This window comes from Simochromis diagramma, unplaced genomic scaffold (genome assembly GCF_900408965.1).
Source record: "Simochromis diagramma unplaced genomic scaffold, fSimDia1.1 OVJJ01000131.1, whole genome shotgun sequence".
Classification (NCBI taxonomy): Eukaryota; Metazoa; Chordata; class Actinopteri; order Cichliformes; family Cichlidae; genus Simochromis; species Simochromis diagramma.
Window position 1 is genome coordinate 10,900,592 of NW_024387200.1, and position 144,179 is coordinate 11,044,770.

The following is a 144,179-nucleotide window of genomic DNA, read 5'->3' on the forward strand; positions in this document are numbered from 1 at the left end:
GGGGAAAATAAGAAAAGAAATGTCCGTTTGCTGTTTCAGCACATGAACCGATTTAGTGACTGAAACAGCTTTGAAACAGTCATGTTGAACAGAAACATTCACCGTCAAACGGATGGACACGGGCCGTGTGGTCCTCGTGTAGACAAGCGGTCATATTATTGTATTATTGTAGGGTCTTTGCTTTACAATATAAAGTGCGTTGAGGAAACTGTTGTTGTGGTTTGGTCCTGTATAAGTAAAACTGCACCGAACTGCTTCCTCGGGTTTTCTGACCGGGAATGAGTCCAGTGGTGCCGCACGCAGCTGCTCTCGGTCCTCCCTCCCTCCTTGCTCTGCTCCTCCTCGTTGTACCGCTCACCGGTGAAACACAGTGGGCCGGACTGAGAGGGCGAGAGAGAGAGGCAGAGAGAGAGAGAGGCTGTGCCTACGACGCTGTGCCGGTGCACCACGGGGTACGCATTCAAACTGACCAGCGCGTCTCTGTGGCAGCGCAGACACTCCTCTCTCCACACCATCCAACACTGAGCAGCCTCACTGCGACTGAAGCTGGTAGGTAGACTCCTCTTTATTTTACAGCTCTGTTTACAATGCATGAGACAGCGTAGCAGAGATTTGCCCCGAACCCGCATACCGCAGCATATTCTCGGGTTAATCTCAGCCCTGATGCCAACCTTTCCTCTCACCCGGCTTCGTGGTTGCAGAGAGCTTTATATATATATATATATATATATATATATATATATATATATATATATATATATATATATATAAAGGCGTTCATTTACGTCCCCAGATGTCGCGTTTTCCAGCGGAGCTCACCGGAACGCTTTTATGGTCGTTCATACTTCACCACAGCACCGCATCCAAAGGGCAGTTCAGACTGAAAAGAAGGCTGATAGCGGAGCTTCCAGGCTCCACGTGTGAGAAGGAGACAGCTGGTGCAGCCTGTGGACCAAACGGCTGAAAAGTTTCATTAGAAGTCAGTTACTCGGTGTGAGTGCACGGACACCTCTGCAAAACGCGCACGAGGGCGATAATCACAGACGCACTTTGAACTTTTCACCTGATTTCTAATTAAAGTTTCTGCCTGCAAAACGCTTTGCTGAGACAAAGTGAGCAGGAGCGAATTAAAGGTGAAAAACGCCGCATTAAAAGAGAAGTTAATCGGCACAGAAATCTTTGTGGATGTTATTCTCTTGTATTTTTCAGCCTTGGATAGGAAATTTCTTTCAGCCGTCACCAAATTTCACAGAGCCGTGACTCCAAATCAGACCAACACTATCTCCAGGCTACGCGTAAAACAGATAACTGTAATTCAGCGACACACTCAGATGCACTTTAATTTTCTCTGTGTGTCCATACGTAGCAGGAAACGGGCGAATAAGCAGAGAGGATCGGCACACGGTCTAATGTGACGGTCGCTGTTAAATATGACAATGTCCCCATGAGGAGAGCGCATCAATCAGACGTTTCTGCATTTATCAGCCGCTCCACTTACACTAGTGAACACTGATGGATCCGTGTGAGTGCTGCAGGGCTTCTCTTCTCTTCTCTTCTCTTCTCTTCTCTTCTCTTCTCTTCTCTTCTCTTCTCTTCTCTTCTCTCCAATTACCAAATAGACTAGGGGCCCATACAGTGGAGATAATAAAAGCATTGTAATTCTGTTATGAATTCAAACAATGACAAACAAATTGAGCCAGAAAAATAGTAAATAGCACTTGTATCTATTTTCACAGTCAACTCATCATTTTTTTGCATCTTAATTATTCCTGTAAACTGTGATCTTCACTGCAGACAGTATTAGTCTTGTCACCAGAAGTCTTGACCCTCATTTTTAATCAGACGACGTTGTCATAACTCAGATGATCTAAAGGCACTTTTGCAGAGAACACAAAAATCATGAGCTAATGAGTTTTGGCTGCAGGAAATGTTTTTTTCTGTTTGGACAGAGTCTGTGAGTGAAAACTTGTGAACGTGTAAAACAGATTGTGTGGGCTCGAGTGTGCACGAGTCCTTCTTCTTTCTTGACCCCCCATCTTACAAAATACAGGAGTTCCTTTGTTAGGCTGTGTGACCAGTTTCTTCTCTGCAGTGTGTGCTGAAAAACAGCATTACACTCACATGAGGTTCAGTACACCTTAAAGCACAGACACATTTTGGGGTAATGCTCCTGAGGTAAAGTACGCATAAGCAAATCAATTTAAACTTAGAATTTTTAAGGAATTCACGAATTTCATCTACAGCTTTTATTTTGGAATGTTTTAAACAAGATTTTGAATTGGACATTACAGAGAGAGGTGGCGGATATGATCTCTGTGAAATTTACAGGAGCTAGTCTGTTAAAATTCAGCACAATGAAGCAAAAGACAACATAAATGTACACAATTAGAAATCATGAAAAAATGGCACCCATTATTTCTTAAAGTGACAGTAATCCACTGATAGTTTTCTGTACACCCATAAAAACAGGGACACAAATTCAGGCTAAAACAGAACAATTCTGCAACAGTGGAGTGAAGACTGCTTTTATTGCTTTCCTGCTATGCTTGTATGTTGATGTTAGCATGTTTCCATCAGACATCCACCTTTTTCACACATAAGTTAAATGTTGCTGGGAGCTGGTAAAATGCAGCAGAAGAAAAGAGGATTTTCCGGTGGCAGAAACACTCGCTTTAAAATAACAAAGGACGAGACTATGAGAAACATTTTCAGAGACAAACAGGCTGTCCACACAGAAGTTGTCTCCAACATGTTGTCGGCCTCGCGGATGTCTGATGGAACAGATGTACATTAATTTTAATCAATACGGCTGTCTCACTGGCATGTAAATGTTTAAGCCTGCGCTCAGATTGAATTTAGTGCTGTGTGAACAAACTCAGCCATTTTATTCATTTAATGAAACCAAAAGTCCCGTTTAAAAGAAACTAAACCAAAAACGTTGAGGTTTTCATGCAGCAGAGCATGTCATCTACCGAATGCAAATAGGTGCATGTAAGCTCACCTTCCTGGTAAATTACTTTGTAATTGGAAAACTGTCTGAGTAAAAGACAACGTTCTTTCCTTACGATAGCTTTCCAGAGCTGTACAGTCCCGTCTCTGTCATAGCATCGCTCAATTACTCGTCACACTGATACCAGCAGGCGCGCACCATTTCAGCGCCTTACACTCTTTTAATTTCAGTGTGAATGCCCTTAACTACTGTGATTGTGCATTCAGCGGAGCACGTACGAACCCACTGTGGGCCAACATTTCCAGTGTAGGTACAGATGCTTCTTCTAACACGCTTTCATATTTAAATGAAAAGCAAAATGAATTTGTTAAGCTATGTGTCAGATATAGTTTTGTTTCAGCGTTCAGAAACCACCCTACATTTCAGAGATTACTGAGCTGCTGATAGCACCAACATCAAATAATAGCAGCTAAGGTTGAGCCATTATTTTGATAATATTGAGATAATGGTGGCATTTATTACCATAATATGATTCAGTGACACTGGTAATAATATCTTAAAGTAATAAATGAATGGCTGGTTAAAAGCAGCCAATCCCAACACAGCCTTGTGTCTGAACAGTGCAATAGGTCGACTGCAAATTACTTTCAAATAACATGCAAAAATAGAAAACATGGGGTAAATTAGGTCAGGCGATTGAAGGTGATTTTTTCTGACAGGTAGCACACTACAGACAGGTTTCAGTACTGGAAGTAGTCCCTCGGCTTGGATGAGGTGCAGCCTGTGTAGAAAATGCAGAGAAAACACACATGACACCTGCTTACCTGCAATATTCTTACATGGACTCACTTGGAAGTCATGCACACTTTGTATTAAAGAGCTGTAACCTGTCAATCTGCTCAAGCTGGAGGATTATGTCGCTGTTCAGTTCAGGGCTCAACGCAACATTTAAGTGTGTGGAATCAATATGCTGTATTTGGCTGCAGACTAGCTGGTGTAGCGCCCCCATCAGGTCGTAAGAGATCTTTAGAGGAGGTGACGTGGTATAAGAGCATCATAGTTGACCTTTGGCAGAGAAATCCAATCCAGGCCTGTATCCTGTGACTTATAACACTCAGCCTCTGTTTGGTTAGATTTCGACACCAAAATTATTTGATTTGGTCACAAATAAATCACAACTTGTGTTAATATTTACTCTCCACCACGTAGTGGTTAGCAGTGAAATAAATCCTGATCCGTCTTTCTGGAAAGATTTAGGAAATGCAGTTATTTTCACAACTGCAAGAGTTCACCTAGATCACCACGGGTTGCTTAAATCCCTTAATCGATCGATCATATTATTTATTTATTATTTATTAGCAATGGATTAAACCCTTTTCTTTAGACAGAGTCGAAAACGAGTAAAATAAGGGCGGAGGGCGAGCACAGGCTGATGTTAGCTGTATATTCAGTCGTCGACTACATGATTTCGACAGCTGCGTCTGAGCCCAGTGTGTTACACTCTCAGCATCTGCTAATACATTCCTGTCTGACACTAGCAGTGTGAGGGATTGTCACTGTCACATTTATAACAACAGAAGCACATTAAAATATGCATGCGCAGGCCTTCATACACATCAACCTGCGAATGCGCACATGTGCTGCACACACTCCTGAAACACATCCACCGACCACCATGCTGGGATTTGCCCGTGACAAACAACCGGGGTGTGAAGTGTGTATCTGTCGCGTCAGCGAATGAGGAATCGAGATGGCACGCCGACATCGTGCGGCAGTCCAGACGGACTCTGCCAAAGCAGCCTGTCCCCAAATTATCACCTCCGTCTTCCAGCGTCTCCGTCATCTCAGCACCTCTCAGCGGCTCTGCGCTCTCCCAGCAGTCGTCAGAGCCTCTGAAAAATGAGCTGCAGAGTTAAATCTGAGCTTTAATGGGCGACACACACAGGGAGGTCTCACACGTCAGGGATGGGCAGTGAAAGGAAATGATCAGTTCACTTCATTGTTGAAAAGAAAAACTCAAATGAAAAGAACAATGTAGCACACGAAAAACCTAAAGAGCATTTTAAATTTAATTTAAAACACACATTTGTGCCCAAACACACGTTTGTCATTTAGCTTCTCACTGAACTGGGTAATTCAGTTCGTTCTTTATAACCTAAGCTAACAGATATACTTAAACCTTTACGTGTAGACACTGTTGTGATGTTTGTGCGTGCCTCGTGTCAGAATTGCGCTTTTTATCATCCATGGTTATAGTGTAACTGTGATTTAGTCTACTTTAAGGTAACTGCAATCTTACTTTAATAGTTATTATTTTTACCCTATTAAAAAATAAAATAAATCATATTCATAAGACACAGTATAGGTCTGTATTTAGTGACAGTGTTATCCCTGCCAGGAGGTGCAGTTGGTATCCAGTATTGTGTATAACACAGCAGTTGCTCTGAGCCATTTAAGTTCAGTGTAGCCGGCCAGCTGAGCTCAGGTACTGTTCACTGTGCCCATTAAACGGTCCGTTGTGATTTAAACCTAGTCTAAATCAGTAGGTCCAACTCCTGTTCCACCACCTGCTTTAGTCATGGAGAGTTTTTTGGGACCCCACAGACACAAAGAGGCAGTGTCACTGCTAACTGTGCCATTATTCCACAGTATCCTTGGATAGCAAACACTTGTTTGCTGCTGTGCTAATGTTCCACGGCACATTTTGTTTAAACATTTGATAACTGCAATGATTCTTTTTTCAGTTATTCAAATAAAGGTTCTCCTGCAAATACGTCATACGCCAAATTGCAGCTCTGCTCTTTTGCATTCTTTGCAGGTGCAGAAGAAGAACGTGATGCTGTCTCCTCAGGTCACTGGGACTGTGTGTGCACCAAGGGTTTGAACTCGTCAGGACATTTCCCAGCAGCCTCTCATAAGGCAGGGACAATCCACCCACTGCCCTAAAGCAAAAACAACCAGCAGCTACAACTTTGCACTCCTCCATTTGCTTTGGTCCCTAGCACCATGGCCTTCACCCTGTCAGAGATCATGGCAGCAAGGCGGCAGCAGTCGCAGGCTCAGTCACATTCACAGCGAGGCAACAGGACTGCTGTGGAGGTGGATGAGTACAGCACCAACCCCACTCAGGCTTTCACCTTCTACAATATCAACCAGGGACGCTTCCAGCCACCTCACGTTCACATGTGAGTAGATGGAAATGTAGCTGCTGGTAATCATGGAGCATCCTGCTGTCATTGAGAGTTGGAGCTCATAAACATTTGTTGATATCTTTGTTTGGTTATCTTTTAAATTGCACTAACACACTGTATAACAGAAATGTAGAGATAATGATTTATAGTTCTGAGTGTTGCAGCTACTTCTTGATCAGCAGCAGTTGCCACATAAAGTATATGTCTGGACTGAGCTCTGTTTGTTAGGTTTTCAGGAGACTAATAATAGTATTAATAATAATAATAATGATAATGTATAATTAATAGTTTCACCTTTAATACCTTTGAAATGATTAATGTCAAATAAATACAAACTGTTTGCCGTTGCTCAGATACCTGACACTGATTTTTAATCTACATCTTTAAACTGTTTTTGACCGTTTGCATCTCGTGTGCTCCTGGAACGATGCATGTAAATTAATAACATTCCTTTCTTTGCATTTATGAAGCTTCTTCATCTGTTGCCATGGCTACAGCTATTTGTTGTAATGCCAACTTGAGACTTCTACATCAGCAGAGTGATTTATTTTGCTTTTTTCCCTCGAAAAACTGAAAATAAATTGCAAAAAATTACTTTTGAATTTTCTTGCAATTGTTTTATAGTTCAGGCTCTAAATTAACATGCAAGAAATAGTTACTGGAATTTTACATAATGTAATAATTTTATTTATTTAAAATGTAAAATAAAATTCAATATTTAAAGTTTAAATAAATTATTTACATTACGCAATATTTTGCAAAAAATAAAAGCCTTCCAAGTGTTCCCTTTATATGTAATGTGAATCTGTGCAGACGCAGACTGGAAGTCAGTCATTCCTGCCACAAAGGGTCTTTGTAGTTTATGCTAAGCTAGTACTGATCAACCAGCAACCTGCGAGGCTGCAGTGCAGAAATACCAAAAACAGTGCAGGTGTTGCAGCTCCTCTAATGGCCACTTGTGGCTTGCTCAAAGTTATTATTGTTATTATCTGACACATGATATCACCCACTGTGTCGCTACAGCCCATCCAAGGATATTTAGTTAGTGAAATCTGAGGATTTTATCAGTCTGTAGCTTAGCATTGATCAGCATGCTTTTGTGACTGTGCATAGTGAGTGTAGCTTGATAACCAAGCTTGCAAGGCTGAGATTGTTGCACTCAACCACGTAGTCAGTATATTGTCACTTCTGGCTCCAAAAAATCAACATGGCAGCAGCCACGGAGCCAGAAGAGTCATGTCATCTGTGAGACGAAATCCCATTGGCCTGTACTGGGAGTCTTTTATAACATAGTTCCAGATTGTCTCTTTGTAGATTGTAGGCTAGTTTTCTACTTTGAATCCAAAAAGGATGATATGCATTTATAACGTCATGAAAAACAAACCATGCATATGTGAACTTATTCTACAATAAGCTCACTTTTTATCCTTCTCCCTAAAATGTAATGCAATTTGGAGTCTCTGTCAGTACTGCTGATTATTTATATGAATAACATTAATTATGAACTTCAACTTAAAAAGTTCAAAATATAAACACATAATTCATACTCATATTTTGTCTTCAGACACAGGTGATCCAGTAAAGCATAAAGATATGAATGTTTTAATATGGCTGAATTGAATTTCTGCTACACTTCAATATCTGGCCAGCGGTGCCATTTAATTATAGTATTAAATTACATCATTAAAGCTGTTCAATAAATGAGTAGACTCTGTAACATGTTCTACGTTGTGAATCACGGTCAGGTTAGAAGTAATCTCCTAAAGCTAAGAAGCCGTGCACCGAACACTTCTTTCATAACAAGAGCATCAAACCGCAGGATGTTGCAGACAGCTGCGAAACTGCAATTCCAACCAAGTAAATAAGAAGCTTCAGATCGCACCTTTGTAAGGAATTGTCAGTGATCAGGTTTTGAACATATGTAGGATGTTTCTGTGGGGCTCTTGTGAAATCTGAAGCTCTGAATCCCTTTTTCTCCGCTTGTTTATATTTAACGGTAGTTTTCATTGAGGTGTGATTTCCACTGTTTCAAGATGCAGCACTAAGAATTTTTGTATTTTAAATATCCCCGACTAGAATTAAAATAACTTAGCAGAAACATGTAGACCAGAGGTGGGAAATACCCCTCATCCTCACCAATAAACGGCACTCTTGAGTATGTAGCTTATAAATGTCAAGATATGGTTTCTTGTTTTTTAACACTGGGGCTTCAAAGACAATAGCAGTTACTTTTTGACCACACAGATCAAGTATTATATAATAATGTCAAAAGCTGACATTATTAAATGGCAAATCAAGGCTAAAAATGATTTGAAACGCCACATCTAAAACTCTAATATATTACTTATAGAAGCAACTAAAGGGGGTGGGGTGATTCGATCAAACCAAAATCTTCCTCTTTTGCATCAACTCGGCCCACCTTGCTTGGAGGAAGAGACGTGAGCATGACCCAAACACCTTCTCTGCAGTCAAACATGGGGGTAGGCATATGTATTAGGGTACAGGACGACTTCACTGCATTTAGGGGCCGAGAACCTTCCCTCAGCCAGAACACTGAAGGTGGGTCGTGGATGGCTCTTTAGGTCTACTGGTCTAGCCAGTCTCCAGACTTCAGTCCGACAGAAAATCTGTGGAAGGAGCTGCGTCTTTGAGTTGTAAAGCAACATCTAAGAAACCTAAAGGGCTTGGAAAGTTTGGAGTCCCTCCCGAAATGTATGCAAATCTAGTGATTTCTCCATCATGTACCAAATCACATTTTCCTTGGGGATCAAATACTTATTTCACGCAGTGACATGCTCATTCAAGTTTTATGTAATGTGTGTGTTTTGTCTCTCTCTTCCTCCCATAAACCTTTGACAGCCTCTCTTGTAGTTTTAATGACGGGTATTTCAGTATATATCAATAAAGCTGCGGCCTGCCGACCTGGGTGTTTCTGCGTAGCTGCACAGGCAAAAATCCCCCTCACTAACTTCTGATGCATATCCAGACATTTTTCTATAAACAGGGCTACAATACGACAGAAACTGCTCAGTTCAAGGGTTCCTCCTCCCAGCATGTTGTCAAACCAGCACATTAACACTCTAATACCCCCCTTTAGCTACCTTAGATCAGGCTATTTATAGCATGACTATAACTGACCTCAATTTTGCTTGTTCAATTTCTAGCTAAGCTGTGGCAGCTTGTGCAATTAAGTCACTCAGTCTATTTCTGAGCTTTAGTTCAACTTTAGGCTATTATATAAAATCACAGAGTCTTTCGAACAGTCATGTGAAGAAGAGATCCTGTGGAGCTCAGTCACTTTACATCATCTTACATTTCAGTCCCATCAGTTGTGCTATATTTTCTATGAACCCTCTTTTGTATTTTATTACTTTGTGACTCATTTCTTGCTGGTTGTCTTATGTGCATGTGTATCTGCTTCCCTCTTCGCCTCATCTTTTTCTGTCTCTAGTGGTATGGGTGGAGGAGGAGGAGGAAGTAGGGCTGGGTGTTAAGGTACCTGGAGGAAAGCTCACTTAAGTGGGCCACGGTTATTCACCAGCTCTCCTTCTCCCCCCCAGAGACCCCATGGATCTGCACACTCACTGGAAATCCCACAGGACTCTGCTCTTTTCTATATTTGTGCTTTATTCTTTTTCTATCTCTGCACATTTCTTTTTCTGCTTCTGTGGGTACCGTGCTTTTATTGTGGCCTCTCCCTCCTCCTTTGTGCTGTCTCTTGTTTCCCCATCTGCCTCAGTCTGTGGGGATGATTTTCTGTTGGATACTAATTCTAACTTTTTTCATTGTCAGCCTCTTACCACAGAGACTTTACGTATAGCATTGTTGTCCCTTCTGCTGTATTGTTTCAGTACAGCAAAAGCTGCAGTGGCCCCGTTTCACATCCTCACTCCCTGCTTTCTTGTCCTCTGTTCCTTTTCTTGTCTCAGGGTTGACCCAATGCCTCACGACACTCCAAAGCCACCGGGCTACACACGCTTTGTGTGCATCTCGGACACACACTCCCGCACTGATGCCATCCAGATGCCGTACGGGGATGTGTTCATCCATGCTGGAGACTTCACCGAACTGGGACTGCCCTCCGAGGTCAAGAAGTTCAACGACTGGCTAGGTTAGCAGTTCTATGTGTTTAGCTGTCTTCTGTGACCTTGTGATAATATCCTAAACAAGAAGAACTAAAAAGTTCTCAGAAGTATTTTAATGCTGATGCATGAAACTCTCTTTTTAAAAACAGCTTCCACTTGTTTTTGGAGCATTAACTCAAAGTCAGAAACTTCCCTAATATTGCTGACCATTTTTGCCGCTTACATTTTTAAAGCAGTTTGCATCCTTTCTGCATAGATTTGAGTTTCTTTTTGTTGAATTTAAAGATTAGTGATTTGAGTCAGCTTATAAAAAACCTCGAGTTTCTCTGACATGTCACAAGAAAACAGGAAGCCAAAGACAAAAACTTTGGTAAAAGTATAAAGTAAAGTGAGCGTTCAATGCGCTGAACATGAAGTGTCGTTTAGACTGTACTGAAAACAACCATTAAACTAAAATGTATGCTGTGCTTTGGGAAACTGATCGCTGTAATATAAAAGAATCCCACATGTGATTTGTGGCAAACATGCAAAACCCACAATATAGTGCGATGTGGCACAAAGTGAGTCTGGTTTGTGTTACACTCCTCTCGTTTCTTACAGAGGTTGCACAGACAGTTTGAACGTACCCTTCGAACCAGCCTGGTTCTTTCACAGTTTCTCCAACAGCACAGAAAACAGGAACCTGAATCAACCTTTAATATTTCACATTTTACTCAAAATGTTATTACGCAGCAACGACCTGATACAACTTAATAACTGATACTGTTTAACTTAACGAATCTCGATGGGTCACCCCAAACAGTATAACATCCCCTCGTACTGCACACCAGCTTTTCACACATGGGATCCACATAGATTCATTCTTTGCGCTGCCATCCCTTTCCTTTCACTCTTCTTGCTATCCTTCTGTCACAAATCACTCTTGACGCTCATCTCCACCCACTCCACTGCACCCTCTTCTTCACTTGTGCATTGCCTGTTGCTTTGGGCTGTTGACCCCTGGTATTTAAAGTCATCTACCTTCACTACCTCTACTCCATGCAGCATCGCCTGTCCTCCTCAGTCTCACTTTCCTTCCTCTTCCAGCTCTCCTCCACTTTCTCCCTACTCTCACAATGTCGACTCAAAACATCCACGGTAACTCCAGCCTGGTCTCATCTGTCAGCAAATAAGAACGGGCTCAGATTCCTGATGTAATGCCTGCAGAACCTTCCCTGTCACTCCTGACACTCTGTGTCACTCTGTAATCTGTAGATCCACATGGACAAACTCAAACTCCTTTTCTATGCTTCTCAAGGCAAACGTTGCATCTGTAGTGCTCATACTCAGCCTGAAAGCGTACTGCTGCTCCCTGATTGTCAGCTCTGTCCTTAACCTACATTCTACAACTCTTCACCATAACTTCTATGGCTCATCGGTCTCATCGCCCTATATTTACTACAGTCTGCACTTTTTAAACAAATTGGTACCAATACTCTTGTTCACCATTCCTAAGGCTTCCCTACTCTCTTCAAGATCTTTCAGGATTGTTTTATCTCTTCTTTACTGCCTTCTCTCCTAGACGTTACCAGGTGACCTGTCTGGGATGACAGGTCTGCCTATACTGCCTTTTTTCCGCTGATCTCTCTTCTTTTGGATACTTTTCGGTACTTCCTAATTCCACAACCAAATCTCAGTGTTTGTAGCTCAGGACTTAGAGCAAGTCCTCTATTAATTGGAAGGTTAGTGGCTCAGTCCCTGGATGCTCCACTTGACTGCATGCTAAAGTATCCTCAGGATATACTGAACTCCAGGCTGCTCTCTGGTGTGTTCAGAGCCTGAATGTTAGAGACAATGCACTTCGGTATAGAACAGAAGTGCTTGTATGAATGGGTGTGAATGAGGCATGTTGCATGAAGTGCTTTGAGTGCTGCGGTAAAGTATAAGAACAAGCCTACGGTTTGTCCTTTGTTGTCTTTCCAGAGGATACACCAAACACCTTCTGGCAGCTTCCCTGTTCTTACCACCCTGAAGCCTTTCTCGACTCCTCCCTGTACTCTCTGAGACATTCTTCCACAACTCCCAACATGTAATCTTTGCCTCACCCTTTATTTACTTACTCTCCTCGACTTCCAGAGCCAACCCAACGATCTTCCATTTTTCTTGTCGGCACCATACCTACCCAACACTTCCTCGTCTCTTCTGTTGTCCAATGAAGTCTGCTCCACCCACCACTCTCCCTCTCCTGGGGACACTTTAAAGAATTCCTCTTTCTTTTCTAACTAACGTCCAGCCTGTGGGGGATAAACACCAACAACATTCACCTCTTCAGCCTCCAGCTTCAAATTCATGATCCTGTCTGATCCTCTCTTTGCCTTCACAACACAAACTTATATGTGCTCATTCTCTCCATCATATCAGCCAGCTCTCTCCCTTCACCAGTCATAGGCCTTTACTTGCACCTCCACACTGCAGCCTTTCCTTCTCTTTATCTGCGTCAGAACACACGGTCCTCTTCCTTTGTCTTTGGCCAACAGCAGCACAGTTTCCACCGGCATCCTGTTGAACAACGGCACCAGAGGCGGTCGTTGTTAACCAACCGATCTGATACGGAAATCTCATTCTTGATAATCTGCATGTTTGATTGGGTAAAGACTTTATGCCACATTCCTGACACAACTCTCCCCATTTCTGCAGGCTTGGTACCAGTGTTAGGAGGACACTGGCTTGTCTGTGTGTGGAGTCCTGTCAGCCTGCCATCTCAAAACAAATACAAATAATGTTGTTTTCTATCAAAAGGTTGTTTTTATTAAACATTACTGAAACATATCCTCACACACACAACAAATTTGAGCTGCCTGAAATTTGTTTTCACTCTCTCACTCTTTAGTGCAGCCTGTAACGTACCATTAGGGGTGGGGGAAAAAATCGATACTGTGTAGCATCGTGATATTTTGTTTGCTAATAATGTATCGATACAGGGACAGCAGAAATCGATATTTTGTTACAAAAAAGGTTTTTGTGCTCTGACTTCAGAGCATGTTGATCCTTTTTCTGAGCAAGAATCCTGACATTCCTTCACTGTCCAAATGTGTTTAACTTTTTTTTGGCAGCAATAAACATGACAGTTTACTTATTTTAATTTAAGACATGTTTAATTTTAATTAAGTTTAAAACTTTTTTATTTAATGTAAAATTATATTTTGTTTTAATTTACTTTCAAATTCTTCAGTTGCTGAAGGGGCTGCATAGTTTTCATAAATTGCATAGTTCAGAATAGCTATAATTGTACCAGATGGTTGCATTCAGTTAAGTTGGACTAGACTGTAATACAAACCGTTCCGTTTGTCAACAATAAAACTGACTGAAATGAGAGAAAGACTGAGTGCGAGACTTTGATATTAGATAAAATGAATATTGATAAAGTTTACCTTTATGTACAGAATCTGAATATCGCAAAATATTTAAGAAAATTGCAATAATATCGTATCGTGGGATGTATGGTGATTCCCACCTCTACGTGTGTGAATGTGTGTGTGAATGGGTGAATGACTGAATGTAGTGTGAAGCGCTTTGGGGTCCTTAGGGACTAGAAAAGCGCTATACAAATGCAGGCCATTTACCATTTACGTACCATGTTCCCTTCATATTACATAAACAACGTTTATTAATAATTAGTGACTCTTGTTTATATTTCTCTCCTTCCTGTCTGTTAATGGAGTTGTTGGAGTAGGTGTTTTGTTCCTGACGTTTTTTTTGACTCTAAACCAACTTTTCGACCTTCCTCTTGTCTGTTGCTGCTGTAGGTGCAGCAGATACAAACTGCAGCAGAACGGACACTCAGCCACAGTAAAGAGCTTCATATTGTTTTGTAGTGATTTCAAATGACTTTTAAAGCATCCGTATTATGAAAGTCTATAAAAGTTGTTGTGAAAAAACAGGAGGTTTAGTGCCGACGGCAGAGTGAGTGATCTCCTAACTGCAGCTGCTCTTATTCCCCTCCATGGACCCAAGCGTCCGAGCAGTGAGCTAAGTCTCAGGTTGGTGCTGATGTCAGACCAGCTCCTTCAAAGGCGGCTCTGCCATCATTGGTGTTAATCTGTTAAGTTCCCCAAACCTGTTGTTTTTAATGGCTTAGAACTTATTTATCAACAATAATCTGTAAATTATTTATTAATAATAATTAACTTTATTATTTATTAACGTTTTATGCTTTGTTAGCGTCATGTAAATCAAATACTCTTGAAAGTTAAGTTTAGTTGGCTAAGAAATTCCTGCCGTGCGTCCTTATATTCTTACACCCTTTGTTAAGAAGAAAGTAAAGGAGCCTTTAGAGAATTCAGACTTGTTTTCTTTGACTTTTGCTCTGCTGGAAGCTTCTTATCTCTGTACTGACTAAGGAGCGCGTGTAAGTCTTATCATCGCCACGTGAAATCTGTTGAAACAGGAAGAAGTAACCTCGCACGAAGCTGAGCAACAGCGGAAAAAAAAAGTTCAGTGTTCGAATCTACAGAAAAGGCAGAACAGTTCCTGCTATCGCTGCCTTCATCGTCATCATCGACACCTTTCCCCGGTGAAAATCACACCAGGAAAAGGTGCGTGCCTGATGGCGGGTGCGTGTAAAGCTCTCTGAAGGAGGGAAGCAGACAGTAGAGGGAGATAAGGGGAGAACTTGTTGTCCTTCGCCTCCTTCCTCGCTCACACACACGGGAGCTGTGGGGAGCGCGAGATGTAAATCCGCTAGCCTGCACTCCAGCGGTGAGAGAGGCGACGTAAGAGACGGGAAAGAAAAGATAAACTGAGCCAAATGCGCCTGCTGCTGCCTCTGAAGTCAGTCTTTCCTCTCTCCATCCCTTCCTGCTCCGCTCTCCCATTATTTCCTTCTCCTCTGCAACCCCGCCACCTTCCTCTCCACTGCTGATATAAATATTTATAATGTGGCTATTCCTATTCTTTCTGTCCTTTTCATTCCCTCCTGTTCCCTGTCTCTGTCACACGGATGTTCTGTAGATGAATGTAACTCCTGCTGTTTAGTGTGTGCTGAACAGATTTGCTGGGAGATCAGGTTTAGCGTATTGATTTGGAAAGAGTGTCTGTACAAACTTCGGTCAGGTGTTACCATCTGCTCCCAAACTTTCTGCTCTTTCATCTTTTCCTCTCCTATCAATCTTTGCTTTTTTCTCCCCCATTATTTGTCTTGTTCCTTTCCCTGTTCCCCCTTCTCTATCCCCTTACCTCCCTTTCTGGTTCCACTCCTTTCTCTCCAGCTCTTATTTTTCTCAGCTCTTATTTTTAGCAGGAAGTCAGTTGGCTCTTGGGGCCGCTGGCAGCCATTCAAGGCTTTCTCAGAGATGGCAAATGTTGCAGGAGAGGAGAGGAGAGGAAATTCATGCAGGGAAAGTGGTGGGAAGGTAAGGGGATGACAGGGAAGGAGAACGCGGAGGTTTAAAAATAATAGGGAGCAGAGCAAAGTGTCCATGTGTCTCCCCAGAGGGATACTGCCTTACTTTGGTAAACTCACAGCTCATGGACCTGTACACTGATGCCACACTTTTATTTTCGTGGTGATCCATCCTGTCAGTCAGTATATAAAGGATCTAATGCTTCATCTCGTTTACCTTTATTTATTTATGTCTTGATTTATTCATTTATATTTCTCAGGGCTTATTAGTGTAGCAGAAGCCACCAAACACTCTTTGGTACTGTGCCCACATCCATCACAGGATGTGCAACGCTTGAGCAAAGTCATTGTTGCTTTTGCAGCAAATATTCTGGCCTGCCTCAGTCAGATCTTCACATTTCTCTGCAAATTCAAATTGTAACCCTTGAACACAGTAATCTGCTCTCCACAAAAGCCCACAGCTTTACCTCTGACTTCACTAAATAAACACTTTGAGTTCATGTATTGTACAAGCTCTACATTCTGCATCAGTGTTGCTTTTTGTAAGACTCACATCATCTCTTATAAATGTCTGTTTTAACATCATTAGCGCACATGTACGCACATACGTACATTTTAAAAATAAATAAAAGTCTTCAAAAGTCTGCTAAATAAATACAGCGAAGTTGTGATTTCTCCAAAATTGGAACAAACTGTGAGCCAAACTCTGATGCTGCTCACAGACTGGGCTGGATGTGGCCCAGAACCAGAACTCTTTACTGGATCATAACTATTGCTTTAGTAATGTGTGGATCAGTGTTTCAGCTGATGATGAGTTTAATAATTTATCATTCTATAGCATCTATGTCTATAATATATTGTCTTCATCTATAATATCCAGGAATTTATATTTATAAATAATACATATATATAGTAACATATACAATGTCAAATATTTGCCTAAAGGATGATTAGCGGTTGAGGCACCAACATTAATAAAAAAAAAAAAATGAGTCCAAGTCCAACAGACTTACTTTACTTTACATGTACTCGAGTACAGTTCAGTAAAGTTACCCCATGGCCTCGTCTGCTCATGCACCTGGTGCTGAATGACTAATGATGCTGTTCCTAACTGATATAACTACATATACATATGCTTTTAATGTTAAATCCTGTGCAAACATCACACTGAGCGCTAAATAAGAGTCATGAACTAAAATTTTCCTGACAAAATGAATGCACAACTATTGGTCACTCTGTTTTTTATGCAAGCACAATGTGCATGCAGAGCACTGATTAATAAAAAAGGACACGTTTAAGTGGAGCTGAAAAGCCACATTGGGCAGCTTTTCAACTGGACTGCTTTGGGCGGAGATGTTTGCAAAGAACAGGTGAGAGGAGCGAGTGAATAAATTGGGGAAAGTAAAAAAAAGGTTAGAGAGGGTGAGAGGCAGACCTGGAGCTTGTGAGCAGCGCACTTCAGTCCAATTGTCTCCAATAATGGTCTCTTTGATCAGGCTTTCAGCGCTAAGCTGTGCCTGCGAACACGCGCGCCGTAGCAACGATCCACGTGGATTTCGTAAGCTGAGGCAACCCTAAGTGTTTGCGTGTTTGTTTGTGTGCGCTGCCCTCGCTGTAGGCTTGAGTGGCGTTTTTATTCATGCCATGCGATAACGGGATCTGGCAGAGCAGAGCGGGAATGTACTGCAGTGAGTGTCGAGTGTTTAAATATGGATCTCCTCTTGCTTTGGTGTCGACTCTGGGTCAAGAGAGGAGCAGCTTTAATTCTTAAAGGCTTTGTTCTCACTCTTTCTTTCCTTCTGTCTGCTTTTTCCTGATTGACATCAGTGACTCTCTTACACTTCCTTTAGATTCACCGTAGCAAAACACCGTCCAGTTGACTCACAGCGCTTTAATAGTTCTACACATATGCAGGTTGTATAAAAAATCATGAAATGTCCTCTTTTTAAAATTCGTCTGAGGTAAAAAAACAAAACATTAATCAGTTCGTACTCATTCCACCTTTCATGCACACCTCGGGTCTTTTGTAACCTGGGACTACATTACAGCCTGTTAAATTTATTCATTTCATTAAGTTGAGCACATGGCTTCTGGTATTCCTCAAATTACTGTGCTGCTAATGCTCTGATATCATTAATGTTTTTAATGTAATTGTTTTTCTAAAAAATTATTTTAAAAAATTTGTTTCACACCACTATTTAGCCATCAGTGCATTTTTCATCCCGTTATATGGCTGCTTTGTCTGTGTTCATATATATGAATATATAAGCTTGTTTTATTAGCTCGTTGATACCACAGCTGTTCACCACAATAACCCTTGAAATGCACGGGACAGAGGTAGCAGTGCCGCTTCAAAAACAGCAGGAGCATTTCAGAAGTGATAAATATAAAGTGCGGTAAAGAAGTTTCCTAATCACAGACTCTTGCATCAGGCTGAAGGAGCAGGAACAGGCAGCCAGCAAGCTTTTCTACAGTTCACCTGTTTATGCTTCATGGTGAAGCAGCATAGAGCAGATGAGACAGCCACCTGTTGAGACTAAGGTGAAGCAAACTTTGTTTATGCTTTATAAATGAGGTCTGACACGCCCTCGTGCAGATACAAGACAGTGAAGCTCAGATGATGATGTGCAAAGAGGAGGTGTGATAACCATTTGCTTCAATGTTACCATTTAACATCTCACCGGCCACGTCTTTGCCTCCATCTGTGGTTGGACTGAAAAGGAGGGTCGGTGGGAACAAAAACAAACAAACTGGGATGAAAGTCCTTCATGACTGGAAGGACCTGCAGAGATGGGCAATAACACAGTGAAGGACACACCTCCTCTGTGAGATGTTATTGGCTTTTTTTTTATTAGATGCATTTTTAGGTAGTGCTTCTTTAAAAATGTATCTTTACTCTTATTAGACTGTACAAAGAGAAATAACCCAAGTCTTCATCCTGCTGCTGCCTCAGGAGCGCTGGATTTGTGCCCCCCTCTCTGACTCCAGATTGCGAGGTCCACAGCCTTTAGCATCTTTGTTACAGCTCTTAATTTAGCGCCTGCTCTATCTGTTCCCCTTTACTGCTGAATAATAGATAAGCGACGACCATGATGCGATTGCCGTGTCGGCACTTTAAATGCAAGTGTGTGTGTTTTATTTGCCTGGCAGAGCGAGAGGGTGTCTGCTGCTCTGCACCTGCCTCTGCTTGCCTGGGTGTGTGTTTTATTTTTATGCCCCTTCATCTCCAACCTTTGTCAGGTGTTGAACTCCTCAACCCTTTCACCTCCCCGCTGGATCTCTTCTTTACCTCCTCTGCTGCCCTCGTTCGTCTCTTAGCTTTCTCTCTTTAGCTCTCTAACAGCGAGGTTATTAAACTTTCATAGCTGCTGCCTTTTTCTGGTCTGCTCTTCTCTCTTCCTTCACTGTTCATTCAATCCTTATTTTGCCACATTTCTCACCTTTCCTTTGTCTTTTTTTCACCTCCTTTTCTACGTGTGTTTACTCAGCAGTGAGTGCTGCTGGAGGAGATCATAATGAGGAGGTTTGACACTCTTATTGAGAAACTCAACAGAATTTCACGTGACTGTAAATTTAGGCAAACCTTTTCCCATCTGTCCCTCGCTGCTTTTATATCTTTTATTTGCACGCCTAAAAGACTGGATTACTTGTGTGAGGGAGGGAGGGAAGAAGATGCAGTAAAATGCGCATCTTTTTCTTTCAAATAAGGTTCTTTTTTCCCTCTTCGAGTTCAGATAGTAAACCCTCGGTGGATATTTCTCATGAAATGATGGAAGTCTTTCTCATCATTTCCTAATTCTCTTTTTCCCTTTCACTGTTTTTTCTTTATCAGTGTTTGTAATTCGTCGTATGCAAACTGTTGCTAAATCTGTCATTAGTCCTCTCTGTCAAGCCGACAGCAAACCAACTGTTACAGGGTTAAATAAAGAGCAGGAGGAGAGTCAGATGTAAATCAGTTTTTGTGGAGCTCTACAGACATTTATCTTCCACCAGTGCAACCGATCTGGATTTTCACCGACTGTAGATGGTGATGTTTAGCTCGAAGCAAAGCCTTGGCTAGATACAGCCTCTAGACGTGTTTGCATGGCTATGGTCTCATATGCTCTAAATCAGTGTTTTCCAACCTTTTGGGGCCACAGCACATATTTCACATTAGAAAAATCACACGGCACACCACTAAACAAAAATGTCACGAAAAGCACATTGATCATTTTTCCTGCGTACCCTGTATAGCAGAATTGGCTTGGTTTGTCCCCAGTATACCTCTTTTGCGTTCTTCTGACCACTACTCATGCTAGGGCCTTCATCTGGCTCGGAGTTTTCTCCAGGACCAGGTCAGACTGACTGCTTTCAAATATTGATCCATTGCTATTACACACTGCATGCCAATTATGTCATTTCTTTTTCGTCTTCTTCTGTTTTATTGGCAGTTGGCAACCCATTTAATTAGAGCAGTTAGTTGTACTGCCCACTAGTGGAAGAGAATGTAATTGATCTGCCCGATACTCACGCCGGTCACTTAGCGTACTAATCAGGTGGAACCAGAGGATCTTCCACGGCACACCTGATCATTTCTCACGGCACACCTATGTGCCGCGGCTCAGTGGTCTTGAAACACTGCTCTAAATGGATGTTGATGGTTCGGGCATGGCACCTGGATGTCTCCTAAATGATGTGTTTTGGGCATGTCCTGTCACACTGCCACACCTGAAGGGCTGGGTGTGTCTGGTTGAACTGCTTTGGGAACTCAGTAAACAGAAAATGTGCACTTTTTTGTGCAGCATTTTATAAAACAGGGAGTTGTGCTTCACAGTTGACAGTGACAGTGGAAAAAACCTCCAGCAGAGCCAGGCTCATGAGTGTCAGCCACCGGTCGCTACCAGTTGGGATTGAGGACGCCATTGTAAGAGTACTCAAATAGGCCTGGTGTTAACAAGCTGTTCATCAGAGAAGGACAGTTCGTGTTCTCATCCAAGGTTTAAATATGACGTGACATAAACCTTGGTACTAAAGCATTCCCTGCTAGTCGATGTGGTCTGATGATGTAGTGGCTTTGACGAGAACAATAAAGGTACAACAGCACAGTGTACAAGTGATGTTGTTTAGCATCAGCTAAATTTGGCATCAGTAGAAATAAAACGAAACAGATATGGGACATATGGCGAGTAGCCAGTGGTTTTATTCATCAGCATTCGTCGGAAAAACCCACGTTGCTTATTCTGAAAGTTGCAGCTTAATCTTCAGCCACATTATCCTGGAGGCAATTTTGTAACACTGAACATGGAAGCGGAGCAGACAGGATGAAAGAGACAGAGATGGAGTGTCGGAGAGTGAAAGAGAAGAGACAGACCACCTACGAGGCCGCTTGATGATGCGTTGGATCCGTCTTTGTCGCTGCTTTTATGTGTCTTTGCTCGTGTGTGTGTGTGTGTAATGCATTATGTTCAGCGAGGACATTGTGAAGTGTTAGGAGGTGCTGCTGTACTCAGATAAAATGTGTGTTTTGGATGCGTGGCGCAGTAGGTGGTGTTTGTGTATGCCGTCTCATAATTGCTGGCTGTCTTTGTTTTGCGTCTGCTTGTACGACCGTGTGTGTACATGTTTGTGAGTGTGTGTTTGTGTGTGTGTGGGGATATGCAGCAGAGTGTGGGCGGTGATTTAAATGAAATGAGTATTAAGTTTAAGCTGAGGTGGGAAGGCAGAAGTCTTCCTGCCATCATCCAATTCTACCTTGTTGCATGTTCGTCCCTTACTCACCTCTCTTTATCTTCCCTGTTTCTTTCTTTTATGTCACTGACTACTTTGTTTCCTCTGACTCGTATCGCACACACACACACACACACACACACACACACACACACACACACACACACACACACACACACGCGCGCGCGCACAGACGCTGTAAAAGGAATTACAACTGATCCGGGCTGAGTCTTTAGCTTGTCTGTCTTTGAACATCATTGCTGTTGCCTCTGAAGCTTCCCTTTGAATTATTGGAATTCTGTTTATGCACACACACAGAAAGGCTGGCTGAAACTGCACAGTCTGGCTGTTATCTCTCTATAATTTATACATAAAGAAGACATATATATAAACATGTGCAAGCTTCTGCACAGGCTATTGACAGAGATTGGTATGCAGGTGTAATCCTGGTTGATTACACCTTGGAATTTTAAGAGAATTCCATTGCTACAACCATGGCAGATATGCCAAGAAATAAGAGCAGTAAGACAATCAGAGATGGTGCGAAAAGGCCAATAAAAATCTATACAGGAACCACAAACGCCCAAAATGCTGGTACTAAACCATAAAAACAGAACAATAAAACTGAGATCTGTAGTATTACGATTACAACTTTAATACATCGTCTATTCACATTTTTTCACTTTATTTTACTTTCAGAGGGATGTAACTTTTACCCCAATACATTGACAGTATCTGATACCCACATACATTAGATATTTTACGTTTCTGGTACAAGAGTCCAACACAGTCTGCCAATTTGTGCTTATCCGATTACTGCTTTCAATAAAACATTGACAGAAACCTCCCAGCATTATAAAGCCTTTTTTACTTCAATTAATTCTGACAGAGAAGTTAATTATATCAAAACCATTATTAAAAGTAGCAATACAAGAATGATATAAAACTCCATCACATGAGCTATTGTTGCTGGCCTGCTCATGGAGCTGTGGCTGAGTGAGCTCCAGGCATTTTGATGGCGTGGGTTTGAATCCCCTCTATTTCCAAAAATACTTAACTTTTTACACATTTGGAGTGGGGGTCGCAAGTTCGATTCCCACCCACTATCCAGTAAGGGTCCTGGCTAGACCCTCCCCATGCTAAAAAAAAACCCAAGCCCGTCTGCAGCTTGTCCTCTGTATGATTGTGTATGTGACAAATAAAGGTTGTTTGTTGAGCTCGGGGGGGGGGATATTATTATGAAAACAGGAATGATGGTTACATGTTTAGCCCAGCAGTTATCAGATCAGGTTTTTGTCTTATTCTAAAAAGACCTCAGGTTGTATAAAATTCATAGGAAAATGGCCTTCAACTGCTTTGTGGTGTGAGCTTTGTTCATTGGGGCTCAGTAAACCATAATGAATATAAAATATTGTGTCTGTTTTATAAATTATGGTTCCCATTAATGTCAGAAATTAGGATAAACTAGGATATGCTTATTGGTTAAAACCTTGCCAATCACAAATCAATAACCAGTGAGCTAACCACTTGTGACTGACATACTGTCCTTCTTTTCTTAGTATCTTGTGAGGCATCCAGTATATTGGACCACACCGTGACCTTTTCAGTCCTGATACTCTATATGCTTTGTGGCGTGATACTGATAAGATGATATTATCTCCACTTATAATTTATAATAGTGTAGTGTTAAACCATCATTACCAGATGCTTTTAGGTGGTCTCCTCTTGGATCACTAGAGTACTTATAAAAGCTTTAGGTAGGCCAATCTCAGCATTAAAGGTGTGAATGTAGCTACTCTGATGTCACCCATTAGTTATGAATTTTACAACGTTCAAATTTTGGCACCCTAACAGTGTAATTTTGTGATATTTGGGTGGTTGGGACATGGATGAATTTGTCAGCTAAGGCTAGAAAGCTTGGTTAGCTAGCAGTAGACAGCTGTACCACAAAAATATCATATTATAATTCAGCCCAGTAGCTACAGCGTCATGTTGTTTGTACACCTATCAATCAAAGTACCGTATATTTCGTTGTTGCAGTATATGAATGAGTAACCTCGTATTGTGGATGGATTATCTCAGTTGTTCTCCTGACTGAAGTTTGGTCCGTTTACAGCATCCTGCCATGCGATTGCATTTGTCCCTAACCATCGGGAACCCTCACGTTAACCTTTATCGAGTGGAAAAAACAACCCGTTCTCACTCCCAAAGCGTAACATTTTACGCTAGGTGACAAATCGTCACCATATTACGTTTTCGGCTACCCACCACGTTCCTAAATGACGACCTCGGAAAAAGAGGAAACATGAGAACCGTCTGGACTGAACCTACACATGTTCGCTCTTTTTCTTCAAATCGCTTAGAAACACGCTATTTAACATCATTAAAGTCCTGGTTAAGGTCAGGAATAAGGTTATGGTCAGGGCTAGGGATAAGGTTAGGTTTAGGGCTGGAATACAGGGCTGGAACGTCTACTACCGCGGGAGCGTCATTGCACTGGATTCCAGCCATAACCCGCCGCGTACCATAAGAACGCCGAAGGTCTCCTTTCGCGTTCCTCAGGAACGCCGCGGGACGTGACAAAACGTCGACATGTTACGCCTCGGGAGTGAGAACGCTCTGGAAAAAAAGTTAGCGTTCATCCTGCAGCTTCACTGTGTTTATGTTATGCTAACATACAACAATCACGTAGCACATCATTATATACCAGCTAGCCCAACTTCAGTAACCCTACAAACGTCACTGCTGTTTAGTTTTCTGTCTTCATTTATGTTGGAAGTGATAGCAGAGCTGTACGTTTGAATTTTTTCAGAAATCTCTCAGTCAGAACATGTTATATCATGTTTAGGTGGAAGCTAGCGAGCTAACTTCCTGCTAACTTCTAACTCCGTTAAATGTAATAAATTCTGTTTTCATGGATGCCGGAATGTTAAACTTAATTGTTACACCTGGTAAAACAGCAACACTGATCATTTTATTAAAGATGAAAGAATTTAGACAGTTTGTAACTCTCAGTGATGCTGCAGTGTTCGTTTGACTTTGGGACCTGAAACGGACGGAGTTTAGGACCCAGATTACTCCGCGAGGCTCCTGTCTACGGTAGGTAGTGCGGCTTCGTAGCTTACCAAAGTCGTACTAAAACATTTTGGACAGATTTTTGAGCGCCTTGTACCACATAAAATCGGTTCGAGGTCAGTAAGCACAACCAGAATTCCTACATGAGGCGCACCGGATTATAAGGCGCGCTGTTGATTTTTAAGAAAATTAAAGGGTTTTAAGTGCGCCTTATAGTGCGGAAAATACGATAGTCAGACTTGCTCTGGATTCTTTAGTAGTTAATGAACTTAGACGTGTACGAGCTTTGGAAACTGGAGTGGCTGTTTCTTGTTAGCTAACTGTCTTGTGGTTCTGTTACCATGCTTAGTACTTCATTGATGAGCCAAATATTAAAAATACTGACCTGTTTTGGGGCAGATCACGCCATTAGTGTTAACGTTGTGGCAGACAGGCACATTTTTAGCTCCCAGGAAGAAAGAGATGAGGTGAAATATCCTCCCTTAAAGATGCGTGTTTTAAAGCCTATAAATGCAAAAAGAGACAATTAAAAAATATGACACAATAACACAGAAAAAACGTTCTCACTATAGTAACCTCACATCCAATCAATGACATTCAACAAAAAAATATGAGACTTATATAAGGTGTTTTAGCTACACAAGGCTCATGTGCAAAATTAAGAATGACACTATAATAATCTGTTGCTTTTCCTTTAATTTAATTTTAGAAAAAAGTTTTGGTTACTGCTTTTCACACACATGCATTCACTCATACTGACACACACACACACTGGTATTGATTTAATCATTTTGGCTTGGCAGGAAACATTTGGCCTCTATTTTCTGCAGTAGCACACACACAGAATTTCTAGACACACATACTTTGGTATTAAGTTATTTGGCTGAACATTTTGGCTACTATTTTTTTTTTATATCTGGAGTATACACACACAAACACGCACACATACAGAGATAGGATTTAACTTTGTCTTGGCAGGCAGGAAATGTCTCCTTTTTATTTTGTTTGTGCATCCACACAAGCACACATATAAGAGTACACACACACACACACACACACACATACACCAATGCACACACAATGGGCAGTAATCCCCCTGTACATGCAAGAGCTTTGGGCAGAGCAAGGATTTTCCTCTTCAAAGAGCAGACCACCCATTGCAGCATCAGAACAATGGTGGCCGAACTCCGGAAGATTTCATGTGGTGGCAGTTGGAGTTACACACACACACAAACACACACACGCACGCACACACAAACACACACACTAACAATCTATTCACTCACATATCAAGATCCACAGACATTATGCTTATGCACCCAACTCCTGGGATCAAGCACATCTATGCAGGCTGCACATGCAACCTTACATGCATTTACCCTCACACTGACCACCATTTGGAGTTAATGGAAAGATGGAGGTTTTTGTGGTGACACACAGACAGCCAGACATGGAGCAGATCTGGGATGTGCATGACTGGAGGGGCCAGGCACTCAACAAAAGAGTGAAGACAATGAATGAGAGAGGATTGAAAAAGAACCAGAGAGAAATAAAGGGATGAAGGGACGGAGGGGGAGACTGAAGTCCAGCTGTTTCCACTCCTGAAAGCTGCCTTGTGTTGCGCTGTTGCGTTTTCTCTGGTCTTTTTGTCTTTAACGCTACTCGACTGTCCCCTCTGCACCAGGCAAATTAAAAGTATTCGATGTTTAAAAAGAGTCACTTGAATTCAAAGACAAAGATATTGGGGTGACAAAGAACATTCCCCGTGTTGTGGAGGTCTGTTGCCACATATGTTAGATTTCCCCCTCACATTGACTCGCACACTTCCACCCACACCTTTTCCTCTTTTCTTCTCTTTTGTCAGAGAAGTAACAAATTCACTCTCTGTTTCTGAGCAATTTGTTCCTTGTGGACATTCAGGATAATCGACTGTATTGTTGAAAGTCTTTCTTTTTATTATTTTCACACTGAAGGCGGTTGGCTGGGATGGAAAACAGATGCAAACACTGGCTGCAGAATCTACTGTGTAACATTAAGCTATTTGGTATTCACACCTTGTCATTTTGCAGCTTCTTCTGGGGGAAACTTTAAAAAAAATCATCCATGAAATTGAAGTTTAATTCTGGAAAGTAAAAGTGTGTGTGTGCGTGAGTGAGGATGGGGAGGAGGGTATTTGTGTCCAGCTGGTGGAGTTTTATATTTCTGTGCGTGATTTATTCCTCTCAGTTTACAGTTGGCTGTCAAACTTCATGGGTGAAAACTGCTCACATTGCAGAATTTCTGAGGCAACACAGATAATGTTTATTTGTTAGAGAATTTATGAGTGCCCTGTTCCTGTGCTGTTGTTCCATTGTTGTCTTGCCGTCTGTCTTTCTTGGGCTCACATGCATCCACGTGCCACTTTCCTGTATATCTTTTTTTTTTCTGCATTTAGATGCAGTGATTTAGTCTTGATAGGTGGGTACATATCCTCCCTCGACATCACCTTACCCAGCTATTTTATATAATGCTTATTTACAGCAGAAAAAAATGCTGCCTCCACATTAATTCATCAGTAGTAAAAACTGTTACTCAGTAACAGAATACAGCACTCACACTTCTCTCAATAAATACCTTTTTAAGTGCATTTTGCTGACATGTTCACTGTGCAACTTTTAATTGTAATGAAGAATTTCTTGTATGTTGACAGTGGACATATTTCTCTCACCAATTAGCCATCCCCACACCCCTACTCCATATCTGCTGGAGTACTGTTGTTATGTGTTTTTTGTCCTAAAATCCTGAACTATTTATATCATACCACTGGAACTACATCTTTTTTAGTCAGTTGATGTTTGTAATGTTCTCTTGTTGGTTAGCGCTGGCTCTGTCACTTGCTAGCGTGCTAATTTGTCCTGCTTCTCGATGCTTTACCTTACTTTTAGCTTTTAAGCTAAGGCTACTGTATGTAAGCTACAAAACAAAACTTGGCTTGTGTAGATTAGCTAGCCAGACTACTGTCACACCACACATATAAGCATTTCTATTTTAGTTAATAGATTTTGAAAGCAACAATCACAGTAGTAGAAAAATGTTTCTCTAACGCTGCGTCCACAAGCGAGTTGCTTGTTGCACATCACTTTAAATCTGACAGCTTGTCACTTGCTAACATTTCGAGTCTAATACAGTATATTTACTACAAGGTTGGTCAACAATATCCACCTCATGTTTATTCTGCTTGTATTTGCTCGAAGTCGTCAAATTTTCAGTCGCTGCCAGCGTGGACAACTTAGGAAGCTAAAATTAATTTAATTTAATAATATTAAAGCTTAACTAGCAGGCGAGAGAACTATTAAATAAATTTGAAATATTTTACATTGGTGTTATCTTTTTTTAAAATAGGTATATTAAAGTTAGTATAAACTATTTGTCTGAGTAATATGTTGTAATTGTTGTCTCAGGGTTGTCAAATTAGTTTTTACATTTATTTATTTGCATTTTATTTTGAGGTTAGTTTAGAGTTATTTTACAGAGTTGTTTGTTTTACAAAAGGTTTCTGGTATTTAGTATTTAGTAACTAATATTAAGTAACTTTTTTCAATTTCTTTTGTTTTGTTATCATAAGGTTTTGGATAAGGTCAAGTTTAAGAAATTCAAAGCCATAGGTAAGTTCAACTCAGTTTTATTTATATGGCACCAAATCACAACAACAGTCACCTCAAGGCGTTTTATATTGTAAGGTAGACCCTACAATAATGCATACAGAGAAAAACCCAACAATCATATGACCCCCTATGAGCAAGCACTTTGGCAACAGTGGGAAGGAAAAACTCTCTTTTAACAGGAAGAAACCTCTGGCAGAACCAGGCTCAGGGAGGGGCGGGGCCATCTGCTGTGATTGGTTGGGGTGAGAGAAGGAAGACAGGATAAAAGACAGTGGCGTGTCTTCATTTAACTTAGCAAAGAAGTAATTTTAAATTATTAAAATTTGTCACAAAACATCATTTGTTCCCATTTTTTTGGCAATCTAGAAAAATGGCAAAGATTTCACAGCAAAAATAATATTAATTCCAAATACAATGTGAAAGTATACCTGGATGAAAAAATATACAATGGAGCGCTGTTACTCGTGGATTGACCTCCTCAGAGCCTGGACCTCAACATTACTGAAGCTTTGTGGGATCATCTTGACAAAGAATGGAACAAAAGGCAACCAACATCCAGATATCTTTGGAATGTCCTTCAAGAAGCTCTGAGAACTATTCAAAGCACTTCCCTCAACTTCTACAACTGAGTAGAATTACAAACAAAAGAAAGTAAAAGCACCCCTGTGGTGTATGCCTTAAGCATGTGCACCAACAGTAAACAGACAAACGCTCGGTAGATGGGGACTGAGTGACTCGGGCTCCCCCCAGCCATTGCTTATATTGAGAGACAAGCCTCTAGCTCCTTCTCCTATTGTTGTATAATCATTTTATTCTTCATATTTTTATTGTACACGACTTCAAATTTTGCATCAAATTTGTTTCCAAGTCCACCCATCCCTCTACCCCTCCATCCCTCCATCCCTCCATCCCTCCATCCCTCCATCCAAAATATATAAAAATTAATAAATAAAGTTACATATGTAAATGTGCATATACAGCTTTACATGGACAGTTATTGGGGCATATAAAATGGTCATATATCATTAATCAATAACCACTGAGCAAATATGTTTATGTGGCAAACGTGATGCATGCATGCAGAGTTTATGCCAGCTAAATTCATGATATAGATTTCTTTATATTTCTAAATATTTTCCTAGAAAGAAGATGGGGCAAAGCTGTTGCACACCTTTTAAAAAGTTATAAAATGACATTAATATTTTGCCTAAATTATACTGCTCACCTGGGTGATAATTCTTGCAGTCACATCTAATTTATGGTATAACTGGCTGCCTTAAAGGGAGCTCCAGCAACATCATTGGATTTTACTTTGATTTATTCAGCCTAGCACAGATTAGCTGCATAAACATGATGAGGATTTCTGCTGTTTCAGGAGGAATCACTGCCATGACGTCTAAAGTCTGGGACCAAGGGTCTGTGTGCACAGTAAAAAGGTTAATTAAATACTGTACTGTAACTGACTACAGCGTGACTTTGTAAGATTGGCACTGACACATATCAGTGGCGGTTTTAGGTCGCTGTGCAGCAAATCCTGCTCCACAGAGGGAGGGATAGGTTGCATTATCCACATCACTAAACCTTTGTTAGGTGATGGACTCATCAAGGGTGTCTATGCTGCTCGCGTTCTACGTTTGCGTGGTGTTTTGGATGTGAAATAGACAAGTTGTATAAGTCCTACAGTGTTATCCAGTTCAAACAACAAATCATATTTCATCATACTTTTTGCTCTGCTCATCTGGTCAGTTCAGTTTTGTTTTTTTTCTTTATACTGTACTATGAAAATTGTTTGGTCCTCAGCAGGTCTTAAAATTAGGTAAATAAAACCATAAATGATCTACAAAATATGACATACCTGACTGTGTGATTATTTTGTTTAACAAAAAGTTGAAATGCAGAAACAGTGCATGAAAAACTAAGCACACATTACTGCTTCCATAAGTATTAGAATGGAACGTAAAAGCCGAGTACTGCTAATCAAATATTCTGAATTCATCCATCCATCCATTCGCTTCCGCTTATCCTTACTTAATCAATTGATTATCAATATAAAAGCATTAGCTTTGGCAGTCTGTCTGGAGCATTCAAGTGTTTGTTGTAATGCCACAGAGGAAAGTGGGATTACAACCCCTCCCTCCCTCAGTCTGGGAGGGGTTATAAGGCCATTATTAAACAATTTGAAATCATTATCTTACAGCGGGGACCATTATTCACACGTGGAAAAGTCTTCACTGGGAGTGGAAATCCCATCACTGTGCACTGCTCAGAGAAAAAACAAGAGCTCCTGTACAACTGGGGTCTACAGGCCTCACCTAACATGTCAAAGCTCAGGACACAACATTTAAAAAAAGATGGCATGTTTGGAGAAAGTCTCTTCTCAGCAAACAAACATGGCAGCATGGCGCAGGTTTGCAACATTGCATCCAAACAGACCGCATGACCTCTCGAACGATGTCCTTTAGACAGAGTAGACCAAAGTAGTAATGTTTGGCTAAAATGCACCGTACCATGTTTGTTTAAAACCAAATACAGCAGAAATATCAGCAGAAATAACTCTGACTGTCAAACACGGTGATGGAATATTTGGGCTTGTTGCCACAGTACTTGCAGTCAATCAGTTGACTATGAACCCTTCATTAATATACCAACGAATCTAAGTTTGGCATAGTCAAAGTCCAGATCTGAGTGGACCATAAGAGAGCTGTGTATAATCGAGGGCTGACAAATCTCTGGCATGTAATCGATGTGAGAGATTTATAAACAGAAAACTATTACTTTACATTATTGCTGTTAAATGTGGTTCTTCCAGCTTTTCAAACACCACTTCTGCATTTTAGCTCAGTTCTAGCTGAATAAACTATAACAAATTGTGTGTTTATCTGAGCTTACCTGATCTTTAAACATTATAAGGACTAGATCATTTTTATGTTTCCTGATATGTTAAAAACTAAAATTGTTCTAAAACTGAAACATTGTTGCTCGTTTTTTAAATTGATTATATGTAAGAAAGCTGCTGAGCATCCTTCAGTTTTACTTTTGTTTTCTTGGGCCACAGTTTTGTGCTGGTTTTCTGCCTAATTTCCAGTATTAGAAGGAAATAATTTTGTAGCCTTAGAAAGCCACTGTTAGCTAACTGCCCAGCATAGGATGGCAGTCGGACAGTTTATTACAGCCACAGGGCCAAGAGAAAAGAGAATGCTGAGTTCTGTTCCCCAGGTGGACACAAATACAACAGAATAGTTCGGTTTCTCTGTGTCTTCACAAGCATCAAATATTCTTTCATTATGTGTTTATTCTTCTGTATTCTGTCTTTGTTTCTTCTCTCTTACAGCAGTGAACATTAGTATGACCATCAGCTTATCTTCTTGCAGCCGTATTGTAGTTGTTGTTAGATTTATTAAATTCCCAGCCCCCTGGTGTATTTTTTAAAGAGGCTAGCAAAAAAAAAAATCTATGAATGCTCTGCTCTGGTCAGCAGTATCACCAAAGACATCAGCTATGGGCTGTCAACACAGTCTCACAGAAGTCTTTCTATTAACATAACGAAATCCACACATTTGTGTTTCTTGACTCAAGGTGATATGTGTCCTCTTGAAGACTATTCTTGCCGGCAAGAAGATGCACCTTCCATCCAATATTCATTCTGGTTATTGATAAACATGCTCTTGTAGTCCGGGGCTTTCCTTCTAGACCACTCTCCATCAGAGAAGTGCCTTATCACGGGGAGTCTGTGCACGTTAATGGTGTCCACTGAATGGCTGATAACAAACATGAACTGTAACATGAGTGTTACTATGGCCATAATCTGTGTGTAATGAATGAATTCACTATGACTTTTTTTCTTTTACCCCCATTAACTTACTTGAAATTTGTGAGAATAACGTGTGGCATAGAGAGGTAAATGTTAGACTTCAGTAGCCGCGGTGCAGGCTTTGGCATCGCACTTTAGAACACAGGCCAGTTGGCACGCGAAACACATGCCAATTATTGCATCAGTCATGTGCAGGGATTTTATGCATTTTGGAGCACAAATGGAAATTCTGAAAGTAAAGCACAGAATTCCCAGCGGTCCCGAGAGCTTTAATCGGTATATGATTGGTATATGATGATATTTTAGAACGTATTGTTCCTCCAACATTGATTTATTTGGGGATGACTAAGCCTCAGATGCCAAACCCTGAGGAAAAGGAACAAAAAGGAACATCTTTTGATTATCTGTGTCCGTGTGCCTTTGTTGAGGTGCAGCCCCTCATTTATGGGCCTTTTTTGGTGTCTGCTTGACAACTAAACACAAGCCCTTCTGCCAAACAAATTGGAGCTGTGTTAGGGAGAGGGGGCGGCCCAGACCCAAACTGCAGAGATGGGCACTCTTTGACAGCTGCTTTCATCTTGTTATTATTCCTCCTTCACACTCAAGGATTTTTGGGCTTCCTAAAGTATTTCTGTCGCTCTCTCCTTCCTCTTCCACTCGTTTTCTTTTTCTGTCACTGGGCTGTGATTGGCTGTTATGACAGAGCCGTCACTGGGCTGTCAGACTCTTCTAAAGCTCGGTTTAATTACTCCTTTTCACTAACATGACACGTTCATGGACAGATGCGTGCAAACTCGCACACGCATGGGAAAGTCGCTCGCAAGCGCACACATGCTGACACACAAACCGGCGTGCTCAGCTGCGTGCCGCGTCGTCCTGCCAGCAACAAAAAAAGAAAAAAGCTGCGGTGATTGAACCCTCCGTCAGCCGTTTTACCTGACAAAGCAGACCCCCAGATGTTTGTCAGTGTTAGCTCTCTGTTTCCCGAGCCAAGCTTTGAAAACATTGTGTAGAAGTGTGAAGGCCCGGCTACTGCTGGGTTTGATGAGCTAAGATCGATCACGCGTCCTGCTGTGCCAAGCTTTGAATAGCCAATTATGGCTGCTGAAATAGAGCAGAGAATGCACGTTGACTTGAAGGAGGGAGACTTTGATTAGAAGGGGATGATGGAAACGAAGGGGCTAAAGATGCAGCAGTTATTGCCGTAGTATATAAATGTTTAATATTCTGCTTTGTAAAGCCAACAATGATCCTCCTCATCCATCCTTCAGATAAAGATTCCCTGACGGATGCATTCAGCTATGCTTCCATTAACAGAAGACAGCAGTGCACTGGGTTGAGACCTTGACTGATGGAGGGAATCTAAGACAGATGTACAGATTTACTCGAAATATAGAGGAAAACAACTAGAAAGCCTTGTTGCATGTGAATGCCAAGCCATCTGAGCTGGGTTTAAAGTTGTCGCTCTCTTCTCCTTCCCGGGTATCTGCCGTGCTTCCCCTCTTTGTGCTGATATCTTCTTCCCGTTTCTGTTTCCCTTCTCTCTCTTTCCTACTCTCTCATCTTTTTCCTCATGTACACATCTCCTCTCCCTCCGCTCTTGTCATTTCTTTCTCTTTCTTTCTTCACCCTTGAAAATGATCCTCCACCACCCCATCTATTTTTCCTTATGGAATTGGGCCTCCTGATCACACTCCCCATTCATTCTTTTCTCCTTTCTTTCATTTTCCATCCTTCTTACCACTTTTGCATTCAAATTCAATTTCTTTTCTCTTTTTCCCCCTTCCCTGTCCATAACTTTCACTACTCCACTTACCCTCTCAGGTACCCTCCCCTACGACATCAAGATAGTAATTGCTGGAAATCATGAGCTGACCTTTGACCAGGAGTTTATGGCAGACCTCATCAAGCAGGACTTCTACTACTTCCCTTCAGCCTCCAAGCTCAAGCCGGAGAATTACGAGAACGTCCAGTCACTGCTGACCAACTGCATCTACCTGCAGGACTCCGAGGTCACCGTGCGGGGCTTCAGAATCTATGGCTCCCCCTGGTGAGTGACTCTTTCTGCATATTAGAACTAGGGCTGCGCGTACAGTATGTGGAGTATTTTCTTAACAAAGGATTGACTCTTTGGTTGTCTTATAGAAACATATAAATCTGCTGACACGAGTCATGCAGTAGTAACTTTAAACGTAGTCAAATATAACAGATTGTTGAAGATTTACAATGTGATGCAATCTGACATGTGGAGGTTGACTCCATGGTGTAGCGGTTTCCACATGCACATTGCACTGGCTATGCTCAATAACACATCCAATTTTCATCACAGCATCCACTTGAATTTTGAGTCTACTTTCTTCAAGGTAGGAAAGTTCTTAATATCCCTTTTCATTCTCTACTAGCATATTCTTCTAGCAAGTGGAGAGTCAAAAAACCCAGTCAGTACTGGAAATATCCTTTAATTTACTGTGAATAAAAAATGAATCCCATGTATATTGTAAGGGTCTCACTGGGTCAACACTCAGTCTTGAGTTTGGCTGTTCCTACTTTTCTTCACGAATAATCTTGGTGCAAACCTCAGGCCAGGTAGCATTCAAATAAACAAATGCACTGTACATGTTACACAATGAATGAGAGAAATGGGACTGTTAGTGGTTCAGCAGTTCCTTTCTTGCCCTTTGTCCTGAAGCAAATGCATCTGTCCATGAGTTGGGCTCAAACCTGAAACGGAATTTTGTTTTTATTTTCCTTGAAAAAAATCACAAAAACACATAATTCTGGGTAGCTTTCTGATAAAGCTTTAAAGAGTGTTTTTGCACCAGTTGGATTGCTGAGGCGACATATTACGCAAGAAAGTTTATATCTTCATTCTTTTAATTGCTTAACCAATTCACTGTTGCAGAGGGCAGAGCTTATCCCAGCTGCCATCACTAGCACAGAGACAACCAATTTAGAATCACTAAGAAGCCTAGCATGTGTGTTTTAGACTGTGTGGCAGGACCCAGAGCAACCCATGCAGGCCAAATGAGAAACCATCGCTAACACCGCTACCCACTGCACCCCTGTGCTGACGAGCATCATAACAAGTTTAAATTCCTCTGTTGCAAACAAGCTCAGCAATTCATTGTCAGTCACTCGTCTTGTTTTGATCCATTGTCAGGGCTGATGGGCATTTACATGGCTAATATTTTACCAGTCTGTACAGCGAGTATTTTGACATGGTGATCAACAATGTTTGTCCTTTTTCGACCTATGCTAAAGTATGAGCTAATCTCCCCCCCCAAACATTTAAAAGAGAGTTTTATGAACTGCAGTTCTCGTCCTCCAGTGTGATTCTTTACAAGATTTTATACTTATGAAGAAGAAAGTTCCTGTGGTCTGAGGGGACCTTTGGAATCAGTAAAATTGATCAGTTATCTGCTTCTTTATTTATCTTTTGCTGGATTTGCTTTCAGTTTTCCAGGATGTGAGCACATGCATGTGTGTGTGTAAGTGGTTTGATGATGGGCTGACATACTTGATGATGATGATGATGATCAGGTGTTTTACTGACAGGTTCCCAGGGACACTGTTTTAGTGTGTGTGTGTGTGTGTGTGTGCTGGGTAATTGGTTTGCTGTGATAGCAGGTTCCCCTGACTTTATTGCTCGGGCCACTGCAGAGAGCTGCCTGAGGTGAGCAGAGATAGATGGAAAAGTCAAGAAAGAAAAAGGCAATAGGGAACGGAGAAGTGAAAGAGCCTACGGAGGGCAGGAATCTGGGGGGAGATGTGGACAGAAACGGCGGGTCAAAGGAAGAGCGGTGTGCAGATTTAGGAAGAGATTTATTCGGATTCATCAGCTGGCCCTCGCTGGTTTAATGGCCACATGATGTGATGAGTGTCTGTGCGAATGTGTGAATGTCTGGTCATGGGTTTATGCACCCTCATGTCCTCTCGCTTGTCTTGGACTACATACTTGTGTGTGTGTGTGTGTGTGTGTGTGTGTGTGTGTGTGTGTGTGTGTGTGTGTGTGTGTGTGTGTGTGTGTGTGTGTGTGTGTGTGTGTGTGTAAGCCTCAGGGTGTGTTCCTGCAGCACAGAGGGGCTCCAGCTGGAGGCTCTGCATGTTCTCCCCTTCTTCTGTTCACCACCTTCCTTCTTAATGTCTACCCTGATTACCTTTGAGCATCCTTTCATTATTCTTTCTCTTTAATCCTCCGCTCTTGTTTTTTCTGTTTAACACCAATTCTCTCTTCCCTCTTCTCCTCCCTTTCTTCACCTTTGTCTTCTGCACGCCTGTTTCCACCCTTGCCTCTTGATTTGGGAAAATTAAAGAACCACTCGTCCTTGTATTTCTTTCTCACCTTTCTAATCTCTCAATCTCCTCTTTGAAAGGAATTCGTAGATGTGGCTCTTGGCACTTTTGAATGCTGCGGCACATTATTCCACTGCTCCTCACATTTTGTCCAGATACAGTGGCAGTAACTACTTTGTATAAAGAGCTGATTATGTTTTCTCAAACAGGATTCTTAGTTGATTGCAATATGCATTCTTAAACTGTAAAGTTTTCTAAAACACCAGCGTAACCTACTCAACTTAAAAAAATCATTATTGTTAACTTTTTAGGATTTTACAGTGTAGCAGGATGGTGCTATCACTATGACCTGTGTTACCATAGTGACCACCACCTCACACCCTCCACCACAAGCACTGACTTTACTACCTCCAAACTAAATGTACATGGAGCTCACAAAAGGACAGGCTCACACAGAGAACAGAAACAAGTCAAAATTTCACTAACAAGCTTCACATATTAGTTATAAAATGTCCAGTGATGGTGTGGTCAGACCTGTCACTTCAAAGCAACAAGCTTCTGGGTTCCTATGTCCGACCCGGCCTGGGCTTTTTCTGTGGGGCGTGTTCTCCCCGTGCCTGACAAGTTTGCTCTGGGTACTCCCAGAGACTTCCTCCCAGAGACTTCCTCCCAGAGACTAAAGACAAACTTCTAAGGAATTGGCTGTAGATGTGTTAGCCATGTGATGGACTGGTGACCTGCCCAGGGTATACCTTGCCTCTTGCCTTGTGTCAGTTGGAAAAGGCTCCAGATAGTGGTGGAGAGCTCTTTCAGTCCAAAATGTTTTTAGCCTGGTTGAGATCAAGTGAATCTGATGGCCATGACTTTTGTTTCATTTGATTTTGATTTGATGTTCAGTGAGCCTTCATACTTTATGGATTGCAGAATTATGATCCTAGACGAGACCTCTGCCATTAGGAAACAAATCATTTATCATACGACACCTTAGAACAGCTTTATATTCATTTGCAGTAACGCTCTTCTTTAAGCGAAACCATGCTAGTGTAACTTGTTTTGTTTTTTTTATTTGTTTTTATTTTAATGTAATTCAATTTTAATTGGGACCGTCTTTATCTCAGACCAAAAAGAGAAGAGGGGAAAATGAAAGAGCAGAAACAGTGACTCTGTTCTCTGTTCTTTCCTTCATCATTTCCTGAGCAGTGACTGGCTTGACTTCTTCATTTCTTTCTGTCACCTATAACGTTCGTTATGCCTCCCATTTTCATCACTTGGTGTGTCTTCTTCCTCCTCCATTCCTCCATCCATCTGGCTTCACGGGCCGTTAACTCCTTCCTTCCTGCGGTCCCTCACTCCTACTTCATCCTCTCCTACTAAGAGGTATTGTGAAGCTGTGTGCTTCCTAGCAGGCCCCTACGGCCCCTCGCACACTCTGTCGTATACACAAACAGATGCACATGCAACCTTTTATTATCCCAGCTGATATTAAATCCTTCTTACTTCCAAAAGCTTCTTAATTTATCTCTTCATGTATTGAAAAATCAGACAGATGCAGGGGCATTGCTCCGTTTCCCCACTTCTGATGCTAATGTGACTTTACAAGCCATTTGTCACAAACATATTGCAGAAAGATGCTCTGTCTGAGAGCTGATGGGACAGAGCAGGAGTACTCATGTGCATGTCTCAGTCTTAGAGTAGAATGTTGAATATTATGGTGGAAGAACTGAACCGCCTCTGTCCCCTTTTTCACAGGCTGACAAGCACCAAAACAAGTTTTAATAAAAAAAAAGTGAATAAAGATCGATCTACAGTATCTACGTTTGTGTGCATGAAGGGTATGGCTGCTGTCAGAGTAAGTGTGACTCGCTGATGTTAGTGGGAGTTGATTTTCTGCGTCTCTTCCTCATCACCTCTCCATGAAAAGCCACTCAGCCTGATTTCGTCCTCACAGATTTCCTGTGCCAATCTTAATGTGAAGTAACTCTCTGCTCTGAGTCTCTTTACCTGTTTCACATTCTGAGGGGTTAATATGAGCCCTGGTGCAGGCACCAGCTGTTCATAGCACCACTACAATACTAAAGGATTATATTGTACACGATGCAGCCTAATCACACATTAATATTATTTCTTATGAAAAGATGAATAGTGGGAAAGTTTGGGTGATGAGGTACAGAGATTGTGGTCAGCAAAAGATATGCAGTGGCTTTGTACCCAGAGCTGGATGTAAACAACATGTAGTTACATTATTAAAATTAGGAATATTATGTGCAGGACATAGCAGTGCTGTGGCATACGGAGCCTATGGAATGACAATGAAAACTGTAGCAGTCAGAATAACTCAGCAACACAAAGCGGATGCCCACCCAGTGTAGGCACAGGAAACACTTTGAGGATGACTTTGCTAAATGTCAGAACAAAGTTGTTGTTCAGTGCTCTCAGGTCTCTCAGACATCTCTTCCACCTCAACACCTCTGCAAACTGGAAATGGCTAAAGGATTAAACCTTGGAACTTCTCGTGAAGCAACACTGATTACTGCTTCACCACAAAGATGCATTTTCATTTTCATAGGGGACATACCAAAAACAAAAGAAAAAAACTGATAGGCCTCCGCTTTTTTCTAATCTGTTTTTAGCTCATACTAAATGGGCCGGGCATAGTTCAATTCAATTCAGTTCAGTTCAATTTATTTATATGGCACCAAATCACAACAACAGTCACCTCAAGGTGTTTTATATTGTAAGGTAGATCCTACAATAATGCATACTGAGAAAAACCCAACAATCATATGACCCCCTGTGAGCAAGCACTTTGGCGACAGTGGGAAGGAAAAACTCCCTTTTAACAGGAAGAAACCTCCGGCAGAACCAGGCTCAGGGAGGGGCGGGGCCATCTGCTGTGATTGGTTGGGGTGAGAGAAGGAAGACAGGATAAAGACATGCTGTGGAAGAGAGACAGAGGTTAATATATCCATTTGCATAGCCACATACATGACCTAATTATGAGTTCAAACCTTAGTCTGAACTCTGTGTCTTTACTACTTTACTGCTACGTGCTTATAAATTCATGTCTGAAAGCATTTTTTATTAAACCCAGTCTGCTGTCACCGGCTAGGTTTTCTGTCACCTTTAAACAGAGCTGAGGTCAGATACTTCAGTATTACCCTGTTAGACCACTTGGAGAACAATAGGCTGAAATATTATTATTATTTTTGGTATTGTAATATCAAGCTGATTATCCCAACTTTGACTCTTACCGGCTTTAAGTATGCATGTGGCTCATATCAGCCTAACTTTTGAGTGTACTGTTCATGAACACGCGGTGGATTTAAAAATTGCTCACGGCTATTCAGAAAAGAAAAAAAAGTAACACATGTTTAAAAATCAAGTATTGATTTATTTGTTGTGACTGTTTTGGTTTCCTGTATATATAGATTGTTTATTCACTGCATTCATTTATTTTCTATGTATTAGATAATAAGTAGGAAATAAATGTGTATAGATTTGTCTAAGTCCAATTATGGTAACAATTGCTCAAATGCAGACAGAACCAGGTCATAATTCATGCTAAGCTATAATTATAAGTGGGCTCATACTAATGTTAAAAGCTGTAATTTTCTCTACCTCATAAGTATATTATTATTTAAGCAGGAAACCCATTACTCTACTGCCAGAGTGGCTAATTGGGACTTTCAAAGGTATTCGTAGTTAGCCCCTTAATTGTTGAGAAACTTCAATCAGATTCGGCCATCATTAGTCAATCTGATCAATGAGCTAGTTTAGCTTGTGGATAGCAATAGATTTATACAGTCCTCCAAAAAACCAAATACACACTTGCTGCTTCTACAGGAATGAAAAGCGTTCTGAGGGTTAGTATCAGACAGATGCTGCTAATCATGCGCTTCCAAAGAGGAAGGAAAGGCACAGATTCCCAAAGTGTTTCCACTGGAAAGATGGTTAGGAAATCATGGGATAGTGCCAGAAAATGAACAATTGCAAAAGTGTTCTACTTTAAATTGTCATTATTATTATTATTATTATGGTAATAATCATCATCATCTGGACCATGATGATACTCATTGGTTTTTGTAGTATAGTACCGAGGTGTGAATTAGGTTGTTATCTCAGGTGGATAAAAAGCGAGAACAAAACAAATCCTTTGTAATTAATTTGCTAATCAGTCGTCATTTAAACGTGGGAGGCCATGCCCGAGTAAAAACCCGTCATCGTTAAGGAAATTCTATTTCACAGCTTGTACGTGCTTGGACCCCAATCAGGACCTTTCACCCTGTTTGCCCTTTAAGCCACACAGACACATATTTGGTTAAGTGTCAGGTGTTCATTTTCACATCCATGTTGTGTTGATACAAATGATGTTGTCATGTGTGTTATACTTCTATTGTCATCATAATCCTCGACGTTTTCCTTTTACTCGCGATGTTTGTTGAAGAAATGCTACTTTATTGAAACAGGATTGTGTTTTTGCAACATTTGTGTTACTGTGAGTAAATGGAAGATGCTGCCCTTTTAGCTACACTGTATATAATTAATTGAATACTAAAATTACATTATTTCATACTTGCGATGGTGCGCAGCTGTGATTTATTGGCTAAAATGTTAGATTCTAGCTTTTCTAAAAAATGGGAAAGAAGACATAACGATGCTGCGGTGAGACTTCTTTAGTTGTTCCAGTATGTTATTGTTTCAGTAGTTTTTCTTCTGTTGCCAAATTGTGTTTCATCAGTATGAGCTTCCCTTAGAGATAATCGTAAAAGCCAGTATTTGAGATAAAGGTGTTCTTTCATATACAAAATCCTAGATGAGTGCATTTTGTATTTAGGAATAATTTTCCGAGCAAAGAATTCTGAGGACTTTTTGTCCGTTTATTAATTGAACTGAATCCTGCTTTTAAAAACACCAAAAATCCGATATTCACACGAAAAGTACATAATAGTTTCACCAGCTGGTATCACAGATCTTGGATGCTTGGTATCTCAGAACTACTCTCTACTCATAATTTAGCAACTAAGATTCTAGGCAGCAGAAACCAATCTGGCAACCTCGGCAGATGACATCTGAGTCATTATTAATAATGAGCTGCATGGCCGGGACACGCAGCTTTGCACATTTATGGAGCCGCTCCCCCACCAGCACAAATGCAGCCACGAGTATGCGCTTCTCGCTCTGCACAACTTTTTTATATCGGTAGCCAATAGAGTAGAAAGTCACGTCTGATAGAAGCAGGAATGAAAACATCTCCAACAAAAGCATCTATCACAATAATTCACTCCTTTCTCTGTGTTACATTTTCCTAAACAGTGGCCAATCATGTGTGTAATGTTTTTCCAGCTGAAGTAATCTGCACACGTGACACATTTGTTCAGTGTAAGTTTGTCACAGGTTATGTTTTATTCAGATTGATCTGCTCGTGACTGCAGCTTTACTCATGACACCAGGAAGTATCAACAGTTGATACAGCTGGATGTACTTATATCAGTGCTTAAAGAAATCAGTGATTAATCTGCCTATGTAAGAGTTTAAGATTAACTGTGGAAGTAATTATAAACAATAATGTTTGTTTTTATTCATTTGTTTGTTTTTTTAAATGAACTCAAAGAAAAACAAAGTTAGTGTGTTTCCAGCTGCTGTTCAGGATGAACAACATTTGGATGAAACCATGTCAGTGTGGGATTTGCTGTTTATGATGGAGATTTCACTGTTTCCTGACTTTTCTAAAGTTAAATTCAGTCAGTTTATAATCATAAAATAAGTCACGTTTAAATAACAATAATCCTAGTCCTGCATAATTTATTTAAAAAATCATGCTTCTCTGTGTGCTGCTTACCTTTGACAAAACAGAAAAACCTTTCAACAAGAGATAATAAAAGCAGCAAAATTTGAATTTGAAACAAATTCCATCAACCACCAACCCCCTGAAGATTGGCTGTTCAGATGGATGCACACACGCACACACACAGACACACACGTGTGTTTAGCCAGGTGCGACATGAAGTAGGTACAAGCCAAAGTGTCCTGAGTTTTGAGGTTTGTCATTAACGTGTAGAAGTACAGGCTCCCACCAGGGTTAGGGTCAAGATTATCTCCTGATGTCATCTTTTCAGGCAACCCCTTGTATACATAACATGTATTTGTCCTCTTGTGGTCAAACAAATGAAGGCAAATTTGAAATTCTGCATTTTACCTCAAACCACATTTTCCCTAACCTACCACAGTGGTTCACTGCCTAAACGTAATAAAACAAACACAGATACGTGTAAAACCAAAGTCTCAATATAACATTGCCAGACTGTCTCCTCTCCTGAGCATTTGAGTGATTTCAGTCTGATAAATAAAGGCTGTGATTTTTTATTACACGAGACTCAGAAGAAACACTTCTAACTGCTAAAAAGCACCGTTTCCTTTTACCTGAGCATGGCTCTCGAGACTTATGTGTTCCTACTAAAGTCCCTCCTATTTCAACATGCTCATCATTATAAATGCGTGAATGCAACACTGTAGTTCAGTGACGTGCTTTTTATTGGTTTTGGACAACAATGCAGTAGAAAAGAATATACTGTGAGGCTGTGATACATAATCCCTGTTAGCTGGATACAGTCATTGTTGGGTTGAGTCTTTTCATGAGAACCAAAATCTAATATCCTATTTTCCAATTTTCTATGCGAGAGAAGAACGTAAAACCTTGACGGGTGTCTGTTTAGCTTCAGGCTGTTTGACAGATGCTTAGAATAATTGAATTTTAGAGGGCAGCAATTATAACTTGGGAGCTAATGGGGTTAGAGACTTGATTTCAGATTCTAAGGAACGTTTTATAGAGTTAAGATATACAGTAGCCTACCTTAAATGTCTTTGTCCGTCTGTCCTTACGTCTTTGAGTTTTTTCTAAGATATTGGGGCAATGAAAGCAGCACGTGAGCAGGAGGCCGGGGAGGTTCCTATAGTGTTGATCCAAAAAAGTTCAATTTCTTTAAACGTATATAATGACGGTCTCTGAGGAGCGGATAACAGGAGACGGCTCATTCACAGACACACAGAAATCACAAAGGCATGAGAGGGACAAAGTAGTGTGTTTGTTGATGGGGGATTTGCATGGAGTGACAGGGGAGAGAAAGCGAGAGACCCTGTTTTCTTCTTTAAATGAAAACGGCAGAAATTTATCGCTCCCCACTGCTCCATGTGGAATAATTAAGGACGGAGATGCAAAAGACTCCTTAATTAGATTTTTTAATTATTGAGGATTCACTTCTCCTTCTATAGTGGCCCAATTAAGAAAGCTCATCAAAAACTAAAGAGATGAAGAGAGGCCGTTTTCCTCTTTCTTCATCTCCTCCTCCTCCCTGTCCCCCTCCATCTCATCTTCCTCCTCCCTCTCCTCCTCCATCTTCCCTTTCTAAGCTCCCTCATTTGACAGAAATGGACTACCTGCGTTGTGTTTGATGGCTTGTCCTCACTGATGAGCGGCAAACGGAAGGGACTCTCGCTGACTTTAATTAACTTGCTTGTTTTCACGGCCCTGGTGAAAGTAAGAGAGAAGGGGGGAGGGGTGGAAAACGAAGAGGTAAAATACAGTAATAGTGTGCAGAGATTCTCCTTTAGTGATAATGAGTCTAATGATGGTGGAGATGGCATCAAGGTACCGTGACCTTGTTTCTCTTCTTTAAGCTTTTAGAGTTTGCTTTGTTCTTGTTCTGATGAGGAGAGACTTCAGAGAAAGTTTTGACAGATGGAGGGAAACGGGAAATAACAGACAACTTTTGAAAACACACCATCAGTGGAGATGTGAGTTTTAGCCCATTGAATACAAATTGTGTTTAGTGTAGATGACCATTTTGCAGATCAGTCAGTTTTAAACTGATTCCCTGCCTCCCGGCCAGCCATTGGTTTCACTTCATTTCAGGATGCTTTGAAAACAACGTGCAGGCCCTGATTACAGGTCGGCAGCTAATCCATAACTAAATCCGTTTTACAGTGTTGTGTTGTAGCATGGCTCCACTTAGTGAGCACTTCACACATGTTTATGTGCACTCTGGCTTCAGAGGCGTAAACACCGCTGCTGAATTCAGAGAGTACGTACTGACACGAAGGCGCTGAGGTTTAGAGCTCACTCTCAGTTCTGGAGTGTTGGAGATATTTTCACCTCTGAAACACACAAGCCCCTTTCAGACATGCGAGCCTACCTGTTAATCTGGCACTATTTCAGTGTGTCAGCTTCCTGTGTGAACCGTCACCGTCAGGTTTCCATAAAAAGGTCCTGACCTGACCAGATCAGACTTTGTACGATTTACACACTTTTTTCTGCTTCCAGCAGTGATCATTAGTATAACCTGAATACAGTCTGGGTTTGACAACAAACTAACAACAGGAGCTGTTGTTAGTTTGTTGCTTACAGCCATCAGTACGAGACTTTCTTTGAGTTTACTGAGGTTACCGATTTTACCCCTCACCGTTCCACCAGGATCCATCCATGAGCATTTCCAAAGAAAGAGAGTTGCAAAGAGAAAGGTTTAAATACATCTAATCCTTTATTCCAGACATTGATCAATCGAGTCCTCAGTTTATTCTAACAGCAAATGACACTGTGCACTTTACTTCCAAAAGATGGGCCATTACACAGCCGCAGGGAATAAAGTGTTCAAGCTCAAAGCTACAACTATTTGAGCTTCTAGGGCAGCAGAGTGGTTAGCACCATCACCGCATGGTAAGAAGGGTGTAGGTTTGATCCTTTCTGTGTTGAATGTTCTCCCTGTTTCTGTTTTTCTCCAGTCAGTTATTTTTGGTTATACATGTGAATATGAGCATCAGTGGTTGAGTGGCTGTGTTAGTCCTGTGACAGACTGGCAACCTGTCCCGGGTGGAGCCTTCTTATTTTCCTGCGACAGCTGGGATAGGTCCCAGCAATCCTGGATTACATACAGAAAGTGGAAGAAGATGGATGGGTTTGGGATTCCAGACAAGTTATCTGATTAGTATCAGAATATAGAATATATTTATGACATTTAACGGAGTTAGAAGTTAGCATGAAGTTAGCTCGCTAGCTTCTATCTAAATACAATATAGCATGTCCTGACTGCGGGGTTTTGGAAACAAATTCAAACGTACAGCTCTGCTATCACTTCCAACATAAATGAAGACAGAAAACTAAACAGCAGTGACGTTTGTAGGGTTACTGAAGTTGGGCTAGCTGGTATATAATGATGTGCTACGTGACCGCTAGCGACACAGCTATGTTAGCATAATATAAACAAGCTAACTTTTTTCCACTCGATAAAAGTTAACGTGAGTGTTCTCGGTGGTCAGGAACAAATGTAATCGCATGGCAGGATGCTGTAAAAGGACCAAACTTCAGCCAGGAGAACAACTGAGATAATCCATCCACAATACGAGGTTAGTCATTCATATACTGCTGCATGGGCTGGGCTGTAGCTACATCCTAAGGTTTTAAAAACTGAGCTTAAATAAATGATTAGCGGTAATAAAAGCCGAGGGAGGTCAACAGTGATCACTGACTGTTTTAGGAGCTTTTTGAGATTAAATAGAAGAAAATACAAAACATTAAACATGTTAACAACACAAAAGCCATATTAAACGCAGACTACTTTAGGCCCGGAAGTAGGATTCGTCACGTCATCACTTAACGACCGGATAGAACAAAACATATTTGCTTTCTTAGCAAGTGACCTCTTGTGATTTGCTTCAGTAATGACACCCACTTCAGTAAAGCTGACCTACCGGCTACGTTTTAGTTAAAAAAGGGGAAATCTAACTCAAGGTTCTCAGCTTGGGATTCTGCAAAAAGCGAAAAGCAGATCTTCTCTGGAAAATTAAGAATGAATGAAGCCTCGAAATTTAATATGAATACAGGCTTTATTCCAAAATGTGTTGTTTTCGTTGGTTTCAGGGTTTTTTTCTTAAATGTCAACTCATGTGTAAATGTCTACACATCTGGATAGCGCTTGATTGGCTGAAGGCTTTCAGCAGGTAACAACTGGTTACTGGTTCAATCCTGTGTGAATCTTAATTCCCTCTTTCACTGAGCAAACCAGGACACCAGTAGCTTTGTGTGTTTGTGTGCAGTTTTTGCTAAAACTTTACTTGCTTTGCTAAAAATTTACCCTTCATTCTAATTTGTGTTGTACAGTTATTTCATTTTTAACCTTAATTTATATTTTATTCCTTCCTAGTTAAATTTACCCTTTTTAATTTTTCATATTTATTTCCTATCTTATTCATAGCCTTTTCCTTTTTTGTTTTCTTTAGGTCACGAGCAGTTGTCCAAGCATTTCACTACATATCGTACTGTGTATGACTGTGTACGTGACAAATAAAATTTGAATTTGAATTTGAATTTGAAAAAAGGTTGAAGAAGTTTGGAAAACAAAGTTAGTTTCAGAGAAAGACATTTCTTTACCTGTGTGCCGGTCACAAATATTGAAAATGTTCTTTATTTTAAGAAAGAAAGTGTACTTTATTGATCCCCGTCTGGAAATTCCTCTCTGCATTTAACCCATTCACTCAGTGAAGCAGTGGGCAGCCATTGGGCGCCCGGGGAGCAGTGTGTAAGGACGGTACCTTACTCAGGGGTACCTCAGAGTAGCTGTTCAGGGGAATCGAGCCCCCGACCTTCCGATCACGGGGCCACCACTCTACCTACTGAGCTATCCCTGCCCATTCTCACTCCCAAGGCGTAACATCCTGACGATTTGTCACGTCTCACGGCGTTCCTGAAGAGCGCGAAAGGTGACCTTCTGCATTCTTATGCTACGAGCCGGGTTATGGATGAAATCCAGTAGGATGACGGTCCCGCATTAATACACGTTCAAGGAATGTATTCCAGCCCTAACCAGCACTTTAATGACGCTAGATAGTGTTTTCCAAAGCAATTTAAGTCAAATGAACGAACATGTGTAGATTGATTCCAAACGGTTCTCATGTTTCCTCATTTTTCCGATCTCGTGGTGGCCGAAAGCGTAACATGATGACGATTTGTCACCTAGCCTAAAATATTACGGTTTGGGAGTGTTGTTACTTTTTAAAACTCTGGATGTAAAATGTTCACATTATCACGCTCTTTATGGTAACAATAATTGAACTCAAAGGAACAAACATCAGCGGCTGGGAGGAAAGCAATCCATTAAAAAACCCAAATGTTACGTATGCACTGGAATACTATGTAATGCATGCACAGTCTGTAGTCAACGCGCTGTATCATGCAGCAGCGTGCTCCTGTAAAGATAAAAAGATGGCGAGACATACAGTTGGGAGTTCATGCTTTTCTAGGCCTCCTCACCAGAGCCCCAACTAAATTAACATCGGAGTCACTCTGAGATTCTTGAGCTCCCCCGAGACTTGTTCTCTCCTCCATCCGTCTCCCCTCCTCCATCCCTCCATCCCTTCTCCCACACCACCATCCCCATAGCACTTACGTTCCCAAAGGACCCAAATAAAGTAGCCTAAGAACACTGAACATTAATAAACAGATACTTAAGGGGGTTGGTAACGGATAGAAGGGAAAAAATGGCCTACTTTAACACTCGTCACTCCCCACCACCACCTTCTCCACCCATTCCCTTTTCTGTCTTCCTGTTCCTCTTCAATTTCATCTTTATCTCCTTCCTAAGTGCTGTGTGCTGCCCCGTAGCAGAATAAACAGTTATGGAGGGAAGAAGAGCAGAAGGGAGGACATTTACTGTGTCGTTTCCCTCAAGGGATTTCTCTTTAAATTACCTGTTAAATGGCCTCCAGGGGTAGGACTTATGTGCACGGGTGTGTGTCAGCATTTGTATGTGTATTTGTGTTATGGCATGCTCTGGGGCATTTCCCTCCATTTCACACATGCCTTCCCTGCTCAAGGCACGCACAATTGTTGAGAAAAAAATAAATTAAAGTGATTCTGTCCTTATGTTCCTCCTTGCCTCGCCACACACACACACACGCACACACACACACACACGCGCACACACACGCGCACACACGCACACACACGCACACACACGCACACACATACACAGCACTCCCTGCCTCTCTGTCTCGGCAGTTCATCTGTGAGCGGTGATGTTCAGGGTTTGATCACAGAGACACGGGCGACGGGACGCAGTGGACACTGAAAGAAATGTCCACACCGGGAAGTCTCATTTCCCCGTCTTCTAAATGCCGTTTCATTTGTTGCAGCAGTTTTGCAAAAACAAACGTCTTCACTGTGAAAAAAGGCAGATTAACTCAGAGTGAACCGCTTGCATTAAAATGAGGGTTGCAAGCAAGACAAACATGTTGATGCGCTGAAATTGAGGCACGTTTTCTCACCAATTTTCTTTTTAGGGAATGCTGAGATTCCCGTCTTTGCATACTCTCACGCTGCTAGGACAATTTAATTGTAATTTGCATTGTTATTTTCTTGTCAAAGGTTGCAGTTTATTGTCTTGTAGTGTTTGTATCACAATTTTCTGTAACTATAGATTTTAAAACTGTGTTTACTAGAATTTAAAACAGCATAAACTAACTGCTTTGAACTGTTGTTTTTTCATGTAAGTAGGGGGTTCATGGTAACCCCGTTGTCATGTTTAGGTAGGAACCAGGAATAATATCCACAGGCTATCAAGATATCAGGCTGTCAAACGAGCAGGCTGATGAGCACTGGCACAACATGGAATTTGGCAACCCCCCCGGAAGACGATAATTATGACACAGAACACTGAGAGAGATAAAAAAATTCTGGATTAGATGTGCTGGAAGAGTCGTGTAGACTGAAAAGACTAACCACCATTATTAAGGCAGCAGAGGCAAGAGGACAAGCTGGACATGTACTGAAAATCACATTTTGTAAAACGTTTTCTTCCTACCTACTGGTTTTACTGCCTAGATGAATTCTGTCCTGTCACACTAAAACATATCATAAGTCAAGCTAATAAAGCTGCACAAAGGAAAACCTCAACTTTGGTAAGAAAATGAAGCATTAATGATATTATAGCCCTTTTTCTTCCGTTTCCTTTAATGATCGTTGATTTGTCTGGTTCCTGGAATGAAACTTTTTAATTGTTACTAAATTAGCACTTTGTTTTATTTCACTGCTACAGCACAGAACACTGTGGGATCGCATTTAAAGACAGAATGTTACAGTTCTACCTAAAAATGCAATTTAGCAACCAACACAGGAACTGTGCTTTGCCTTGAGGCATCTCTCAGGTGCGAGTTTACATACTGAGACTGCTGTCTGTGGTGTGGATGGTCTTGCTGTTCGGCGACAAATTTCTGCCTGTTCAGTTGTGGCACGGCAGCGCAAAATAGCGGTTCCAGTATCTCCCTCAGAGCTGGGCTGGAAATTTCTCTGGACGACGTGATGTTCTTTGCATTTTGCCAGTTAATCGCTAGTCCCAGCCAGTTTCTTTTTATTGAAGTGATTAAAGTGTTTTGGGTGAATTTCTTTCTTTAAATCTAATCAAATGCTCAGTTGAAATGGGTATTCTTCCAAGAACTAATTTGCATCTGAAACAAGAGCAATTAATTCACCCAAATGGCAGGAATTTGCAAAATTATTATTGATTCTTGAATTCTGACTTAAATAACTTGTTAAGGTGCATGTTTATTAGCAACAAAACCAAGGAACACATATTGGTAGGATTTGAAGGCTCAGCATGCCAACTTAAATGAGGTTTCCTGAGAACAGGATATTTTTTGCAGTGTGCAGGGACTTCCTCCAGGGCAGCTCGGTGAGCCGCGCTGCAGCGTGTCCCTTCTGCCGCGCTGGCAGGTCTTACCGTTTGCCCAAGCCCCATCCTGGATGAAGGAGAGGAAGGCACCCTACCACCCCTCTTTCCAGGCCGCTGCCCATCCACCTCCCCTGAACAAGCCACTAGCTCTGGATGAGCTGGCTAATCTCCACGATTCATGTGCTGAAGCGCGGGAGTCCGCAGGAGAGAAGATGAGCTACGAGAAGGGGAGGGGGGGAGGTGTCTGGTAGTGGTGGGGTACTCTGGTCCTTTTTTTCCTCGTTTCTTTCTGTTCCTTTCTTCTCCTCTCCCCCGCCCCTCGTTTCCTTCTCTTCACCGGAGAACTTTGAAATAATTTGCGTCTCATGGGTTTTTTACATATTCTAATTTCCAACTAAATGGGACATCTGTTTGAGAAAAGGAAGATTTGCCACGGTTGCCAAGGCAACTATCACTCTGAAAGAAGGGGAGGGGGGTAGGTTGCGGGAGGAAAGGGAAAAAAAAAGTCCGACAGCTTTTATGGACAGAATTAGACTTTGGTGGAATATTATCCCTGCAAGACAAACAGCAGTGAGGCCTGTTGTCTTCTTCTCCCCCTCTTAGTGTTTCCATCATCTGTTATCCCAGTTCCCCCTCTCCCCTTCTGTCTGTTTGTCTCTCTTTATCAGTGCTTTTCATTTTCACACCCTCATGTTCACCTCCTTTTTCTCCATTTCCCTTCCTAGCCCCTCTTTTTCTGTCTTTCTGTGTCCCTCATGCTGCAGCATCATCAGAAATATCAGCGTGAAATCTGCCTCCAATTAGAGGCATAAAGCCCCCACCCCCACCTGCGTCCAGCCCCCAGCCTCCCACCCATGACAGCTTTTCCGCTGTCTGAGGCGTCTCATCCACGGAGCCGAAGCCCACCTCACACTCTCTGGTAATTGGTTATTGTTTGGAACAGGAAGGGACAAATGTGCTTCCCCCAGCGCTTCTAAATGCAAGTTAAACTGCCCTTCATTATGAATGCACAGTAAAGAATGGCTTTGTTAATGGGGGAGGAGGGGCGGGGGTGTAAAATGTCACACGCAACAATCGAGGCACGACGAGAAGCTGGAAACGAATTTTTTCTCCTTCCTTCCCCTGACATTTCATGGAGCTTTCTTTGAAGGCGAAACTGGAAAACAGGTGAAGTGGTGCTGGGTACGTGCGTATTCCTGTTAAATCCCAGCCTGCAGAGAAGGGATTAGACTTGGAGAAAAATGAAACGGCCTGTTAACAGTGGTCGAAAACAAATCGTCTTTATCGCTGTCGATATTGTTAAAAGTATCGATCGGTGGCTGCAGTGGTGCTTAAGATAACAGTCTACTGGCATCTCACAAACACATTGTAACAGGTTTTCGCAGTGAAATGGAGCCTCGCTCCCGGCTCCTACGCAAACCTCCAACCAGTGCTTGATTGGAAGGTGCCAGAACGTAAGACTAGCAGCCTACATAGCAGCACTAATATTAAAACAAAGCCTTTTCATCTTGTTTAGAACACACACTGTGCCTTAATGTGAGCCATCAGGCACTTGTTGATAGAAATAAATAGAAAAGAGCAGTAACGTCATACTGATATTTAGAGCACAGGTCACTGAAAATCATTTCCTCGGGGCAGTTCTCATTTTTGATTACAGCTAAACATTTTAACATCAGCTGAATCTCTCCTCCGGGTGGGTGAATCCCAGTTTCTCACCTAAGCTGTCCAGTTTGCCTCATTATTTCTGTCTGGTTCGGTTAGTCCACTGTGAAAGCTGTCAGCCACAGAGACTTAACATGGCTGAGTAGAGGCCCACTCACTCCACTCCCAGTCCCCAAAATCAGACTTGAATGTGATGTCCCTCATCTCCTCGAGCTGCACAGGTGGGCGAGCGACACAGCAACTCACCCACCTGCTCTCGAAGACAAACGCACACAGAGACGCACACACCGCAGCGTTCACCCGCGCACCGAGGGAGGCTTACGCAGCACTCAAACCATGTGCTCTGATCCAGCTCGTCCTCATCCGCTGCACATCCAGAACACTCTCCCAGCCTCCGCAGAGACTCCCGTGCTCATCCCCTCATCCTGGTTATGTTTGTCCGCCCATCTGTGTGTCTTCAAACCACTCATCTCCTCCTCCCTTCATCCTCCCATTCTTACATTTTCACATCCTTCTCGCTAAGGAGAGAACTTTTTTGTGTTCCTTTTTTTAAAAATCCTTTACGTACTCCGCTTCGGCCGATTAGCGCATCGTTAAAGCTTTTCCACATCTTAGTTCCCTCCCTGCGAGAGCCGTCTCCGGCGGGAGCTCATTATCGCCGGGCATGAAGTTGACTGTCAGGGTCTCCGCTGATTTGTCACATCCCAGTTCCCACCCGCTGCCGAGCCCAACAGATTGAGGGTGTTGCTGAGTAGTGCATGTGTATCTGTGGGTGGGTAGTGGGGTAGAGTCTGGGATGGAGGGATTGTCTAGAACTGCCGGCTCTGGGGAGCGTCCCGGAGCATTTTTCTGTGGCCCGTACTTGTTATTGTTGTGTTTCTTGACACTAACTGGCGTCGGCGGCGGAGTCGTGTGGCACATGTTGAGAGCCACATTTATCACGTCCCTGAGATTGTTTACTGTGATTCACGCGGTTTTGTTTATGGCTTTGTATTGTACTGTGAAAATGGAAATGGCATCATGGCGGTGCTTCATCAACTTATAAGATGTATGTAATGGGCTGGTGACTGTGGAAGGCGGAAATCGGCAATGAAGGGAAAGATTTATCACTGAAACAGACATTTTTCAGCACGTTGGCTTCATCAGAGTACGGCACCAAGATCAATTCACCCAGAAGCAAGCTGATAAAAGTTTCACTCAAATATTCTGTCAGCTGTGTAAGCGTTATAATTCAAGCTTTCCCTTTGTTGTACACCATACATGTGTTGATCATTCTCCTGAATATAACCACATGTCATATATATAGTTTACAGTGTGTTATGCATTGCACAGCATCTTAAAAGCTTAAAATCCTTGAAAGTTTCTGGATTAGACAACATAAATGAAGGCGAATGAGTGGATGAATGAAGGGCAACCTTCGGTGTGCTCGATTAAAAGGCATTCGGGGTAATTCATCATTGCACCTCACGTCCCAAACATCAAGGCCTCACTTTTTTCCACACCCTCAGGTGACAATCTGTAATCCAGCTGGAGTTTTAAAATGAACAAATCGCCAGGTGACCCATCACGGGTGATTTATGGAACCTCGAAGGTGTTTTCGTTTGAGTGATGTGATGTCCAGTTTGAGTCCTTATGTTTCCACACTGAGAAGCCCGAGTGGTTTTTGTTGTCAAGTGTCAGGATGACAAAACCTATTCAGTAAATTGTGGCCCTTAACAACCCTGGACCCAAGGATCCAGCCAAATATGGCCTAAATTCATTTCACTTATTTTAAGTTTGCCCCAGCTGACACCTGTGAACCTGTGAACAACCAGCGGTCCCAGTTCAGTCCAAAAGGGAGTAATCAAGTATAAAGCGGTGCTGGATGCAATCACACTTGAACTGGAGACAGATTAAAGTCCGCTGCTTTGAGTCAGCTCTGACCGTAATAGCAGCAAAACAAATTTAAAATGTCCAAAATGAGCAAATATTTACAAATGTCAGCACAGACTACACAACAAACAGATGAGGGCTAAGTGATAGAAGCCCCATTCCCAAAGTTCCTGAATGAACCGATCAACCCCCTGAAGCAGGAATGGTTTCAAATAATTAAAACAGCAAGTTTGACCCCAGACCAGCTCTTTAGGAAAGTTCCTTCAGTGGAGATGTGGCTTTAACTCTGTTACCCTAATAAAAGAAATCATCATTTACAAAACTGCATTTTGTCTTTCCCCAGCTTATCTAAAATTAAAATTTATATGATGATCTGAAATATTGAAGTTTAAATAAAAACACAGGAAGCGGCACTCTATGTGCCATGGGAAGCTTTACACAGTGATATGAGTCACTAAGCAGTTTGTTCTGTCACACAGTTCAGCAAACTAACCATAACATATACTGACAGACTGTAATGGGCTCGCTGGCATGCTAAACCAACCTTTTGTTAAATGTGAGCTTGGGTTGGGCAGTGAAGCTTTCATCAAACCTGCAGATCTTAAAGTTAAATTCTAGTCTAGAACAAAAGCTTCCTAATAAAAAGACCATATATATAAAAAAACCAAAACGTCAGATTGAGTATGGGAGAAATGTGTTTAAAATGATGCATGAAGCAGCTGGATCTTATCCTGCAGTCATAAAAACATGCAGCTCTGGAATATTTTACTGAGTTTAAGTGTGACGTGCCTTTAGTGAAAGATGGCTTTACCCTCTGACTGTATCAGAGCCCAGTACTAAAAGGATCTGACTCCCTGTTAGTCTCAGGATGTATGACATGAATCTGTCTTTCTGAGGTGAGACGGAATCAGTTCTGGCGCTCCGCGGTGATTGGACAATAAGGGCTGGCGCGTCAGAAAAGCAAAGCAGAGTAGAAACAGGGGACTTGAGCGTCATCTGTCACTAATCCTGTGTTTGATGCCTTCCCTCTGCCTGTCCACTGATGTCCTCCCCCAGTGCCTGTCTTGGCTCCTCACGTATCTGGCAGCATCCTTTCACTTTTTCCTCCATCACTACTTTCACTGCTTGCTCTGCGTCTTTCTGTTTGTCTGACTATCCATCGTTCCTCATCCCAAAAGCCTTCCTCTGCTGCAAAGTCTGCACACTTAAAGACACACACACACACACACACACACGCACACACACACACAACACGCACACACACACACACACACACGCGTGCGTCTTCTATCTCTCCCTGTGATGGCAGACGCTTTTATTAAAAACGGTAAAACATCAGGGAGACGGAGACCTGCCAGGTGTGTGTGTTTTGTGTGTGTGTAATTGACGCAGGCCTTGAGGTGTGAATTTTCGGCATCTCAGCAAACAAGCAGATTTTACTGCCTTGGGGATAAATGGATGGATAGACGTACAGTTTAGATGCATGGACAAACGTTGTTTGTGAGAGAAAGTTGGTATGATGCCTATGCACATTTTGGAGGAAGGCAGTAATAGCGCTCACTTGGGGAATGGATGACGGAGTGAAATCTGTGCAGTTGTTTTATGTGACCCTCCCTTCTCTGGTTGGACAACTTTCCTGCTGCTGTTTTTTTTGTCTGGTTGTTTGAGGCTCCTCCAGAGTGTTCACGTATGATTCAAAGTTACATCCAATCTATGATTACATTCCCTTTTTTGTCAGAGTGATGCTCTGCTGCACTAAATAAATTGTTTCAAAGCATCAGAATAACAGTTTGAATCTTCTTTAATCCATCCACACTCATTTTATTGAGTTATTGATAACCCAGGTATATATAACTTTACTTATATCAATTCAGATGGAGAAATGTGTGCAATAAAACTTGCCTTCCATCTGTCCCACTGTGGAGACAGACAGATATCTGTGGGACTTCCTGCTAAGCGTGATGCACAACGATATCACAGCGATAACGAGTTATACACGTCGTTGGTGAGTTTATATTATTCAGAATCAGACTTTGTTTTGAAAAATCTTCTGTCAATATATAAAAACAGTAAAAATGAAACATACTGTGCAACGAACGTCAATGGGCCAGTTTCCACAGTCCAGATGTGATAAACTATCTAAAAATAAGTGTTAATAGGGGCTGCTCGGCAGATTCATCTTTACCAGGTTAATATCATGTTGTTGGCTTTCTTGTTGAGTATTTGCTAAGTTTTGGCTCCTGTTTAACTAATATCCTTTCTTGCAGGACTGAACAATTAAACAAATGTTAATCTCCAACATCATTATCCACAATTAAATGTATTAGAGCAAATAAAGCACTCCCTAAATCAGTGCCTGAGCACATGTGCCAGTCACAGCTGTCCTTGCACCCTGCAGCTTTTTTTTTTCTCAAAGATATTTTTATTGAGTTGAAGCAACAAAGAAAAGCAAGTACACGCAGAATTGTCAAACACCAAACAAGCAAGTTTCACAGTGACTGTTAAAACTGAAATATCAGAATACAGATTAATGACACATTGCAATGACACACTCACATGTCTTATAGTTGCTTCCAGCAGTTTATCCCCTACCCACAACACTTAGAACCCCTATCCCTCAGACCAGGAAGGAAAGAACCAAACAAACAAAGCAAGAAAAAAGAAGCAAACAAATAAAAACAACATCGCAGATACATCAAGAACAAAATAAGAAAAAACACACAAACAACTAACAATAAATAAATAAGTAAATAAATAAAAAGAAGAAAAAGGGGGGAGGATTTACTGAGCAATGCTGGAAGTCGGGTTTGTAGCCTGGAGGCTGGAAAAGTATTTCAGGAATTGCCCCCACACCTTGTAAAACTTACCGCTGTTGTTGCTAATAGCATACCGGATCTTTTCAAGGCTCAGATAGTACATAAGGTCCCTCAGCCACTGAGGGACCTTATGTGGGCAAAGGGGCACCCCTCCACCTTAGTAGAATTGCACGTCTAGCTACAAGGGAGGCGAAGGAGAGCATGCAACGCTGTGACGAGGTCAACCGTGCATCAGCCTCTCCAGTGGTGCCAAAAAGCGCAACTAACGGATCAGGATCCATATGGTGTCCAACAATTAGGGATAAGGTTTGAAATATATCTCTCCAGAATCCTTCGAGGCTAGGGCACTTCCAGAACATATGAATAAAGGAAGCCTCCGCACTCCCACACTTATCACAAGTGGGGTCAACGTTCGGATACATACGGGATAGTTTGACTTTGGAGAGATGGAACCTATGCACAACCTTAAATTGTAAAAGACAGTGGCGGGCACATAGGGACGTGGAATTAACTAATTTGAGTATTAAGTCCCATGTATCCATAGACAGGGACTGATTTAAATCTTGTTCCCAGGCCGTTTTAATCCGATCTGTCGAAGAACCGTTCATGCTCACCAGCCTGTCATAAATAAGAGAGATAAACCCTTTACGTGTTGGAATTAGGGTGAGGAGCATATCCCCTGGGCTTGCAGCTGGTGCTACCGGAAAGTTTGGAATCTGAGATTGGAGGAAATGTCTGGTCTGCAAATATCTGAAAAAATGTGTACGTGGGAGATCAAATTTTTCAGACAGCTGGGCAAAAGATGCAAAGGTATTGTCAAAAAATAGATCATTGAAACATGTAATGCCCCTATCATGCCAATCTCGAAATATAGGATCAGATAATGATGGCTGAAAAAGGGGGTTAGAAAAAATTGGACTTAGAAGGGAGAAACCTGTTAATCCAAAATGCTTCCTCATCTGAGCCCACACCCTCACCGTGTGCCAGACAACTGGGTTATCGATTGTCTTGTTTGGGGGAAGGGGGAGTGAAGATCCAATCAGGGCCAGGACAGAAGAGCCTGTGGGCGAGTTCAACTCCATGAGCACCCAGGATGGGCAATTACCCTTGTTGTGGAAGTAAAGCCAAGATATAATGTAGCGCATGTTTGCTGCCCAATAGTAATATCGAAAGTTAGGCAGTGCCAGGCCTCCACGACTCTTGGGTTTTTGGAGTTGAACCTTGTTCAATCGAGGGCGTTTACCTCTCCATATATAAGATGAGATAATTGAGTCCAAGGAATCAAAGAAGGATTTGGGGATAAATACTGGTAACAATTGGAAGAGATACAAAAATTTAGGAAGTATATTCATTTTGATTGAGTTGATTCTTCCCACCAAAGAGGTGGAGAGAGGGGACCACTGTGCCAGACGTTTTTTTGCATTATTCAACAGAGGAAGGAAGTTCGCTTTGAAGAGACACTTATGTGTCCTTGTAATAATTACACCTAGGTATGTAAATTGATTTCCTGCTATTCTAAAGGGGAGGGTAGTATAGTCAAACACTGGTGCTCCTCCATCCACAGGAAACAACTCACTCTTACATAGGTTGAGCTTGTATCCTGAAAACTGGCCAAATTGGCGAAGTATGGATAGCATTGCAGGTATAGATATTTTGGGGTTTGAGATAAAAATTAAAAGATCATCGGCATACAAGGATACTTTATGTTCGGCGCCTTTCCTCCGGATCCCATTGATCTCCCCACAACTGCGGAGTGCAATGGCGAGTGGCTCTATAGCCAGATTGAAAAGAAGAGGACTCAAGGGGCATCCCTGACGGGTTCCTCGTTGGAGGTTGAAAGGCCGCGACTGTATGGAATTAGTAAAAACTGAAGCGTTAGGGCACATATATAATAACCTTATCCATGAAATAAATTTCGATCCAAAATTGAATTTATCTAGGATCGTGAATAAATATTCCCACTCTACCCGATCAAATGCCTTCTCCGCATCTAGGGAGAGAATGCATTCAGGACTCTGACTGGAAGGGGTGTATAATACATCCAATAGTCGGCGGATATTGGAATAAGAGTAACGATTCTTAATGAAGCCTGTTTGATCTTCGGATATAACTGAGGGCAAAATATTTTCTAGCCTACGCGCCAAAACTTTGGCCAAAATTTTAGCATCGACATTTAATAGAGAAATTGGCCTGTAGGATGAGCATTTCACTGGATCCTTACCTTTCTTTGGGACAAGAGCAATACTTGCCTCGTAAAAGGATGGCGGAAGTTTACCACACTTCCATGAGTTGGAAAGGGTTAAATGTAGTTGAGGTAAAAGCAAGGGTGAGAATGCTTTGAAAAATTCTACAGGAAAGCCATCAGGGCCAGGGGATTTCCCAGGCTGCAATGAGGAAATGGCTGCGCTCAGCTCCTCTGGCGTGATGGGTTCATCCAATCTGTTTTTACTATCAGAGGAAAGCATAGGTACATTCAAAGTCTTTAGAAAGTTATCCATTAAAGTGTTTTCCTGCGGGAACTCAGAGGTGTAAAGTTGGGAGTAAAAAGCCCTAAACGTATCATTAATTTTGGAAGGGTCCGAAGTGATGTTACCATTAGCCATTCTAATCTTCGTGATATGTTGTTTTGCCTGGAAGCCCCTTAACTGGCTGGCAAGCATCTTACCCGATTTATCGCTATGAATATAAAACAAACTCTTACTCTTCAGGAGCTGACGTTCAATTGAGTGTGTTGAGAGGAGCTCAAACTTAGTCTGAAGCTCCACGCGCTTATTGTATAGGTCTGGGCTTTTTACCTTAGCATAGAGCAGATCTATTTCTTTGATTCGGTTGACTAAATCGAGTCGTTCTATACAGGCCTTCTTCTTCATATTAGCAGTATAGGAAATAACCTGTCCCCTAAGAAAGGCTTTTAGTGTGTCCCAAATTATTAAGCTAGAAGTTTCTCCTACGGTATTCGTTTTAAGAAACAAGGTTATTTGTTCTTTCATAAATTCCAGGAAATTTACATCTGCCAGGAGAGTCGAATTAAAACGCCAGTGTCGTCTGGATTGAGGGACGTCTGGGAAACTCATTGATAGCACAACAGGGGTATGGTCTGATATCACTATGGTCTGGTATTCACAGGATCGGACCCATGGAGTCAGCTGCTTATGAATAAGAAAATAATCGATCCTAGAATAAGTGTGGTGTACTTGTGAGAAAAAAGAATACTCTCTTCTGTGGGGGTGTAAGCAGCGCCAAACATCAGAGACACCACAGTTAGATAAAAAGGATTGGATGAAAAGAGCAGATTTACTGACAGCGCAGGGATTAAGGGGAGGATCGGTCTAACACAGGGTCCAGCCAGCAGTTGAGGTCACCACCAAGTATAAGGGAATATGAGCTCAGATCAGGCAACAATGAGAAAGCACGCTGGAAGAAAGCTACATTATCAATATTAGGGGCATATATGTTGGCCAACACAACTTTCGTATTACAAAGTTTACCCGAAACAAAAACGTACCGGCCACTCGTATCAGAAATTACATTATGTTCCTCAAAAGGAATATTTTGGTCAATTAGAATAGAAACTCCTCTGGCCTTAGCCTGAAAGGTGGAATGAAAGTGCTGCCCTGCCCATCGGGACATAAGACGAGAGTTATCCGAATCACGGAGATGTGTTTCTTGAAGAAAGACAACAGCTGCTTTAAACTGCTTTATGTGTGAGAGCACCTTCCGTCTTTTAACAGGGTGGTTCAAACCTTTGACATTCCAGCTTACAAAGTTCAAGCGACTACCCATAATCCTGCACTGAAAATGTAAGAAAACAAGTGCAGCTGAAAACAGAGTACAAAAAAGATGACAAGCAAGCGACTAAAACAGAGAGTACAATGGTTCCCGGATCCCCCAACTTGACAAAACAACATAAAACTACCCCGGCTCTGAAGGATGTCTCCCCCCCCCCCCCATTCCCCATCCACCCCCCCACCCACAAGACAGCTGCCAAGGAAAAAAGCAGCAAGCTCTCCAAAACACACATTGTGTACCCTCCAGAACAATAAACTCTTCCTGTCTAACACTAAGAACTGACTTTAGCTCCCATAATGATGATTACAGTAAACACAACACTCCTCCATGAGCAGTAGAAATTTGTTAAAGCAGTCACCATAGAACCACAACACAACCGATGATCAACTTTGGGGACCATAGAAGCAATGAGATATGAATAGCCCCCCAGCTAGTAAATAGCAGAGAAGAAGGGGGGGAAAAAAAAAAAAAAAGAAGAGACGTCGGTAATGCCTGGATATGAACGAAAGTCCTTCCATATCCCAGGAGACGAAGATAGTCAGGACAATCTACTCACAGGGCTGTCCCGCGGACAAACGTCAACACCAGATAAGCAGGCTCTCAGGGTGATCCGGCTGTAGCGGGTAGGCCGTCCAAGTACCTTCTCGCTTCATCGGCCGAATGAAGCCAGCGTCTTGCGCCGTCAGGAGACGTGATGCGAAGTCGTGCAGGATACAGCAGAGCGGGCTTGAGACCCCGTTTATACGGCTCGGACATCACTTCCCGATACTCCACTCGCTTGCTCAAAACTTCCGGGCAGTAATCCTCCACCACGCGAATCTGCCGACCATGGTATTCTAGTGTCCCTCCTCGCCGGGCCTCCCGGATAAGAAAGTCCTTTACCTGGTACCGATGAAGGCGTATAATTACGGGTCGCGGTCTCTGACCCGGGGCTGGCTTAGCGGCAGGTATACGGTGGGCCCTGTCGATCTCCGGGCGGGTCGGGAGCCTCTCCTGTTTTGTAAAAGATGTTTTGAAGTCGCTGGCCAATGCCTCCCTATGCTGCTCCAGAAGGGAGGAGATGGCCGCCATGTTCAGCTTAGGTGCGTCGTCCTCCTTTTCTGCCGCTTTAGTGCGTTTCGAGGCCATGTTAGAACGAGGAAAAACCAATTTCGGAAACCGTAAAATAAAACGTACGCAGTTCAATAGCTTTGTTGTGAGTTGGCTGGTTTAGGAGTGGAAAGGGTAAAAAAGTTAGCGGAGCAGTCTTCTCCTCTACCTGCTACATCCCCCTAGCGACCGGAAGTCCAGGCACAGTCACCCTGCAGCTTTAAACTTTCTGGATTTGTCTTTGTACGAAGTAATAAACTGAACCAGGAAATTGACACTAGTTTAAAAGACAGATATACAATCAAATTCAAATATCTGGCACAAGAGAAGGTGAAGAGCTTCATCATCTATTGTTTGGAAATATGTTTAAGTGTTAGAAAGACAGCTATCCAACACCGGTGCTGGTTTCTGATGTCTGACACAGAGAGTGTCTTTGAAAAAATGTATTTAGAAACACTTGAATGAAAGTGATGTTAAAACAATACAGCCCCAAAACAGCCCAAATAGCTGTATAGCACTTCTCAAACCAGCATTACAAAGTGCTTCCCAAACACACAATAAACAAACAATAGACCTTAAAAAAAGTGCAGGAATATATTATAAAAACAATTTGCATATCAATTAAAATAGATGGAAAAAATCAACAGCTTGCACTCTGCAGAACTCCAATTTTACCTGTTTGTTGCATATTGGTGGTGTGGAGCTTTTCAAGCATAGCTGCTCTTCATCATGCTGTCATCACACAGAATTGTTGGTTTTTTCATGTGTTGATATGGTTTTTGGCACAGCTCCTGCCCCACTTTTGCTGTAGATGTGCATGCATTTCCACATCATATCAATTTAAAAATAGGCCGTACAAGATTGAAGTGCAACCTCAAAAATGAAAAGTAAAAATAAGACACTGTTATGTGGCTCTGTAGTGAAGAATACATTGAAATTACCATAAAAATAAAACTTTAAAGAATAAAATTAGCAATAAGACATAAAGGCCATGAACAAATGTATAAAAAAAAAACGTCCAGGAAAGATCGAACATTTAAATGAGGACAACAGTTCCAGTGTGTATTCTGGAGAACAGGCAAAGGTCCATTAAGACTGGTCTGTATATGTTCACTTTTCTTGTTTTTTGCACAATGGTTTGATGCTATATTTTGAACGTTTTAAAGACTATGTATTGATGTTAGGTCTGTCAAAATGAATGTGTTAACGCGGATTAATCCATGATCATGATTAATCGAATTAAAATTTTTGACACAATTAATCCATCTGCAGCGCAGAATGATTCAAAATCCCTGAAATGTCCCTGTAAAAGCATTTCAGGCAGTTTGTCCAAGAAGAGTTACCTTCACACATGCCAAAATTTTGTGCACAACTCACAAAATTTGGAGATTATGTATGGGAATTTCAGGAGCAGCACCACGCCTCCAAACACGCTCCTTCTAGCTGTCATCTATAAAGGTGTTCATTCTCGTTTACGTGCCCCACCCTCAGTCACCCTTTTCAAATCCTAAAATGAGGACGTGGGCCCAGCTAGTGAAATGAAGCATACATTATTTGGGGATGCTGCTAGCACCTTGGCTAATGCTTCGCCCAACTTGCGACAAACCACTCACGAAGCGTCGGTGACTCAGTAAGTCTACCTCCGACAAAATAACTGCAGACCTGTTAATATCGTCGTTGAACACTTTACGTAGCTTTGGTTCTTCATTTCAAGGACTTGAAGTGCCTCCCCAGGAGTGACAGAGAGAGGGCGTAGACCACACTTGGAAGACCACTGCTTGATCAGTCCCCACCTCAACAGATTTGTGAAGATGGGTCACCCAAGAAAATGAGGATTTTACAGATGGGCTCAGGATTCCATGTTGAGTTTCTGCCTGACAGAATCATGCACTTGTACAGAGCAGAGTCGATCATTAGTGTGCAGGACTGTCCCTTGGAGTGGTGGTCAGCTCATTCAGGAGGTCATGATAAGCTGACACTGCTGGCTTGCAAATATCTGGACACTCCTGCAACCCCCGTTCTGTGCGAGAGACTGTTCTCAGTTGCAGGCAACATAAGAAGCGGCCAGCTCTCCTCTCGGACAATGACAGCAAGTTAGTCTTAGTAACAGGGCCACATCATTGTGGATAAATGTTTACAGTTTTTTGCAGAGGTGGGACCAAGTCATTGTTTTGCAAGTCTCAAGTAAATCTCAAGTCTTTATCCTCAAGTCTCAAGTCAAGTCTCAAGTAATGTCAGGCAAGTCAGAGTCGAGTCTCAAGTCACTGGTGTAAAAGTCCGAGTCAAGTCACAAGTCTGAAATTTTGAATTTCAAGTCCTTTCGAGTCTTTAAAAAAAAACAAAAACGAAAAAAGCATGTTGCAGTTATATGCTAAATGTAAATATTAGACCATGTAATTTTAAAATCTGTGTTTTTCTCAACACATGACAAAATAGTGAACTTAGAAAATATACACAAATTGTGAAATTGCACCTCTTTAAAATGCAGCTCAATTAAACTTAGCTCCAAGAATAATTTTCACCGACAGTTCTGAGATAAGCTGCATGTTATTCTTGGATGCGGTTGTAGGACCGGCTTTAAAATCGCATGACAAAAATATCATACACATTTAAAAAAAACTGCATCACCAACGTAGCCTGGAAAACATTTGCTAGTTAGATGAAGTCAGCTATCTCATCGTAGCACATTTATATGCATATTTATAATCATACGGTTCTTGGAGTGAGTGCATACACTCATGAAGTTTAGTAACTTCAGGTCACTGCAACAAGCCCAGGTACAGTTTACCGACGGATGGGTGCAGGACCTTGAAATGCACCGTGTAGAACGAAAGACCATCGTACGTATCATAAGTTTACCAGTCTCACAAATCGTCGTCATAAATACACATTCCTTAACCGTTTATTAATAGGACCTTTGAGCTCAACGGTAATTAATTAGCAGTGGAAATAATTTCTGGTAGCATTACAGAAATGTAGCAGTGACAATAATACTGTATGCTGTAATTGCACTGGGCAATTAGTGATACAAAGAACCTGTTTTACCCTGTGAATAAAAGTATATGTTTTTGTCAATGTACCATAATAACAGAAGCGAAACGCAATATTGTGTCAGGACAATTCACTATTTATGCACAATAAACAAAGGAGCGACAATTTCTGTTCAGCGCCAGACTTGCTTGTAACCTATATCACTAATTATGTTAAGAAAAATGACGTATTAACTACAACAGCAGACTGACCTTCGTGTAAATGCTTGGAGCAGACTAACCTGTGAGCTGGAGTGTTCTGGGACGTTATATTTGGTCTTTGAATGGCTGCAATCCAGGCCACCCGTCGCCTCTTTGTTACTTCGGAAACATGGCTGAACAATTTCTCTTCAACGACGTAATCCGATAACAACCGATCTCTTTACCCGTCGGCTTCCCGTGGCTGTCATGCGACCGGCTATTGCAGTTAATAACACAACAGCTTCTTGCCATTTTTTGCGTTTCTTTTTATCGCTGTATAACTGATTTTAATTGAAAGCCTGCGTGCGCTAGTATCGCTTGCCACGAGTTCCCAGAATCCTTTGCGGTTTTACCCCTGAATGACGTCACATTTTCAATCTCTATATAATATGCATGTTAAATTTTATATTTGGGGTGAAATATCAAGTCTTTTCAAGTAAACCGGTTCAAGTCCAATTCAAGTCCCAGGTCATTGGTGTAAAAGTCCAAGTCAAGTCACAAGTCTTAGAACATTTTTTCAAGTCAAGTCTAAAGTCATAAAATTAATGACTCGAGTCTGACTCGAGTCCAAGTCATGTGACTCGAGTCCACACCTCTGGTTTTTTGTTAACATGAATGTTCAATATGTTCAATAAAAGTGCGTATATATTCCCTTTTTTCTTGAGTCTGTTTGCTCAGGCACAATGAAATGCAATTAACATAGAATAAAAATGAATTTAATCGTGATTAATCAAAATTAATCCACAGTAACTCTGATTAATCGTTTGACAGCACTAATTGATTTCTTACTGATACTTGAAAAGACACCATTACAATAATCGAACTGACCAGAAATACAAGCATCAAATATAGTCCGAGTATCACTAAAACTCAGTGTTGGTCATATCTTTGCAATATTCCTCAGATATTAGCAGCAGGACTGGGTGACTACTAAAATCAAATATCACACGCAGGTTTGCCACAACTGATTTATCGTGGGATGGATTAAGGACTAAGGGTGGACGTGATGCTTGGCTGCATCCTAGACCAGTGATTTCTCTTGATATTGGTTTTAACATTGGAGAGGTTTGTTGAGTCGTTACTGTGAGATGCAGATGTGTCTCATCTTCAGTGTTGGGGAGTAATGGAATACATGTACCGTTACGTATTTAAAATACAAAATATGAGTAACTGTGTTCCGTTACAGTTACCGTTTAAAAAGGTGGTATTCAGCATACAGTTACTTTGTTGAAATAAAGGGATTACACGGCGGTCTTTTCCTGTTTCATATGTTAGGCTGTGCCCTCTCTATGTTTGGTAATTCCACGCCGGTGGAAACCCAAACAAAAACGCATTAAGAGGCTGAAATGCCCGTGCCTCAATCTCACGTCTCATAATGACGTGAAGAAATACATTTTTAAATGATTAAATATGAAGGCAATAGCAGAGTGTTACAGGCATCGCCCTAAACCAGGGGTGTCAAACTCAAACACACAGTGGGCCAAAATTCAAAACTGGAACAAAGTCACGGGCTAACGTTAATATTTATTGAAATATATTTATTCCTCCAGATATAAGAATGAATCTTTTCTTATGGACTCAAACACGTTTTGCTGAAAAACTGAATATGGAATAAGCAAAGCTTAATACTAAACAATATATATATTAGCTGTATAATACCAGTAGGCCAGCTCTGATAGTAATTTGGAGTGGCTTCGCGGGCCAAATGTAATTAGGCCAGAGTTTGACACCTATGCCCTAAACAATGCAGCCTGATGGGCAGTGTAGTCCATGCTGCAGGGAGAATGGACTGCCATACCCGTGATGTGTCTGTGAGCGAGGGAGGGAGAAAAAGGAAATGTACGAGCTGTCACGGAGCAGAAACAGGAGCTGGAAGCATGTACAGTGGGGCAAAAAAGTATTTAGTCAGCCACCGATTGTGCAAGTTCCCCCACCTAAAATGATGACAGAGGTCAGTAATTTGCACCAGAGGTACACTTCAACTGTGAGAGACAGAATGTGAAAAAAAAATCCATGAATCCACATGGTAGGATTTGTAAAGAATTTATTCGTAAATCAGGGTGGAAAATAAGTATTTGGTCAATAACAAAAATACAACTCAATACTTTGTAACATAACCTTTGTTGGCAATAACAGAGGTCAAACGTTTACTATAGGTCTTTACCAGGTTTGCACACACAGTAGCTGGTATTTTGGCCCATTCCTCCATGCAGATCTTCTCGAGAGCAGTGATGTTTTGGGGCTGTCGCCGAGCAACACGGACTTTCAACTCCCGCCACAGATTTTCTATGGGGTTGAGGTCTGGAGACTGGCTAGGCCACTCCAGGACTTTCAAATGCTTCTTACGGAGCCACTCCTTTGTTGCCCGGGCGGTGTGTTTTGGATCATTGTCATGTTGGAAGACCCAGCCTCGTTTCATCTTCAAAGTTCTCACTGATGGAAGGAGGTTTTGGCTCAAAATCTCACGATACATGGCCCCATTCATTCTGTCCTTAACACGGATCAGTCGTCCTGTCCCCTTGGCAGAAAAACAGCCCCATAGCATGATGTTTCCACCCCCATGCTTCACAGTAGGTATGGTGTTCTTGGGATGCAACTCAGTATTCTTCTTCCTCCAAACACGACGAGTTGAGTTTATACCAAAAAGTTCTACTTTGGTTTCATCTGACCACATGACATTCTCCCAATCCTCTGCTGTATCATCCATGTGCTCTCTGGCAAACTTCAGACGGGCCTGGACATGCACTGGCTTCAGCAGCGGAACACGTCTGGCACTGCGGGATTTGATTCCCTGCCGTTGTAGTGTGTTACTGATGGTGACCTTTGTTACTTTGGTCCCAGCTCTCTGCAGGTCATTCACCAGGTCCCCCCGTGTGGTTCTGGGATCTTTGCTCACCGTTCTCATGATCATTTTGACCCCACGGGATGAGATCTTGCGTGGAGCCCCAGATCGAGGGAGATTATCAGTGGTCTTGTATGTCTTCCATTTTCTGATGATTGCTCCCACAGTTGATTTTTTTCACACCAAGCTGCTTGCCTATTGTAGATTCACTCTTCCCAGTCTGGTGCAGGTCTACAATACTTTTCCTGGTGTCCTTCGAAAGCTCTTTGGTCTTGGCCATGGCGGCGTTTGGAGTCTGACTGTTTGAGGCTGTGGACAGGTGTCTTTTATACAGATGATGAGTTCAAACAGGTGCCATTCATACAGGTAACGAGTGGGGGACAGAAAAGCTTCTTACAGAAGACGTTACAGGTCTGTGAGAGCCAGAGATTTTCCTTGTTTGAGGTGACCTAAATACTTATTTTCCACCCTAATTTACGAATAAATTCTTTACAAATCCTACCATGTGAATTCATGGATTTTTTTTTCACATTCTGTCTCTCACAGTTGAAGTGTACCTCTGGTGCAAATTACTGACCTCTGTCATCATTTTAAGTGGGGGAACTTGCACAATCGGTGGTTGACTAAATACTTTTTTGCCCCACTGTAAATATAATAATAACCACTGCAGCCAAACAGAGAGCCTGACGAGCCCAGCTGTAAGTAAGCTGTTAAGACTCGACTGTACACTGTGTTCGTGTTTTCCTCCAAACGAATAAGTTCTGTTGCAGCAGCCTTTCAACGCCTCTCTCTGTCTCTGCTAGCGAAGTTGACCCAGACAACAAAGTAAAGCTAGTTTTCGGCTACGAATCCGACACGAACCCGACGTATTAGTCAGAGGTCCCTTTACTACGGTTCGGAGCCGCGGACCTGTTTTATATACATGCAGAATAGTTTTCTATACGAGATCGCTGCAAAAAGTGCAGCCTTACCTAATGTCCACCTACTGTTACTCATTTATATTAAGATTTTAACATCTAGCTGGTGTTGGTGTGGAGAGTAACCTTCAGTAATAAATCACACAGCAATAGTACATTCATGTAGTTGTAAAAAGCATGATAATATATTAAGTAATCCAAAGTATTCAGAATACGTTACTGTCATTGAGTAACGTAACAGAATACATTACAAAATACATGTTGGGGCATGTAATCTGTAATCTGTAGTGGAATACATTTTAAAAGTTACCTTCCCAACACTGATAAACAGCATAGCTGAAAGAAATTCAATTTCTCTGTGGCCCAGATGTAAGTCCTAGTGTAGACACCTGAAGTTAGAGTAAGGAAGGCTGTGCTCATGAATAGAAACCAAAACTTTCTGACTGGTCAAAAATGACATAAACCATTACACAGCTGTCCCCGATATATTTCAACCCAGTGCTATAGACTCAGAGTCGTATGGTCTCCTGTATCAAACACTGCACTTCAGCCAAGCAGTACAAGAAGGATAGATCTATCAGCTGTCCTTACAACATCAATAAGCACAGTCACTATACTGGGATGCTGTCTGAAAGGTATTTCACAGCTGTTGTTCTGAAATGATTTAGTTTTACAGGGTAACTTTGAAATCTAAAGTCAGTTTTCCTCTTACCTGTTCTTGCTTCTTATAGCCTGCTTTTTGGATTCCTGCTTTGTTTGAACCATCCTTCCTGATGTTGTTTTTTCTTTTTTTTTTGTTACTTACCTTTTCTGAACATGTTACTTCACTGTAAAATAAAGTAGACCAGGGGTCGGCAACCCTGGGCACATGTGCCACAGCTGGCGCGCAAAGGGTTAACTGATGGCACGACCATAGCTGGAGTGACCATTGGCCGTGATTTTTCGGGGTTTTTTGTAACGGTATCAACAATGAAAGGTGGTGGATTGGCCAGATGCTGGCCGATGTGAAAAATAACTCAGTTGTTTGGTGGTGGCATCACGGAGCTTCCACAGAGGCCAGCAGGTGGATGAGAGAAAGGGGAGGCAGGAGGAGGAGAGACCCGAGGCGGCTGCAGGTCCAAGTGTCAGGTGAACAGAAACTTCAGGTAAGAAGTTATGACCTGCAGTCTATCTGGGTCAGATATAAACCAAGTTTAGGTGCAGTTTATTTTTCGTTGTGCTGACTTTTTACAGTCAGTTACAATAACTCGTACTGCGTGAGCTAGCATGATGGAGTTTCTATACAGCTGGGTGGTGCTATGATGTCACTGATAGTGAACTTTATTTTATTCATAAGGTTAGTTAGTAGAGTTGCCAACCGTCCCGTAAAAAGACAGAATCGTCCTGCATTCAGAGAAAATATTACATGTTTCGTATTGAGCTGAAAAGAAGCACAGTTTGTTCCTTACTAGAATGAAAAAGACACAAAGCTGGAATTTTTCTGTCTTTGCTGCACAGCTGCCTCTTCTTCTCTCATTCAATCATGAAACTGATCAGTGATCAGCTGATCGGCTTTTCTCTCTTGTTTGTTTATCGCTCACTTTGCGCCAGAAAGAGGAAACCAGCGGATGTCGCGCTAAAAAACAACAGCACGTTTAAGCTTGATCAGCTGTTGTTAGAATTTATTTAATATTACTTTCTAGTATCAGCTGATGTTTGCTGGAGCCACAGCTGTAAAGCTGCTGGTCATGATGTCGGTTTGGATATGTGGTGAGAGGGAAACATGAAGATGAAACCAGGAGATGTCCTTACTGAATCATCAGAGCTGAACAGGTGATGGAGAAACGGGTTTACCTTTTAGGTGACATGGATGAGTTGAAGGGAAGTTATGAACTGTTTCTGAGAGACAAATAACACCAGGATCCTTTTCTAAGTAGCTGACAGCTTGTAACTGTGCAGGGGCGGGTCTAGCAAAGTGTTGCCAGGAGGGCAGGTAGGGTATTAACAGGGAGAGGGGGGCACAGAGAGCGTACATCACTGTCACAACAACATTTGTTTTCATTCAAAGGCTTTATGGCTTTAATACCTGGTGGGCCCGTCTCTAGTGAAAATGATTTTGTGTCCCAGTCCAGCCCTGGGAATGACACGCAGTGAATTAATCTGAGAAGGTGCATCAAAAAATAAATAGCTGGGCCAGCGGTGCACATCGCAAATCAGCTCACATACACACATTAGCTGTGTCGCTTCTTAATGACAGTATCTTAGCTAACAACCCCAACTACCAGATTCAACTTGTAATTGGCTAAAAATAATTTGGAGGGACGTTGTTAGCTTTCCATATTCCGACACTTCAAATGCTTCAGCAGCTTTCTGCTCAGCACAGCATCAGCACCACGGAGATACTCGGATACATCCGTAGACTCGAGACAGAATTCACTATGCGTTTTCGGGACTTTCAGGCGTTTGGACCAATGTTTTCTTTTCTGATCAAACCAGAAAGCTTTAATGAGCAGCTGGATTTGTCTCACATTAACTGGCTGAGTTAATGCCAGTTAATGCAACATCGAAATGCAGCTGATTGAACTGAAAAGCTCGACTCTGTGGGGGTCAAAGTTTGCAGAACTACAGATGCAGCTGGAATCCACAGCTGTGCGTGTTCATGGAGCTGCATGTTCACCTGCTGGACGTCACTACCTGACAAGTTTAACTGTCTTCAGAACATTGCAGAGGCCTTATTGACAGTATTTGGCTCTACATGTCTGTGTGAGCAGGTTTTCTCTCATGAGTCCTCAGGTAGCCTCTGAATGCTGGACACTCGGAGACCTGTGTCTCTGAGTGGGAGACCAGAGATCACATTAACATGTGTGTCTCTGTATTAACAAACATGCCAAATTGGCTCAGTTTATTTTTCTTATTGTTGTCGTGAGGAGACCATAAATAGCGTTTGTATTTTCTGTTGTACAGTTCATTTGCTGTTATGGATAAAAAGTCTTTTTTTTTGTTTCCAAATAGCTGATAACTATTCGCTGATAGCTGCCAACATCTGTGAACATATATAATTCTATGAAGTTGTTCTACATAGTGTGTATCTGTTAATATAGAGCGTTATTAAATTTATTGCTAATGCAATCATATGGCACATTGGCTTCTGAGGAAATTTTAGATGGCACTCATCATCAGAGAGGTTGCCGACCCCTGACGTAGACTATATCAGTTATATTGACTGTTTAAAAATTTTAACCCTACTTTCCACTTTCATCCTTTTCTTCCATTACTGATTTCCATCTGGATCATTTTCATAATAATTGTTGGTTGAGCCCTCAATATATGTGTGTGCATGTTTGTGTAATTGAAAAATACTTTCTATGCACTACAGATAACAACTGTATTCCACTCACACATACATATGTGCAGTTGCAGTTCATCCCATAAACCGTGAGATAGCAGTTGGCATGTAACACTCATTTGGAATGTGTGCAACATCATAGTATTTCTGTGTAATGGTGCTGATGGGTGTGAAAGCTGTGAGTGAACACAGCTGTGAGCAACACACAAGTGCACACACACACACACACACACACACACACACACACACACACACACACACACACACACACACACACACACACACCATTTGTGTGTGTCAAATGGACAGATGTCCCCACTCTCTGTCCCACAGATGGGCTCTGTGATGCCACAGTGTCCTTGTCCAGGATTCACAGGATGCTTGGACACACACAAGCAAACCAAACCCAACTGGGCCCACTGCTGACAGTGTGTGTGTTGCTAGTGTATCACTGGAAAGATGACTGTGTCTAGTATAACACTGTGTGCAGATCAGCACGCTGGCAGTCTTCTTATCCTTCTGCTGCTTTCTGCAGAGACCCCTGCTGCACTCACTGCTCACCTGCAATTACACCATCACACAGATCTGTCTTAAACACCGAGATAGGTGATAATAAAATTATCCCCCCTCCCTTCCCCACACACAAAGAGCTAAGAGTGATAATATATGTGTGTGTGTGTGTGTGTGTGTGTGTGTGTGTGTGTGTGTGTGTGTGTGTGTGTGTGTGTGTGTGTGTGTGTGTTCTGTGACCTGCTGTGAGTTACATAAGTCATGCTGAGGGCCAACATGTCTCCAATCTGCCTCTCTGCAGAGAGGTTTACAGCGAGGACACACTCACCGCCACACAGGTGAAACTGAGGCCACAAAAAGGGCAGATTAAAGGAGCAGTGCAGCTAAAAAATCCAATATTCTTTAAACCAACTGTACATGAACCTCCAGAGTAATCAAACTCAAAAGACAAAATCAAAGTGAATGAGAGCCAACGTCTCAAGATTATTGATCAAATATCAAAATATGAGGCTTTGACAGGTTTGTACCTAGATTTTTTCCCATCCACATCAGATAAAGTGAAAAAAGGTTGAATCTGAAAAGTCGCTACAAATAATTTGAGATCTCCCACAAATTTTAACTGCAGTCAGAATAAAATCCATTAGTTTACAATCATAAAGCTTGTTTATGGTCATCGCATTTGGTTTTTGTATATACCAATTGTGAATCACCCCACCCCCATAACCATTTATACCAGCCCCCATCATGTTTTATAGATGTACTACCTGTCTGGTGACCCCCTGATTACACACTGACAACGTTTGAACTGAAATGTTCAGATTTGGATAAATCACTCCAAAAGTCATTAATGTTCGCTCCAATTCTCACATCTCAGCCTTTTCTTTGTGTTTCTTTTCTTTTAAAGCGGCTTATTGAGAGCTTTCAGAATATTTGTGACCGAGCTTCAGCAAACTGAAGATGGATCAGCTGAGGGGATTTGTTTCTCAGGTCGATATTTGGCCTGAGCTGGATTATTTCCTGCTTCTTAGGGACTTTTATATACGGTTCAGTTTTTTAGGTCTGCCACTTCTTTTTTGGTTCTCTACTCAACTAATTTCCTCAAATTTTTAAAGAACAAACTGTGCACCAAGATGTCAAGATGTGCCACGTTTTCAGCTAATAGCACTTTCAGAATCACCTTGTTGGTGCAAAAATACAGTTTTGTGCCTGGCACACTGTGTCTTTGGCATTTTTCAGAGATTCAGCTGAAGAAATGGGAACAAATGAAGTGCTTTTGGAACAGGCTGGTAGTAAAGACACGAGATAACATGGGTTCTATTCTAGGTTTTCTGCTATGTGTAGACACAACACTGAGTCGAGTTTCAAGTGTCTCAGCTAACAAACCGAAACAAAAGTATTCCTTGGAAAATTGTCCGGCACAAACACTGGAGTAGTCATGAGTGGAAAAGCAGCCAATTCCCAAAGAAAAACGTATAAAAAGTATAATAGGACATGTAATATCATATCATTCATGTTGGTAACAACCTATCCAGTCCTTGGCCGTGTGTTTAGGATGATTGTTTCACTGAAACGTCCACCCTGGTTTCATCTTAACCCTCATGCATAGTGGTCACTACAGTGGACAGCTATTCAAAGGCTGTTTTCTTGTATTGGTGTTGATGGGATACTTGCACATAAACCAATGCAGTGGACACTGATGTGTCTTGATGTCTCTTAAGAAAAAAAAATCCTGATTGAGGTTGTCATAATTCATGTACAGTATGAAAGGGTTAATCATCCTGGTAGATAGCAGCAGATTTTTATTAAGAATGTCTCTGTCCATTTTTCTCTTCATTGTTCCTTCGATTATATGAAGCGTGCGAGTGCTGTCTGCTGAAAAACAGAGCCACACCATGATGATTATGGCCCCAACAGAGCTCACTGGAACCTCCAGTATTTATTCAATTCTTTTGTAACCAATGGCATCAGTATGTTTTGTAACAATGAGGTTGTGGGAGCGCTCGCTGGTTGTACCCATCGTGACATGTTTCTTGCGCGACACCTTGGTAATGACACACTATTTATAGGCCATCAGTTGAACCAGCTGATATTAATGTGCACTAAGTAGCAGGAGTGCTTTCTAATTACTGATAGATTTCAGCTGGTGTCACGACTTTCTTTTCTTCACGTGTTACGTGCTTATGAGCATCTCTGGTTTGATTTCTTTGTATGTCTGGATCGGATGGGTTGTTACCAACATCTGATGATGATTTCGTGTCAGTAGTTCATTTAGAAACATATTTACTTGGAAAACTGGTGTTTAATACTTATTTTACCTGCTGCATGTCACTGTCTTTTGTCTTGTATTTGTTGAGTTTGATTTTTGTCCTTTCTATTGTTTGTGGCATCTCTATTTTTTCCTTCTTCTGTCTCCTCGTTCGCATCACAGCACAACCAGGTGCAGCACATGCCCCCCTCCCCCCGAGTGTGAGGCTTCTTACTGTTTAAAGGGAATTCTTCCACTTTCCCGATGCTGCTCCTGATGGTTCTCACTGTTGTCTCTCTAACAGTGCAGGCTCTTTGCATAACAAAGTAAAGCACCTTGACGTGACTGTCTGGCACTTTATAATAATTTAATCAACAACTGAATTAAATGGAATTAAATCTTATTCTGTTGAACTTTAAGGAATTTTTTTCATTAAAGGCCATTTCCAGGATAAAATATATTGATATGAAAATTATAAGTTTTCAGTCATATTACATGACGTTTGCCAACAGGCTGCTCAGGCTTAGGCAGCAAGAGTCGTTCGGCTCAGGTAATGACAGAGGAGAGATAAATAAAAAGATTTTCTTTATGACAAAGTTGTACATGTGCAGATAATTTAAATAATTTCGTTGAACATCTCGCTGACAATAAGGGGCCGTTTTGTTCTATTCTAAGTTAACATTCTCCATAAGGAACTAATAATGTAAAAAATGCTTCTCTATCAGTTTAAGAACATTGAGCACACCTGTGTGTGTGCGTGTGTGTGTGCGTGCGTGTGTGTGTGTGTGCGTGCGTGTGTGTGTGCGTGTGTGTGTGTGTGTGTTGGATGGAGTAAAGTGGTGTTAGTACACCACAACACACACTCTGACAGTGAGAAAGATGCTGCAGGCGAGTCTCTGTCACATCTCTAATCCTCCTTCTAGCGCTGTGTTCCTCCCTCACTGCTTCTCTTCCTCTCTTCCTTCCCTGCTCTCTCTATCTTTTTCATCATGCCCTCATCTATTAACTAATAATTCCCGTTTTTTTCTCTTCATTTGTGTATTTTACCATCCTCTTTTTTGTCTGTTCCCCCATCCTCTCATTCAGTGGCTCTTGTTCTCCTGCCCTGTTTCTGCCTCTCTGTGTTCCTGCTGTGAGGATCAAGCCACTATGGTGGTTGGACTTGCGTGTGTGCTGCTCGTGATTAAACATCAAAGTCTGTCCACGACTGGGGGAATCGAATAGCGTGCGTCCACAGTGGTTTTCAGTTACGATAAATAATTAAAGTGAAGAACTGTCTCTTTGCGCCATATAAAACAACTTGTTCCCCCTCTGTGTCGCTCGGCGTCCCGCTGGGCTGAGTGGGCCGAGCAAGTCAAACTCTTGCATGCTTGGCGTGTACCACCACAGGCTATGTGAACACTGAAGCACATGTGCAGATTTTGCCTCTGCGCACATGCCTGCTTATGTCCACGAGTGTCGCCATGTCTGTTGAGTTAAAACTGACTGAGTCAAATTAGCTTAAATAAGCACTGCTAATCCCATTGTGTGGGAGGAGAGAGGGGATGGTGAGTGAAAGCAGGCCTGGTGGAGCCTCTGCTTTTCGAAACACACAATACTGAATCTGTACTCAAGAAAATTAGATTCTTTTTCTAAATATTCGATTGTGTTTTGCTGCCTTCTTTGATTTCTTGACTTTGCTTTGCATTATCTTGTCTCTATCACTATTGTTGTCATTCTAGTCGTTTAAGACTTACGTTTTTATATTACGTTTCAGTCTAATACAGTGTAAAGACAGACGTATCATTATTTTCCTGGTCCTCTTATTTCCAGTGAGAAGAAAGCTTGCTTCAGCTTCATAAAGGCGATGTTTGATGGTTGGAACGGAAATACTTAACTGGCCTGCGCAAAGTCCTGACTGATGTCTCATCAAACACCAAGATCAGTATCTAACCCAACAATTGCTCTCTGGGATGAGTGGGAAAAATTTTATAGGTGTAGAAAACTTTCCCAGAAGAGTGGATGCTGTTACAGCTGCAAAGGGAAAATCAATTTAGAACGGGATGTCATAAAGGTTCCTGTGAATGTGTCCTTTTGTCTATGTCGTTAAAAGCTTCGGTTACAAATGTATGCAGGAATTTCTGGATTGCTCTGTAAAGCGTTTCCAGACATGTTGGAATGGCCTGTAATTCCTTATGCTAGCGGTCACACGTTATAATAATTTTGCGCGTGGATCAATACCGCAGCGTTGTAGATGTAATAACTCACTCGGAGCTTTTGAGTTGGCTGTTCGATGTGGCAGGCTCGTCAAAAAATAATGAAATCCATAACAGACGTTTCTAATAGGTTTAACTTTTTCATGGCAGTACTCGCTCTGGCACGCAGCCGTCTCTCTCCTACAAATTGCATTCCCACACAGCTTAACTGAAGCACCAATTTTGAAGGGAACATTAAAGCCACCGGATTATGTTTTCTATCAACCTAATAAATACAGTTAGTTAATATATTTGGCACACTGCAGTTTTGCATATTATTGACCATATCTGTAACATGTTCACTGACATTGTTTTCTATTCTAGCATAATGTTGCCGATCCTGCAGTGCAGTATCTAGTTGTCAGGACACTGTCCATTGTACTAAAGTGCCTGGAGTGCGCCCTTAATTACTGCCACTGGAGGGGATAAACACATTTAGGCAAATGTATGGCACGATCTGGTTCAGGTTCCTTTGTAAGCTTCTGGCCCTTTTACATAGTGTGTCTTTGTCGTGGCAGATGGCTGCCACTACCTGAACCGGGAAGTTTTTCCTTCCCATTGTTGCCAAATGTTTGCTCGTAGGGGGTCATCTAATCGTTGGGCTTTCCCTGTATTATTGTAGGGTCTTTGCCTTACGATGTAAAGTGGCTCGAAGTCACTGGTGTTGCGATCTGGAGCTGTAAAGATAAAATTCAACTGAACTTAATTGACCTTTGTGCTAAACATTCTTTAAAATCACCATTATGGTTTTGTTCTTATGATGCAGTTGTATTTGTCATTATTACACGTTTCTCCCGGTGGGTTTGTGCCTTCTCAAAATTAAATCTTTCCCTTTCAGGGACCCTCGTCATTAAGGTACTGAACTTTTAACACACTAATATTTCTGCAGTTAGCTTTACTGAAAAAAGGTCTGTGCACTGAGGGACTGTCAGTAAGAGAAGGGATTCCTTCTTGAACACAGAAGCAGGGTCATTACTGTTTCTTCATTATCTAATAAGCTGATAGGTAAATAAAGCACATGTAGCCTCACCATGGCAGAGCCAAATGGAGTGTTCACAATAAGTTGCCCAACAGGTTTGGGGTGGCTGTAGTTCAGGAGGTAGAGCAGGTCACCTACTGATCAGTAGGTTGGTGGTTCGATCACTGGCTCCTCCAGTCTGCACGTGAAGTCTGCATGTCAAGTATCCTTGGGCAAGATACTAATCCCAAGTTGCTCTGCGATGCATCCATTGGAGTGTGAATGTAGTTAGAAAGCACTACGTATAAAGAAAGTGCTTGTGAGAATGGGTGTGATTGGGTGAATGTGGCATGTTGCATACAGTGCTTTGGAGAGTAGAGAAGCGCTATATAAGAATCAGTGCATTTAGTTTGTGGATTTAAATACGACATGTCAGAAGACCACATGGTCTGCAAACATGACCTAAACTGGAGTGTTTAATTTTTGGGGCAAATATATATGTCTTATTTGAAAGTATTACTAACCGCATCTTGTTCTCTGTCCATATTTACAATAATAACGATCAGCTTTTTCATAACAGTCTTACTTTTATCCAACCTTAGTTTTTAGAACTACTCTAGGTATTATTAGCTAAGCTAACATTAGCTACTAACCTACTGTTAGCTACTCTGTTAGTGGTGTAAGGTGACAGTATGTGACAGTTAATAACTACAAAAGACATGGTCCTAAATATAACTAAAGGAATAAAAAAAGGTTTTACTTACCTTGCAGTCCTACAGCAGTAGCTATAATATGGGTTTGATTTTAAATGTATTGGTATAATCCACTGATTTATGCAAGCATGGATCTAGGAGGCAAACAAAAAGGAGGCAAACAGTGGCTAAAGTTAGCAGTTGGCACCCAACTCCTTCTTTGTCTTTATCCAGGGACAAAATAGAAAGTAGGAAGCCGGCTGTTTGTTATTATTATTATTATTATTATTATTATTATTATTATTATTATTATTATTATTATCATCATTATTTATGCTTATTACACAGAACCTACCACTGGTAATTGAGTGGTAATAACTTAGAAATTACCACATTATTACACTCTTATTTTGTCCTTGTTACCCTACTATTACTGCTTTATTACCAAGCTCTATTTCCACATTGTTACCCCCAGTTTTGGGGCCCTTATTATGCAATTACATAAATTTCAGCATAATATTACTCAATTGTAACCACTGTTGCTTCCATGATATTAGTTGGCAATTGCATAAATTGCATAAATGGTAACTTAGAGATTACCACCTTATTACCCTCTTGTTTCCCCCTTGTTACCCTACTGTTACCCCTTTATTACCGAGCTGTAGCAGAAAGTGCTACCGGAAGTTGAAGTTAGGATTCACACAGGGCCACCAAACTTGGACAACAGGGCATTGGAAAATATTGCTTGTTCTTCTGAGCCTTGATTTCTGCTGCAACATTTAGATGATAAGGTCAGAACCACCCTGGATTGTCTCAGCAGTCCAGGCTGCTGCTGGTGGTGTAACGCTGTGGGGGATATTATCTTGGCACACTCTGAGCCCCTCAGTACCAGCTGAGCATTGTTTAAATGCCACAGTCTATCTAGTCAAAAGTAAGAGATGTTGTAGTCAACAAAGATTTGACAGTGTCTTCTAACTAATCAAACTGTATATTGCATTTTAAAAAATTTGTATTAATACATATTTGTTGCATCCAGCAGTCATTAGGAGTAAAAACTGAGTTACATCAATGCCATATGCAAGAAGTACTTTGTGTGGTGCAGCCAGTGTTAATTTACCTGCAGGTGGTCTCACCTGCCAGATGATTTAGTAGAGACTTTGCAATCAACCTCTGTGAGAGCTGTTAAGTCTCATGGGATCATGTGCGCCCCTCTGCTCACTTCTTCCCCAGCAAGGTTTGCAAGCACGGGCAAACAGATAGATGTCAGGCAGAGGAAGTTTGAAATAAAATCACAATTTTACAGGCATGAATGCATTTACAAGTATGGAGAAACTTCTGTGTGTGTGTGTGTGTGTGTGTGTGTGTGTGTGTGTGTGTGTGTGTGTGTGTGTGTGTGTGCGCACACCGCTGTGGCCCAACCCAACCTGCCTGCAAGGCTGTTATTAGGGTTGTTAAGTCGTGAGTAGTTAATTAAATCTAGCAGAGGTGATCACAGTTGGGTGTTTTCACTGTGCATGTAATGATTAGCACAGGGCCTGTGTTAAACATTAGGATGGACCTCGTTATATTAATCTTCTGTAGTTCTGACTTCCTCTTTGTATACTTTAAAAACACAGCACTTACTTCAACATCCCTTTTTTCATCTTTTGCTTTTCAACACTTCCATTGTGACTAGTGTTCATGTGTTTTTAGCACTTTTTTCTACCATCACACCTGGATTTGTTTTTTCAGCTGAGTGTTACTACGTAGTAGCATTTTGATACACTAAGTGAGAAATATTAATTTGATATTTATAGAGGGTTATGACACGGCTGTGCAGTTCCATTCAGCCGATGTTATAACATTTGCTCCTTTCCATATTCCACAGTCATAGTGTCAGAGGTTTAGCTCTGTTACTAACTGCTTGGCTAACATTGGTGTACGACAGTTGAAAGGAACAAGCACAATGAGGGCTTTAATGAAGCAAGTGAGCTTTCCGATCATTACATCTGTAAAGATTTTTGCATCAGAGCTGCCCCAGCACTTAAGAAAATGTACAATGAATGACAAATGTAAGGATGTATAGGAGTATCAGGGGGCAGTTGTAGACCAGCAAGCCTCCAGGCGTGTGATACACCGGCAGTTACTGTTGCTCTGTAACTGTTAAAAATCTAAATATGCAAATGTATTTGGCCAGATCACAATAATCATAACCAACCTGGCAAGGGCCAGCTTTTGATACTCAAAAATGCGCTGACCTTTGGCCAGATTTCTGTCTTAAATTAAAGTTGGATGTACAGTCCTACTTCCTCCTGACCTCTCTCCAAACCCTGTTTCTCTCTCTTCCCTGCTGGACCTCAGAATAACTCCACTGTTGATGTGCTTTTCAAAAATTCCCTCTCAACATGGCCTCACAGAGAGCAGACTGCTCTCCTGGCAGCAGGTCGTTTCCCTCGCTAACGAGGTGAGTGAGGAGGAGAAATGAGGAGAGAGAGACACACATTCACAGAGAGATGGAGTAATATGTCAAGAGGAGAAAGAGGAGAGGAGGAGAAACGGGCACAGATACGTGATGAGATGAAGAAGAGAGAGAATGAGGTAGAAGAGGCATTCAATGATTCGTGGACTCGCTCGGGTGATATCTGAGGCCCCTCTGTTATACAGACATGCACAAATATATACACTGACAGTGTTAAACACATGCATGAAAACCCAAGTGAAAATAGGTCTGCAAAAATGCATTCAAGTTTGACTTTTCCTCTTGTCCTTAGGAGAGGTGAAGCCAGTAGCTCTGAACGTTTGTGTGAGTGTGAGAAATGAAAGTAACGGTTTCATGGCTGTTGTGTTTTTCCCCCCGCGCAGCCCGAAGATGCGCCTGGGGACTGAGTTCTGTAGCACAAACATCTGTTTTCTCCTCTTTTTTCTCTTGTAAAAGCCATAACAAACAGCAGCCCAGCACGTCAACAGAATCTTTAATACGCTCCCCCTACGCCCGCACGCCTGATTCTACTCCTGTAACTTAACACAAATCACCTGTATCATTGTAATCTCTTACCTGATAAAAAACATCACTTTGGAGCAGGGATATGATCAGTGGAATTACATTTAGTTATTCCCGGGTTTGCTCAGCAAACACAGGAGTGGTTCTCTCCTAGAAAGAAGATACGGTCAGTTCCTCGCGGGAGATAATCTCTTTTTAGTAACTGTGACGCCTACAATCGGCACGGACACGTTTTCCTGGCACCGTGGACACTATGAGGAGGTTTGCTGGTAAAATGAGATATAACTGTTTGAAAGAGAGTGACACCTTCCCATACAGAATGATTGATGGTACCAAATTAAAACAAGCTCCAGTGCTTTAGCAAAGATACTATAATCCTTCGTTGACAAAATGATAGACTAGACCATCAGTGTTTTAGGGACTTTATGACGAATTTGAGATAATGATTTTTTCTTCCTTTGGAAATTTTGCAGCCTTTTGAAAATCTTGTTATAAGTTTTTATTCCACCAAACTATGTTTCAAAAAGTTCTGACAGGTGCTCAGTGATCAATCATCAGTTCCTTCTGCTTTCTTTAAAACGTCATACGATGCCCGAAGATGCAGAAAACTAGAAATGATATATTTTTCTAACCATATTGCAAAGCATAGTGTCAGTTTCAGCATTAATTCTTTTCCTTACAGTTAAAAAAAATAAGTAGAAAACTGACTAAATTCCACACCAAGTTACAACAGTTGATGGCATAATCACATGGCTTTCATCCAGAGGAGACTTTTCCTTCATCTTCATCAGGGCAGTCACGGAAGTCTAAAGACCTGCTGGGTTTCAGGCAGAAACCACTGAGGGAAAAGTGAATCTTCTCCAATAAGTTGCGATTGATTGGCAGCACAGGCAGTTGCCTTGACATCAATTGCTAAAATGCTAACAACACCATTTAACCCCCATGCATTTCACTGTTGCTTAGTGCACTATACTGTGCTGCAACAAAAGTCTCCATGCTAACAGAATTCTAGAGTTGCCCTTATTTATTTGGATGAAGCATTTTTTCTGCAAACACTGACCAACTAGCCACTTAGCACCAGTGAAATTTTGACGAGTGTCCTGCAAATCAGAAATGGAGAATGTAGACTTTTAAAGTAAAAATGTGCACCTTTTGGAAGATGCTGCATTCAGCAGTGAGGCACAGCGTTGGTGCCCTAGTGCAACAACACTAGTAGGGCACACTTGGCTATGGTCTCACATGATACCCTGCACTAAAATCTGTGCCCAGTGCATTAAAATGTGATGCTCAAACAGTGTTTCTCCTTAACTATGGTGGCAAAATGGAAGAAAAACTAATGATGCATCTAAACTTAAGCTTTCACTCCATCACAGAGACAGAAACAACAGATGTAGGTGTAACAATGAAATAAAACACAACCTTCTGAGCAATAACGCCATCTCATTCTTTGCCTTTGAATCAAGGGAGCAGGTGGATGGTTGACACGGGTCCTGAAACTCGTTCCATCTGTTTGCTTCTCATCCACACACATTTACTCTGTCTGGCTTCCACTGACACTCCAGTGCATACCTCCACCTCTCGTGGCTCTCATCACTCTACACCCACTACAGACTCTCTACAGTTTGCAAACACCATAAAATGTACTTTATTTTAATAAAACAAGCAAAATGGTTGGTTTGAGCGTTTATGTGTCAATCCAAGCATCTCACCACTTGTTATCAGTGTCTTCATGAATTTTTCTCTTTGCTTATCTATCGCTGTTAAGCTGAATCAGCACGTGCTGGTCATTAACACAAGGGTTTCTTTCGCCTTCTCCTTTACTCGCTCTTTATCCCTCACAGAGAGAATCCGCAGCATCAATCGTATAGCTGAGCTCATCTGTTTTAATTGAGACATCTATGTTAAGATCAACATGAATATTAAATTCCACAGGCTCCATTAATATGCTAAGGCCAGTCCAAGTGTTTTAATATTCACCATGTAAATTATTGAGCTTGTGTTCATGGGCAGTGTTGGATCATTCGTCAGAAATGTTTAGTCTCTGATCTTCAAGAAGTAATGGAATTTTAATCGCATGCACTCAAGCTGAAACAGGAGGTGATTTTCCATGATGCACTGTCGCATCTGCTTGACCAGCCGTCCCCGCATTGTTGACCTCCAAGCTGCCATTTTTAGCTTTATTAATTAGAGGGAAAGGTGGAAAACATTCATTGTGACAGATATTTCTTCCTATCTTCAGTCCTGTCTTTCTGTCTTTGAAGTTCCTAACCATGTAAGACACCCGCCCACACACACATCGGCACACCGGAAATTATTCCGAAAAATCCTCATCTGATGTTTCACTGAGCACAGACGTGTCGGCAGTGGCCGCAGCGATAAAGTTGGTGTTTTGAGTGACTGCACTCAGCAATTTATAAAAAGTTGGTTGCATGGCAGCAGCCGAGGACGTTGTCGCCTGCGGTTGCACACATGTACACAAGCGTGCAGCGTGTTGTCGAGGAAGATGGATCGGAGTACAGATTGTAAGTGACATGTTAATTTCTTCTGCATCACTCACGGCCAAGGCGTCCGCTATCAAAGTAAAGGGACACGAGCCCCAGCCATCAAGGCTTTCCTCTTCTTTTTTCCCTTGTCTTCTCATCCTGGTGCATTCCAGGCTTGATTGTGCGCAAGGAGATGTTTAATATATCTTTCTACTCACCCATCTCCCTCAAAACCATTTGATTTATCCCTTTGCTCTACATCCTATTACTGCTTTCATGTCCCGAAGGTCAAACTGCATGTTTAGCGACTGAAAGCAAGCATGGTCGGGCATCGCAATTACAAGGTTACACATATCAGAGCATCATTAAACATTGTTAAGGAATAATGGGTCAGCATCGTGTGTCAACTTTGATGATCTCCATACATTTTTGTGAGATATTCTTAAAGTTGCAGACAGCTTCCAGAGGTCCGGCCACAAATGTGCTACCAGTGCCAAAAGTTACATAGATCAGAAAAACTCCACGTAGACCGTCATCATGAAGAAGCTTCAACACAACAGATTTCACAAGTTTACTGGATATGTTGTTTTGCAATATAACTCCCTCTCATTTTGTAGCACTTAGTTGTTCAACATGCTCTTTATCCACGATGCAGAAACAGTTTGGTCATGTTACTAAAAATGTGTTTTCTTTTGCATTTTTTAAAATCTTGCTTTGATGTGTTTTCCTCTTTATTAGTGTTCATCTCTGACTATAAAGCAGATATTAAATGATAGAAATGAGCTCTGCTCAAATAACTCAGGGTGTTTCACCATGATTAGTTCTTCATGTGTGATTTGCATGCACTGAGGAGTGGCAGATACAAAAGACACATAAATAAAATACAGCGGTCATACAGACAGGTGAAACAAAGGAAATGCAGTGCTGTGTCCAGTACTGGACAGCAGCTCCGCTTTATTTTCTGGGTCCTTTAAATTAAACTGTGAGAATGAATTCTACAACAAACGATCAGCCAGCAGATTATTGAGGTCAGGGTAATGGTAAATGGACTTGTTCTTAGCGCTTTTCTAGTCCTTTTGAGCACTCAAAGCACTTTACACAACCTCAGTCAAGCATGCACTTTTTGCTATGCTACCATTCACACACACTCATACTCCGATGGATATCTTCCCCAAGGATATTCGGCATGTAGACTGGAGCAGCCAGGGATCGAACTCATCGATTTTATCATGTAGAATTTAGACTGACCGAGTTCTGATTTACACCCGGTAATAAAAAGAAAGGTCCTGTGTTTAGTGCAATGCTCAACTCCAGTGTTCAGTGTTGTTAATGTAAAACTGGAGAACTAGAAGGTTTGCGACACCTGTTGGATGCTGTAAGACAAAGCATGATGTCTCTGTTTTCTCTTGTGTCTGTATGCAGGCAACCCTGGTACTACGGCTGGGGCTTCAACCTGCCGCGAGGTCAAGCTCTGCTGGATAAGTGGAACCAGATCCCAGACAACACAGACATTCTGGTCACACACTGCCCTCCACTGGGTGAGACACATATTACAACTGACACACACACACACACACATGTGCATAGATATTCAATTTGAAACACTGTTACTGACATACCTTTTTAGATGCAATTATTTGGTAGTGGAATCATTTTTTTTTTTGTCAAATTTACATGTTTCAGATCATCAAATACATTTTTACATCTTATAGATATTTTACATCTATAAGGATAACACAGGTACAATATGAAGTTATTAAATGATGACTGTGAAAAGCTGCTGCATAGCCCAAGTGCCCTTGAGCATCAGTTTAAGGACTGATGGCCTGGCATTCTCCGTCTGAATTTCCCTGGTAGAAGTTATGCAAGCACAATTCAGAGTTCCACCAATTACAGCAAGTCGTCGATGCAGCCCCAGACCACCATCATCACCACCTTATTTTGGGTTTGTTGTACTTTTTGTCTCGTCAGTCAACTGAATATATTCCTAAAACCTGTTAGGATACTTGTTCATGTTGCAGCAGTGCAGCACGGGCAGTAGGAGTGAGCTACGTGAATGTCTATAGGAAGTTTATATTCAAGACATAAAGACAAGGTGTGAGTGTTTATGTCTGTTTTATGTCTGCCGTACAGATCAAATTCATCTTCAGTGACTACAAGTCAAAGGTTCAAATCCACACTTGTTTACATTCAGTTATCTTGTAGCTTAACTGTTACTTTTTTCTTTTGTTGCTTGTGTAAATTAAAGGTTCAATTTAATACAGTACATGTTTAATTCCTCATTGCAGTCGATCTGGCTTGTGTAAATAGACATGGACACTAGAGTAAATCCAGCAGAAAACATATTTTAATTAGCCGAAGTTAACCTGTCTACTTCATTTGAGCAGCCCTCCCTTAAATACATATGCAACGAGGAGAGAGGTGCACTCAGAACACTGAGACAAAGCACACACAGATGGTTCGATAAATACACCACATGTGTTTGGAACAGAATGCGTCACATCTGTGCGTGGAGAGACCAGCGCAAAAACTCACCTAATCTTTTATTTATTTTTCCATTTATTGTTAACTTTCAGTTCAACAGAGAGGAGGAACCAAACACGGCATAATCTCGGCTTGTTGGAAGGAGAAAAACTGAGCTTTGCTGTGTGAAATTTCATAAATTAGGCAGGCCAAGAAAACATGAGGAGCAGGCAGAGAGAGATAGCATGGAACCAGAAAAACATACAAAAATTTGAAATTTAGGTGGAAAACACAACTGATGACTGAAATCGTGGAGAACAAGACTAGACTATGTCATCATGTCAGTTCAGAGGCCACACCCTTTGTAAGCCAGCCCATATGGAAAAGAAATAGAAAAAACTTGCATCAGATTTGGCTTGCTTCATATAGTGAATCATAGAAGGCTTCTATGACTTAACTCATGAAAGTGGCCACTTTCTCATTACTTTCATATATTGTTCCAGTAAGTATCCAAAACATACAAGTTTCATTATATAATTTTTCAAGGGATCTTATATCTGTTTTCACTCTTGTATGCTTTTCATACAAGTTTCACACAAGACAGATACAAACTTTATAAGATTTATATATATCTTTTCCATATGGGAGGGGCCGTTTCATGGAGCAACATGTTTTGTTTACAGGGGCGGAGCCATAAGCATCTATCTATCTGTGCTTTTTACTTGATGTTGATACGATCGTCTCAGACTGAAAGAAGGCCAGGTAAACTGACTGACTAAGCTACATACTTTCAGCCTCCACAGATCTATTTTGCGCATGTGTTTGTGCTGCATTGGTTATAGATTTGTAGATGTGGAGCGGCAGGTTTCTGCCCGCTTTCTCCGATTATTCTGGTCAGCTCAGATCACTCACACTTACAAACCTTCTATTATTATTGATAAAAAAGTATTTACTATATTAGCTATTACTCAGTAATTTCAAAAGATATTAGAGGTCACAATAAATCTATACACAGAATATTGGCACAGTAACTAAAATTTAAATTTAAGCAAAAAAAAGAAGAAAAATAAACCAATAATAGAAAATAATAAACAAAGTTCAGGGCTTCTGAACTACACTACAATTATGAGTTACTGTCCGAGCCCAACTCTGTGTCCTGAAGCTGATATTTCTGAAAAAAAAAAAATTGGCGACACACACGTGGATGCTGTGAAGCTGTATGTATCAAAAAGCAGCAAACAAAACTTCAGCTTCTGATGACATTTTGACAAATCAGGCTGCATTTACTGACGAGTCTATTTATGAGCCTCTCGTTCAGCTCCATCAGAATAAAAACACAGCAGTGCCCTTTGTTGTTTGGGGGTTTTTGCATTGAGGAACTGAAATGGACTCAGTCTCAGTGCTCTTGTGTCAGACCTCAGCTGCCTGTAAGTGTTCACAGAGCAGTTGAAGCAGACATCATTGCACACCGTCACAGTTATTTTGGGCGTGCTGCAGTCTGCAGCCACTGTTTTCCATAATGTGACTATGACATTACAGGAAGGCCTGTGTGCCTCTGACAAATCAAACTCATACAGTGTATTTGAAGCTGAAATGTGGAACAAGTCGGGTATTAAGATTAAGAAAGCTAACTGTGCTTTTTTCTTTTTTTCATAAACGAGCAGCTTTGAGCTTTTCTGTGAGCAGCGAGAAAGCGTGTCACATGCTCGACGCATGAAATTTGACCGCGGTAGTCCTTGTAGATACACTACAGAAAACCATACAGTCTGTATATGCAGACATTTATCCACAGCTTTTGTAGACGTGCACACACGCACAGCTTGAGCATGCTCTGTCAATGGTTCATTTACCTTTCAAATGAAAGAGAGCAGTGGAAAGGGCCCCGATGAATCATTGTTGGATTGAGTGGATGCATAAAAGGTGAACGTAATCACAGCGATGACTCACACAGATCAGTCAGCTCATCTTGCGCTGCCTGAGAGCACACTTTACCTGTACAGGAGATCATTAGCCTTCTTAGTAATCACTTTTCAGCTCATACACACTTGTTTTCATCCTCTTACACACCAGTGTTGCAGCAGTCTGAATAAACACAGATGCTAGCTCACAAGCTGACTGACATCCTGTGCAAGCATCACAAATATGGCTAAACACACACTCCTTTCTCTCCTGCACACACACTTTCACACCTCATCTCCTGCTGCAGCTGTGGTGTTCAGATGAGTGTGTGTGATTGATTTCCTTGTCTGCGTCTCGGCTGCGAACATGGCCATTTATTTTCCATTCAGCTTAGCCAAGTGTCTCCAGCTATCTGCTCATAAGCCACAGGCATATGGAGCAGCTACAGCAGGCTACTAATGCATCACACACACACACACACACACACACACACACACACACACACACACACACACACACACACACACTCGGAGCAAGACTTGGAGGGAATGACATGAAAAAAAAGTAGTATGGAAAAAGGGAAAGGAACACAAACGCGGACGCTACAGTATTTTCAAATTGTTTTTAATAAGACGAAGTAAAACACGACAGATGAGAAGGTGAAGCAAAAAGGAGCAGGAGCAAGACATAATTTCGCACTGCGGCAAAAGCGAACGTCTTTTATGAGGCGCGATAAAGCTGCAGATCGGCGGCTAGAGAGGAAAAATATGGCCCCTTCATCTGGCTGTGAGGAAGAAGTTAACAGCAGAGAGAACAAGGGAGAAAGTGAGACAAAAAGAGGAAAACAGGCTCAATGCCCAAAGCAGCAGCTGCTTCGAAACAAGGAGCACATTAGAGTGAAATACCCCGAGACACAAAAAGCCCTCGTAACTTCTCACTTTACTTCCACCATCTCCCAAGGCTTGTAAAAATATACTTACACTTTTAAGGCATTTTATGCCTAAACCCATCCTAAACGTGTGTGTGTGTGTGTGTGTTTTACAGGTGGAGAGATTTAGAGGGTAAAGAAGTTGGTCTGTATCACTTTACAACCATGACTGATTCACTGCCAGCTTAGTACACAGATGTCGTTATTCCTCTGCTGAGCACAAGCGGGTCCATTAATTCTGCTGTGAGCAGGTTGCTGGGGAATATAAAAATGTATAAAGGCTGTCTTTCTTTCTCTTTGTTTTAAAAGCAAACAGATCAGCAGCACCTCTGATGTAGTATCGGGGCTTTCATTGTGGGAAAAGTCCTCCCATTATACAATTAAACTTATAGCATTGAGTGGCCTGAAGCCCCAAAACATCATTTCCAGCTGGAGCTTAATCAATAAGAAAAACCAGGACATTTCAATTTGTTTGCCTGAAGCTTTTACCCAAAAAAAGTGTTACCCGCAACGACTTCAGACCCTTAGATTCTTAAAAATATCAATTCAATTTTATTTATTCAGCACCAAATCACAGCAACAGTCGCCTCAAGGTGCTTTATATTGTAAGGTCGACCCTACAATAACACATACTTAAAGATTACTGTCGTATGTTTGGAACATATGCACTGATTCTTTTATAGCGCTTTTCTGCTCTCCCAGAGCACTCAAAGCTCTTTTTACAACATGCCACATTCACACACATTCACACTCCGATGGATGCATCGGAGAGCAGCTCAGGGTTAATATCCTCCCCAAGGACACCGCTAACCTTCCCATCAGTAGATGACCCGGTTTACCTCCTGAGCTAGCACCCCGACTACACCCTGAAAGCTGTGTGTGCTGTTTCAACTTGATAATTCAAATCTCACTGCAGGCACGGATAAAATCCCCCAAAAAGTTGTGTCTGTGGAAATTTAGTTTTTTGTCTGTTTGTTTCGTTTTTGTTTTTTGCTGTTTTTTTCCATGAAAATAGTCCCTGTGTGGCTTTAAGTGGCTTCGTTAAAACTGTGTACCTTTGTTTCATTTAATATATTACTATACAAATGTCTCCCTGATTCATCCTCAGCCTCGCCGCTCTCTCTGCTGCATGCAGGGAGACGCACTGCAACAGTGAGCGTGTTGGTAAGCAGGAGAGAAACATGTTCGTATGTAAAATCAAGAAGTCCTGAACAGAGAGAGACTGCAGTCTCTGCAGATACGGGGAACTGCTGGGTACAACCTGTTCAAGCTAGTCTATTTGAACTGCTTTCTGTTTCCTCCTACACTTGTTGGGAAACTTAATTTATACTTTACACTATTTATACAGATTTCTATGACGTTGTTGTCACTGCACGATTGCTCCATGTGTGTCTATAGATTTCTGCTACACACAGTGGGAAGTGACGGAGCTATGAACACACACACACACACACACACACACACACACACACACACACACAGCAGAACAACTGTACTATATATCTGCTATACTGCATGAGCCTTTAGCTTGAAGATGTTTTCAAAGAACTAATGAGAAGTTGCTCACGTTGAACCTTGTTCCCTGATGAGTTAGTAGACTCTTTCATGTCATACTGAATAAAACATATTTACATTAAGGCAGGTAAAAAATTGAAATTTGGTAGCATTTTATATGATTTTACACTTAAAATCTGAATTCACTGATCACAATAACCATTAGTTATATTTAATAGAACTTTTATTTTCCTGCACTGAGGATGCTGTAGCCTTTAGCCTTCGTCGTTGTTGCCTTTTTTGTTTTGTTCGTCCTCTTGTCTGAGCAGAGCGACAGACAGCAGGGAAGATGGAGGCGCGCAGTCCTCAGTCATTTTATTCCTCTGACTTGATGCTTTTATTGACTCAGCATCAGCAGCATCCGTCGTCGCGGAGGAGACACTAAATCATATACACTCCGTGCTTTATCCTTGTCACACATACTGTGAAGTATGCATCTGTGTGCGGCTTTGATTGATCTTTATTTTCTGTGGCTGCTTTTTAAGAGTCTTTTTTCAGTGCTGTATAATGTTGTTTGCCATTAGACAAGCAGCTTGAAAAGAAGAGCTTCTTTCTCAAGTGTGTATGCATCAAATTTCATACTATGGCATTCATAACATTTATGTCTTGAAATAAAGATACATTTTTTTGAAAATATAAAACAGTTAACTCAGCATCACCAAGCTCACATTAAATGAATTAGTGAAATGATCCAGCAAGGATCATTGCTGTGGGAGGGTAAGGATACAAGTACTGAATGAGTTTCCGATGTTAGGGAGTATTGAACTACATAATTAAACCAGAAAATACAATTTCCAGTATCTTTCTGGTAGTTTGACTGCACACATATGTGTATAGTGATTTCCTTCCATTTTTTTTCTTTTTGATTGCAATTAGTTAATTACGCAAATAAAAAAACTGCAATAAAACAAAGATTTTTATTGCATGTCTACAACTGCACTGAATGAAAAAAGCTGTCAGAATCAGCCCCGCTGTGAAGGCATTCCCATGTTGTTCAGTGCTCACACAGTACCGTCATCATGTCGGATTAACCTCCAGAACAAAAACCAATTGGTGTGATTTTTAAATGTTCAGAGACGTTGTTGTTAGAAAAGTTACCTGACTCCTGGCTCAGCTGGTTAACCAGAAAGATTAATCTTTCTCATTTTTCAACTTGTATCACCTCAGTGTCTCCTCTTCTGTTGGAGGGGTTTAAATACACCCCACTGTAGAACAGCTGACACCCCAGCTCTTGCATAAAGGTAGTGGATGGAAATGGGCATCATTTTCTTATGAAACTAACTGAAACTAACTGACCAAATAAAAAAAAAAACTGCATTACTTTGCAGATTTTTTTCCACAAACCTTCATAAGCTTTGTGAGCATGGCAGCGTATCTGATTCACGTCTCTGTGTGCAGGTTTCCTGGACTGGGTTCCCAAGAAGATGCAGCGTGTTGGGTGCATGGAGCTGCTCAACACAGTCCAGAGGAGAGTTCAGCCCAAATTACATGTTTTCGGCCACATTCATGAAGGTACGACTAATTACACTGCTGTCGAATACTTTATGTTTAATGCAGTAATGAACGCTACAATTAAATGGACGTTGATATTTAAATTATGTGTATTTAATAATTTAAAGGTAATATAAAATATAAAATGAATCACCCACAAGTTTGTGGGGATAGGTTAATTGATTAATCCAAATTGCCCATAGGTGTGAATCTGTGAGTGAATGTGAGTGTGAATGGTTGCCCGTCTCTGTGTTGGCCCTGCGACAGACTGGCGACCTGTCCAGGGAGGACCCCGCCTCTCGCCCTGTGACAGCTGGGATAGGCTCCGGCACCCCCCACGACCCTGAAAAGGATAAGCGGAAGCGAATGGATGGAAAATGAATCAATTTGAACGAAAAATCAGATCTGAGAGGAATCTGAATGTTATATTCTTTAGACCAGCGCAGGCTGTTCACAAATTACAGACCAAACAGCTTACAAGCACTTAGTTCTGCCCCTCAGTAGGCTCCCGGTAGCTAACTAATAAAAAAAAAGTTTTTTTAGTAAGCAGCCTTTAAGAAACAGCTTAAACAAGTTTTTTTGTTGCATCACGTAACCTGTGTGGCTGCAACATTACTCTGCTATCATTGTAGAATAGAGAGAAAACCAAACATCAACAATTTAGAATTTAATTTTATGCACAAATATGTTTAAATATATTTCCACTGATAATTTTACTTTGAATTATTAGACTTGAAAACAGAATTTTAAAGGTAAATTTATGAATTACATTTACAAGTTGGACAAAGGTTGATTCAGCCTGAACCACAGCAGAAAGAAAACTGATGTTTAGGTCTGTAGCTGCGATATAAAGTGCTTCGAGGTGCCTGTTGATGTGATTTGGTGCTAAATCGAGAAAACTGAAATGAGGTGACTCAAATCAGAATTCTGACACATGCAAACTCACATATAATGTGAGGAATTTCTGTTTAGGGGAAAAGAAGTACGCTAATTAGTACAAGGCTTTTTTTATTAAGCATCTAATGTTGCCGTGCAACTGTTGTATCAGTGGTTCCATAGGGTTTTATTTCAACTAATCACATGTTAACATATAAAGGTAGTGCAAATCTGTGAAAATCCATCAACCTTAAAATGCTAATTAAATGATTAAACTAACACAAAACACTTTTGTTTTAAAAAACATAGAATGGCTGAGCGGCCACATCCCTATCAGCATTTCATACAGGCCAGCAGGGCCAAAGAGGCCCACTCCCAGCGTTGAGGGTGGCTTTTTATTTAGGGTTATCAGGTCAGCACTGAACCCCTGGAGCACGAGTCCCACATCAGAGAGAACCAGATTAGAAACTAGATCAGATTTTATAAGAGGAGAAATGGGTTGAAAGCAGTGCTCTTCATTAATGTGAGGCCTCACAGAGAGGCAGAAATGATCCTCAGCGTGTTTTGTATTCATGTATTCCAAATGTGAAAGGAGCAGCACAGAAATGCAAAGCAATGTTCCAAGAGATGGTGAAAATGACACGTTCACGGCACAACGTTAAAATGTAGTGCTTTTTAAGAGATGGCAGTTAACTTATGCTTGAAAAACTGTAACACTTTAATGTCTGCCATTTGGAAGGCGTGCACTTTTGAAGCAGACGTGTAGTGGTGTTAGTGTCACACTCTGCATATATTTTCACAAACTAGAATCTCAGGATTTCAGAACACATGAGCCTTTCTAGCTTCCAGTTTTGCAGCTGTTTCTTCAGTTCAGATCTGCAGTATCTCTTATTTGTCCCTTGAACCACGCAGTTACGATTCTTCCTGTGGTACACTCTCAGACTTTTGTTTCCCTGGAGCATATTTACAACGCTTCCAAGTCTCTTCCATTTGGGGAATCAAACTGCTCCACCCCAAATGTCTGCATTGTTGTTGTTTTTTATAAAATAGTTAGCATCGTCCCTTTTTTGTGTTTTACAAAAAGTGAAAGGAGCATATATTTATACCAGTAACTGTTGAGTCACTGATTTAAATTCTTCTTTTTGTCCTTTTTTTCCCCACGGTTTTGTTTTCCTGTTATAGAGAATGAAAAATGTAGACAAGTTTAATCAGTGTCATAAAGCCTAAACGTGGAGGTCTGATTAATAACCAAATGAACAACTAAAACCAAAGTTACATATAAATAATCAGGACAGCTGAAGGATTTGGAAGTTCTGAGTTGTGTGGTGCACACAGAGGTCCATTTGGGTCCCGCTTTGGGGTCCATTTTGATCCCTGTTAATATAATATTCACTGTTATGCTGATGACATCCAAACTTACATCTGTATGAAACTGTCTCTGTCCCTCTGCTCCCTTGGTTTAACTGTCTACATGAAAGACTGGTTAACACAATTTTCTAACCCTAAATGAAAGCAAGACAGAAACTATTGGATTTGGAAGCTGTAACTACTCTTTGGATAAGTTAACTGACACCCTTGGTGGAACCCTTGGTCCCCTTGCTTATCATTACTCCCATACTGTTAGAAATCTTAGTTTTTAGTGACTACAGTTGTAAACATCTGCCAACTTTTTCATTAGTAGTTTTGACTATTGCTGTTCTCTCTAGCTTAGTCTTTAACACTCTCCATTGCTTGCTTGGCAACAGGTATTAGAAGATATAACCACATCTTTTAATTCTTATTCCTACTTTTATTTTTTTCATGTCTATTTAAGTGCTATTTATGACACTATGTTTGCACTGAAGCACCGCAGCAATTTCCTAATGTTGTAAACCTGCTCAACATTTGGCAATAAACCCCTTTCTGATTCTGATTCTGATTCTGATTCTGATCACTCCAGTTTTAGCAAATTTAAACCAGCTGAAGCCTAATCTTAAAAGTAGAGATAGTGTCTGTCTCCTGAATCCAAACTGGAAGCTGGTTCCACAGAAGAGGGGTCTGAAAACTGAAGGCTCTGCCTCCCATTCTACTTTTAAATACTCTAGGAACAACAAGTAGGCCTGCAGAGCGAGAGCGAAGTGCTCTAATAGGGTGATATGGTACTACAAGGTCATTAAGATAAGATGGGACCTGATTATTTAAGACCTTGTATGTGAGGAGCAGGATTTTGAATTCTGGATTTAACAGGAAGCCAAAACAGGAGAAATCTGCTCTCTCTTTCTAGTCCCTGTCAGGACTCTTGCTGCAGCATTTTGGATTAACTGAAGGCTTTTCAGGGAGTTTTATAACCCAAAAATAGTACTGAGATCATATAGGCAGATCCTCTTACTACAGCTTCCAGAGTCTAAGGGCCCGATCCAAAGAGGGGATCAGGGTCTTAGACTCTGGAATAAACTGTAACCTCTATTTGTTTTGAATGTCTTATTTTATTTATATTTATTTTCTTTTTTTTGTTAACTAACTTGTAAAGCATTTTGGTCAACCTTTCCAATGCCCTATAGAAATCAAATTGACACTGACATTTTTAAAACTCCTCAGGTTATGGCATGATGACAGATGGCACAACGACTTTCATCAATGCCTCAGCCTGCACCGTGAACTTCCTTCCCATGAACCCGCCCATTGTCTTTGACCTGCCCAATCCCAGGACTACGTGACTACAGGAATCTCATCTGCAAACCCCTACCATCAGTAAGGAGAAAGAAATGAAGAGAGGTAGGTGAGGCAGCAGGCAGAAAGGACCAAATCCTGTAAATATTGCACAGATGTGTGTTTATCATGTGCAGCACACGTCCGGAGAATCTGATCGTGAAGCTGACCGAGTGAGGGAAGGAGGACGCTCCCTCACACTGTTGTGTTCTGTCATATGCCATCATTTCTTCATCTCAGCATGGACTTTAAAAGAGAAGAGACAAGGGTTAATGGAAGGACAGTAAAATGCAAACGAACTGACGATTCTTCAAATCCTCTTTTACTGCACTGACAATCTGATGCTGCTCTCAGAAATGCAAAAGACCAATGCCTCGTCTAAGGGACAGTTTTAGCTGAACCACGGCTACACAGCACTAACGGGACATTTGTTTGGGGGATTTTCACCAAGCTTTTCATACTTTTGAACATCAGTTTCCATCTTTTTACAAATTTCCTCCCACTAAGAACTTTTACTACTGCCCTTATCTTCCTTGTTTGATCCCATCCTCAGGCCTGGAGCATGCTGGAGTGTGCTTTTTTTCTTTCTTTTCACCAGCATGTCTGTGCTTGAGAAATCAAAGTGAGTGTATGGGGGCACAAGAGGTCTAGATGTCTGACGTGATTCCCTTTTGCCTCATTTGAAACTCTCAGTAAGCCTCTTAACCACTAAAGGCAGAGTCCCATTCCTGCTTCCACGTAGTTCCCATGTCGCTCCTCCTCCTTTTCCCTCCTCTCCATGCTTCATGCTATGAATGACTCGGTTGCTTTTTAGCCCTTGGCTGGAACGTCTGGCTCACGGACTTGCAAAGGAGACCAGGTAACATGCAACGTAAAGGTGCTATAAGCTAATCTGAACAGTCATGTCACCAGACCTGGGAGGAGTAGTGGTTGTATCAAGGATGCTCCCTCATGTTATGTTAATTATGGAAGATATGGATCTTCAACTTTTCAAGAGAAGCAAAGCTGTAACTAACTGATCAATGTAAATGTTCTTTGTCAATGTAAAGAAAAAAACTTGAATTTTTCTTCTTGAAGATTACCAAGTGTTGCTATGCTTTTCAAAAAAAATGTGTCAAGAAATTTGTGGTTGTTACATTTTATTTGGTTTGTTTAGTAATGTAATGTAACGCTTATTATAGTATTTTCTTCTTTGTGAAGCTACTCAGCCCCATTCAGTGAGTATTAACTCTTTTATGTCTCTAAGCAGTTTGTGTTACAAAAAACAGTAATTTTCTTTCGCTGCTTTATTTCTGAATGTGGCTGATCCCAGTAAGAGTCTGAATGTGCGTAGCATAACAAGAACACGTCACACTTTGATCTCCGACATTATGTATGAATGTTCCCCGGGGCTGCAGTTTACTCACGCTATACTCTCGCTTCTTTCGACGCATCAGCGTTCGTTGCAGCAGCTGACGTCTTAATGCTTCCAAATTGGCAAGACAGGAAAAGGGGTCAGAACCGCTCACCAAGGAACGCATTAATGCGGAAAACAGTAGGAGGGCCGTTTACATGTTAGAACACAAACATGGCACAGTTTTAGCACCTTCTCTAAAATCCACGTTTTAATTGTAATTTTTTATTTTTCATTTCCATTCATCTCAGCAGGGCAATAAGGAACTTTAAATAATTGACAAACCTACGTCCTTTTGCCATTTCATGCTGTCTATCACACTGATTATACCACTTTCATAGATTCTTAATCTTTAGTTAATACTGCTCTTCCATCATCATTTGCTCTTGCATCTTGACTAAATATGTCATATATTGGTTGACATATTTTTTGACATTGTAAAAACTTGTTTTATCTGGACCTAGCTGGACCTGTCGTCATTTAACCGGGGCCCAGCTTTTTGGTTCGGAACATGGGTACTTTTTAATAAGAAAGTTCATTTAAAACCAGAAGAACCAGTAAAATCCAGTGTAGTTGATGATAAATTGCTTTTTTTTTGGTTTGTTTTCCTTGTAAAAAATAATTTACCCAAGGCAGATGCCAACTTGGATTTACATTTCATTGAATAGAGAAGTGGCAGTCCATCATCCCAGTATAGAGAAAATGTTTAAACAGCTGGTTTTTGTGGCCAACATAAATAATGTCTTTTTTCCACTAAATGCTAGAAAATTTCATAGTGTGCTGCTTTGAGCTCACCCTCTGAACAAAAACTGTACTTACACTGCTTTGAATCACTTTAACCTATACAGCTGAACAAGAAGGAATATTTGAGTCTCTCTCTACCTGTCGCTAAATAATTAACTACTCCTACTTCACTAATTGGCTGTGTTGGATAAGAACATGAGACTGTTGTTTGTCAAAATGTCCAGACAGTACAGGACTGTGAACATCTCAAGAGGAGGATTTTCAGCCTGAAATGAGGGATACTGTAAATCGCAGCACGTAATTACAGTTTGAATGTAGACAGAGGAAGTTCTGTACAAATGCAGTTTAGGTCATTTTGCCTGTGTGAAAGTCGTCAAGACTTTATAAGAAGCAGCCTCATCATTTAAAACGCAAACTTAATTAGCATCTATGAAAAGAAACGTTCCGAGAAAGGAACAAAGACAAACTATTAAAAACTAAGAGATGGGAGGAACTTTCATCTGGAAGCTTCATGCAAAGCTGTCTGTTTGGTCTGACTCTCCAGCTCCAGTCCTCATTTAGATGTCTCTCACTTTGATGCTCTTCTGCTTCAGTAGCTGTGTTATGTTTCCTGTTTTATCCAAGAAGGGAAAAAAGTGCTGTACTATTTCTTGATTTATTTTCTGAGGCATGCTTAAACAAGTTAATGACTTCTGCTACTCAGACAATCTGCATATGAAGAGTTTTGTTCCAAAATGAGATATTTACCTTTTGAAACAAGGAAAGCCAGCATGGGCAGAATGACTGACAGCTGAGACTTGAAAGCAGGATAACTTGTTGACATTTCTACATGCTGGATTTTTCTTATTCAAACAGTACTGGATGCGTAGGTGTTTGGATGAATGGATGTATAGCATTTTGGAATTAAAGTGTTCATATAGTGTTGTATTTTTGCCATTATTGCTGGAGACTTTTTTTAAACTGTACAATAAGAGAAAAAGAACCAACACCTTCTGGAGACATGTAAAGTACCTTTCTTTCTAAGGATTCTGGTTTCTTCACAGATTGAATAAAGTCTTATCTGTGACCAGTGGATCACGTTTCCTTATTTCCATCCTGTACTCTTCCCTTTTGTCTTTGCTGTACGTTTCTTGTTGTAGACAAAGAAAAAAAAATAGAAAAGAGCAGCGAGGAAACTTTTCTTGTCCCGGTTCTTTCCTTTGGTTCCAATCAAAGGTATCTTTGTCTCCTATCAATTATGGAGCTCTGAGCAGCGAGTTAATTTCCAGTCGCTAAACCCTTGCTGCTCCATCTCTGTCTTCTGTTTTGTTCCGCAGGTCTTCCACACCTCTGCACACTCTAACGAGAACCCTCTTTCAAATAATTACATTAGTAATCCCGAGGGAGAGCGGGTAATTTATTCTCGGACTGCTTTTTACTTTGCCATTAATACAACAAGCTTTCATATGCTCTATTCTTTCTCAGGCTCTCTCACCCTCCCTCTCTTTTCTCACTCTGCCTCTCCAGCCACAATGCTGAGCTCTTTTTCTCAGTTCTGATCATCCCTTTCCTATTTCCATCTGCTCATTCTCTCCTAGCTTCCTCAGATAATGATTCTCAGCACTCTATATTTCTCTGTCCTCTGTGAGTGCCCCTGCGCGTTGCTGCACTGGGATTTCCTTTGAATGAATGACAGACGTCCTCCCCATCTCCTTGTCATCCATCTCACCTCACACTTCCCATCTGATGAAAAGGCGCGCCCGCTACCTCCCGTCATCTGCGTAGTTAAAAAGGTACTTTATTTGATTGGCTTTGGAATACAAATCAGTGTCAAACAGACAGTCGATGCAAGGAACACCTCTCAAATAATCAGTCCACTATAATTAATCTTTAGAGATTTTTTTATGTTTCTCAGTTCAACTCCCTCAATGGGTCTATTTGTCGTGTCAGAGGCAGATCAAATTTGGAAGTGTAAATCTGTGCTGTCTGGGCTAGATTAACTCATGCCAGGATACAGGGGCAAAAAAAGCTCCTGTTTTGATATCATTTTCTCAATTAGCTGCACAGCATGACAATAATAGGAAATTATGCATTTATTTATATGCAGTTAGCGTAACACAACAGTTGATGGAAGCACTTTATATTGAAATATAAAGACCCTACAATATTAGCCTTTACATTGGAGAGAATATTGTATATATTATTGTATATATACCTTATATTGTAAGGTAGAGTCTACAATACTACATACAGAAAACCACCTATGAGCAAGCAGCAAGGGGAAGGAAAAACTCCCTTTTAACAGGAAGAAACCTCCGACAGAACCAGGCTCAGGGAGGGGCGGGGCCATCTGCTGCGACCGGTTGGTGTGAGAGAAGGAAGACAGGATAAAGACATGCTGTGAATGAAATGACCAAATCCTTGGTGACTGTGGTAAGAAAGAACTACCGTTTAACAAGGAGAGGCAGCCATCTGCCACAGTTGGGGGAGGGGCAGGAAAACTGGGAGATAAAGAAGACATAATTTAATAATATGCAGTTCAGTAAGGATAGATCCTCTGAAAGAACTAAACAGTTTTTTGAAGTACACAGTAGATATAACAGAGTGGAATCCAGCAATGGCAGAGATTATGTTCAACTGACCAGGATAAGTTGGAGCTGAGGAGGAGTCACATCACATGAAAGCTAGAATGATTGTAGCCGATATAGCCGATACCAGCAAAACTAATGGATGGCTCCCTAACCCTAACCAAAAGCTTTACCAAAAAGAAACAAAACAGAAGTTTTTAGACTGATCTAAAAGTAGAGAGGGTGTCTGTCTCCTGAATCCAAACTCAGAGCTGTTTCCACAGGAGATGAGCCTGGTGGTGTAAGGCTTGTACTTTTCTGCAGCCTGTAGTGAGAGAGTGTTGCACCTTACCTGCAAGATAATATGATATTGCATGCTCCTTAAGATGCAATCGGACCTGCCTATTTAATGCATATGAGGACAAGGATTTAAAATTTGATTCTGGATTTTACCAGAAGCCAGTGAAGAGCTAGTGTGGAGAATAATGGTCTGTCTTTCCAGTCCCTGCTAGTACTGCCACTGCAGCATTCTGGATCAAATGACTTTAAGATATGATACGGCCTGATTTTTCAAGATTTTGTATGTTGCTGGATTAACAAGGTTTTAGTGAACACAAGGTCTTATGGAAGATTTTACACGATAAATATTATTCAGTCAAAACAGTGAGGGTAAAATAAATGAAAAAAATGAGCACATTTGGAATTTTGGTCAACACTTTTTTAAAATAATGTTATAATTGGTATAATGTATACAATAATGGTATACAGAGGAGTTCATGGCAACTCAACAACTGCAACTAAAACCAATAAATTGGATTTTCAGTTGATATCAAGTGCTGAAGGCACTTGATATTGTAAGACAAAGACCCTACAGTAATACAGAGGAAGCCCCATCAATCAGACGATGAGCAAGCACTGGGCAACAGTGGGAAGGAAAAACTCCCTTTTCACCAGAAAAAACCCCCAGAAGAACCAGGCACAGGGAGAGGCGGGGCCATTTGTTGTGGGTGAAAGGGAGGAAGACAGGACAAAAGGCACACTGTAAAACAGCCAGCGATTAATAATAATTAAATGCAGAGTGGTGTAAAAACACAAGGTGAGAGGAGCAGAAATGCTCAGTGCATTATGTGAAGCCTCCAGCAGCCCAAGCCTATTGCAACCTAACTAAGGGAGGATTCAGAGTCAACTGATCCAGCCCCAATGATAACCTTTAGCAAAGGAACAACTTAAAAAAATCCAGTGTGGGTGAAATGTATACAAACTTAAGCCATGCTGCCATGTTCTTTTACTGAGAAGTGGCTTTCTCCTGGCAACCCTTCCAAAAAAAGCCATACTCTTTTTGTAATTGTACTGTAGCTTTAACATTTACAGTAACATGGTAACCGAGGATTGTGGACTTTTGCTCTTTTCGCTGTTTCTCTGAGTCTTGCTGACCTCCCACATAGCAAAACTGGCATGGCTCGGATCTGGCCCACACAATGTGCTTACACATGGCCCACATACCACAAAGAATGATGGCCCTTTGGTGGCCCAGAGGTGGCACACACATGGGCCAGCACAAGGCCAGTTGCAAATACACTGCTGGCCCTGTGCTGGCCCAGAACAGTTTCAGCTCTGGCCCCAGATGTCAGCCTAATGTGTGCCTTAATAAAGCCATGTAAGAACAACATGTGCTGGAACATAACAGTGCAAAAGCAACATGACGAAACTCTGTTCAGACAGTGAATGGACTGATTCTTATATAGCGCTTTTCTACTGTCCCGGATTACTGAAAGTGCTCTATACAACATGCCACATTCACCCAATCACACACTTTCTCTAAACTGAGTGCTTCCTAACTACATTCATCCACAGTTACACTCTTGACACTAGATCTGGGCCAGACCTGTCTGCTATGTGGGCTTGAGATGAATTTCCAGAACATCAGCTCCTGGGAAGATGAGCAACTCTTTTGAAAGTTTTCCACGTGAAACATTTTCTTACTGTAGAATGGACTTCAAAATGGCCTCACAGCCTTTCCCAGATTGGAAAGGGTTATAGGGTTGGTGCCTATCAATCTCAGACTGATGACACCAACAACTGCTTCCTTAATATAATTGCTAATATCTTTCCTCCTTGCTCATTAAGATTAACACACACACCTAAATGCTCCAGACGAGCAAACTGCCAAAATGTGTGCTTTTATTAGAGGTGGCCAGACTTGATTGATGTTCAGTTTATCTAATGCATTTTATTATGAGCACCTGGCTGTTACTTTCCCTCATAATTCCCATAGAAGTAGTATGGGGATATTTAGATTTTGCAGTTTCTGCATTAATATTTGTTCAGTAATTAACAGCACAGTGTAATATTTCATGATTTTAGTTAATCTGTACTTCAAGGTGCTAAGGACCAGGTGATTTTTATGCTGTACTGATATGTAAACCCTTAGACTTGAAAGAGGGTGTACCTTTTGACATGAATTTAGACTTTACTTTTTTCTTAAACTTTATTGACTTGAATATTTATCCTGAATATAGACTTAAAATAAAAGGCAAAATCTGTGTGGATGAGAACACAAATTAGTTAACAGAACCAACAGTTAACCAACCAACTTGATCTCCACATGGACATACTGAGAGAAAAAGAATACAAAACTATTATTATAATATTTTCAGGCCCATATAAGAGATCGGCTTGACAGAACTTAATTGAAGGACCAACTGAAAGAGCTGAGCAATCTAGATGTAGCGTAAAAGTATGTCGAGGTTGATTAGGCGTTTAAGACACACAAGGGGGATAAATTTGCTCAAGAGGTCGAAACAGTGACCTGACCTTTGTCTCTCTATGCTACCCCACCAGGACACAGAGCCAACCGGAGGCAAGTAGCAGCTCCTGGACACCTGTGACTGAAGGTCAGGACAATCAGTTCCAAAGAAAGCAGCTGATCCTGGTGGTGATGGAATCAAAATAAGAGGTAGAAGAACTCCCCCGCACTGAAATGACACAGCATCTGAATGGGACAAGCTTCAAAAGCTGGAGCTGGAGACGTTTGTATTCTCTGGAGAATTTTACAGACACAGCTTTCACTATGGTGTAATTGTTCATATGATTGTTGGGTTCTTCTCTGTATGTATTATTGTAGGATCTACCTTGCAATATAAAGCACCTTCGGGCAACTGTTGTGCTTTGGCACTGTGTAAATAAAATTGAATTGAACTGAAAGTTTCTATTATCTTGTTAATAATTTTACCTCCTCACTACGTACGACTCTGGATACTGTAGCTCCTGTTAAAACTAAGGTCTCAAATCAGAAGTACCTGACTCCGTGGTATAATTCTCAAACACGTAGCCTAAAGCAGACGACGTAAGCTGGAGAGGAAATGGCGTGTCACAAATTTAGAGGATCATCATTTAGCCTGGAGAAATAGTTTGCTGCTTTATAAGAAAGCCCTCCGCAAAGCCAGAACATCTTACTATTCATCACTGATTGAAGAAAGTAAGAACAACCCCAGGTTTCTCTTCAGCTCTGTAGCCAGGCTGACAAACAGTCAGAGCTCTGTTGAACCAACCATCCCTTTAACGTTAACTAGTAATGACTTCATGAACTTCTTCACAAATAAAATGTTAATCATTAGAGAAAAAATGACTCATAATCATCTCACAGATGTAATATTATCTACAGCAGTGGTTCTTAACCTGGGTTCGATCGAACCCTAGGGGTTCGGTGAGTCGGTCTCAGGGGTTCAGCAGAGCCTCCACCGTGACATGCACGGCTCATTTTGTGCACCAATAAAAAACATATCTATGTCTTGAATTTGAAAAAAATCATATTTTATTTTTCACTAAAGAGGGGTTCAGTGAATGCGCATATGAAACTGGTGGGGTTCGGTACCTCCAACAAGGTTAAGAACCACTGATCTACAGCTACTCTTAGTACCATTGATGTTAAGTTAGACTCTTTTTCTCCAATTGATCTTTCTGAGTTAACTTCAATAATTACTTCCTCCAAACCATCAACGTGTCTTTTAGACCCCATTCCTACAAAACTGCTCAAAGAAGTCCTGCCATTAATTAATTCTTCGATCTTAAATATGATCAACCTATCTCTAATGATCGGCTATGTACCACAGGCCTTCAAGCTGGCTGTAGTTAAACCTTTACTCAAAAAGCATCTCTAGACCCAGCAGTCTTAGCTAATTATAGGCCAATCTCCAACCTTCCTTTCATATCAAACATCCTTGAAAGAGTAGTTGTCAAACAGCTAACAGATCATCTGCAGAGGAATGGTTTATTTGAAGAGTTTCAGTCAGGTTTCAGAGCTCAGCACAGCACAGAAACAGCTTTAGTGAAGGTTACAAATGATCTTCTTATGGCCTCTGACAGTGGACTCATCTCTGTGCTTGTCCTGCTAGACCTCAGTGCAGCGTTCGATACTGTCGACCATAATATCCTATTAGAGCGATTAGAACATGCTGTAGGTATTACAGGTAGGGGAGACCGGGGATAGTTGTAACATTTTTGACATTTCTGTCTGTAAATTGGAGCTCGTTTAAGGTAGTGGATTCAAAATGTAATGCAAAGTATTTACATGTCTCGGCTATTAAATAGTGCAGCTATTTTCTCTGCAGCACAATTGCCCATTGCATGGTATGGCCTCAAACACAAAGAGTGAAATGTTACAATTAACCCCATAGTCTGGGTTAGTTGTAACATATCCTGGGGTGAAATGTAACACAATGAAATAAGGGTACTGACAAAATATTAACATGTAATCTTTGTTTATTCAACACATGAATGCACTTAGAGCCATTTATGTAGCTACGTGTGTGTGTGACAGAATGCAGAAATCTAGCTTTTGAACATATTCCAACCCCCCAAAAAAGACAAATTATGGAATTTTCTGCAACTGAATATTTCATTAATTTTGGTTGGTCTTCCTTGAGTTTGGCCTCATTGGCTCAGTGGGCATTATAACCTACAGCTCTTGCACCAATTTTGAACATAACAATGAAGCTGAAAAATTGTAGTTGTGCACCAGCACCGCAATTCCATTACTTTTTATCATGGCTTACCTTGGTGTGGTTTGCAAAGTGCTTCAGAAAGATGAGGAAATCTGTTTCTTGCACCCATCCTGATTTATTTCCACTACCAGTACTTCCTACTGGTCCATCTCTGACACAGTGGTCTGCATAATGTATGTGTGGGAACACAAACAGTGGAGGAATTGTGTTGCCAATGGCATTAACCGCATATACAAAAGCGACCAGTGAACCTCTCTCTGCTGATGCCGTTGCCCCAACTTGTTTAATATAAGTTAAAGTAATAGTGTGGTAAGTTGTAACATCTGCATTATTGTTACAACTAACCCAGACTGTTGCTGTTACAACTGACCCAGACTCCTATAGCCATGAACTAACTAACATTACAGCCAACGGCTAAAACATTAGCACTAAAGACCTACACAGAATATATCCCCATAGACATACAAATAACATAATTTAAGTTTGATGAGTTTAACTGCAAAGCAGATAATGCTATTAAACATTGAAATAAAGTAGAAAAACTTACTTTTTGGCATACAAATTACTTTTTTTCATGTTAAATTGTCTGTGTTTGACAAAATGTGCTGATTTTTCACATGTGATAGCAGAACTGAGTTGGGCATGCACAGGATGAGTCACATCATTTGAAACTTAGCCCTGACTGGAGAAATTGGAAGTGTTACAACTGACCCACGTTACAACTATCCCCGGTCTCCCCTACTGTGCTGCAGTGGTTTGTATCATATCTATCTAATAGACTCCAGTTTGTGCATGTAAATGGAGAGTCCTCTTCACCCACTGAGGTTAATTATGGAGTTCCACAGGGTTCAGTGCTAGGACCAATTCTGTTTACATTATACATGCTTCCCTTAGGCAGCATCATTAAAAGACATAGCATACATTTACACTGCTATGCAGATGACACCCAGCTCTATCTGTCCATGAAGCCAGATAACACACACCAATTAGTTAAACTGCAGGAATGTCTTAAAGACATAAAGACCTGGATGGCCGCTAACTTTCTGCTTCTTAATTCAGATAAAACTGAGTTTATTGTACTCGGCCCTGAAAAGCTTAGAAATATGGTATCTAACCAGATTCTTACTCTGGATGGCATTACCTTGGCCTCCAGTAACGCGGTGAGGAACCTTGGAGTCATTTTTGACCAGGACATGTCCTTCAACGCACATATTAAACAAATATGTAAGACTGCTTTCTTCCATTTGCGCAACATCTCTAAAGTTAGAAATATCCTGTCTCAGAGTGACGCTGAAAAACTAGTTCATGCATTTATTACTTCCAGGCTGGACGACTGTAATTCATTATTATCAGGAAGTCCAAAAAACTCCCTGAAAAGCCTTCAGCTAATCCAAAATGCTGCAGCAAGAGTCCTGACAGGGACTAGAAAGAGAGAGCAGATTTCTCCTGTATTGGCTTCCTGTTAAATCCAGAATTCAAAATCCTGCTCCTCACATACAAGGTCTTAAACAATCAGGCCCCATCTTATCTTAATGACCTTGTAGTACCATATCACCCTATTAGAGCGCTTCGCTCTCGCTCTGCAGGCCTACTTGTTGTTCCTAGAGTATTTAAAAGTAGAATGGGAGGCAGAGCCTTCAGTTTTCAGGCCCCTCTTCTGTGGAACCAGCTTCCAGTTTGGATTCAGGAGACAGACACTATCTCTACTTTCAAGATTAGGCTTCAAACTTTCCTTTTTACTAAAGCATATAGTTAGGGCTGGACCAGGTGACCCTGAATCCTCCCTTAGTTATGCTGCAATAGACATAGGCTGCCGGGGGATTCCCATGATGCATTGGGTTTTTCCTTTCTAGTCACCTTTCTCACTCACTATGTATTAACATACCTCTCTGCATTGAATCATATCTGTTATTAACCTCTGTCTCTCTTCCACAGCATGTCTTTATCCTGTCTTCCTTCTCTCACCACAACCGGTCACAGCAGATGGCCCCGCCCCTCCCTGAGCCTGGTTCTGCTGGGGGTTTCTTCCTGTTAAAAGGGAGTTTTTCCTTCCCACTGTCGCCAAAGTGCTTGCTCATAGGGGGTCATATGATTGTTGGGTTTTTCTCTGTATCTATGAAGGACCTTGAGGCACCTTTTTTGTGATTTGGTGCTATATAAATAAAATTGAATTGAATTGAATTGAATTATCTATTGATTTAAGGAACATCGTTGTCAGTAAATTGTACAACAGGTAAAAGGGAAGGACAATAAGTGTTAGCTGCTGTTCTCCTGGGCCAAAAATTCAGTCTGGTCTTGTTTCAACCTTCAGCTTAATTGAACAATTAAAATTACTAATAGGCTGTCAAGTGAAACAGGGTGTGTGTGTGTGTGTGTGTGCGTGCGTGTGTGTGTGTGTGTGTGTGTGTGTGTGTGTGTGTGTGCGTGTGTGTTCTTTCACATTTGAGTTTCACTTGCATACAAATAGTTTGATAGAACAGATCCGAAAGGAGCTCAAACAGATGCATCAGTAATTCACAGAATGGCTGTGCCAAAGCAGCAGAGACAGCCACGCTCTGTCGTGTAGTGTCAGGAAGCAATGCCTCACGGAGGTCGAGTACAAGCAAACAGATCCACTTCATTACCTCAACTCTGATTAGACAGAGAAGCCAGTGTTTATCTGAACCACCCTACAACCTCTGAAGCTACAAAATGAAGCCAAAGTGCCAAAAACTGCAGGTCGTCTGATGACCACTGGAGTCTGGCTCCAAAAGCAACTTATGGACTCTTATGTCATGTTGTCCCCAAAAATCACAGATTGTTGAGGGTTTACAAATAATTTTCATTTAACGTAAACACAGATTAATACCAACACACTGTAATCAGTCTCAGTCAATCTGCTCATTCCAGTGTGTGTCTTTGCAGTCAGAGTCACAACAGTCAGCTCCCACCAACTGGTTGTATTTTGGTTATATTTGTATATAACAGCAAGGCTCATAATGCATATGTCATTTTGCAATTAAATTGTTGTCTTGCAGCAATTTTGGAGGAAGTTCAGAATTTTTCTTTCAGATCGATGAAGTTCTGGCTGGACTCTGAATGTAAGGATTTAAGGAGAATTTCTGTTTAATGCGAATATCTATGTACTGTATGTAGACAGATTGGGAAAATGTATTAATTTATCACAGTTAATTGCCATATTGCATTTGAGCTTGAGCTTATCCATTACCATTTTTATCAAAGTCTTGATTTATCTTTGAATATGGACTGTGATTTGACTGTGAGTGATCACAGGCCTGGCACCCATCTTCAGTGTTGGGGAGTAATGGAATACATGTACCGTTACGTATTTAAAATACAAAATATGAGTAACTGTGTTCCGTTACAGTTACCGTTTAAAAAGGTGGTATTCAGCATACAGTTACTTTGTTGAAATAAAGGGATTACACGGCGGTCTTTTCCTGTTTCATATGTTAGGCTGTGCCCTCTCTATGTTTGGTAATTCCACGCCGGTGGAAACCCAAACAAAAACGCATTAAGAGGCTGAAATGCCCGTGCCTCAATCTCACGTCTCATAATGACGTGAAGAAATACATTTTTAAATGATTAAATGTGAAGGCAATAGCAGAGTGTTACAGGCATCGCCCTAAACAATGCAGCCTGATGGGCAGTGTAGTCCGTGCTGCAGGGAGAATGGACTGCCGTACCCGTTATGTGTCTGTGAGCGAGGGAGGGAGGAAAGGGAAAAGTACGAGCTGTCACGGAGCAGAAACAGGAGATGGAAGCATGTAAATATAATAATAACCACTGCAGCCAAACAGAGTGCCTGACGAGCCCAGCTGTAAGTAAGCTGTTAAGACTCGACTGTACACTGTGTTCGTGTTTTCCTCCGAATGAAAAAGTTCGGTTGCAGCAGCCTTTCAACGCCTCTCTCTGTCTCCCGCTAGAAAAAGTTGACCCAGACAACAAAGTAAAGCTAGTTTTCGGCTACGAGCCCGACACGAACCCGACGTATTAGCCAGAGGTCCCTTTACTACGGTTTACATTTATATTAAGATTTAAACATGTAGTTGGTGTTGGTGTGGAGAGTAACCTTCAGTAATAAATCACACAGCAATAGTACATTCATGTAGTTGTAAAAAGCATGATAATATATTAAGTAATCCAAAGTATTCAGAATACGTTACTGTCATTGAGTAACGTAACAGAATAGGCTACAAAATACATTTTGGGGCATGTAATCTGTAATCTGTAGTGGAATACATTTTAAAAGTAACCTTCCCAACAGTGCCCATCTTTCAGACAGCAAAACCGCAAATTCATTGCACATGGTTGAAATAATTTCCGCAATGCCTACATCTCCAGGACGGTTTCTGAAGAGTATCTCAACTTGTCCAGGTGTTGCAGCAGTCTTGCTCTGAGCCATGTCCTGCACTGATTTATCATAGAAATCATAGAGTGAAAAATCAGGAGGAGCATGACAAGCTGACACCAGAGCTACTCGGCAGGAGGCGTGACGTCATTATGGTGCATGCAAGGAAAACAACAACTGATTATGTAGTTTTTAACTGTATGTAACTCACCGTCTCTTCTAATATGGCTATTTTTGATTTCCACAGCAGCAGCCAAAACACCAATTGAGTCCAAACCAATGAATGACATCATAAATCCATCACCATAATCTACGGTGTGGACTTGGTCCTCCACGCCATAAACTGTTCCAGGTCCAGAGTACCAGGTCCACAGATAAACCCATAGACAATGACAAAGATAAACAACAACTCGAGGTGAGAGCCCCCATTATCAGCAACATTTAATTACTCCACAAACACACTCTGAACAAAGTGTTTCTTGTTCTGCGATCAGATAAAGAGGTTTTGTCTGTAAACTCGTGTACTGACACAATTAAATCAGATACCATGCAGGGGGTCCCTGCAATTTTTCACAGATGGTAGGTTCGGTTGAGACAATGCAGGTCTTTGTGATTCCAACATTGGTTTGGAAGGTTGCAGCTCGTAGGTTGCCAGATTAAGCCCTCACCCACACGCTCTGTTGAAGCTTGGGGCTTGGCTTAGTTGCTCAGCAGGGATTCTTTTAGAACATGCCCACCCGTGTGTCATTGTTCAAAGCTTCATATACACCTCCCCATGCCAAAAGAAGGGGGAAAAAAAACTGCAACGCACCAAACTTGTTCAATTTGCCCATCATGGGAGGTGATAGTCGAGAGGATTGGAGGTCCCCATTGAGTTTATACATTCTGGCAATCCACCATTGCCCATCACCTCCTCCTCATTTCACTGTAACCCACTTTAAACTTGCAGCCAATAAAACTACAATATATCAAACCTTAAACAGAGGATAGAAAGAAGAAGAGGATGACTTGAGATTAATTTGAAATGAGCTTAAGTACTGCTCAGCATGAGTATGTGTAGCTCGAAAGTAGACATATCCTGTGCCCCAATTTCACACTGAATGCAAGTGGTGAGAAAACTGTGACAGCTCCAAACTTAGCTGATTCAACGGCACGTTTTTAATGACACACATTTTATATAAAAACTTAAATATCTTTAGTGATTTGATGGCAGAGGAGGGTGTGTGTTTTTTTCTATGAAAACAAAATGACTGGTAAAAACACTGATCAACACAGGAAAGTTGCAGACCAACTGTCAGTGTCAACTATCAGTGTTTTTTCTTGTAACCTACAGAAATCCTTCAACTGTTTTACATGTTTGATTAGCTGAGTACTTTTCACAGACTCTCTTTTGCAACAATTTGTGTTCTCTTCAAACATTTTTCTCAGATTACATAAACTGTAACTAACTTTGCATCCGACACCATATTAGAGCGACAGATAAACCCACTTAGCCTCTAATAATATCATTCACACACTTTATACACCTTAGCAACAATTACCACAACTCTTTGTTTAACATCTCACTGCAGTATAACGGGGCACACAGCACTCAAAAATGAACAAACACTGAAAGCTAACTCAGCAGAGGACTTCATGTAATGGTGAATGTTTGTTAGACTTGGCTTGGCTTCAAAAGTAGATATTCCTATATGACTTCTTACTCTACCAGCACATTAAACTTTAAGGTGCTGACAGTTGCTTTCTGAGGTTATTTAACAGAAAAAAAGAATATTGTACTCATAATTCTTAATTCAGATCAAACTGAGGTTATTGTACTCGGCCCTGAAAATCTTAGAAATATGGTATCTAACCAGATTCTTACTCTGGATGGCATTACCTTGGCCTCCAGTAACACTGTGAGGAACCTTGGAGTCATTTTTGACCAGGACATGTCCTTCAATGCACATATTAAACAAATATGTAAGACTGCGTTCTTCCATTTGTCCACCACCCCTGCAGCGGTGCTGCAGACCACGCCCCGCCACACACATTAACCAGGTAAAATACATATTTAGGCAGAATTTTGTAAATATCTATTTTTCATTTTTTCAGCAGCATAGTGCTTTTTTTCAGTTATTTTTTTAAAAGTCAGGTCAAGGCTCCAAAAGCCCAAAGGCGATATAAGGGTGGAGGCTCACAACAGTTTTTGTTTGCTACATGGATCATTTTAGTTCTGCTGGGTGTCTTTCCTTTTGTTATATTTCTTTAAGAGTTCAAAATGTGTTAATTACATAAATAAAATGTAATTTTCTCTGTAGCACTTCATGGATTTCATAAGCAACACACCTTAGTTGTTCACACAAAGTAAAAAACAATATATACAGTGTTATCTTAATTTTAGATGTCAAAAAGTATTTGCGGCTTCCAGTGTTTTCTTTTGCGTGGAAACCGGGTCCAAATGGCTCTTTGGGTGTTAAAGGTTGCTGACCCCTGGCCTAAGGGAAGCATGTATAGTGTAAACAGAATTGGTCCTAGCACTGAACCCTGTGGAACACCATAATTAACCTTACTGTGTGAAGAGGACTCTCCATTTACATGTACAAATTGGAGTCTATTAGATAGATATGATACAAACCACTGCAGCGCAGTACCTGTAATACCTACAGCATGTTCTAATCGCTCTAATAGGATATTATGGTCGACAGTATCGAACGCTGCACTGAGGTCTAGCAGGACAAGCACAGAGATGAGTCCACTTCACAGATTGAAGCATTAATTAATGGCAGGACTTCTTTGAGCAGTTTTGTAGGAATGGGGTCTAAAAGACACGTTGATGGTTTGGAGGAAGTAATTATTGAAGTTAACTCAGAAAGATCAACTGGAGAAAAAGAGTCTAACTTAACATCAATGGTACTAAGAGTAGCTGTAGATAATATTACATCTGTGGGATGATTATTGGTAATTTTTTCTCTAATGATAAAAGTGTTATTTGTGAAAACGTTCATGAAGTCATTACTAGTTAGCGTTAAAGGGATGGTTGGCTCAACAGTGCTCTAACTTTTTGTCAGCCTTGCTACAGAGCTGAAGAGAAACCTGGGGTTGTTCTTATTTTCTTCAATCAGTGATGAATAGTAAGATGTTCTAGCTTTACAGAGAGCTTTCTTATAAAGCAACAAACTATTTCTCCTGTAGCAACAGGCCAGACACCCCATACTCCCAAAGCACCCCAGAGGGACACTGTCAAATGCCTTCTCCAAGTCCACAAAAGACTGATTGGGCAAACTCCCACGCACCCTCTTAGTATCCTCAAGAGGGTAAAGAGCTCCTCCAGTGTTCTGCAACTGGGACTAAAATGGCATCTTTCTTCCTGTATCCGAGGTTTGACTAAAAGATGGACTCTCCTTTCCAGCACCCTGGCATAGACTTTCCCTGGTAGTCTGAGGAGTGTGATCCCCCTGTAGTTGGAGGAGTGGGAGTTGAAGATTTCTTGGACTGGGGCCTTTGCCATGCTCCGCCCTGGCCGCCATTCAGTACACATTGCACCTGACCTTTACGGTATATCCTGTGAGGGGTGGGCTTACAGGGGTGTGTGTCCATGTCCCTTTTTTGAGCTGTGCCCAGCCAGGCCCAATGGACTAAGGCCCGGCCACTAGGCGCTCGCCATTGGGAACCCTCCCCAGGCCTAGCTCCAGGGCGGGGCTCCAGTAATCCTATTCCAGGCAGGGTGAACTCTTCCTTAGGTCTTTCAGTCATAGTTGTTGTTTTGTTTTTATTTTTCAAATGTATTTATAGTTTTAAACGTTCTTCTAAGCTAGCAGATTTAGCTTATTCAGTAAGTGTAGAAATTTTTGCCTTCAGAGGTCTTAAATTCCCAAGATTAACCTAGAATTTGAAAATTATAATAAGCTGGCAACAAAGTTATTTGTTTTCATAAACATAATTAAATTTATTTGTATATAATTTGAACCTAAATTAGTAGAATTAAAATATTTTCCAAATTCTGATAGCCACAATTCAATATGATTTGTGTTTTGGCCTATTTTAGAGAATTTAGGACATACACATTTTTAGTTCAATTCAATTTGTATTTATATAGCTCCAAATCACAACAGCAGTCACCTCAAGTTGTTTTATATTTTAAGGTAAAGACCCTACAATAATACAGAGAAAACCCCAACAATCAAACGACCCTCTATTAGCAAGCACTTGGTGACAGTTCCTCCTATAATTGTAGGAGGAAGTTGTTTTGGGGTTTTGTTACTTAATCTTGTAGCTATGCTTGTTTTTCATTCAAGCAGAAGTTGCAAATGAAGTTGTAATATGAAACTGTTGACAGTGCCAAACCTCCCAGGTATTTAAACTGCTCATGAGTGATGCCAGTATTGAGAGACAGGAGGATCATGACATTACAGTCAGTGTCAGTACCGCGTACCGTAGCACACAACATTTAAAAGGAATACCTCAGTGTGTCATAGGGTATGACCCACTACCAAGGATGTACCACTGCATACTGCCTCTTCATCTCCTTCCAGATCTGCTACGTGCAGTCTCCTCTCAATGCCCTGCAGGCCTTTTGTTCCCAGCCATCCCACTGAGGCAGGACACCTGGAGCAGTACAGGAAGGCAGACTGGGAAACAAATGAAAGGAGGTTAGCAGAGAGGCTATGAAACCAAAGTGAAGAAGTGTCATTAAAAGGTTAATCTAATTCATGTACTATTTCAATAACAATTCCAATTGATACAGCTGATGACAAAATAAAGCACCTTAAATTAAATCTGCTTAATAATGAAATTAAATCAGTGAAAATGGACATTGCAAATTCAGATTCAGGTTGTCAGTTTATTTATTCTTATACAGAGCTTTTCAGCAAATGCCTTTTCCACAACACAAACCCTGTGAAACTCTAAGTATATAAAATCATTCAAGAGCATATTTGAAATGAATTATGAAATTACCTGCAAAAACAAAAACTGCTTTTAGGGTTTAAATTAAAGTCCTTTTCCCAGACATGAACTAAGTGCTTAATCCATGTCTGGAAAACTAACTTTCAAATGAGTTCTTGTAGTCTGGAAAAGCTTACGTGTGGAGATGTGGTACAAATGAATGTAAAAACCTAAACTCTTTATTCCTGCAATGAGGCTGTCTAGCGACTCACATTTGGCTTACAAGCCCTTAGCGGGAAGCGTCACACCAAGCGTCATCTCAGCACAAAGTTGTTCTGCGTGATCACCGTTACACTTGTGAAATATTTCTGGCCTGATGGATGTTGTTCTTTGCACAAAGGTGGTCCAACCCTCCAGCAAAGATTTAGAGTCCTGCCACAAAGCACTACTACCAAACCAAGCACATGTTCGGGAAATCTGAAATCTCTCATTTCAAACACAAATATCTAAGAAATTTGAATTGAGACCATGATCATACAAGAAATAAATCATCTTAGTTTTGTTAGTACATAACACATTTTCTCAGTCTACTATATTTATCCCCATCTATAGATGACTGTAGAGGCATTAGGCATGGCTGGGTTTTCAAGTACAACTGACTCATTGTGCAACTTAGCAGAAACTCTCATTCTTTCTGAGCTCATCATTATGGCTTTTGTGTTTTTCCTTTAAGCTGCAGCTTCAGGATTTGGAGTGTTCTGAATAAAGCCTTGGGGTTGGTGTGGTATCTCGTTTTAGGCTGAAAATTAAAACTCTCACAGATGTATCTTTGCCTGTGGGAAATTTCCACCCACTCAAGAGTTTATATTAACTTTACAGAGCCATACTGTGCTTGAAAAAAAAAATGTAATCTATGACTGACCCACACATAGACACTGGAGGGCTTCACACTGTACAAGGCTAGTAGTGTGCTCAGTGGGACTGTGGAACACAACACTGGAGGCCGACTCAAAAATAACTGTATGTCACAACTGTGAAATAAACAGAAGTGATGCACTGTCCCTCACTGTTGTTTTACATAGCCCTCGAACCCCTATGCCTGCTTATCCCACAGAGTAGATATATAGAGAGATTGAGGAGTGGAGGGACGATCAGCCACCCCTTTATACATGGATGACGTCACATTGTATGTTGTATTTAGTTAAACTGCAGGAATGTCTTAAAGACATAAAGACCTGGATGGTCTCCAATTTTCTGCTTGTAAATTCAGATTAAACTGACGTGACTGTACTCGACCCTAAAAATCTAACCAGATTCTTACTCTGGATGGCACTCTCTTGGCTTGGCCTCCAGTAACACTGTGAAGAATCTCTGAGTCATTTTTGAACAGGATATATCCTTCAGTGTGAATATTAAACACGTATGTACAAGCTGTCTCAGAATGACGCTGAAAAACTAGTTCATGCATTTATTACTTCCAGGCTGGACGACTGTAATTCATTATTATCAGGAAGTCCTAAAAACTCCCTGAAAAGCCTTCAGCTAATCCAAAATGCTGCAGCAAGAGTCCTGACAGGGACTAGAAAGAGAGAGCAGATTTCTCCTCTATTGGCTTCCCTTCATTGGCTTCCTGTTAAATCCAGAATTCAAAATCCTGCTCCTCACATACAAGGTCTTAAATAATCAGGCCCCATCTTATCTTAATGACCTTGTAGTACCATATCACCCTATTAGAGCACTTCGCTCTCACTCTGCAGGCCTACTTGTTGTTCCTAGAGTATTTAAAAGTAGAATGGGAGGCAGAGCCTTCAGTTTTCAGGCCCCTCTTCTGTGGAACCAGCTTCCAGTTTGGATTCAGGAGACAGACACTATCTCTACTTTCAAGATTAGGCAATTTTTTAAGCAACAGCCATGATAAAGATCCATTAATGTTAGCCATGGCCGAACCCCTTCAGGAGGTAAAAGAGGTGTTCATAAGCCAGCTCAGCAGTAGCCCACCTAGCAAAATTGGTATGGCCCACACAATGTGCTTACACATGGCCCACATACCACAAAGAATGATGGCCCTTTGGTGACCCAGATCAGGTTTGCCAGAGGTGGCCCACACATTGGCCAGCACAAGGCCAGTTGCAGACACACTGCTGGCCCTGTGCTGGCCCAGAACAGTTTCAGCTCTGGCCCCAGATGTCAGCTTAATGTGTGCCTTTATCAAGCCATGTAAGAACAACATGTGCAGGAACATAATAGTGCAAAATTAACATGACGAAACACTACTCAGACTGTGAATGGACTGATTCTTATATAGCACTTTTTTACTGTTCCAGATTACTCAAAGTGCTCTATACAACAACATGGCACATTCAGCCAAGCACACACTTTCTCTAAACTGAGTGCTTCCTAACTACATTCTTGACACTCCTGATATGCAGACTGTAGAAGCCAGGGATCGAACCACTAACCTTCTAATAAGTAGGTGATCTGCTCTACCTCCTGAGCTACAGCCACCCAGCAAACATGAGTAAACCGTCACTAGGTTTTGGATAAAGTGTACACTCACAAACCTGCAAACCTGCATTTGAAACATTGGCTACCATAGCTGTATAGTATTGCAAGATGGCATTTGGGTCTTCTAACTAAAATAGGAAAGTAGGAACATAAATAGTGCATCATTGCTAGACTTGGCCCACATCTGGGCGACATACATCCTGCTATGACACCAGTCAGTCAGAAGTGCCAGCTTGATGCCGGATCTGTGCCACACCTGTCTGTTATGTGGGAGGAATAAGACCTTAGTCATCAATACAAATGCCCTATTAGATAGGCAGGTGGAATAATAAGCTGGGCACAGGAGGACATAGATGCCACTGATATCAAGAAGAAAAACACCCCAAAACTCCATACAGTGCACAAAGGCCTCCACCTAGAGACCACCACCCTTGCTTTACAAGCAATAGGAAGACGTAGGGTGAGGATTAGTGAGTGTGAGAGCCACAATTTAGGATCAAGAGCAGAGATCCCGGAAATATTTTCTCCAAGAGTGTCTCATGCAGCTGAAAGCAGACAGTGATGAGGAACAGGAGAGAGAACATGACCACCCCCGAACTGCAGCCCCTGTCATGGTTTTTGGCTGCATTCCAGCCAGTACTGTTGGTGATCTGATCAAAGTTGAATGCGGGAAAGTACAGTCAGATCCATCATGCATCACCATCTTGAGAATATCTCAGCTTCACACACACAGACACACACTCACGATGGAACATTATCAGTCATGAACTGGCCTCCCCAGAGCCTGGACCCCAGCATTACTGTAGTGTGGAACTACCTGCTCAGTGATCCTGACCTGATTCTTTACTTTTATCTGCTCATTCTCAGCCATTTGAGTCCACACATACTCAAACACACACGCAAATATAATCATGCATTGTGGGGACTAATCCCCCAAGAGTTACACACAGCATGTAAATTGGCTTTATGGATGACTAACTTTCTCGTGCAGTCTATAATTATCAGCAAAGATAAATTAAAATGTGATTAGAATAATTAAAGAAAACATAGTTTAAAAAGAACAGAACTGGCAAATGTACCAAAACTGAGATTTAGCCTCACATTTGGAAGCTCATTTGATGGCAGGCTGTGATGTTTCAGCTTGAAAGTGCAGGAAGAGTTGTTGGAAAGCTTCTCTTCTTTGAATTTGCTGAATTATAATGTACTGGATAATATAAGCTATAGTTAACAGTTTTTTGTCTTTTATCTCTGAAACGACATCTCTCACATATCTTTGAATATCTCTACGTCTTCAGTGATTTTAAACAAGTGACCAGAGGTGGCCTCCTGGATCTGCTGTAGAAGCTCTGTGACCACAGAGGGCTCAGTCTAGACAGAAACTGCTTTCTTTAGTCCCTTTCTTATTGTGTCCACTAGTGGTGTGCGGATCAATATTGAAATATCGATTCTTCCGATACCAGTAATTTATGTTCTAGAATCGATTCTCATATTAAAATATCGATATTTTAGTACTTTGGGGTAAATTTGTAGTTTGTCATTAACAGGAACACAGTGGAAAGAAACTATATCATTCAGATTGTCTAAACTGGAAGGAGCTACTTCGTCTTACGCCTTTCATAGTCATATGCGAAATACAACTGTATAAATGTGTCGCAGTCCCTGGCCAGTGTTGCCAACTCCTCAGTAAGGAAAATCGCTCTTGGCTGTCCTAAAAGTCTCTACAAGTCTCTAAATGATGTCATCGCCTAATTTGCATAATTGGTCATGCATTAATTAATGAAAGACCAAGACAGACTTTTAATTCATTTGAAAGCCTGATGCTTAGCCTTGTCCACCCCAGCTGTAAAACTCAGAAACCAGTCTTACTTGTTATCATCTATCGTCCACCTGGGCCTTACACAGAGTTTCTGTCTGATTTCTCAGACTTTATATCTAATTTAGTTCTGAGCTCAGATAAAATAATTATTGTGGGTGATTTTAACATCCATGTAGATGCTAAAAATGACAGCCTCAACATGGCATTTAATCTGTTATTAGACTCAATTGGTTTCTGTCAAAATGTAAAAGAACCCACCCACCACTTTAATCACACTCTAGATCTTGTTTTAACATATGGCATAGAAACTGAACATTTAACAGTGTTTCCTGAAAACCCTCTCCTGTCTGATCATTTCCTGATAACATTTACTTTTACAATAATTGATTACACAGTGGTGAAGAGTATACTTTATCAAAGTAGATGTCTTTCTGAAAGTGCTGTAACTAAGTTTAAGAATATAATCCACCCACTGTTATCATCTCCAATGCCCTGTACCAACATAGAGCAGAGCAGCTATCTGAACGCTACCCCAACAGAGGTCGATCATCTTGTTAATAATTTCACCTCCTCACTACGTACGACTCTGGATACTGTAGCTCCTGTGAAAACTAAGGCCTCAAATCAGAAGTACCTGACTCCGTGGTATAATTCTCAAACACGTACCCTAAAGCAGATGACTCGTAATCTGGAGAGGAAATGGCGTGTTACAAATCTAGAGGATCATCATTTAGCCTGGAGAAATAGTTTGCTGCTTTATAAGAAAGCTCTCCGCAAAGCCAGAACATCTTACTATTCATCACTGATTGAAGAAAATAAGAACAACCCCAGGTTTCTCTTCAGCTCTGTAGCCAGGCTGACAAAAAGTCAGAGCTCTTTTGAGCCAACCATCCCTTTAACGTTAACTAGTAATGACTTCATGAACTTCTTCACAAATAAAATTTTTATCATTAGAGAAAAAATTACCAGTACTCATCCCACAGATGTAATATTATCTACAGCTACTCTTAGTACTATTGATGTTAAGTTAGACTCTTTTTCTCCAATTGATCTTTCTGAGTTAACTTCAATAATTACTTCCTCCAAACCATCAACGTGTCTTTTAGACCCCATTCCTACAAAACTGCTCAAAGAAGTCCTGCCATTAATTAATTCTTCGATCTTAAATATGATCAACCTATCTCTAATGATCGGCTATGTACCACAGGCCTTCAAGCTAGCTGTAGTTAAACCTTTACTCAAAAAGCATCTCTAGACCCAGCAGTCTTAGCTAATTACAGGCCAATCTCCAACCTTCCTTTCATATCAAAAATCCTTGAAAGAGTAGTTGTCAAACAGCTAACAGGTCATCTGCAGAGGAATGGTTTATTTGAAGAGTTTCAGTCAGGTTTCAGAGCTCAGCACAGCACAGAAACAGCTTTAGTGAAGGTTACAAATGATCTTCTTATGGCCTCTGACAGTGGACTCATCTCTGTGCTTGTCCTGCTAGACGTCAGTGCAGCGTTCGATACTGTCGACCATAATATCCTATTAGAGCGATTAGAACATGCTGTAGGTATTACAGGTACTGCACTGCAGTGGTTTGTATCATATCTATCTAATAGACTCCAATTTGTGCATGTAAATGGAGAGTCCTCTTCACCCACTGAGGTTAATTATGGAGTTTCACAGGGTTCAGTGCTAGGACCAATTCTGTTTACATTATACATGCTTCCCTTAGGCAGTATCATTAGAAGACATAGCATACATTTACACTGCGATGCAGATGACACCCAGCTCTATCTGTCCATGAAGCCAGATGACACACACCAATGAGTTAAACTGCAGGAATGTCTTAAAGACATAAAGACCTGGATGGCCGCTAACTTTCTGCTTCTTAATTCAGATAAAACTGAGTTTATTGTACTCGGCCCTGAAAATCTTAGAAATATGGTATCTAACCAGATTCTTACTCTGGATGGCATTACCTTGGCCTCCAGTAACGCTGTGAGGAACCTTGGAGTCATTTTTGACCAGGACATGTCCTTCAACGCACATATTAAACAAATATGTAAGACTGCTTTCTTCCATTTGTGCAACATCTCTAAAATTAGAAATATCCTGTCTCAGAGTGACGCTGAAAAACTAGTTCATGCATTTATTACTTCCAGGCTGGACGACTGTAATTAATTATTATCAGGAAGTCCTAAAAACTCACTGAAAAGCCTTCAGCTAATCCAAAATGCTGCAGCAAGAGTCCTGACAGGGACTAGAAAGAGAGAGCAGATTTCTCCTGTATTGGCTTCCCTTCATTGGCTTCCTGTTAAATCCAGAATTGAATTCAAAATCCTGCTCCTCACATACAAGGTCTTAAATAATCAGGCCCCATCTTATCTTAATGACCTTGTAGTACCATATCACCCTATTAGAGCACTTCGCTCTCGCTCTGCAGGCCTACTTGTTGTTCCTAGAGTATTTAAAAGTAGAATGGGAGGCAGAGCCTTCAGTTTTCAGGCCCCTCTTCTGTGGAACCAGCTTCCAGTTTGGATTCAGGAGACAGACACTATCTCTACTTTTAAGATTAGGCTTAAAACTTTCCTTTTTGCTAAAACATATAGTTAGGGCTGGACCAGGTGACCCTGAATCCTCCCTTAGTTATGCTGCAATAGACGTAGGCTGCCAGGGGATTCCCATGATGCATTGAGTTTTTCCTTTCCAGTCACCTTTCTCACTCACTATGTATTAACAGACCTCTCTGCATTGAATCATATCTGTTATTAACCTCTGTCTCTCTTCCACAGCATGTCTTTATCCTGTCTTCCTTCTCTCACCCCAACCGGTCGCAGTAGATGGCCCCGCCCCTCCCTGAGCCTGGTTCTGCCGGAGGTTTCTTCCTGTTAAAAGGGAGTTTTTCCTTCCCACTGTCGCCAAAGTGCTTGCTCATAGGGGGTCATATGATTGTTGGGTTTTTCTCTGTATCTATGAAGCGCCTTGAGGCGACTTTTGTTGTGATTTGGTGCTATATAAATAAAATTGAATTGAATTGAATTAATGTAATTGTAACCCACGTTGTAGGACAGAAAAAAAGAAGAGACATAAAGTGAGTAAAAAAACGTCCTAAATGCATTTAGAATTTATTTAGAACTACAAATTAAATTTCTTTTAGCGATTTTTGGGGTTTTTTTATGTCACAATTCCAACCCTGCTCCTTTATCTGGGCTTGGACCGGCAAAAGTGACCCGAAATAGGCGCTCTGGTGGAGTTAGTTTGTCTGTGTGTGTTTAAGTAGTTTTAAACCTTGTGATCCACAAAACAGCATAACAGTAAAAGAAGAACTGACTGCGTTACAGTCAGTGCGGGAGCAGCGGCTTCGCTCATGCGCGATTCATTTGCAGTTTGGACGCACAGGTGGGAACATCTTCTTCCCTGACAGCAGCTGGGGGAAGACTATCCTCCGCCCGTGAGCGCTTTGGCATGGGCGAGGTGCCCACAGCAGCATGCGCTGCTTGTTGAACACGCTGCCTGCCTGCAGCACTAAAGGACTCCGTGAGAGACGTCTGTCTGGCCCTAGCAGCACCTGTCCCTCTCCTCCTCTTCAGTTCCCGTCAACATACACTCGTCATATTCTGTGATATGATTTACTCTGAGGTGTTTGACAAGGTTAGTGATGTTGCCACAACCATACATGCCAACCCTCCCGATTTTTCCGGGAGAATACCGAATTTCAGTGCCCCTCCCGAAAGTCTCCCGGAGCCACCATTCTCCCGAATTTCTCCCGATTTTCCACCCGGACAACAAAATTGAAAAACCATGTTGCAGAATTCATAGCGCGGCCCAGCCAATTCCAGTCTCCAACAATGGCGGCAGCTACTTAGTTTTAATATTACTCTTATTTCTCTTCCTGGGTCGCAAAAAAACTTTTGACATATTTTCAGGTGAGAATGTAGCTGTGTGAACTTCAAACATCTGAGCCAACACATCGTCTTCAAACCCCCGCGGTCTTTCCCTACTCGGGTTAAACATGATATATAAGTCACTTTGATAACTTAAAAATGTTATTGTTTGGCTTTTTCAGTGTTTTATTTGTTCGTGAGTAAATCGGTTTGGCTGAGATTAAAGTTATTAGATTAGATTAAATTAAATTTAACTTTATTAATCCCTCGGGAGGGTTCCTCCGGGGTTTTCACACAGCTGAATAAACGTCAAACAGAAAATGATTAAACAGAAGAGTTTACGTCAGTGCCCAGTTATATTTTAGATAGCAATGAGCAGACGGCAGAGTTTCACTCCACCGAGGGATCTCGTGACGTACTATCCGGCTTTCTTTAGACCGCGAAGGCCGCGTCCTCAGGTGGAAGCAGCCTCTGAATTTGGACACCCCCACTGTTTCCGGGCCGGCCAATAATAACGGTGACATTTAACGTATTTTATCCGATAAATAAACACTGCAAAATGTATTTAACACCCCCCCCCCAAAAGCCATTTTGAATGTCTCCCTATTATGGCCACAACACCTCACTCTTGGAGCACTTTTTTGCCACATGTATCACAAACCACGTCTCAGCTGTTTGTGGAGGTAAAATAAGTCCGCACATGACTCCAATTACGCTCAGTCATTGTTGTGAGCGCGCACGCCAAGGGGCTGCGAGACATTTATACAGCCGTATTTCGCACATGACTATGAAATGCGGAAGAGGAAGTAGTTCCTTTGAATGTAGACAATCCGAATGTTATAGTTTCTTTCCACTGTGTTCCTGTTAATGATAAACTACAAATTTACTCTAAATTACTAAAATATCGATATTTTAATGTGAGAATTGATTCTAGAACATAAATGATTGGTATCGGAGGAATCGATATTTCAGGATCGATCCGCACATCACTAGCTGGCAGGGAAAAAACAACGGAGAGCACGTGAGACATGACGAAGCTGTAAAGGCCAAGAAAGTGACAGGAGAAAATCCGTCCCCGTCAACCATCGGGAACCTTATACAGCGCTTCCCCATACCCGTCGAACTCCCGCAGGCACAAAGAAATTACGGAGGCTATCACTTATCACCTGACCAAAGATATGGCTCCCATCAACACTGTTCAAAACGAGGGATTTAGGAAAATGATCAACACCCTAGACAAACGCTGCACAGTGCCGTCCCGCAACTATTTAAAAAATGCTGCACTACCTGCTTTATACACGCAGTGTTGAGCAACGGTGGAGACGGAATTACAAGCAGTACAACATTTTGCAGCAACGACAACATATGAGACATTTGTTGTTTTTATATTTATTTATTGTTTTTATGTTCAGTCTCAACTGTTACGAAGTTGATGTGCAGTTAATAAGTGCAATAAATATTTATATTGGAAAAGAAAATCGTGAGAGAATCGTGATCTCAATTCTAAGCCAAAAAATCGTGATTCTCATTTTATGCAAAATCGTGCAGCCCTAGTCAATACCACCCTGAATTTTACTTGGTATCGGATCGGAAAGGAAATCAGTGGTATCGCACATCACTAGTGTCCACTCAGAGCCCTCTCTAATATTTGTAGCATTAAAAAAAGAAGAGGAAGAAAAGACAAAAATATACAGAGCCTAGGTGGAAAGCATTCGGCATTCTCACTTCTTTGATTAAAGAAGTGAGGTGGTACTGAAGACTAATATCACCTAATGTTCTCTCTTCAGCACAAATCTAAAGCTAGGACATGGTTACTTGAAGCATAACAACAAGAAAAGAAACTACAGCGGTATTCACAGAGCTGTCACATTACAATCTTATTCCAAAATGGATTAAATTCATTTTCACCTCAAAATATATAGAGTTGTCCTGAAGCCCCTTCTTCATTATTTTGCCTGTGTGGCTAGGTTTGCTGTCCTGTTAGAAGATGAACCTTCGCCCCAGTTTGAGGTCCAGAGTGCTCTGGAACAGGTTATCATCAAAGATGTCTCTGTACATTGCAGCATTTTATCTTTCCCTCAACCCTAAATATTCTCCCAGTACCTTCTGCGAAAAACATCGCCACAGCAAGACCACTAACGTTACCATGCTTCAGTGTAGGGATGATGAACAATGCAAGGTTTCCTTCAGACATGATGCTTGGCATTCAGGCCAAAGATTTCAATTCTTGTTTCATCAGACCAGACAATTTTGTTTTCTCAGGGTCTGAGAAATTCTTCAGGTGTCTTTTGGAAAACCCCAGAGCTGAGCCTTCATACAAACCTTATATAGACCGGTGTGTGGCTTTCCAAATCACGTCCAATCAACTGAATTTACCACAAGTGGTCTCCAGTCAAGTTGTTGAAACATCTGAGAGATGATCAGCAGAAACTGGATATAACTGACTTCAGTTTTGAGTGTCAAAGGCTGAATATTTGGTAAAAATATTTTTTTATAATTTTACAAGAATTTATAACAAATCTTTTCACTTTGGCACTATGGAGTGCTGTGTGCAAAACTCTGAGATCGAAGATTAATTTAATTTTGATACATTTTGGAATAAAGCTGAAACACGTAGTCAGACTCAGGGAGCATCTCGCCACACATTTTTTCTTTCTCTCCTTCTCTTTATCTACGAACAAGTGATGTATTCTCTCCACCTGTCTAAGCGACACACACAGCGTACACCCCTAGTTATACACAGTCATCGATGGGCGCACAAAGGTTTGTTACATGGAATATAAATGGAGCTGGCTCCAGAGAAAAGATGTTAAAATATTTAACCAACTCAAAAAACTACAGGCAGATGTTGTCCTTTTACAAGAGACCCACAGACCTCTTAGAGGTTCGAATGAACTTAAAACACCTGAGTTTCCAAATGTGTTCTCAGCTTGTTATAATTCTAGACAAAGGGGAGTAGCAATTTTAATACATAAAAATATTAATTTCACAGTACTCGATACAGTTATAGATCCAGAGGGCAGATTCTTAATCATTAAACTATCTGTACTTGATAAAAAGCTATGTATTGCAAGTGTATATGGTCCAAATGTTGATGATCCCTCATTCTTTCACGGTTTTTTCAGTGCACTCTCTGAACACTTAGATAGCACACTTGTTATTGGAGGTGACCTCAACCTTGGACTAAATGAAGAAATGGATAGGTTCAATACAGCAGGAACTCAGCGTAATTGGCAGTCCACAAATACAATCAAACAGTATATGAGCGACTTTGGTCTTTGCGATGCATGGCGCTCCCTTCACCCCACCAGTAAGGAATATACTTTTTTCTCACATGTTCATCACTCCTACTCTCGTCTGGATTATTTTTTGGTCAGCAGCTTACTGCTGAGTGACATTTCAGACACTGAGATTCACCCGATCTGGCTAGATGGAAATGTTTACCCATATCACTCATGGGAAGGGTTGCCACTATAAAAATGATGGTCTTACCAAAAATAAATTATTTATTCTCAATGATCCCAACTAAACCGTCACAAGTTTGGTTCAGATCTCTAGATTCATACATGTCCAAATTCCTTTGGAAAAATAAACCCCCACGTATAAGCTTAAAAACACTACAAAAGACCAAGGATAGAGGAGGATTAGAACTACCTAACTTTCAGCACTACTTCTTAGCCAACAGGCTTCAGTTTATCTCAGGATGGCTAAAACATACCTTCTTAGATGAACCTTGGCTAGATGTAGAACAAGCACTTTGCAATAATCTAGAGATTTCAGATCTACCATTTATCAGCTCAAACATCCAATGACATGAATGCTTCAAAAGCATCAACATCAGCTCTTCTCTGACAGCATGGTGGGAGGTTCTAAAATTGACGGAGTCTTCATTAATCCCATGCAAACGTACACCTATCTGGAACAACCCTGACATATTACAAAACAATAATATGATAGACTTTCCAGATTGGAGTAGTAAAGGAATCAAATATTTAGAACATATACTAGAAGGAACAGAATTTATTCCATTTGACAGACTAGTTACACAATATGGGATCAACAAGAAAAGATTTTTAGAATATCAACAAATTAAATCCATAGTAAAAAAGAAATTTAAGTTGAACTACAAACACCACCAAGTGTGGTACAATTTCTTACTCTTAAAACCCCAAAATTACTTTCCAAAATATACAGAATGCTTTCTAAAACAGATGAATCAATATCACTTCCTATTGCAAAATGGGAAGCGGATTTATCAGTTAACTTAGACCTAAACTTCTGGTCTCAGATTGGCTTAAAAACCTTTCATCTAATCAGAAATCCCAGTCTTCAATTAATTCAATACAAAATATTACATAGAGTGCACTATACAGGTCATCGGATGTTCAAGATGGGCTTTATGTCTACCAACAACTTCTCACACTGCCAAACCAATTCACCGGACAATTATATCCACGCTCTTTGGTTCTGTCCACCAGTTCAGAAGTTTTGGTGCGAGATATGTGAAGACTTATCAAAGTGTCTGAATGTAACATTCCAACTTCCCCTTTAGTGTGTTTGTTGGGCAGCTTAGATAATGTCACTACAGAAAAGAATATAGCCCATATGGTCTTCACTGCCCTATGCATAGCCAAGAAAACAGTCCTCATGAACTGGAAAAATAAAAATAATCTTAATTCTAACCAATATAGAAATTATCTATTAGATTACATTAGTTTTGATACAGCCTCTGTCACCACATCAGATCAATTGCTCTGGGCTCCTTTGATCAGCTCCATCACCTAGTGGGGGTGGGGGGGTGGGGGGGTCATAGTTTGCTGTTGTGATTGGTGTGGGGGTAGGGACAGGCTTGGGGTGTCGGGGGGTTCCCCAGGAGCATCTTCCTTGGAGGGCTCAACCCGGGGTTGCGGTCATGGCCTATTAAGGGCTCTGTTCGCTCTCAGGTGACGGTTTCCTCGTGGCTGCGTGCAGCGGGGCTAGGGGAGGGTCTGTGCTGACAGACGTGGGTTACTGACCTGGTAGCCTGGCTGCCCCTGGGTGGGTCCGGGATGGCGTGAGGTTCTGGGGGCGCTCCGTCTCTGGGCTGGGGCCCTGACTGGGACTTGGAGGCTTGGGTCCCGGTTGGTGTGTTGCCGGGGTTGTGGACGGGTGGGTGTATGGGGGCCCGGCCCTGGCGCAGGGTTACTGATGGTGCATCGAGCCACCTGGGGGGCTCTTCAACTTGTGGGGGAGGCTGTTACATCTTTGCAGGAGGTCTCCTCTGTCCAGGAACTCACTCTGCAGGTGGGGGAGATATAAGAGAGGTGGAGGAAGATCTTAGCCTGGGCATCTATTGTCTTGTGTAGTCTGGAAGATGAGTGGATGATGGGGTGCATGCAGTTTTCTCTGTGGTGGGGTTGGGTGGGCTGTCCCGGGCTCTGTGGGTCCGGGCAGCGCTGCTGCACTAGGCCACGGTCCAGATGGGCCTGGGTCCCCCTTTGCAGAGGGGTTGCAGAGTATGGGGTTGCCTGCTGGGGTCAGCGGGGGAGCTGGCCCCAGGGAGGGGTCACTTGCCCCTCCCTTCCTTCCCTCCCCATCTCCAGCTGCCTCCCTCTTCCCGCTCCACCACAATCACTCACACATGCAGGGCCTTGGGGTAAAGGTGTGTCACCAGGGTGCAGAGGAGGCTACCCCCCCTCTGTCCCCTTCTGGCTGCGTGTGCCTCAATTTTATCCCACAACTTAGACATTCACATTACTCACACTCTCATTACACATACATATAGGATCTTGGGGGTGGGAACGCTACACGGTTTCCAAAAGACCATCAGGGTGTACACCTCACCCCTGGCGTCATTGCCCACCTCCCAATTTTAAATACACGTAGACATTGAGGGCTATCAGGAGGGGTTATGCGCTTACCTGCTGCTCTCTGGCAGGTAGCTCCATGCCCTCCTGGGTTTTAAATGCACCTTAGAACACACATGCATCAACACTACAATGAGCGGGTGGAGGGAGGTTTGGAGTCTTCTCTCACCCCCGTTCTCTGCGGCCTGCTGGAGCGGGGGGGCTAGGAGGAGGAGTTGGCCGTCCGACTGCGGTCTGGGGTGTGGGGCCTCCCTGCTGCTGCTGAGCCGGGGCGGTCTGCTTCTCCCCACCACAGGGAAAAGGGTAACACCACCTGGGTCTTAGTGCAGTTCCCCCTCCGGGGGCAAGGGTACCTAGACCTGGGGTATAGAGTATGCTTGGGGAGTGTGATTGTGTGTACAGCGTCTCTTTATGTCTGTCTCCACATTGGGTGAGTGCTGAGTAATTGCATATGAGAGCATGAGGGTGGGAATGGATGTTTGTATCTGTGTGTGCCTGTATGTCTGTGTCTATATGTCAGGTTGGGTATCAGACGCCACCTCTCTGGGGACATCTCAGGCCCTCCAAGGTATGGAGGCCTATCTCCCCCCACCACTTCCCCTGCCAGTGGCAGACGCCCTCTGACATCGGTGCGTTGGTGGTTCTTTGTGTCTGGGGATGGGCGTCCAGGTACACACCGGCTCACTCCTTGGTGGCTGCTTGTCGGGGCCTTTAGCCTGGGGCTCGCTCGGGCCACTTCGGCCTGTGGGCCGGAGGCACCCCACCCTGGCACAGCTGGCTGCCGGCGGAGCTCACGGGCACGTCACTGCAACCCCCCCCCGGCTTCTGCTCCGCGGCTGCTGAGTGACCCCTCATATGGGACTCTCCTCAGCTCTTACTGGGACAGTGGCGCAGCTGCCCCTCTGTTGGTCTTCCTTGGTCTCTTGTGTTCTGAGGGTCTCTGGATGTCTGGAGTTTTGATCTCCTCCATACCTGCTTCATGCCCTGGAGGACGGGGCTGTGGCCCCCCCACACCCTCTAGCAGATCATTACATGAAGGAACCTTTTAAAAACAAGCGCGTCCATGCTCACAGGTGTACACACGGGTGCTCACACCCACAAACTACACCCTTTTTGGCTCCTACCTCAAAGCACACTGTGTTCTGTTGATCTTACGTGCTGCACAATAATGTTTAATATTTAGTATTTACTGTTACATTCACATAGATCATCGTGCTATTGTTTATTATGTTGCTCTTTTTTTTTCTTTCTTCTGCTTGTTTTTCTCTTTTCTCTTTCTCAACAGGTGATCCAGGTGATTGATATTTGTATTTTTTGTCTGTTTGTTTTGTTGGTTTTAATTTTTTGCCCTTTATCCCCGTCCCTCTTCCCCGCTGTTTTTCTTTCCCTCTTTCTTTCTCCCCTTTCTTTTCCCCAGTCAAGTCTGTCCCGTATTTAGCAAGTGAAAATAAAATAAAATAAACAATAAAAGGTGAATCAAATAGACCATTACGGCAAGGCTGGGATGGTCCATTTGGTAAAGTAAATCCGTTGGGCATCTTTCTTTGCCTTTAGACAATAATTCTGATGGCAAAAGAGCCAAATGGGACAGGCAAAAAAAAAAAAAAAGAAACTGGATATAACTGACTTCAGTTTTGAGTGTCAAAGGCTGAATATTTTGTCAATTTTTTTTTTTTTTTTATAATTTTACAAGAATTTAAAACAAATCTTTTCACTTTGTCACTATGGAGTGCTGTGTGCAAAACTCTGAGATCGAAGATTAATTAAATTTTGATACATTTTGGAATAAAGCTGAAACACAAAATGTGGAACAAGTGACCTGCAGTGAATACTTTCCAAAGATCACCTGCTTTACTCTCTCTATAATCAACAGTGATTGAAACTCCATCTTCTAACTTGAGCATAAAGCGTTGATACAGGAAAGGAAACCTTTCATCTTAGGGCTATTTTGAAAAAAATTGTGAGTACTTCATGAATATTTTGAGTTAAATAATTTGAAATTAATGTGAGAACTTTGTACTGAACACAGTATAAAATGTGTCAGTGAGACAACACCTCCACCTGTGTTGGTCTATCACAGAATGCTTACTATACTTTATAAAATAAAAAATACGAACATCACAACAACTTCCCAAACGTGAAGTCATAATGCCTTATCGCATCTCAAGTTGGTGCTCCTGTGCCATACCAGTGACATTACTTTAAAGCCTGAACATTACTGACCAAGTGGGGAAGCTATGGCATTATTGTTCTGCTACCTGTCACCGGTGGGTAGACGTTTGTTAAAATTCATATCACCAGTCTAATATTTCTGGGTTCATTTTAGTACAGTAGGAGGAAGTCTATTGTACACACTCTATAGCTGGTATAAAGAAAAGTAGTTGAAGTTCTACTCCTGTACTTGTGTCATAAAAGACTAGTCAAAAAAACATTGACCAGTCTTGTACCACGCTCAGTTCACAGTAAGGTCTTTTACTAGTGCTAGTGAGGCCTAGTTGGGTACAGGGGAAGTCTAGAGAGAGCTGTGTGATATTTTGTTCTTCTGAATGTGTTAATATAGTTGCATAGAGACATTTTGTGTTATCAAGACAACAAAAATGTTGTAGTGCTAAGTTAAATCAATAGCACAAGTCCAATAGTAGCGTTTAGATTTAGCTACATACATTTTCAATAACTTGGGGTGTGAAAATATTCCCAGCACTGTATCTGACCAAATTGGGGAGGATGACATTTCAGCCCATAAACTTTATGACACTGAGATGCAAAAGTTTAAAAGCAATTGCCTTTACAAGGACAAACTGTTAAGGATAGCGTTACAGCAGAGTTGCTGATCGTGTATTTGTTGAAAGGGCATGGTTGGGGTAGTTTTGGTATCTGACTAAGGATGCCTTCTGGACATCTCCATGTGGTGGCATTAAAGGAGTGTGAAAGTGTGGGGAGAGACAGAGGGGCAGGCCCAGAGCATGCTGGAGGGATAACATAGCCCATCTGGTGCTGTTGGATGTGGCTAAGAAGAAGGACATCTCAGCTACTTGAAGCCTCAAGAAATTAAAATCACGCTAGTACCACTCTTCACTTCTATTATCCAGCGAGGCAGCATAACAGGACATTTCTCTGTAAGTGTCCTGTTGGCCAAAAGTTTGGCCCAACTTTTGATTCCAAGACTTCAACATGATATGAACTCAGTCTTTCCAGGAAGCAACAAATCACTTGACAACTGTCAAAATGAACTTCAAGAGTGTCACTAAGTCAGAGTACTTCATCCAACAGTGCAGTGACCACGAAGCATCACTTTGTGACTTTTTTGTCAAACAAAGCTGTTCAAATTTGATGCACCTCAAAGGAAAAGGGTACGTGGAAACTTAGTGGACCTTCTTCAGTATTCAGAACAAGTTCCTATTCCTTTGACAAGGGATGGCAGATTATTATAACCACATCCAGACTCTATGGAAAAGGATACAAGACTATATGTAAACTCTGCCCAACTGATGTTACAGAGGTGTTAAAGACAGACAAGCCATCTGTCAAAAGGGACTATCACAGAAAAAGAAGATAATTGAAGAATATGTAGTCCATACAAATAGTGCACCACTCAAAGAATGAACCTCACAGTCTGAATCAAGAAAAGGTCAAAAAAGAGATGTAACAGTTGAAAAAGGAGGGATTTAAACCTCAAGGTAAGGTACAAGCATTCTCCTGTAGAACTAAGAAGTTCCATGGCACAAGAAACAAAAAGAAGACCTGTTTCTCAATAAGCTCTATGAAAGTAACAGATGGAGCTGTGGAACTGCAATGTGCTCTTGGTAGTTGCCACACTGTCACATTTCGTGGGCTTATTTCCCTAAAACAAAAGCATTAAGACCTTGTGTTTGCAGTGGCCATGTTGCAGCAGCCCTGAAGCCTTGAACAATTCTATTCATTTAAATACATTTTTATAGCACCAAATCACAATAACATGCATGCATTTTATATTGTAAGGTAAAGACCCCACAGTATTACAGCGTAAACAGAGAAAACCCCAACAATCAGATGACCTACAACACTGTAACAGTTAGACGAGCACCTATAATGTAGACTGTGGTTTTTTCAAAAGCTCTTTTATAAAAACAAAACACACAAAGATTTTATTTTATTCTACAGTCGCTATACTGCCATATCTAAGATGTGTAACATAGCAACATGTAAACAGCTAAAAGTGTTATAATGAAAACCCAACAGTATGACAAATAATATGTTTGTGTGATCACACAACATATAATTTGACCACTCAGGTAAAGAAACAGGTAAAAATCTTTAGAAAGTAATTGGTCAAGGAACAGAGTGAAGATGGTATAGGAGAAATATTATTTCTCACATTCTTTCAGCAAAGAAGGAAAGTTTTCACAATTAGTCTGAACAAACTGAGACACAGTTGGAGTAGGTGTAACAGCATCATAAATACCAATGAATAACACAACATGCACATCTCTAACTGGATTGTAACAGAAACTTAAAAATCATTTAAATGAAAAAGATGAACATGTAAATGAGTTGATCTCCACTAATACTCAGCTTTTTGACAATAAGGCGTTAAATTGCAAATATTGTCATTTATCCAAGGAAAAGAGTTGTTGTAAAAAGACTTGTTGATCAACATTGTTATAAGTGGATAAAAATTAATCAAACCATCAAAAAATGTATCAGCACTTAAGGAATTTAAGGCACATGGCAAACAGGAGAGAGAGCTACATGATAATTTAAAAACGATAATGATGCTCAGAAATAAAAATGTCCTCAGAACAAATACAGTGAGTATTTAAATCCAAAGTAAAAACACGGTGCAACGTGTGAGTTGGGTAAAAGGGAAAGAGTTCTGATAAAACTTTTAGCCACTAAGTCAAAGTCGTCATCAGTGTGTATGTTGAAATCCTGAGCTATAACGTGGACAGCTTCATTGTGAAAGTTAAAAAAGAAAAACTCCTTGATGTCCTTTAAAAGCTATATTTAGGTTATTTAATAGAACAATAGAATACTGTACCTAAATATTCCCTGATTAGTGTGTAATTCCATGTTCCAACAAATATATGCATTCTCATGAACTTTGAATTGTGGGCACTGGTTTGTGGAAGCCACTGGTTGCCCCAGCATCTTAAAAACCGATGGTGAGATGTACAATTGCTGTTCTGCCTAATTGCATTAGAGACCGGCCACATGCATAGTACACCTTCACAAATAGCTCTTTTCACATATGACTGTTTACCATTAGTACATCTCTCCCCCTCTCTCTCCTCTTGCTACTTCAATCATGAAACTGATCAATGATCAGCTGATCGTCTCTCTCGTTTGTTTATCTCCCACTTTACTATATATAGTAAAGTATATTTCAAACTCTGCCACTTTGTGTTTCCTCCGCCACTGCCTCGTTTTGAGGCTTGGGACCCAAAATAAGTCTGGGATATTGCAATTTCAATCATTTCGAGCTGATTGGAGACCAGAACAGCCAATCAGATATTTTTGCATCCAAGTCTGTGATTGGCTGGTCTTGTGGCACAAATAATAATGTGTAGAGAAAGAGTTGAGCGCGCAACACATTGCAAGCGCAAATGCAAAAACTGAGCGAGAGGGGCTGCTGGTGTGTGTGTGTGTGTGTGTGTGTGTGTGTGTGTGTGTGTGTGTGTGTGTGTGTGTGTGGATAATAGCAAACACTGAAATACATTTTTTGCACGCAGCAATGAATTTTGTTCACTCAAATTCAGCTTTTCTTCGCTCAAAATAAATTTCTCCTCAAAATGCAACACTTGCACCTGCAAACTGTTTTTTACGTGCGCTCAAATTTTTTTTATGTGCGCTTAGAATAGTGGCACGAAAATAACGCCATAGCAATCTGATTACCTTTTTCAAGTAACGAGTAAAGTAAGGGATTACTATTGCAAAAAAGGTAATTAGATTACAATTTCTTTCCCGTAAGCACACTGCGTTACTAAAACCGTGATTTTTTTTTTTTTTTGCGAGAGTGTCTCATGACAACGACGTAAGCGAGTGCGACATTCGAGGCAACAGCTGTGTGCAGATCAACAATGGATAATATATAGAGTGCGGAGAGCATGTGACCGTGCAGCATTTAAAGCGTGGAAGTACTGACCTTACTTTGAGTTTGATTCTGTAAAAAGTGACAAAAACATTAGTGTCCGCTGTTCACTGCGTGGAAAGAAAACTTCTTTTTACAGTGGAAAAAACCCTAAACGTCCGAGCAAGCACCGAGTGCGCTGCCGCTGGAATGTGACATTCACAGAGAAACTCGCCGATTCTTCCACTGACCGCTGCGGCGCACCAGGGCAAACCTCCGCCTACCCCACTCCTGCTTTACAGGTGAAAATAGAGCAACAGGACCGCTGAGTCTTTGATTTTATTTATTTTCTGCTGTGTTTCACTTGCATCTATTTGAAAGAGTGAGTGTAAACACAAAAAAATGTATTTTATGTGCTGGAATGTGCAGAAAATAGGTTTAAATGTTAAACAAATGTCTTCCAGTCAGAGAATGTTGCAGATAATTAAATTTTTGCTTGATGCATAAAGTTAAAAGATTAAAACTAATAAAACAAGTTTTAAAAAGAGACTTTTCCATTTGATTACATTTTGTATGATGGATTATGCAGAAAAAGTAGAATTGGGCTGAAAGATCTATCGCTTTATCACCTATTCAGGTTGTAAATCGTGTTTTTAAAAAGTAACCAATTAACTAAGTAACTAATTACTTTTGAAAATAAGTAATCAGTAAATTAACGGGATTACGTTTTGGGGGAAGTAATTAGTTACTGATTACTTTTTTCAAGTAACTTGACCAACACTGGCTCTAACACATGAAAATGTGCATAAACACACTTACATAATCATCAGGGTTACACATGTGACCCTCTAATCTGGAGAGCTGGCCATGAATTGGCTAAACAACAGCAGCTAGTTATAAGCTAACACTGTGTTTGAGTTAGAACAATATTATATTTCAGCACTACTTCTTAGCCAACAGGCTTCAATTTATCTCAGGATGGCTAAAACATACCTTCTTAGATGAACCTTGGCTAGATGTAGAACAAGCACTTTGCAATAATCTAGAGATTTCAGATCTACCATTTATCAGCTCAAACATCCAACGACATGAATTCTTTAAAAGTGTCAGCATCAGCTCTTCTCTGAAAGCATGGTGGGAGGTTCTAAAATTGACGGAGTCTTCATTAATCCCATGCAAACGTACACCTATCTGGAACAACCCTGACATATTACAAAACAATAATATGATAGACTTTCCAGATTGGAGTGGTCAAGGAATCAAATATTTAGAACATATATTGTCTGAAATATAACATTCCAACTTCCCCCTTAGTGTGTTTGTTGGGCAGCTTAGATAATGTCACTACAGAAAAGAATATAGCCCATATGGTCTTCACTGCCCTATGCATAGCCAAGAAAACAGTCCTCATGAACTGGGAAAAATAAAAATAATCTTAATTCTAACCAATATAGAAATTATCTATTAGATTACATTAGTCTTGATACAGCCTCTGCCACCACATCAGATCAATTGCTCTGGGCTCCTTTGATCAGCTCCATCACCTAGTGGAGGTGGGGGGGGTCATAGTTTGGTGATTTGTGATTGGTGTGGGGTAGGGACAGGCTTGGGGTGTCGGGGGGTTCCCCAGGAGCATCTTCCATGGAGGGCTCAACCCGGGGTTGCGGTCATGTCCTATTAAAGGCTCTGTTGGCTCTTAGGTGACGGTTTCCTCGTGGCTGCGTGCAGCGGGGCTAGGGGAGGGTCTGTGCTGATAGACGTGGGTTACTGACCTGGTAGCCTGGCTGCCCCTGGGTGGGTCCGGGATGGCGTGAGGTTCTGGGGGTGCTCCGTCTATGGGCTGGGGCCCTGGCTGGGACTTGGGGGCTTGGGTCCCGGTTGGTGTGTTGCCGGGGTTGTGGACGGGTGGGTGTATGGGGGCCCGGCCCTGGCGCAGGGTTACTGACGGTGCATCGAGCCACCTGGGGGGCTCTTCAACTGGTGGGGGAGGCTGTTACATCTTTGCAGGAGGTCTCCTCTGTCCAGGAACTCACTCTGCAGGTGGGGGAGATATAAGAGAGGTGGAGGAAGATCTTAGCCTGGGTGTCTATTGTCTTGTGTAGTCTGGAAGATGAGTGGATGATGGGGTGGGTGCAGTTTTCTCTGTGGTGGGGTCGGGTGGGCTGTCCCAGGCTCTGTGGGGCCGGGCGGCTCTGCTGAATTGGGCCTCGGTCCGGATGGGCCTGGGCTCCCTTGCCCTGGTGGGTTCCAGGGCATGGGGGTGCCTACTGGGGTCAGCGGGGGAGCTGGCCCCAGGGAGGGGCCACTTGCCCTTCCTTCCCTCCCCATCTCCAGCTGCCTCCCTCTTCCCGCTCCACCACAATCGCTTGAAGTGATTTGCAAAAACAAAACTTTTATTTACAAGAATTCCTAACTTAGATAATCAAGACAAAAACAAGATTTAATTTTGTGCACAAGCGTGGTGTCTGTGAAGTGCTGGGCTTAGGCTAAGCATGAAACTGTCAGGTCACAAAAACTGCTGAGGGTTGGAGTGGGGCAGGTGGAAACTATGGCAGACCAGGGGCACTGAAACGAAGGAGAGGATAATCAGAACGGTCCAAGGAGTTGTGAGAGTTTCCCAGTTTGATAAGCTGAAATGGCTTACATGTTCGCAGGCGGAGATAAGCTGGAGGTGGAGGCGAGGCGAGGTCTGGGCGAGTACTGAGTCCTTTACGGGTGCACAGGGAGGCAGGCAGGTGTGAATGGCAGTTTGCATGAAAAGGATTAAGCAGCAGCTGACCAGAATCCAGAAGGGTGGCTATGGCAGGGTTTGGATGATGACTCCAGGTGCCAACTAGGAGACAGGAAGAGAGAGGTAAGTAATGCACACTGAGAGATACACAGAAACATGAGGCTGTGAACTAACAGAGGTTAGCAGACAATCTGGGGAAGACTCATTGTGTGCGCTGGTCATAAATACTGCCACAATAATTGCCCGCAGCTGAGGAATGGGGAGGGGCAAGTAGGGCTCCACCCAGTGGAGGAGAGCCGATGCTGTGGAAAGTTACTCAGACTCACCCAGACCATGACATGCTGCTGCGGAGCAGGTGGTCTGCTTCTCTCCACCACAGGCAAGAGGGTAACACTACCTGGGTCTGGGTGCAGTTTCCCCCCGAGGGTACCTAGACCTGGGGTATAGAGTATGCTTGGGGAGTGTGATTGTGTGTACAGTGTCTATTTATGTCTGTCTCCACTTTGGGTGAGTGCTGAGTATTTGCATATGAGAGCATGAGGGTGGGAATGGATGTTTGTATCTGTGTGTGCCTGTATGTCTGTGTCTATATGTCAGGTCGGGTATCAGACGCCACCTCTCTGGGGACATCTCCATGGTATGGAGGCCTGTCTTCCCCCACCACTCCCCTTACCAGTGGCAGTAACCTTGTGCTATATTAATGTAATAATAAAATAACATTAGAAGATTGGAATAAAAACCTTATTTCAGTCTATGTTAATTCTAACAAATGTACTCAGCTTGAGTCGGTTAAAGTAGAACATGAGCAGACGAAAAGAAGGAAAATAAAACAGAACTTTATTTCCTATTACCTGCACTATATTGGGTGACTTTGCCTCTGAACATGAAAATGAGTGCAGTCAGGAGTTGGAGTGAGATTCCCCTCAGAGTGGGGAAAAGAATCAGAGTCAAAATAATTTCTATTGAGAGCTCCAGTAGATTTTCTTAATGTACACGCTGTGATTAGCTGATGTTTCTCAGCTGACTTGGAAATATGTCAGCGTTCCCCCCAGATGAGCTGGAGGAGGTGCTGGGGAAGAGGAGGGTGGGGGTCTGTGCTTACACTGTTGCCTCCACAACCTGAATTCAGATAAGCATGCATGGATGGATTGACACTGGGATTTTTGATCCATTTTATGTTTGTTGCCCGCAGCCCACAGAATGCCCTTTATGTCAGACAGGCACACTGGGCATTTAACTGCGTGACCCAATTTACATTTAATTAGAAGCACTGTATTCTGAATCTAGAAAATTATATTTTTATGCCTCAATAACATGACGAACTTTATACTGTGCCTTTGTTTAACGATCTTTTTCTTTAAACTATGCATCTTTTCTTATTTTCTTTAGAGGATACAAATTAGAGCGATGCCCCGCTGCTCTGTTTTCAGCTTCCAAAGCATACCATTAGCCCCAACAAGCAGAAATGAGTGTAATTCTGAATCTGTGTGCTTCTCCTCTCTGCTAATCAGAGACAAAGAGGCTCACTCTTACTCTATTTATAATCCAGGATGATTTCTCAAATGGCTCATGTGCTAAGAAAGACATAATTTCACAGGAAGCAGGGGGTTTATGTTTGATCACTGTGGGTGGGGTAGAATTTGGGATGCGAGGCAAGATGGACTGGAGGGGGGGAGTGGAAGCCAGATAAGGAGTAGGAAGGGATTTTTAAAATCTTTATTTAAACACTGAAACCCCTGCCATTCAGAATTGATTGGATTGCTGACACTGCTGGTCAAGCTCTGTCTGCCATACTCCACTTCTTGATCTAGCCATCCCTGATGTTGTTTTTAAAATAATAATAATATTATAATAGTTATTATTATTGTTGTTGTTGGAGTTTTTATTGATAACGGTTTTTTCCCCCGTGTTGCAGTTTGATTATAATTCGGGCACTGGGTGTGTGCCAGAAGAATAGAAAAATGGAGGAAAATGGAAAACAAGGACATTCACAGCTTTCTTTTCAGCGCTGTAATTAGGCTGACACAAACTTGGGCCATGTACTCCTCTAAGTAGTGATGAATTCATTTGTTTCTACAGTGAAAACTGCAATTATTAAAGAAAAATATCATAATTATCCAATATGCATCACTAGAACAGCAGTGATACATGTCGGAGCAGAGCAGCAAAACAATAGAATAGCTGTTAAAATGCCAAGCAGATCATTTTCTTGAATTTGATGGTTGGTGCATCGACCAGGTGGCCTTCGATTTAGATTTTTTCTTTTCTCCTGCGTATCTTCTTGTTTTACACTGAACAATTTCTCTGACTCTTTTTAAAACCCCATTCTAACAAGATGACAAGACGCCAGCACTGATCCAGTGTTTTGGAAAACTATCAACCAGTATCAAACTAGAAATTGCAAATAAATGTGATAAATAATGTGGAAAACATTGGGAACACTAGTGATTTAGATACATACTTTATTGATCCCATAAGGGATTTTTAAAAATTAATTAACCCCTGCAACATACCAACTAATAGTCTTTAAATGCAAAAGTGACGAGCAACTGCACTTCAGTTACAGTACAGTAAAAACATTAATATTTCCACTGGAAATATAATGAGTTACTTTCTTATTAACCAGCAGGCCATGTTTTGTTTCTACACTTAATAATCGTCTTACTTTGGTCATTTTTACTGTCTTATTACATCTTAGCAATTACTTTGTTGAGTACAATTTTATCACGACTATAAAAATAAATAAAGTTTTTGTAAATCAAAATGATCCTCTCCCAGAGTCGCAGCTCGAGACACATTTTCAGAGTCTCGAGTGGGTGAAAGATAACAGGACCAAGCTGAATGTTGTGAGTCTCCGGTAGGAGTGTGTGATAATTCACAGATTCAGCTTCATGATCTTAGTTATAAGTTAACAAACAGTAACATCAATTTAGACAGTGTGTAAAAAGCAACGCGTAGCTGGTATTTTTAACATCTAATTATTTACTTCTTTAGCATTTTTGCTCATATTCTGCCAAGAGTTCTCGCCCTCAGTGCATCTGTTTGTTTCACACACGCATCACAAGTTGCTCACTAAAAGCATTTTCAGTGCTTTGTGGAGATATTCTTTGTATATAACAGTGTCTCTAGTCTAGACCTCCGATCACTTAATATCTTACAAAGAAACTTATGCAAGACCTGTAATGACAAAAGAGCTGCAGTACAGTATAGCAGGTGCAATGTCTATACAAAAGTAGACCAAAAAAGCAGGACACATGGAGGAGGACAAGCTTTTGCCACTTAATTTCTGTATCGATGTAGTTCATTGTTGATCGACAGTCTTGACATAAAATAAAAATAAGATTAAAATAAATAAACAAACAGTTTTTTCCATAAACAAGGACAGAAAATAATCCATAGTATTATGAACGTTATGACCTATTATAAAAGAAGAAACTTATATTGATGGAAAAAATAAAATTTCCCTTTCGCCCCTCTATCAGAGGCCTGAGTTTCCTGTGCAGTATCTTTGCTCTTCCTAGGACTCAGACGTTGTTCCTGGGATCTGCTGGAGCCACTCGCCCAGCTTGGGGGTCACTGCACCGATTGCTCCGATTACCACTGGGACCACTGTTACCTTCGCCCTCCACATCTTCTCGAGTTCTTCTCTGAGCCCTTGGTAGGAAAAAAACTTGTAGAGACTTACCATCGTGATCACGCTAATGCTAGCTCGGTGTCTCACAGGCTAACCACTCACCTTTCATCCGGAGAGCTGCTGCAATTCCGACACCGGTGTGTGTTGGGTTTTTGTTAAACAGAGCAACGGTGAGCAACATGTTCTTAGCCGCTCTAAAGCTCATTTTTGTCAGTTCACTGTGAGTTTAAAGTAACCTAGGGGGTAATTTTTAGTGCATTTCTCTCTCCCGAATAGGCCTATAGTGTGGAGAAATTAAGCACACTGCTTTAATGCCTCTGAACTGAACTCACATGTATATTTTGTTGCTTATTTGCAGACAGTTCTGAATTTGTTATGGTGTATTGTATTTTGAATGTCAATGGTTACTTACCATAAGTATTGTTTAATTAATGTTTACATGAATAGAGAATTGAATGTTGTACAACAGAACTGTGAGATTTGATAAGATTCAAGATGTTGATGCAATGAATATGAGGTTGATGCAATATTTTGATTTTGCATTTTAACCTTAAACAGTGCATCTGAAACAGACTGATTAGAATGTACATTTTATGACCTGGATTATAGGTCAGGTTTTTTGGAGAGGACAGAAAAGTCCAAGGACCAGGATGATATTCCAGTTGTGATAGATGGCGAGCCAACCACTTTGAGGATGATCTACCCCAAAGAAGATACACACCACACACCACACACTCATACATTCCAGTTACACTCACAAGGACCTTTGAAGTTGGCTATCGCCAGCTTAACTCTAAATTCTTAAAGGGCCCCAACGAGTACTTTTATTTTGTTTGAGTGTGCACACTATTTATTTTATTTTATACTTTATCTGTACTAATTGGACAAATACCTGTTATACCTTGTAACAATACAAGAGTGGCTACTCAAAAGTTAACATTGTGTCCAGGTCATTATTGCTGCTCAATACTTTGGCTCCACACGAATTTAGTGTCTTCTGATTCTGGCCAGGGTCTTATTACGAGCCCAAGTAATTATTGTGCTGTAATTCACCTTTATACCTTAAAGTTGGTTACATAGACACTCGTGGTGTGGATCAGTGAATCAATGTCTCGTTCACTCTTGGCATACAGCTTACTGTCATCCATGTACCAGCCAACCAGTGCTCCAATCCATAGTCGATATCTGTGGTCAGTCATATATATTGCATATACACCTTCTAATTACTAATCCTCTCCACTTTCTCATTCAGTAACTGTCTGCCATCAATGCTCCACTAATTATACATGTACTTTACTTAGTGTCTGGGTTCTAATATAGCTAACTCACTGTAACTTCCTGACTATCCCACTTTTTGTCTTTGCCAGCCTCTTCCTTTAAATACTTTGCTCATTCCAAGTCTTGTTGTCCTCTAGACAGAGGATACGCCAATCACCGTCTCAGCACTACACCTGTACTTTCCCAATCATCTGGTACATTTAACTCGTCTACCATCCAGAGCCTTTCAAGTTTTCTTCCTTCTTCAGCTTCCACCGTGTAATCCTTGCTTCTGTCTTCACTGGCTTCCTCTTCTTGATTTCAATAGTCATGCTACACACTGCAATTCTATGCTGTCTATCTACATTCTCCCCTGACACCACCTTGCAGTCTCCTATCTCTTCCAGATTGTACCTTCTGTCCTCCTGTTCTATTCCTCTCTCTTCATAAGGTATCTGCTCACTACAGGCCTTTCCACTACCTTCTTTCTTGCGTTTCTTTCCTTTACGCTATACCTTTCCCACACCTCATCATCTCTGTTCCCTTCAGCTACATGTTCCCTGAAGTATTCGTCAAACACCAATGTCTCTCCCCAGGGACACTCTCTATAACTTCATCTAACTAAGTCCAGAATTCCTCTCTCTCGTCTAACTACGATCCAACTTGTGGGGCATATGCACTGACATATGACATTTAACGTCACACCTTCGGTTTCAGCTTCAGCTTATGATCCTGTTTGACACTCTCTTCACTTCCATAACTCTTCACATACTCTTCCTATAAGATTACCCCTATTCCATTTGTCTTCCCATCTACTCCATGGTAAAACAGTTTGAATCCACCTCTAATGCTCCTGGCTTTGGTTCCCATCTGGTCTCCACCACACATAATACATCTAGCTTCATTTTGCGGATGATGTCAGCCAGTTCTCTCTCTTTACCAATCACAGTCCCTACATTTTAAGACTCCACACTCCTGCCTTTCCTTCTCTCTTGCTGCCTTTCAACACACATTTCCCCTTTACAATTTCTACTGGCACCCTGTTTGCCAACAGCAGCAGAGCCAGTCATTGTTACCCAGGTATGGAAACGTCATTCTTTATGACTGCGGCTACTTATTAAACATAAATGAGTTATTTTACTTTATGCACAAATTATAATGGTGCATTTTTTTTTAATAGGACAGTCGGTATGTGTGAAGTTGTTGATCAAAGAACTGTCAATGACATCATGCTTGCTTTAACATTGTTTTTCTTTCCATACTTCAGATTTTTCAATATGCACACAGGCAGCTTGGTGCTACCACTATCTGTGGATTGTTAGAGGTCAATCAATGATAAAAGCGGTGCAGGATGGTGGTGTTGCGCACCCCACAACCCTGAATTGGACTAGGGGAAGAACTTAATTAATCCATCATCTTCTTACAGTTACTTAGGTAACTCAGGTTACTCAGGTGATTGTTGTGCTTTTCCCTCTTTTCTTTGTATGATTGCAGGGCCTTTACCTGTCAATAAAGCATCTTGTTTCAATTAATGTTGTAATTGACCCCCGATTGACCCCTGAAACCTTCAACAAGAAGTCCACCAATACTGCATCAAAACTTCTTGCAATTCTTCGTTATTTAGCCGCAAGTTCTTTTCAAGAAGTCATGTTGAGGTTTAAAGCATTCCTGATTTCAAAGAAGTGAATTGAAACAATGCCATCCCTCAGAACAAAAGAGTTCAGATAAATCTTCTGCCTGATGTTGTTCAATTATTTCTCACTTTCATCACCAAAGCCAGCACACAATGTTCATCCCTAACTGCTTATCTTAAACTAAAGAGAAGCAGAGGGTTAAGGTTGTTGCTGTTTCCCCTTTGTCTGTATTGCCATACTGTGATTAAGGCATGTGTAAAACACTTTTTGTTGTTATTATCAGTAACAACCTGTCACAGATTATTAGACAGAGGACTCACTCGCAGGACTCTGACGTTTAGAGAAAAGGTGAGGGACTTATTTACAATGTGGCACCAAGTGAGGATATATACATATATACAGTGAGGCAGATAACACGGGGCTCCAGGGGGTAAAGGGGGTTCCGAAGGGGAGGGAAGGTCCAAGGCAGGTGCACACACACTCCTGGGTGGCTGTAGCTCAGGTGGCAGAGCAAGTCAGCCACTAATCAGAAGGTCGGTGGT

General features: G+C 41.4%; 1 protein-coding gene and 1 long non-coding RNA gene across 2 annotated transcripts; both read left to right on the plus strand.

Annotated features, from left to right (window-relative positions):
* Nucleotides 1–371: 371 nt before the first annotated feature.
* Nucleotides 372–98,490, plus strand: mpped1 (metallophosphoesterase domain containing 1). Its single transcript, XM_040050629.1, has 7 exons — nucleotides 372–549; nucleotides 5,769–6,135; nucleotides 10,071–10,252; nucleotides 33,667–33,892; nucleotides 84,917–85,032; nucleotides 91,737–91,850; nucleotides 95,283–98,490. The coding sequence occupies exons 2-7, from the start codon at nucleotides 5,957–5,959 to the stop codon at nucleotides 95,399–95,401; spliced, it is 936 nt and encodes a 311-aa protein (XP_039906563.1). The 5' UTR covers nucleotides 372–549; nucleotides 5,769–5,956; the 3' UTR covers nucleotides 95,402–98,490.
* Nucleotides 98,491–110,616: 12,126 nt separating this feature from the next.
* LOC120745620 lies at nucleotides 110,617–133,864 on the plus strand. The gene is made up of 6 exons (XR_005698676.1): nucleotides 110,617–110,628; nucleotides 114,094–114,097; nucleotides 121,859–121,865; nucleotides 129,621–129,629; nucleotides 132,613–132,618; nucleotides 133,687–133,864. It is a non-coding gene; the product is annotated as an uncharacterized LOC120745620 (long non-coding RNA).
* Nucleotides 133,865–144,179: the final 10,315 nt, after the last annotated feature.

Coding starts and splice junctions, on each gene's coding strand:
- mpped1 (XM_040050629.1), top strand. CDS start 5,957: ATGGCCTTCACCCTGTCAGAGATCATGGCAGCAAGGCGGCAGCAGTCG. Junction 6,136..10,070: donor CAGCCACCTCACGTTCACAT/GTGAGTAGATGG, acceptor TTCTTGTCTCAG/GGTTGACCCAATGCCTCACG. Junction 85,033..91,736: donor CACACACTGCCCTCCACTGG/GTGAGACACATA, acceptor CTCTGTGTGCAG/GTTTCCTGGACTGGGTTCCC.